General features: G+C 41.7%; 1 protein-coding gene across 1 annotated transcript; it reads left to right on the top strand.

Annotated features, from left to right (window-relative positions):
* The first annotated feature begins 20,919 nt into the window (after positions 1 to 20,919).
* Positions 20,920 to 121,291, top strand: PRTFDC1 (phosphoribosyl transferase domain containing 1). Its single transcript, XM_039233054.1, has 9 exons — positions 20,920 to 20,996; positions 30,808 to 30,914; positions 36,331 to 36,514; positions 99,272 to 99,337; positions 114,090 to 114,107; positions 115,452 to 115,534; positions 115,985 to 116,031; positions 118,959 to 119,035; positions 120,042 to 121,291. The coding sequence occupies exons 1-9, from the start codon at positions 20,949 to 20,951 to the stop codon at positions 120,087 to 120,089; spliced, it is 678 nt and encodes a 225-aa protein (XP_039088985.1). The 5' UTR covers positions 20,920 to 20,948; the 3' UTR covers positions 120,090 to 121,291.
* The last annotated feature ends 2,769 nt before the right edge of the window (positions 121,292 to 124,060 follow it).

Raw genomic sequence — 124,060 nt, forward strand, 5'->3', positions numbered from 1 at the left:
GTATCTATAGGAGAATTATACCAATTTGACAGATAGGCACTTTTCTGCTGTTAGTTTGTGGGGATCAGGAGACCCTTGCCAAGACAGGCATCATAGATCAGTGTAAGAAATAGCTTTTTTTTAACATTAAAAAAATATTAATGCTTTTTATTTATCTCTGAGAGAGAGACAGCATGAGCAGGGGAGGGTCAGAGAGAGAGGGAGACACAGAATCCGAAACAGTCTCCTTTATCTTCCTCTTCAGGGCACGGAGGGCACTGCCATGTGCCTTCAGCCAGAGTCCTTTGTCCAACGTTCCTGGCTTGGTTGACAACATCCTGCTCAATACAACCAATACAACTTTCATCGTCACAGCTTGAGTGAGATACGGTGGCTGATTTCAGCCCAAGGAACCTGCTGGCAAGCACTGAAGGGACAAGTAGCCAAATTGTTTGCTACATCTTTCTGCACTTGTTGAAATGAGAAGGAAACCTACAGGCCCTAATCTGGTGGTGTTCATCATAGGGGCACTGTAATCTTTTCAGAGTCCAAGGGATTGATGTAAGTTTCTTCCATGTTGGAAATGAAGGAGCTGAATCCAAGTGCTTTGACCTAGTACTAGACCGCGGTGAAATGGACAAATTACACTATGCAGTCACGTTTGGGGGCTGAATATATCCTGAAGCAACTGGTTGAACACTTAACAGAGCTGGGGTCTCGTAAGACAATCATTTTTCTTCCCCCGTGGAGACATGCTCTCCCCACAGTCTCTTTCTCCCCACATTTGTGCCCCTGCTACACTTACTTCTAGCTCCTGACATTAGGGGGTAGAGCCCCCCCTTTCCTGTGATGCTGGTCTTGGCTTTGCGGGAGCATGGGCCCCCTGGACCCTCCCTCCCCTCCAAGGGGCTCACTACTCTAGCCTCTTCCCACACTTTAGGCTCCTGTCTGTTTGTTTGTTTTTGAGAGAGAGAGGGAGACAGTGAATCCCAAGCACAAGCAGGCTCCATGCTATCAGCACAGGACCCAGCCTGGGGCTTGATCTCAGAAGTATTAGATCACTTGAGCCAAGATCAAGAGTCAGATGCTTAATGGACTCAGCCACCCAGGTGCCCCATGAATAACTTCTTTATTGTCTTGTCATTCTTTATCAGCTCTACACCAACAACATTGTGGATTCCATCAGGAAAGCAATGGTTCTACTGACCTGCACTATGCCTATACATACATTCTGGGTGGAAGAGGGGCCAGGGATACGGGTTGAATTTTCCAATCTGGATTCGCTGCAACCATCTAAGATCTGTTTTCATCTTCCCAGTGGTAGAGGCTGTGTTGGATCTACTGTCCCTTTGTGCTGTCTTTTTCTCTTTAGTGTGTTTTCTAACACTAGAAGGCTACACATTTGTGCTTTAGATTGCAAGCTGTATTAGGACAACCTCTCCTTAACACAACACTGTTCATTTCCATCTCTGCTTGCAAACTGCATGGCCCTTGCCTGAGTTCTTTTCTCTCATCATATCTTCTTTAAAAAATTTTTTCTTAATGTTTTATTCATTTCTGAGAGAGAGAGAGAGAGAGCGTGAGCAGGGGAGGGTCAGAGAGAGAGGAAGATACAGAATCTGAAACAGCCTCCAGGCTCTGAGCTAGCTGTCAGCACAGAGCCCGATACAGGGCTCGAACCCACAAACTGTGAGATCATGACCTGAGCCGAAGTCAGATGCTTAACCGACTGAGCCACCCAGGCGCCCCTCTCCCATCATATCTTGCTAAAAGCAACAAAGTGTAGTCAGCCCATTGCAGTATTCTCAGCTTGTCCAAACAGTTCCCCTCGAGGGGGTAGATAAGCAGATGATTTCTCCTCTATGACAGTTCAAGGGACTGTTTTACCCAGTACTTTTTGCCATGGAATAACAAGGCCAACAGCTTTCCAGTCTGCCCAAAAATCTTTCCTATCATCCTTCCGCCATGCAATTCAATCACTATTAAGAGGAATCAGACATTTCTAAGGCATAGAAAGCCTGTCAAATCTTACCTTTCGTAGGATTCTGTTCCAATGATGTAGCTGTATCACCGCAGCACTCAGAAGCACCAGTTTGCTATCATACACTCAAGGCCCCCTACTCACCAATAGAGAGTTAATCCAGGCAAAGACAACTGTCCAAAACTTCTCATACGCAAGGAAAATAACAAAACAGAGGCACTTCACAGTTGTCTACTTTCCCCTGACTTTTGTGAGGCCAATACAGAGGACAAATCCTAATCTTGTGCCATTCCCACACATGGACTGTGCTGTTTTGGACGAATGCAGGTTTCTTTTATCTTTCCTGGCTTTGAGGAGACATCAGATTTTCTTCTGGATGAGCTCTATGGCTCTGCATAGCCAGCAGGCTTAGGCTTCAGGCCCAAAGCACCCTGGAGACCACATGTGGCTTCATCTGGACAAATACTTTAAAACAAATTCCCTGGCTTTTCTTCAGAATTATAGAGATGACAGGCAGCTGCCACCCACGTAGTAAGATGGCGTCCAGCACTAACCCGAGGGCCTTCTAGGGTATGGGTAGTATAAACAAGTGAGACTGGTGAGTTAAGCCTGAAATTATAACTTGATCTGAGAATCTGGATCACCATCTTACTATAGCATTAAACTGCTGTAGTTCTTTTGTAACTCATCCAAAGCTTTTTTCTAAAAATCATTTTGACACACCCTTTGGAGAATTAAAATACAGTAGTAAAGCCTAAAAGACTGTTTCTTCTAAGTATATTTTATAAAATAAAAAGTAAAATAAAGGATGTGCCAAGCTTCTAAGTGTTCAAAATTTCTAATTACTTCAGTCTGAGCCAGGAAATTGATGGCAATGCACTCTTATGCTTTGAAAAATTTAAATAAAATGGAGAATTCTAAAAAAGTAAAAAGTAAGGCAAGGGCTTTAAGCAGAATATGCTTTTTGTAAAAGATGCATTATTTTGTCAGCATTTACTTTTATGTTTCTAGTATTATCTCATAAGTTTAAGTATATTTAAGTAATAACCTGGAATTGATTCATCATCCGGTATTTGAGGATTTTTTTAGACTGTAAATTTCATATAAATTCAATTCAATTAAATTATAATGAGTCTTTAGATTGAGACTTTATTATTACAATCATTTTAACACACACATTGAGACTAATTTTCTTAAAATTGATAGATTTTAAAGCTATTTAAAATTGTTAGATTCTTTTACAAGTCACATCAGAATTCATGTGTGGTAAATAGTTTATTCAAATGTTTAATAGAAAACCATATCTAAAATTATTATATTTACTAACCAATATTTTTCTGGGGGTCTTATGTTGTATGATCTTTCACTCCACCCCCACCATACATATTAAACTGTTTTTCTTTTTTTTAATGCTTATTTATTTATTTTGAGAGAGAGAGAGAGAGAGGGAACTGGACTGCATGGGGAAAGGTTAGACAGAGAGAAAGAGAGAGAATCCCAAGCAAGCTCCACATTGTCAGTGCAGAGCCTGATGCGGGGCCTGATCCAACAAACCATGAGATCATGATCTGAGCTGAGCTCAAGAGTCAGATGCTTAACCAACAGCCACCCAGGTGCCCCTGAACTTGTGCTCTTCTACTGCATGTTCAAGATCAGATTTTCTGTATTCATCCTTCTCCCACGCCCATATCTCATTAAATCTAAGATACCATCATAGATATATCATTTTAGGCGTCATTAAGAAAAAAAATCTTAACAAACTGTCACAATGCTTTCTTATCACTCAGAATTTTTCTTTTATATGAAAAGAGCCCTTTTCAACTTCGGATGCAGTTTTCTCCATGTAGTCTTATGTGAAATAAAAAGATCAAGGTTAAAGTAATCCCAAAATGTCTTTGCATTCAGAGCTGGGATCAAATCTGGTTCATTGTGGAAGCATCCAGAACTATAACCACATTGGACACTTCCCATTGCTCACAGAGCTCTATGCAGCACCTTATGTAGTGCTATCACATTTGCTCTCTTTTTCAGAATAAATTCTTATAAACCATGCTGTAAGAATCCTCTCTGATATTGCTTAGCACAGCTTTCAGCTGAGAGTTGGGTAATGCCCTTCCGGGAAATTAGAGCAGAATAGAAAAGCAATGGGCACCAAAGTGCCTATGTTGCTGGTTTGTTTATCAACCCTTGTTTGATCGTTGGATGTGCAAAAATTTCCCTTATATTATAGTTCTTATCCTTCCCCTCTAACATCAGTCTCTTAAATCCACAGTCTGTTGGACTTGACTCCCAACTGATGCTCAGTTGCTGTAGCTTAGACATTTGTGTGGAAATTTACTACAGTGACTACCCTTCCATCTAATGGGGAAAAAGTTTTGTTCCTATGGCAACTATTTCAGAGCAGCGCATACTTACTATACTTCTAAAATATGCAGCCCATCCTTATGGGAGTACACATCATCTTGAAAGATTTTTTTACCCCTTCAATAAACACTGATTTTTTTTTTCCTTTTCACCTGATTTCAGAATAACATAAAGATTTGTTTGTAAGAATCGCTAAGGAAGAGCTTCCGGAAATAAGAACTATGGACGAGACTGGCCCCTGGCAGCTGTCATGAGAGAGCAGAAACACAGTCCTCAAGTGATTTCTGGGAACACATGACCAGTCATTTCATAGCTGTATTTCTACCAGACTCTTTCTATTTGCCATGTATCATCATGTTTGCTGTGTTTGGGATGTTGCTATGCAAAATGATATAAAAGAGTAGGGTTTTTTTTTCCTGAGGCAATTAAGTTTAGCAAATGCTACTTTAGAATGATGCAAAAGTTCCTTAGAAAATTTTTGAACTCCTTGGGGAATGATCGAAAAATGTTCATGATAAGAAAGGATAAATGTTAATAATGGCTTAAAATGTCATTCTACATGATAAAATTTATCAGTTCCAGGAACTTTGTGACAATTGACATCGTTTAAGCCACAGTTTTGAAGAGAGTTCTCATCTGTATTTTGCAAACAAAAGGCCTTTGCCATCTTTTTCTTCAAATTCATTGGCCTCTATCAATTTTTGCCTTTAAAAATTATATACTACAATCATGTTATAATAACAAGAAAGAAAGAAAGAAAGAAAGAAAGAAAGAAAGAAAGAAAGAAAACACCAAAACTACAACTTATAACATTTATTAGAAAAGTTTACATCATGGGGCGCCTGGGTGGCTCAGTCTGACTGTTGGTTTCAGCTCAGGTCATGATCTCACAGTTTGTGAGTTTGAGTCCCAAGTCAGGCTCTGAGCTGAGCCTGCTTGGGATTCTCTTTCTTCCTCTCTCTCTCTCTGCTCCTCCCCCACTCTCTCTCTCTCCCTCCCTCCTTCTCTCTCTCTCTCTCCCTCTCTTTCTCTTAAAATAAATAAACATTAAAGAAAAACTTTAAAGAAAGTTGGCATCATGATCTCCTTTTCATTTTATCTTTCTTCTGTGGGTATGTATGTGAATCATTTTCAGAGCTCACTCACAGAAAGAGGTCTATGGATTCTATAATTCTGTGATAGAAGTGACAGAATATGTAGAAGAGGAGTTATAAAGCATGTTCATAATACCTTAAGCATGTAACCCTCATCCTCAGCAAAGATGATGTATGGACTCTAAAATAGGGAGTCTTTATAACTAAAGGGACAGCATGGGATTACCCAAGGCTTGGAAGCATCTATCTTGCTGCTTATAAAGAAGCCATAATACAAGGGTTGGGAGAGTAGAGAGTGAGTGATTATACATGATCCAACTTTGGGGCTTCCAAAGGTACCAGTCCCTGAGTGCAGGTCAACTCAGAGTAAGATACAGAATTCCTAGGTGATACTATGGGTTTCCAGACATCTTGTCTGCCCTCATTAACAAACTACAGTACCAGAAATTCCACCAACAAGTCTTATCAGGTCCTCTGGAATTAGATTATCCGAATAGGTAAAAAAGGCCCCAAATGAAGGAGTCAGAGGGCATATAAGGGAGAAGAGGCAGCATAGAGACTGAAAGAAAGCCATGGGCATGCAGTAATACTGTCAAGGCAGGTCTAGGGGGCAGGACCTTGGGGAAACTTGGACAGCAAAGGATATTGTGAAGGACATTGGCTGTTTGATGAGTGACGGAGTGTCGGCATCTATAAGAGGAGATTGCTGAGAGACCTGGAAGCCTTTCCTTCTTGCTAAGTTTGCCAAGACACTAAATTTGTATCATCTCATACCTCACAGGCATGACTAGGTTTACTTTTTTTTTTTTTCCTGACTTGTTCATCAGCCTGGAAGAGGATTGTTGTTAAAACGGAAATAGAGTTCCTCCTCTTGGGACTGGGAAAACCCCTCTCCCTGACCCCTTCCTCAGTATCAGAAAGAAGAAGCAATGGTATAGGACAAGATCTTACTTGTCGATAGGCTTTTAAAATATCTACCAGGTAATGACATTTTCTACCATTATTTTCCAGTGCTTCGGTGTCCAAATGATGATTTTGCTGATAACTAGAAATACCAGAAGCCTAGTCTATGGAAATCTGTCAAAACCTTCTTTAAAAATTATGCACTGCTTCACTACATTTTCTTTTATTTTTAAGATGAATAATCTCTTAAAATATTTTTTTAATGTTTACTTATTTTTAGAGGGGGGTGGGTAATTGGGAGAGGGGGAGAGAGAGAGAGAGAGAGAGAGAGAGATACAGAATCTGAAGAAGGCTCCAGGCTCTGAGCTGTCAACACAGAGCCTGATATGAGACTCAAACCTATGAACTGTGAGATCATGACCTGACCTGAAATCAAGAGTCGGACCCTTAACTGACTGAGCCACCCAGACACCCCTAAGATGACAAATTTCTTTCAGTGTTAGGTGTGTTGAGCCAAAGCTATTTGGTCAAAATCCTATTTGTGTATGTATAAATATATTATATACCTATATTTTTTTACACACATGTATACATATAGGTGTATGTAGGCTACTATCCAAGTTAAGGGCATAAAGAAGGGTCAGGGTCACAGTGAGACTACTGGAAAGTCTCTTCTAGAATTTCTATTCAAGGATCTAAATATTGAGTTAAGCAAAGAGTAATGTAATGAGAAATACTAGGGCTTAACTGAATGAGGAAAAAAATATAATTTGTCTGCTTTCCTGCCCTACCTCCATGGTAAGTATTTAGCTCATTTGGAGGGACATTCTCATTTGTGAGAGCCAAAGCCTTTCATCATTTTGGGCATGGCGTCCATTAAAGGCAGGCCAGGCGGTGCCAGCTGCACGGGCTGAAAGAAATCACACGGTTTCTTTATGTAGAGTAATGACAGAAGAATGGACAGTCTGGACCAGCTGGATCTATCTCTCCACTCTCTCAGTGTGTGTGAGCACACACACACATGCTCACACATGCACATACAATGCAGAAAATGAAGGCTCAGAAGCTCTGAACTTGGGGAGGCAGAAATTGAAAGGAATCTAAAATCTTGTGGTTTGGGGGCACCTGGGTAGCTCTGTGGGTTACGCCTCCAACTTCGGCCCAGGTCATGATCTCACGGTTGGTAAGTTGAAGCCCCACGTCGGGCTCGCTGCTGTTAGCGTGGACCCTGCTTTGGATCCTCTCTCTCTGCCGCTTGCATGATCTCTCTCTCTCTTTCTCTCTCTCAAAATAAACATTATAATAGTTAAAAAAAATACCAAATATCTACAGTAGTTATAGGATCTGTATTATTCTAGGTGGTTAACTTAAACTCACTTAATCTTCATAAAACCCTTATGATGTAAGTATGATTATCACCCTCTTCTACCAACAGGGAAACTGAGGTCCAGATAGGTTAGGTAATTGTCCAAGATCCCACCATTAATGGTTGGTCCTGGAAGTGTTCATATGAGAGTGTGGATGTCTGTAAATAAAGGTATATATTTGAGCAATTGAAGGGGATACCTGAAGGACATCTTACAAAGATTTCACTTAATCTCTAGCATTCTTCCTTCGCCTTATTCCATTCACTTCAATGCCTATGTATGCAGGCACGTTCGAACAGAGTGAAATAGAATGGAAAAGGCATCCGGGAGCCGAGCTCGTAGCATGGGCTGCTCAGTTGACACTGGGAAGTGACTCAGCGGAAGGTGTTTTTGGTGTCTAGAAAAAACCATAGAGCACTGGAAGAAAGGAACCAGCAGGCGGGGAGTGGGGGGAGTGTATGGGAGCAGGAAGGAGTGTTATGGTCCTAGAGAATGTCAGCACTGCTTTCAAATTTAGTGAGAAAGATGCACACACTACATGTAATGGGATCTTTCCTTTATTAGCTGCATTACTATTAAAGTCTTTTCACATTTTTTAATGTTTTATTTATTTCTGAGAGACAGAGAGAAAGAAAGAGAGAGAGAGAGAGAGAGAGAAGGGGAGGGCCAGAGAGAGAGGAAGACACAGAATCTGAAACAGGCTCCAGGCTCTGAGCTAGCTGTCAGCACAGAGCCCGACGCAAGGCTTGAACCCATGAACCGTGAGATCATGATTTGAATCGAAGTTGGATGCCCAACCGACTGAGCTACCCAGGTGCCCCCACATTATTGTTTGAAGTTTTTATTTGAATATAGTTGACACACAATATTACATTCATTTCAGGTGTATAACATAGGGGTTTGACAATTCCATACATTATGCTATGTTCACTGCAAGTGCAGCTACGGTGTGTCTCCATACGGTGCTATTGCAATATCATTGACTATAGGTTTGCACATATTTCATTTTTCTTCTCCAATTATAAGGGTGACATACATGCCTATATAGCAAATTGCAGAGAAGACATGTTCAAGTTTCTTCTGCTATTTTCTAGACATCCCTGGAGGTTTTCATTTATACTCCCTTGGGAGTATGTTTGAAATGTATTCTTCTGGAGGAAGAACTGTGAATCTGTGTGTATCTGTAAACCTTTTATCTGAAGGTTCCTGTCACTGGGACTTTAGGCACCTTCCAGGTTACACAATCCCTACTAAGTGCAAGACATGAGATGAGGTTTCAGATGGTTGGGTGGCTGTGGAATTAGTTTCATTATTTTGTATCTGATGTATTCATCTATAAAGCCATTAAATGCAGCAAATTTATAAGCCATGACTCACCAATGGCCACGTAGCTCAATAGTGAACGAGGAAGAAGATGAGGAAGGAGATTCATTAGTTAATGAAGAAGGAGTGTTGTTCCAGAAGAAAACCCAAAATGTACAAGGTAAGGCAGTAGCAATAACTGGAACTTATCTAGACAGGTCTGAGAGCCACTCACTGATCATTAAGTATCCTGACCACCTGTCAAGAGCTACCCTCATCCTAGATTCTTTTCACAGAAAACTTAATTGTTTATATGCGTAGACCTCTAAGCATTTGGCAATTTATTTTTTTTTTAATTTTTTAAATGTTTTATTTATTTCTGAGAGAGAGACACACATACACAGACTGCATGAGCAGGGGAGGGTCAAAGAGAGAAGGAAACATAGAATCTGAAACAGGCTCCAGGCTCTGAGCTAGCTGTCAGCACAGAGCCCAACATGGGGCTCGAACCCACAAACGGTGAGATCATGATCTGAGCGGAAGTCGGACGCATAACTGACTGAGCCACCCAGGCACCCCTAAGCATTTGGCAATTTAATGAAACCACTTCAAGTAGTAAGAAATTGAAAGGCTGCTCTTTTAAGTTTTTGGAAGCCTGTGAACTTGCTTTTCGAAAAACCTGCAAGGTGATAGTGAACTTTCCATAGTCCTGGGACTCAGAATTGAGGTTAAGCAAGTACGCGAGGGCTGCAGTTCCCAAAAGCCTGGGCCTGCTCAGGGAATAGGCACAGCGGAGGGAAAGGAGAGGGAGGGAGGAAAATTAGAGTAACATGAATGACAGTGCCCATGATGCTAATGTACTCATCACAACAATCACATCAGTTAATCATGGCAATTCTCATTTTTCACTGGGAGGAACTGAGTCTCAGGCTCATGAGTCCCAAGGTCAAAATTAATTGGCAGAGGCAGCACACGTGCTTTGGAAATGTGACTCTTGATTCCAGGTTCGCCTGTGAGATCAGGTGGGCTCACCTGTGCAGTGGCTGGCTCAGCTTAGCATGCAAGCTCTGTAGTAAAGACAAGTGTAAGAAAAGAAGATTGCTTCCAAATTCTGCTGTAAGCCTCATGAATTTAAAGTATTAGTACTTTGGGAGTGCCTGGGTGGCTCAGTGGGTTAAGCCTCTGGCTCTTGATTTCAGCTCAGGTCATGATCTTGCAGCTGTTGAGTTTGAGCCCCGCATTGGGCTCTGTACTGATAGCCCAGAGTCTACTTAGGATTCTCTCTCTCTCCCTCTCTCTGCCCCTACCCTGCTTGCTCTCTCTCTCAAAATAAATAAATGAACTTAAAAATATTGGTACTTTGGGGGCACCTGGGTGACTCAGTCAGTTAAGCATCTGACTCCTGATTTTTGCTCCGGTCATGATCTTGAGGTTCCTGAGATTGGGCTCTGTGCTGGTGACATGGAGCCTGCTTGGGATTCTCTCTCTGCCCCTCTCCTGCTTGTACATGCATGCTCTCTTCCTCTCTCTTTCTCAAAAATAAATAAATAAACTTTAAAAATATATTAGTACTTTGGACAGTCTTAAGTATATTGCTCAGCCTCCCCCTGAGACTCATCTTTATATTAAATGGAAAGAATATTTTTAAAAAACTTTTAAACGTTTATTTATTTTTTGAGAGAGAGAGAGAGAGAGAGAGACAGAGTGTGAGCAGGGTAGGGTCAGGGAGAGAGCGAGACACAGAATCTGAAGCAGGCTCCAGGCTCTGAGCTGTCAGCACAGAGCCTGACGTGTGACTTGAGCTCATAAGCCATGAGATCATGACCTGAGCTGAAGTCAGATGCTTAACCAACTGAGCCACCCCAGTGCCCCTTAAATGGAAAGAATATTAATGAACCTTAGGGCTCTATTAACACTATAAACTCAAGTTCTGAGGACTAAGACATGAAAAAATGATGGAGTCAATAAGAAAAGTTGTAGAAACCAAGTTCTGGTTTTGCTTTTTGACCTGAACTTTGATTTGTTTCTCTGTGTTTGAGACAAGGTCAATGTTTTCTTTATGTTTGGCTATGTTTCTCTATTCCAGGAAGCATGAAAGAAAGAAAACTGTCCCTCAAACTCTTCTCACATTATTCCATAGCCGAGAGGGTTATTACCGTCCATGGGCCTGTTGGCTATTGGCTAAACATTTTCCTTTACCTCTTCAGAACAGGAAGTAGGAAACAGTTGAGGCCAGTGTAAGAGCAGTCGCTCTAAGACAGCAATTCTTAACTGGGAACAATTTTGCTCCTACCGTCTGGGAGAGGTATGTGTATTACTCTCTGGAGATAATTTTAACTGCCGCAATTGGGACCGCTGCATCCTCCAGGTAGCCCCCCCAACAAAGACTGATTCCGTCCCAATATCAATCCTGCTAATGTTGAGAAACCCTGGTTTAAGACCAGATAAAATGCATGGGAGTTTACCCACCAGGGCATTGCCATTAGCAAAATCTTTTAGGCCATCAAACCTAAGGAATCTCAGTACAATGGACTTGCCTAGAGCTTTTTGACAGGTGGAGAGGGAACATCTTTCTTGCATTCTCCATTAGTTTTCAAAGTTCATCGAATGAGTTTACATAATTACTCCCAATATTTCCTTTCTGTTTTTCTCATTACACAAAAGGAAGCTGGCTTTTGAGAATTTTCGCTAGTCTGTGGTACATCATTTTTCGTAGTTTGATCGTAAAGCCAGAGTTTTCCTCTTTTTTTATAAGAAGTAGAAAATGTGGGAGAAGATTTGGAAAAACTTTTCCAAAACTGTCCCATCTCTCTAAGAATAGGAGAAATCATTGGAAACCTTTGTTTTAGGTTTTCTGGATTAACACAAAGAGGTTTCTAAATAACTGCCAAAATGACAACTTCTATACCCATTCTCAGGATTTATCAGTTTTAAAAGTCTACTATTAAAAAAAAAATGCAATGCAGTTGATTAGACCACTGCATTAAACCCAGGAAATGTGTCTACAGCAAGAACTTAGAAACAGAGATTAGTTTTAAGACTTAAAAAATATTGAAAAGAAGGCAGACAGGTCATGGATAACAAAAAGTCATAATGTACAGGGTAATATGACTCAGCTATCAAGGTGAAAAGGTACTGAGTACAGAGTCCAGGTATGACATGTTATCATATTGAAGACTGTCTATACCACATAAGATTCGGCAGAATCCCCAGACTAGCAGAGAAGCCTGAGTCACTCATCTCTCATTCCTGCATTCTCTGTAAAAGGTGACCTGGGTGTATATTTTGTGGCCAAATGTGCAGAACTCACTGAGGAATCTGGTCTTAAAAGGCCAGTGACGTCAATCCTAGGTTGAGAAGGAAATTCTTTCTCAGGTAAACATTTTGCTGTTACTGTACAAACTAGATTCATCTGATCTCCAATTCCTTTGAATGGCCTTAATTTAAAGATGCGTTAAAATTTTTCACTTTTGTGACTTGGAGGATTGTGAGCCATTTGTGTGTTTGGTATGAACCAAAGAGAATCTGAAGGTTATTTCTGCAGCCCCGAACAAAGTCAGATAATGTCCATGTTGGCCTGAGCTTCGAGTTTAAGAGGCTCCTGATTGTTTGGTTGAGCCAAGAAATACTGAGAATTTGGGGTAAAGTGAGTGCCAAAGCGGGAAAGCCACTGGCCACAGTAACTGAATAGCACCTCAAATGGCCTTCAGAAACAGAACTCTGCTTCACCCAAGTACCAAATCCAAATGTCCACTTCTTCATTGAGAGACAGCTTTTCACTATGAGACCTTCCCAGTCGTTCCTTACAGAGACACTGTGAAAAATGGTAAAGGATTTTTTTTTTTAATTAAGTAGGCTCCACGCCCAACATGGGGCTTGAACTCACAACCCTGAGATCAAGAGTCGCATGCTCTACTGACTGAGCCAGTCAGGCATCCCTAAATGAATTCTTAATTTGGTCCATTTATACTTATACTTTAGACATAAACTATAGATATTGAGATTAGTGGAACATTTATGTTTGATAAAAGCTTATTTGAAGTACATTAAGACACTTTGAAGTGCACTTTTACTGTTGCCCTTCATATTCCAAAGATTAAAATCATTAAGTCAAGTTAATTGTTTTCTTTCTAATGTAAAATTTAAAAACATAAAAAATAGGCTTATTAATTCAGATCCATCGTTACTGGTAGTCATTAAACAGAAGCTTTTCCTGTAGGTTATTGTTTGCTTTACACACACACACACACACACACACACACACACACACACACACTACATTTATAGAACAAGTTGATAACACAATTTTGAAGGAAGATGCTAGTTCATTTACATGAAGAAACTTTTATAGATTATAGGTTTACTAATTCAAAACTCCTCAACTGATCCATTTATTAATGTAAAAGTTCCACTGACCAGAAATTCCATTTAGAATTATTCTATTTTGATAATAGATGAAATGTACTGAGCACTCCTGAGGTACTCAGTATTTGGAATACATTATTGTACTCAAGTCTCACAATGACCTTAATAAGTAGGAACTAACACCATCTTCAATGAACAGATATAGAAATTAAGGCAAAGAAGTTAAGAAATTTGCCCAAGGTCAGGCGGTAGGTGGTGAGGTCTGATTTTAAAGCTGAGTTTGCCTGATTTGGAGCCAAAAGCCTGAAACAGTGCACTATAATCTTTTCATTAGTCTAGGTATTACTTTATGGACTATGACAATAAAGGCACATTGTTTTAAAGTAATATTTAGTTAAAAATTAATCACAAATTCAAACTGACTTTTCTCATTAGTTCCCATTACTAAGCTTTAACACACGTTAACTAACACCCTTTTCCTCAAACCTCAAAGCATTTCTGCAGTAAAATTTTACTCAATTTCAGTTAAAAATTGTATAAAGCTTACTATAATTTTCCATCAAAGAGAGACATTAATATTGGAAGCTAAATTTAGCAGTATATGTCAAGAGCCTTAAAATATTTATACCTTCTAACTTCAAAACTCCATTTCTGGAGAATTTATCCTTCAGAAATGGTTAAAATCAATATAAATGTTTTATTACAAACATATTTATTTATATATATTTACAAAATCAAAATTTGGAAGTGATAAAAGTATATTGGAGAATGGCTAAACAAATGTTGGCATTGCCATTTTAAGTGATATTTACACGGAGTTTATTAGACCATGGAAAAATACATGTGTAAATGTTTATTTTGCTTAGAGTGTGACACAGAGAAGGAAAGTGTAGAAACACAGAGCAAGCATTTAGCCACAACTATGTCAGATACTTTCTAGAGTCACAAATTGGAAGACCCCAGAACATGTTTCAAATGCCTTCATAATTTACTTCTATTCTTCCAAATGTTCTGATTTAAAACTATTTGCAATACTAAATGTGAAATGGAAAAATACATTTGGATATTCTTTTCAAAAATTTCCAGGCCAGCAAGATGGCAGCCTGGGAGGTCCCTGGCCCATAACCCCCCACAGCAACGATAATTTGGCAGACATCCTTGGATACAAATGCCTTTGTGGAAATTCTGGATCCAGGTAGGAGGTTGTGAAAGCCTGGTGGAGTCTAAGACCACTTGGAGAAAGCAGGCCCATACCCCCATGGTGGACTCAACAGCGACGTACCTGGCTACAGACCCAGAAAGAGCCTTGTGCTCCTGTGGACTTGCTACAGCCCTATTTGGGGCTGGTCCTGCCACCACCACCATCTGTCAAGGGACGTGGGAAGAGTCACACCCTCTGGCAATCAGTTTCTGCTTGCCATGAATCCTTCAGCTGAGGCAGTGAGTATAGTAAAGAGATTCTTAGTTAGAAAACAAAAAGAGCTCAGTGTCTTCAAGTACAAACCACAGGACTATTAACGTGAGTGCCGCAATAGATGCCCATTGTCCTGGATATGATAGAGACCTCCTTGGAAATGCCAGGAGCCGAGCATGCCCACACCCTGTGACTTGCTGTATCACATACCAACTTGGCTTACTGGTTTGCCTGGATATTCTCTATGCTGGCAGTGTCTAAAAACAATTGCCTTTGAAACCCACCACACTATCATGGAGAGAGACCAAAGGGAATTGATGCCATGAGATGGCTTTCATTTCTTTTGCTATTCAGAAGGTTGATATTGTTCACAAGCTGGGGGGTGGGGGGTGGGGGAGGGGGGAGGAGGAAGAGAAGGTATGAATGGGGGGGTGGGGATAAGTTCCTTGTTTTCTAGGACGATGCAGAGTTTCATGTCAACTTGAAGGGCAGTACAGAGATGGAGAAATGCCTCAGCCATGTCCATTTAAGTTCTTACTTTAAAAAAGAAAAATATAGCAATACATAGTTTGAAAACAATGTTATATTTAAATACATAGTTCTTTCAATGTATTTTTAAGACCACATGAAACCTCTTACTGGGAGATAATAATAAAAGTATTAATTTGGGGCACCTGAGTGGCTCAGTCGGTTGAGCGTCCGACTTCGGCTCAGGTCATGATCTCATGGTTCGTGTGTTTGAGCCCCATATCGGGCTTTGTGCTGACAGCTCAGAGCCTGGGGCCTGCCTTGGATTCTGTGTCTCCCTCTCTCTCCGCCTCTCCCTTGCTTGCACTCTGTCTCTCTCTGTCTCTCAAAAATAAATAAATGTTTTAAAAAAGTTTTATAAAGCATGAATTTAAATATTTCATGATAGTGTAATTTTCAAACGCTTTAATAAAACACCCCCGCTAAGGTTTCCATGATCCAAAAAGTTAGGGAAACACTGCATTTTGCTAAAGTCTTCTTGAATATTGACACTGTGTGTTGGCATATTACAAGCTCTGAGAAGTCCCGCAAGACAGAAGTGTGTTTAATTTTGCTTTTCTCATCATTTCTCCAACCTCATGAATTACAACCTCATCCTTTTCAAATATAAAGAAAAGCAGCACAAAACACAATTGGGGAGGTCTTGCTCTACGTACACCAGGGTCCAACCTCTTTTTCTTTCTCAGCCTCTTCCCTCACATGAGAGAACTCCAGACCTCAAGCCACACCTCTTTCCCAAGCTCCCCTGACTTCGTATCTAAGATAAAACCCAGAAGCTGGTGATAACTGTAGTACCTCCTGGCATATTGCCAGTGAGTATAGTGCATCTATGCTGATCTAAAGAGGGTCTGTGTACAGTTAAGAGAATAAAGAGCTTGGTTCCCATTCCAGCTGGTCTTCAGCCTCCCCACATGAGCCAAAGTTTAAGGAGATCTCCATGGTTTGGGGTTTTCTTATTTTTTGCTTTTTTTTTTTTTTTTTTTTTTTTTTTTTAGTTTTTTGAAGTAGCAACTCAGCACTGGCTGCGGCACCAATTAATTTTGCATAAACTGCCACAGCACCATTAGATGCTAATCCGTTCATTCATAACCACAAGGTATTGTGTTAGGGTCATGTAGATGACTTGTGCCTCCAGCCCTGTGGATTTATTTAGTGCTTAGCCTCTAGTTCCTGCAGCTGCGTCCTTTCAATGACTGCTTTATGGTGGCCGAAAGAGTTGAGGTCGGCTGCCAGGACTCTGAGATCTGGGGGAACACATGGACACATTATTCTCTTACTCTGAAGTTCTCCAATTCCTGTTCCGGTCAGATGGGGAGATAGTGGGAGAATATCTCTGAGGCACCCCAGCACTTCGTGTTGATGATTTTACTCATGCTTGACATTACTGCAAAAAAGCAGGCTTAAATCTACCCAGAGTGTGTTCTTCCATGAAAGGTTAATTACTAATGAAAGTGTAATCATACAAAACATAATTCTGAATGTAGCTCCTGGCTTTCTTTGTAAGAACTACTATGGAGCCATTATTTCCTTTACTCGAAGACTACACATTGGATCCAGTCTGCTTCAAACAAGAGGCCATGAAAGAAGGCTTACTATGCTAATTGAATACTAATAAGGCTTTTGCTAAAGTTATTTTGTGTTACAATTATTTGCAACTATATTTCTTCTGGATTTACGTAAAGGGGAAAAATACCTCAAAGGTAGCAAGATTCTTGCTTAGGCTGAGTATTTGGGAGAAAGTATCTTGCCACTTTTTTCTGTGCTTGTAACATTTATAAAGGGTTTTGTGCAGCACTAAGGAAAAGCAAAATATCATCATCATTATTACTGGCCTTTGTCCACAGTGGATTTCATCCAGATTCTAACCAGTGACTCTGTGACTAACAATCTGAGTCACTAAGTTTCATATGTTTATGTATTTCAACACAATTCCCAGGCTGAGAGGTTTTTTTTTCATTTATTTTCATGTTTTAGGGCTCAGAAAAAAATAAATGCCTTTCTGTATTTTTGAATCCAGTGTTAGTGAGGGACAGACTCTAAGCAACTCAGTGCATAGATTGAATTGCTCCTTCAGTAACAGATTAGTATTGGCAAAAGTTTAAAAACTATCGAAGTGTCAAAATATCAGTATGTACTTTTAGGACAGAAGTATTTTAGCCTAGTGGAGAATTCAGGTAACTATAAATATTTGTGTGTTTACCATAGTAGTGGTACAAGATAATCTCGGAATTTTAAATGCAGGAAACATACAACTAAAAGGTGATACAGAGAACGACAGACAAACTCAGGTATAGTCACTGGTTGTTAACTTTGCAAAGATGTACCTCTTTAATCTCACAGCTCCTTCAAAGAAATACCAGAAAATAGATATCCTGAGCTAAAAATACTCTTTCCTTGTGGAAAAGTCTATTATTTTAATAACTTTCTCATTTTCCTTATCAATTCTCATACCAGCCCCAACTTGTCCCTAGATTATAATTGCTCCTGATTGGTCATATCACACCCATATTTTAAGATGGCAATTACCCTGCCATTCAGATCAGCTAACTTTACAAGCATTTGGTCATACATTTTCACAGCATCTCAGATCAATGATACCTTACAGTTTCCTAGGAGTTTTCTAAGGGTTCTCTGGCATGTTATCTTAGGTTAGTATCATTATATGCAATGCATCATTATATGCAACGATATATTGTCCCCTCCTATAGATGAGCAAATTAAGGCATATTATATTGATGTAATTGGCTTAGCCTCATTGGCTAAGATTGAATAGATTGTTAGTAAAAAAAAAAAAGAATCCTATTCCAAAGTTATTCCACTAGACGTGCAACAGAAATTTGAAATTTAAAAATAATTTTTGCCTCTAAGTTTTCATCATGCAAGATTGAGAGCTAACCCTGGACAGATGAGCTGCTATTCTTGGATATCGGTCCTTGCAATTACTATTTATGATATCAAGTATCATATCTTATTACATTAAGGCTGTCCAAAGTACCAAAGTATAATTAGAGCACACAAAATGTTATCAAGATATAACAAGATAATAAATTTGCTTTTTGAAATGATATGTTTAAAAAAAAGGTATATTTAAAAACCAGAACAAAAATACGTAACCAGTTTGTGTCAACTTTTATATTGCTAGTATAATTTCTCTCAAGTTCTTCTTGGAAAGTTCATTAATCAATTATATTTGAAATCTCATCCTTTTCTTTTCTACTCTCGTTCACTCTAAGTCAGTACAATAAATCCTAGAGTACTCTAGACTTGCAATACCCAAGTATGGAAACCACTAACCACATGTGGCCATTGAAAACTTTAAATTGTGGCTCCTTCAGATTGAGATGCACTGTAAGCATGACACTCACACTGAAATTCAAATATTATGGAAAAATGAATAAACATATTGCACTAAAGGCTGAAGTGATGTTTCTACTCTATTGGTTTAAATAAAATGAATTATTAAAATAAAAAAAATAATTTGTTCCTCAAGCATCAAAAAAATAAGTTGGTCTTCTTCAAATATCCTATAGAAGTCTATACAGAATGTTCTCAAGCATACGTTCATAAGGTTCCTGTTATCATTCAAGCAAGTTATATATTTTCACTGCGATCCTGTTTGGTTTTACATTTAAATTAATGGCCTTTCTAAGGAAAGATTTATGCACAATTTTTCGTCCATCTTCCACCGTGTCTGAGCTGGGCTCAGAGTTGCTGCTTTCTGATTTCTATCTAGCAGTTACACCCATAATTTACTTTGATGCCCCTTGCCCTTAATCTGGCCCATGCACCCACACTCAGCCTCTCATGGGTGAGTTTGATTTTGACTTTGCAGCAGTAAGAGACAACGCGGGATACCTTAAAGCACGCTTGGAGAACCACCTGCATTACACTCATCTGACAGCATTAGTAGGTGGATTTCGTGGTCCCACCCACAGCTTCTCCAGATAAGCTGCCCGGTGGGGGGCAGGTTAAGGGCGGGAGTGCTGGTAAGAAGCTGCCTTAACCTGCTCCCCAAGGGAGTGCTGTGAACCCTGAAATTTGACCACACCACAATGACAGTACTTTTCGGTTTCCTGAAAGTTTTAGTGACGTTGATTGTGCAGATACTTCCTGGGCTTGCTTTTTGACAATGCCAATGGAAGATGGACTTTCACCTTTGGGAAAAGAGGTGAAGGGCACACTATAAAAAGTGACCCTGAACAAGGGCCTCTGATAAGTACTGAGCGGAACATGTTTACCCATGCACGAGGAAACTGTCACCCAGTTCATAGCGGCGAGTTGGGCAAGCGTGGCGTCCAGTCTCCGCGACCCTCGGTGCTGTCTTCCTGCCTCTGCGCTGGCATCTGGAAAAGCCTAACAAACCGTGCTGAGCACGGCCACGTCTGAATGACTAATAGTTTTCCAACCTAGGGCGACATCAACTGATTGATGATGATTTTCCCTTCAAACCAGGCAAAATCAGCATTCCTCTCCCTGCCTTGGGCCAGAACCCAAGCAGGAGCAAAAGAGCCTTTTGGAGAGAGAGGGCTGAGCCTGAGAACGTGTCCACCTCGGGGCTTCAGACCCAGAGCGGGTCTGCAGAGACCAGGGGAGTGAATATATACGCAGGGAAAGCGGGGGCCTTGAGGAACGGACAAAGAACTGGCACTTCGGTTGGGGGAGGCTGGGATTAGGGGTTCAATTAACAAAAGATTCATAAGAAGAGGCTTTCGAATCTGGGAGCGATTGCTGTAAGCCGCACCCCGAAAGCCTTAGAAGCTGAGCATATGGTCTCACAACAGTGGTGGAGTGGATCATTTGTAAGAATCTCTCCCCCCACCCCCCCCCGAATGCGGTGAAGGAAAGGCCCTATTTGGAATTCCAGACCCCAAACTTAGGGCTTGGGCCGGGGTGAAAACAATCACAGGGCTCTAGCAAACTCCAGGCTTGGCGGGTCGAGGACTTTAAAAAAAAAACACATTTGGGTTAGTGTCGTCCACAGCCATACTTCGAGAACATCCCACATCGCAGACTCTTTCACGGATTCACTTGGGATAAAGAGCGCATCAAAATTAGCAGGAGCGACACTGTTCGCCCGAAAGCCGGGACCGCAGCCTTAGGGAGGCGGGGGCCATGGGGACACTTTTCTCTTCCTGTAAAATTCCTGCCGCGGGAGTCCCAGAGGGGAGGGGGCTCCGGGGCTCGCAGACGGGCGGCGGCCGCCAGGGACGCGCCCCGGGCCTGCGCTCAGGTGGAGCGCGCGCGGCTCGGCAGCTGCGCCCCGGGAGCCTCCAGGGAGGGGCCGGGGCCGGGGCCGGGGGCGGCGGGGGGGGGGGCGTGGGGCTGAAGCACATGCAGAAGGCTGATGGTCAAGGTACGGGCCTGACGCGGGTCTGGAGGCCGCGGAGCAGAGGGAGAGGCGCAGGGTCCTCCGNGGGGGGGGGGGGGGGGGGGGGGGGGGGGGGGGGGCGCGCGGCGGCCGCGGCGCTGGAACCGCGCCAGGCGCCGGGTCCGCGGCGCACGCTGCGTCGCCGCGGGCAGGCCCGGGGCGGAGCGGCCCCGTCCGCAGCCCCCGCCGCAGCCCCATCCCCTCCCCCCACCCCCCCCAGCCCTCCGCTCTCCCGGTTCCTTCCCCGCGCCCTTCTTTCCTTCCCGCTTTCCCCGGGAGAAACATGGCCGGGAGCAGCGAGGAGGCGCCAGACTACGGGCGAGGCGTCGTGGTAAATGCAAACTCCCGATTTCGGGGCCGAGCCGTGCGCTCCCCGCTCTCTCCCCTCCCCTCCCTTCTTGGCTCCCTCCTTTTAGATTAAATGCTTGAAATGCATTCGGGTGAAATGCAAGCGGGCCGCGGCTTTGTTCTCCCGCCCCGGCTCGGATCGCTTCCATCCTCCCCTCCCAGGCGCCCCTCCCCGCGCCCAAACCGACCCCACACTTAACAGCCCTTCACCCCGTGTTCTCAGTGTGCCCCCTTCGCGTCCCCTCCCCACCCGCCCCCGCCCCCAACTCGGGCCAGGAATCCAGTACTCCCGCGCTTAAGGCTGTGCGGTGCCGGGTCCCCACTCTTGCTAGCCACCAGGAGTCACCTTTGGGAGCAGGGCGGGTGTGTGAAGACCCCGGCGTGCTGCTCTTGGGGGCCTTCTCCCCTTTGTGCTTCCTCCTGACCCTTCCAGCGCAGGCTTCAAGTTTTGTTTTCCAAAAGGATCTTGAGGAATCTCGAGGGCAGCTAGGAAATCAAGTAGGTCAGATGGACGGAATGTGAGCTTTGAAACGTGGGCTGGGACTGGGGTCTTTGCAGCAGCGCGACACAGGCTAGTGCCTCTAGAACGTCAGTTGCCTTGTCCACAACAGGGAAAAGCGTGCCGGACGTCTGAGCGAATTGGAGCGGTTGTATGCAACGTATCTATCTAGTAGTGTGTCCTTAGGGGAGGATGTGGGATGATGGCTTCCCAGACTAGAGCCTCTTTATCCCTGGACTCCCTCAAAGAGGCGACCAGAGGGTACCCATCTCTCAGTGTCCTGGAATCAAATCCGATCATACCCTGAGGCCACTGGCCTCCCCTCCCAGCTCCTGTCCAGAATGGCTTCTATAGAAGGGGGTGGCGTTTACTATGTCAGGTTTGTGACAGTGGTGAGGTGGAGAGCGGGCCTAACTGGCTACATTAACATTCCTTTTTTTTCCAGAAATCTGTGCTATTCACAGACTTAGGCATCTGTGATTATGCATGGATTGCTGGGGTAAAGGGGTTGGGGAAGGAAACCCCACACGCTCAAATAGAATTTACCGGGCTGAAAAGTGTTGCACAGTTCTTCATTTGTCAGCAGGACTTTTCCAGCTTATTTTTATTTTTTTAAGTAGGCCCCATGGCCAACATGGGGTTTGAACTCACAGGCCCTGAGATCAAGAGTAAGATGCTCTACTGACTGAGCCTGCCAGGTGCTCGGGGACCTTTCCATCTTAAAGGATGAGGAGTTCATTTATTTATTCCCTCTACCCCTGTAGACTGTTCTGCAGGATTCCAGCTGGTGTTCTAGGCTCTAGGGAGTCAGCAGGCAACCACACAGAGCCCTGTCTTCGTGGGGCTCACGTTCTAAAGAGGGACATAAACAAGCAAATACATAAAGACGATAAGCTCACATAGTGACTTGTACAAGCTCACATAGTGACTTGAGCATTGCTTTTGCTCAAGTGGTGAGGATGGCCTCTTGGCAGTGACATCTGAGCCATGACCTGAAGGATGAGTAGGAAGTAACCATGTGAAAGCTCAGAAGAAGAGGTACAGGGCATACTGATTGCAGAGAAATCACTGGATTCTGACAAGGAATCATCACACCCAATTTATGCTTTAAAAAAAAAAAATCACTCCTGTTGCCATGGAGAGAACAGTCAAGCCTGGGGTGCAGGAAAGGAATGAAAATATAAAAAGGGAAATAAGTTCAATTCTGGACAAATTGAATCTATAAGGCTTGCAGGTCAAGATACACTGTGGGCAATTTGAAATTCATTTTTGCAACTGAAGAGAATGATTGAAGAGACTTGGAAATTGTCAGAAAATAGAAAAATATCTGATGCTTGGAATAGATAGGGAAGCCCCCAGAAAATAGAAAAATATCTGATGCTTAGAGTGGATAGGGATGCCCCTTGAAAATGGGGGGTAAATTATGAACTACTCTTATGGGTAGAAATCTGGAAAGCCCCAAATGCAGGAGGCAGAGTGTCCAGGAGAAGTCCGATAAAAAGACCAAGAATGAATAGCAAAGTCCGAGGGAACAGAGAGGGTGATAGGTGTCTAGGGAAGAGTTTTGGGAGGGGGCAGTGAGAAGGGCCATTAAGAGTGTCAGATGCTGCAGAAAGAGCAAATGGGATAAAGACGGAAAGAGGCCATTGTATTTAACAATGGCAAAGCCATTAGCAGTGAGAATCATTTAAACAACCATCCCATCAGTTAGAATGGCTACCATATAGTACTCCTATTTAATAATATAACTCTTAAAAAGGAATTGGGTAAATTTATATGACTAATAAGATAGGGAGATTGTTAAAGTCGAAAAAGCAAATGATGAAACAGTATAAATAGCCAGAGCCCAATCTATTAGTATCAAAAGAAGCTCTCTGGGAAGCAAGACAATTTAGTGAACGATGGAGGGAGGCAGTGGGGTTGGAAACAATGTGTAATGGGGATAGCCCCGGCCTTTATGCCGTTTTCCCCGGTAGAACCAGGGATAATTAGATTAACTCAAGCTGGAAACAGATTGGGAAGGCAAATTCAGAGTGAGTTCAACGTGCTGGTGAAGCCCATGACATCTAGGGTAGAGAGGAAAGGCAGAGCTCAGGAGGGTATATGTACAGGAAAAATAGAGAACTCTCAGGATGGTTGCAAAAAGTAAAAGGGAAGATTTAGTACTAGTGAAAAAAGGGAGGCGGGTATTAATAGTGAGCATTTATTGAGCACTTACTATTTGGTTTTCCTGGGCTATTCATTTGCTCCTTGCAGATCTGTGAGGTAGGCATATAATCTCTGTTTTACAGAGAAGGAAATGGAAGCACAGAGATCAAGTAAATCACCGGGGTCACATATGCAGCAAATGACAGAAGCAAGATTCGAAGTCAGGTTTTACTCACTGTGCTTCATAGAAAGCTGTGATTTCAGTGAAGTATTTCAGAGGTGGGATTGGTCTGGAAGATTGGATTATGCTAATCTGGAATAAAGGTGTAGTAGTTTGGGTTAGGGCAGGTGAGGGAGCCACAAGAGTTAGTAGATCGTGGGATGATCAAGGCAGGTTTGGGGGCTGTCTGGAAATGAGGGGGAGAGGGCAATTCTCGGTTGGTAGAAACTGTGATGAAGATGGCAAGGGGCATAGAGCCAGATTACTTAAGCATAAAACAAGAAGTATGGTTTGTGCAAGAGAAGGGAGTATCAAGAGATTTGAGATGAGTTTTGCCTACAGATGGCTTTCCGTTGAATTGAGGAGGTAGGACATGAGTAGAGTATTAACAGTAAGTGGTAGAGGGGCGCCTGGGTGGTTCAGTCGGTTAAGCTTCTGACTTTGGCTCAGGTCATGATCTCAGGGTTCCTAAATACAAGCCCCGCATCTGGCTGTCTGCTGTCAGCACAGAGACAGCTTCAGATCCTCTCTCTCCCTCTCTCTCTGCCCCTCTCCCATTCACTTGCACTCTCTCTCAAAAAATAAATAAGCATTTAAAAGAAACAATATGTGGTTAGCAAATGTTAACCCAAATAAGCGATATAGAGTTCCGAAACTGCTCAGGACTGACTGGTCACTTGATCTGGAGCTAGTAAGGTCACCCGCCCATGCTTGGTACATCCTCGTTACCGCGTGGGTAGAGATCTTTATCTCTGGCCTTTTTAGAGCAGGTTCTTAGATAGGTTTTGTTTTTGCCAAAGCATCAGCAAGAGAATCAGAGTACCTACACAGTGCGTTTGGAAGGAACAAGGAGAAGAGAAAAAGCTAAAATAATGGTTGTATTTCTGTTACGGGTGTCTCCCAAGCACCCCAACCCACCAAAGAATTGTGGCAGCATTGGAGATAAGTAATCAGATAATCCATTTACCACACAACTTTCCGAGGTTGGGTGCCAGAGAGGAAGAGGAAGGCATGTGTGATACAAGGTATTATTTGGTCCGTCGAGTCCCCTTTATTCTTCTGGTCCCAGAGCCTGGAGCCCTTCTTTTAGGAAGCTGCTTCTCCACGTTTTCTCCATGTGCGCTTTGAGGCCTCCATCGCCGTGCGCCCCCTTCCCTGGGCCAGTCGATGTTTGTGTGTGAGGTTCTTGGAAGCAGAGCTGAGGGATGAGACTCCTTTCCTCTCTGACAGTCGACGGGTAGACGTGAGCCTAAAAATCGGCAGCATCCGTGGCCCCTGCCTGAAGGAGAGAGTGGGGCCCAGCGTGTGGGGCTCAGAGGCAGAGAGGAGCAGCGGTTTGCTCTTTGTCTGTGTTTCCAAACTATTTTTCTCCCTGGGGGAGAAACTTGAAAAATCGTGCAAGGCATGTTTTCGGCAAGAAATTATTTTTATTGACTTAGAAGGTTTTCAGTGTATCTTCAGATGAGGAAAAAAGAGAACCCGAATGAGTTCCGGGATTTGAATTTTGTATAAAATGGCTCAGTTCATGTGTTTGTCGCTTCCCCCAGCTGAGCCATGTTTTGTGTCTTTGAACAGAGCAAGCATTGTTCGGAATAAACTTAGAGCATATTATCTGTGATACTGAAACTATTTAAAGATTTCTTGTTTTGATTTTTTGAAAAGCAGATGAATAACATAATTATCTGCAGTTCATAGCAGTCTCCATTCCCTCAGATTTAGGCCTTATTTTCAATGCAATCTGCGTGCACCATTAAGAATTACAAGGTATAGCCAGTAGTCTCTCTCTCTCTCTCTCTTTAACCAGCATATGACTTTCTTCCGTCATGATAAGTGTACTCTTTATTTATTTTTTTTTGTATTTTTATTTATTTCTAGGAGAGAGAGAGAGAGAGACAGCGTGAGCAGGGGAGGGTCAGAGAGAGAGGGAGTCACAGACTGAAACAGGCTCCAGGCTCCGAGCTGGCAGTCAGCACAGAGCCCGACGTGGGGCTCGAACCCACGAACCGTGAGATCATGACCTGAGCGAAAGTCGGACGCTTAACCGACTAAGCCACCCAGGCGCCCCGATAAGTGTACTCTTTAATCCCCATCACCTATTTCACCCTTTCTTCCCATGCACCTCCCATCTGGTAACCATCAGTTTGTTCTCTATAATTAAGAGTCTGTTTCTTGACTTGACTTTCTCTCTCTCTCTTTCCCTGTGCTTGTTTGTTTTGTTTCTTAAAGTCCACATATGAGTGAGATGATTTGCGTATTTGTCTTTCTCTGACTCATTTTACTTAGCGTTTTACTCTCTAGCTCCATCCATGTTGCTGCAGATGGCAAGGTTTGATTTTTTTTTTTAATGGCTGAATAATATTCCTTTTCATATACATACACCTCATCTTCTTTATCTGCTCACTTGTTGATAGATACCTGGGCTGCTTCCATAGTTTGGCTCATGTAGCTAATGCTGCTAGAAACATCAGGGTGCATGTATCCCTTTGTTTTTGCATTTTTTTGGTAAATACCCTGTAGTGTGATTCCTGGATCATATGGTATTTTTACTATTTTTACTATTTTGAGGAACGTCCATACTATTTTGCACAGGGGCTGCTCCAGTTTGCGTTCCCACCAGCAGTGCAGGAGGGTTCCTCTTTCTCCGCATTCTTATCAGCACTTGTTGGTCGAACACGAGTGGTTTCTTTATCTCTCGTGGTCTTTTATCTCGACAAGGAAATCTATTTCAGACTCATTGGAAAAGGGCAATTTGGATTATAGAGTAGTTTTAGAGAAATCTATTTCTTCTACTTTTATTTTTTTAAATGTGTATTTATTACTGAGAGACAGAGAGAGACACAGCATGAGCAGGGGAGGGGCAGAGAGAGGGGGAGACACAGAATCGGAAGCAGGCTCCAGGCTCTGAGCTGTCAGCACAGAGCCTGACACGGGACTCGAACCCATGAGCTGTGAGGTCATGACCTGAGCCAAAGTCGGACACTTAACCAACTGAGCCACCCAGGCGCCCTCTTATATTTTTAAATGTATAACTTAACTAAGGTAACAACATGTTCACTAATAGATTTGAGGCACTTCGGTAAATTAATTAAGGCCTTTAATTTGTAAGTTAACTAGGGTTGGTTCAGCACATCTAGATGGCGAATACTTACAGAGTTAAGTACTATAGACTAGATAATGACGTAACAGTGTTATTTCCGTTGTGTGTCTTATTGAATCCTCACAATAGCCACGTGAGGCAGACACTGCATTTTATAGATGAATACACTGAGACAGAGAGTTAAAGGCCCCAGGGTCTCACCCGCTAAACACCCGCCCTCACATGTATTGGACTTCTAAGTCCATGTGCTTGACCACTACTCCATGCTGCCTCTAAGCTACGGATTGCCGTGACAGGGCTTATGAATAGGTTGGTTTTGTCATTTACTCATCATTATCTTCTTCTTCTCCTTCTCCTCCTCCTCCTCCTCTTTCTCTTCCTCCTCTTTTTCCTTACTAGGCTTCAGGCCCAGCACAGAGCTTACTGTGGGGCTTGAACTCATAACCCTGATATCAGGACCTGAGCTGAGATCAAAAGTTGGATGCTGAACCAACTGAGCCACCGAGGCACCCTTCTTTTCATTTTTTGGTATCATTTATTAATCACTTATTCTATACCAAGAAATGCCCTAGGAACTCTTAAGATCTGTTCTCTCTCTCTTTCTCTTTCTCTCGTTTTTGTGTACTTGTTTTAAACAATAAGCACGTACTTCTCATAGTTCTGGAGGCTACAAGTCCAACATCAAGGTGCTGGCTGATTTCATTCCTACTTAGGACTCTCTTGCTAACTTGTAGATAGCTGCCTTTCTATTCATCTCTTTGTGTCCACACATGGTAGAGAGAGGGGTAGAGGGAGAGGGGCGGGGGAGAGAGAGAAAAAAAAACAAAAACGCAGAATGAGAGCACTAGGGAGCTCGCTAGTTTTCTCTTACAAGAGCACTAATTCCATCATGAAGGCTCCACCCTCATGACCTAATTACTTCCCGAAGGCCCCACCTCCTACTGTCATCATAATGCTTCAACATAAGACTTTTAGGGGGGCATAATTCAGTCCGTAGTACTGTAGAGGCAGCTTCTTTGCAGTAACCCCTAAATGGGTTGTTTCTGCCTGCTTTGGAGACTCTCGGTTCTCTGTTAATCCTCACACCTGCCCTGTCCGTAGGTTTTATTGTGTCTTATTTAAGGAGGGGGCCACCCAGTCTCAGGATGGGTACTTACCATAGCATCGCAGCCCGGTAAGGGTCAGAGCTAAGCTCTAGAACCCAGAAGAATGTAGGCTCTGAGATGCAGCCAAAGCAGGGGGGCAGGAAAGGATTTGCGTGGTCGAAAGAATGGGCTCGGAAGACCACTAGCCCATGAGGCCATCACCTGGCAGGGCTCCGGGGAGAGGAGTGGCTAAGTGTGTGTGGTCTGGAAGGGGAGCCAGAAAATGCCGTGCACTTGAGTGGTCACCCTGGGGCCTCTTGCTGGTTGGGGTTCTCATCTGGCCTTTTCTGCGGCCTGCCAGAGGTCTTTGGGAGGCTCCTCACGACCAGCTGGTGTTTAGGCTGTGACAGGGGCCTGTGGTGTTCCTGGTTACAGCAGGCCCAGGAAGTTCTCAGGGCTGGAAAGCAGAACTGCTCTGTGCAAATTCAACAGTTGCACGCAGCCAGTTTGCTGATGGAGGCAAAGCAAATGTGATACTTTTCAAATAAGCAGATGACACACACCATTTGGCTAACAATCTGCCCCATGGTAGCTGTAAATTTCCAGAGCCGTGAATAGCGGTGCTCTTTATATCACAAGGAGACAACCCAAGACAAATCAGTTTGGGCTGGAGCTCAGGTAGGACTGGGTAATCTGCGGATGGAGAAGGTGTCATTCATTAACTCACTGAACATTTTTGAGCACACACTATATTCCAGATCAGTGTTCTGAGCACTGGGGTTTCAACAGTGAATCAGACACGGTCTCTGTCAGAAGGCAGTAACGTTCTAGTGGGAGGAGATAAGACAAAACACACAGAGAGACAAACACGTGTCACATCCAGTGGGAATACCTGCTGTGAAGGAAAGTAAAGCTGGGTAAAAGGGATACAGTAATGAGTAGGAAGGCAAGGGGTGCTATTTTATGGAGGTGATCAGGTAAGGCCTCTGTGAAGGTGACATTTACATGGAGACTTGAAGGAAGAGAAGTATAAACCACGTAGAAATCTGGGGGAAGAGAATTGTAGGCAAGAGAAATAGCAGGTGTTAGTGCAGGAGCATGCCTGGCGTTTTCAAAGATCAGCAAGAAGAATGTGGCTGAAGCAGAGTGAAGGAGGAAGGGAATTGCTGCAGATGAATCAGAGAGGTAGCCCCTGTGGGCCACAGTGAGGACACTGGATTGTACTCAGAGGCAAATGGGAACCCCTTGAAAGAAGATGAGGAGAAGACAGCCATGATATGATGTATATCTTTAAAGGCACACTCCGGCCGCCATGTTGGAACGGGGTGAAGGTGCCAAGGTGGAGGCAGGAAGGTGATCCTGGCAACTATGGCAGTGGTCCCCAGAGAAATGAGGGTGGCATGGACCGGGAGGCAGAAGTCGGGATGCTGAGAGCTGGTCCTGGTTGAATTTTGAAGGAATTGATCATAGGATTTGCTAAAGGGTTTCGTGAGGGAATGAAAGAAAGAAGTCAACAACAACTCCAACATCTCGACCTGAGCAAGTAAAAAAAATAAGTTGTCCTTTGCTAGGATAGGGAAGGGATAAATTTGGAAGAAAGTGCCATGAGTTTGGTTTGACAGGCATTCCCGAACCCAGGACCGGAGTAGGACTGGGTGGGGGCTGGCCCATAAGTTACCCTTCCAAAACCTGGGCTAAGGTTTTGAGTCCTGGGTGAGAAGGAGGGTGGAAAGTAGGGGGACATCCCAGCCTTAAATGAAGTACAATTGGTTCTATAACAGATAAGACCACGTGAGCCAGAGACTAGAAGAGGCAGGCGTCTTCTCAAGGAGCTTGAATGGGAGCACTTGAAAAGACAGAGAGCGACGAAGACTCCATCTACAAGGAGTTTGGGAGAGAAGATCAGAGAGGAGGAGCAGTCATCAAGGCTTCCAGAAGGAAGTGGCTCCTGACTTGAACTTCTGTGGAGGGGGCTGAGCTTGGGATACAGAGGAAGTGGGGGGGGGGGAAGATGGGGGCGTGCAGGTGCATTATGAAAGCTTAAAGCTGAATAGAGTGTCTGATAGAAATGTGCAGGAGTGATTAACGAATACGAACCTGCAATACAGTTATGAAATGAGTTGAGTGCTAATTTGTCCCTGTTGCATCCTTTCTCAATGATCTGAAAGTAAAAGTAACTCGCTCTTCGCCTTCATTTTCTCTCCCACATCTTTACTTTTCTAACCATACAACTTGCACATCCAGCGCTAAGCAAGAGTGGGACTTGCTGGCACTTCTGTCCACTAAGTGAATAGGCCAATTTTCTGGAGCAATTTTTCCCGATAGGACTGACTAAAGTTCCATATTAATATAATTATGAACGTAGTGTTACTTAAAGTCATATACTATATCATTTAGACAGGAATTATGTATTTACCTATATCCACTTTTACAAACAGTACGATCAGGTGAGCTATAAGACAGTGAGTTGATATTTCATCGTATAACATGGCAAAAGTTAGGAATGGAATTCTCTGTGCATTTTAGGAACTAGATTCTTTATCAGTTTTCGTGAAACAAATCACCCTTTCCCACTGAGATTTTCATATTTGACAGAATGTAATTTAATGTCATATTGATCGGCGGACCTCTTCTCTGTTTTCAGTATTATTCTTTTTTTAAAATGGATACTCATTTTCATTTATTTATGCTTTAAAAATAAATTTCTGATGAAAAATATTGTAACCAAAGTAATTTGATTTGCAGATTACAGATGACTGGCCAGGGTATGACTTGAATTTATTCACATACCCGCAGCACTATTATGGAGACCTGGAGTATGTTCTCATACCTCATGGCATCATTGTGGACAGGTGGGTGTTATTTCTTGGTGTCGGAATACACTTTACACCCCTATTCCTGAGTCTCTCTTACGTAGAAGAGACAGAACTTTTATGGGACAGAGCATTTGGAATAAAATGAATCTTTAACTGAACTGTTTACCTGGACATTTGTTCAGGGGAAATGGTAAGAATATATATATTATAAGTAACAGCCTCAAAATAAGCAATGTCTTGTACAAACAGGTAAAAACAGGATTTGGGAAAGCATTCCTTTTTTGAGGGGGGAGGGGAAGCATTTCTCTTTACCTGAGGACCTCTGTCTTATATTTTTCACAGACTCTTGAGTTAACCAGGAAAAAGCAACAGGTGAACTTTGCTTTTACAGGACACACCCTTAAAGCCCTGGCTTTTCCTGCAACTTGCACATATCTGGGATCAAGCAACATAATCACAGATCTTCCAGTCTGTGCACAATTATGTTTTCCAGGCAGTGGTGGTAATATTTTGGGAATAGGAATATTTTCAGCTTAAAAATAGCTGCACAAGACTATTTCTAGTATACTATTTCTAGTTTTTTCTGACCGTTCTATACAGATATTCTTTAGCTCCTTCCTAGCCAATTGGCTTTCCAAAAACCAACATGTTCTCTCCTGTTATAAGCCCCTAAGTTACCATTTGTTTCTTGGTTTTCAGAGAGCCTCCTCCACCAGCATCAGGATTTAAAGGTCTTACCCCATTTCACAAAACTGCCTAATGCCCAGGCTGTTGCTTTTCCATGTACTTCTCACTTCTTGTACAAGGATCAAATACTTAAGCCTTCACATTTATATGGAAAGCAAGCCTCACAGATTTCACAGTGCACTCCTAGGAACACAACGATCCTTCAGACACCCAGAAATAGGGGCGGGAGAGGCACCGGGGAGTAGAAGCAAATTGAAACCTTGGACTCCGCACCCTTTTTTTTTTTCTTAAACCAGAGTACTTTCACCTCTATTTTTAAAAAACCTATTCTATTCTTCCGAGTTAATATTTAATTTTATGAAATAAGTCCTTAGCCAAAGTAAAGTATGAAAAACACAAGACAGTCACATTCCCAGGATATTATCTTTCCATCAATTCCTGTCTGTAAGCAAAAGGAAATATTCTTTTACTCCAAGACTTTTCCATCGGATAAGACCTGCGTATCGCATGTTCTCTCAAACTATAGTAGATTATTAAAATAAGGTCTAATTTGGAGTTCCTCATGGCCCAACATGGCTGTCCGTGGAATACAAGTCCCAATCTGCAGAGGGAACAAAATGTTCTGTGATCAGATAAACTTGGGAAATTTTGCATCTCCCAAATGGCCAGATCTCCCTGCTGGCAATTCACATTAAAGATATGGAAATTCCTGCAAAAAAGAATTAAGCCAACTTTTGTTATGCAGTAGAATCCTTGTATTCAGTTCACCTCTTAATAACTCAGAGGCATTTTTCCTTTAACACTGGTTCGAGAACCCTCTGGTCTAAACAAATTCCTGCTTTTCTCACCTGAATTTTATGACTTTAGTTAATTGCATCCTGATCTAGTACATGATTTAATCCTGGTAAGGTTACCCAAAGCCAGTTCCCAGAATAGGAGACTTACCCAGTGAACTTGTTAAGATACAATTTCTTGGGGCACCTGGATGCCTCAGTCGTTTAAGTATCCAACTCTTGCTTTCGGCTCAGGTCATGATCTCACGGTTCATGGGTTCGAGCCCCGCATCGGGCTCCCCGCTGCCAATGCAGAGCCTGCTCTTGGGATTCTCTCTCTCTCCCCTTCTCTTTCTGCCCTTCCCCTGCTCTCTCTTTCTCTCAGAATAAATAAAGAAACTTAAAAAATCTTTTTAAAAAATGCATATTCGTATGCTTTATGCCTGGAAATTCTGCTTCAGTGGCTGGGAGTGGAGCCCAGGAATGAATTCATTAAGATGTAATTTACATATTTTGAAGTTTACCCATTGTAGACAAATGATTCAATGATGTTTAGTAATTTTTTATGGTTGGGCAAGCACAAGCATCATTTTACAATATTTCTGGCATCTCCAAAAGTTTGTTGGTTGTCAATCCCCATTCCTACTTCCAGCGTCAGGCGGTCACTAGTCTGATTCCTTTGTCCATAGATTTGTCTTTTCTGAACATTTCCTATAAGTTAAATCATACAATACCTAATTATTGACTTAGCAATCCATGGTTGTTTGGATTTCTAGCTTGCGGCTACTATGAACAATGTATCTGTGATCATTCACATGTCTTTGTGTGCATATATCTTTTCATTTCTTTTGGATAGATTCTTTGGCGTGGTAGTCTGGGTCTGATGGTTAAGTTTAAGAAACTGCCAATTATTTACAAAGTGACTTTACCATTTTATATTTGTACCAGCAAGGATGAGGGTTCCAGTTTCTCCACATAGTTGCCAACATTTAGTGTTGTCTGTCCCTTTGACTATAGCCATTCTAGTGGGTATATAAAAGTATCTCATTGTGATTTTAATGATTAGTGTGCTTGTTAGCTATTTATGTTTTCTTTGGAGAGATAACTGTTTAAGTCTTCTGCCATTTTTACATTGGGTGGGTTGTCTTCTGATTGAATTGTAACTGTTCTTTATATTTCTGGATACAAGTCCTGTAGCAGATATACGGCTTTTGAAAATACTACCTCCTTAGTTTGTGGCTTGTCTTTTCATTTTCTTTTGAGAAGAATGTGGGATGCAGTATGCTATAAATGCTAAGTAGGTCCAGTTGATTTATGGTACTGTGTGCTTTAACTATACCCTTACTAGTTTTCTAACTGTCAGATCTGTCAATTACTTAAAGAGGGGTATTGAGTCTCCAACTGCAGTAGTGGATTCATCTATTTCTCATTCTAGTTCTGTTAGTTTTTGACATTCTGTTGTTAGATGCATGCACACTAAGGATTTTTCTGCCTTCTTGGAAAATTGACATTTTTATTATTACATAATGCCCTCTTTATTCCTAATAATCTCCTTGCTCTGAAATCTGCTTTATTTGAAATCAGTAAGTTACTCCTGCTTTCTTTTGATTAATGTTAGTATGGTATGTCTTTCTCCATCTTTTTACTTTCAATTTATCACTGTCTTTGTATTTATAGACAACATATGATAGGGTCTTTTTCTTAATCCACCCTGACGGTCTCTATCTTTTAATTGGTATATTTGAATCATTCACATTTAAAGTGATTATTGATATAGTTGGTTTAATATCCACCATATTTGTAATTATTTTCTGTTCATTGCCCTTGTTCTTTGTTTTTTGTTTTCATCTCCGACTCTGTGGAAACTGTTTCCCCCGCTGTGTGTGGCCTCTGATGATACGTGATCTATTTTTCTTGTTTTTCCTTGTAAGTCTCACTTACTAAGTCTTAACCCCTGTGTCTGAATAGCTTAGTTTTCAGTCTAAGATTTGTTAGAGATTGTATTCAAACACCTCAAGTCAGTCAGGCTTCCACTTTCTGCTGATGAATGTGTGTGGAGGCTGGCAAGTACATTCACATTTCCAGCATGTTTTAAGTTTTCCCTGGCTCTTATTTTTCACCGTGCTTTCTTGTGCCTCTTCTGCCCATGCTCCTAGGCTCCATCTTTTGGGAATGTATGGGTAGCCTGGTCCCATGTTCGTTTCTGTGTGCATATGTGTAGCTTCTGGTCAACTTGGGATACGTGAAGAGTTTATTGTCTGCCCCTCTCCCATGACCCTAACCTTCCAAAACTCCCTATGAAATCCCTGACTAGACTAGTCTGCCAGTTAGTTGCTTAAACAGGAAACTTTGTGATAATGGGGCCACTGGCTTTCCCTGTTCACCTGCTACCAAGATGGCCGTACTGACTGCTAATGCTCCCTACCAGGTGAGCTCCCTCTGGCAGTGCCCCACCCAGGTTGAACTACCTGGTTGGACAGCAGAGCTGATCGGGGGGCGGGGGGGGGGGGTGTGTGGCTCAGGGAGATGGGAATATTATCCCACAAGAATGCCATACACTTGTGCTATTTCTATCCACTGTTCAATGTTTTCATGAATAAATGATTCCCAGTTTGTTATATGCCTCTAGTTTACTTCCAGAGTGCAATAAATGGTTGTCTTTGACAGTTTCATTCATCTTTATAGTTACTTTTTCATGGAGAGGATGTGTTGACCCCCTCACTCCATTATGCTGAAGACAAATGTCTCTTTTGATAGAATATCTGGCATGCTGATATACATTTTCTTGATCATATTTTGAGAAACATCGCCTGAAGCCTGGTTGCCATTTTATATGCATAAGTGTATACATATGTAAGCATACACCCACATACATATAACTTTTATAAAATATATTAGATACTAGATACGTAGAACATACATAATATAATGCTTTATATATATATATATATACACACACACATAAATATATATTCAGATCATTCAGTTAACCCATTTTAAATCTAATCTACCTGAAGTGCCAGTGGGAATTTTTTTTTTAAGAGAGTGCACATGCACATGAGAGTAGGGGAGAGGCAGAGGGAGAGGGAGAGAGAGAGAATCTTAAGCAGGCTCCATGCCCAGTACAGAGCCCAATGCAGGGCTCAATCTTACAACCCTGAGATCATGACCTGAGCCAAAATCAAGAGTCAGACACTTAACCAACTGAGCCAGCCAGGTACCCCAGGAATTTTTTTTTTTATTATGTACCTTAGATCCTGCCTCCATTCAAGGTTTTAATGTTGTATGGATGTATGGGCAATGAACTTATAGACATGAAACAATTACAAAAAATACAGTGACAGTTCCAAATTAGGCACTGGGTGCCAGCCCAAGGCTGCATCACTGGGTAGCTCCAGAAAACCTCATTCACATGGTGCTCCACGGAAATTGCACTCTGAGCACCTTTCACATAGGTAATGTGCCATCTCTGTCAGATAGGAGACAGATGTTATTATTTTGATAGTTACTATGGAATTGACTTTTCATTCTGTCTCCTTTAATGTTAGTTACTATGGAATTGACTTTTCATTCTGTCTCCTTTAATGTTATAAGGTGGGTGAGTCATTCATTCTCTGTTTCCTCTCTTTCTGCTATAAAGCATAACATCACCAGATACTTCCACAGCATTGTTAAGGTTAACAACTAGGCTCTGGAGTGATAAAATAATAACATTCATGATCTTTGATATATATTTTACATCTTTCTAATTTTTGTGACACAGAGGAGCAAAAATGTACTATTGATGATGCAGTTATCAGAAATGTGTTTTGAACACTCTCTCTTTGTCCAGCTTTAACAAAGCTTCTTTATCTGTAACCTTCTCTCTCCTGAACTCCTCCACATTCTCCTGCATAATCTAATACATGTAGTGCATCGTGCATTTTTTTTGAAAGGAACAAAAATACCCAGAAGTACTTATGCTTAAATATATCTTGTAATCCCTCTTTCAGAACAGAGCGGCTGGCTAAGGATATTATGAAAGACATAGGAAACTGTGACATTATGGTCCTCTGTGTGCTTAAAGGAGGTTATAAGTTCTGTGCAGATCTTGTAGAACACCTTAAGAACATCAGTCGAAATTCGGATCGATTTGTCTCTATGAAGGTTGATTTCATCAGACTAAAAAGTTACAGGGTAAGTTACTTATTCCATTTTCATTATACAATGTGTAAAGAATTTTCTAGAATAAAAGAATAGACAATGTGATGAACATGAAGAATGTAATTTTTTTAATTTGCAAGATACTGCAACATATAGTTCAAATAGTATCATTTGTAAGGAGAAAAACCCTCTTTCTGTTTTCACATATATGGAAAGTTGCTTGGGGAATGATTCATGCTAGGTTTTATGGCTGTAAAGCTGAGTGGCTATTTCCTGGTGACTAGCCTCACAAGCGAGTGTGTTAACAATGAGTGTTAAGAGGTCCGGTGAGTGCTGACGTGTTTCCGGTCTGGATGTCATCGTTAGCCCTGGAATTCTGCGGGAGGGTGTCCAGCCCGAGAGAGGACAGTATTCGTACTTGAGTGACTGCAGTTATGGTCCAGAAGTGAAGAAGGGAAGTCTGTAGAGAGAGTGAGTTACCCGATAGGGACAATGAGTTACCAAGTGCAAGGAGACAAGATCAGAGAACCTCCAACAGAAGGCCCCTCCACCAGTCTATCCTGGGCTTTCTTGGTCAGCACTGGACAGAGCTGAGGGAGACTATTCTCCAAAGATGTCTTCCCTTAAATGTTCCTCGTTCTATGATGTTACCTTCTGTGATGCTTTTTGATTCAATGTATAGTAAATCATTAAAACCAGCCTACTACTGGGGCACCTGAGTGGCTCAGGTGGTTAAGCGACCGACTCTTGATTTTGGCTCAGGCCATGATTTCATAGTTCATGGGATCGAGCCCCACATCGGGCTCTGTGCTGATGGTGTGGAGCCTGCTTGGGATTCTCTCTGTATTTGTCCCTCTCTCCAACTCGTTCTCTCTCTCTCTGTCTCCCTCTCTTTCAAAACTAAATAAATAAACTTAAAAAAAAAAAAACCTAGACTACTATTTGATGAAGAGCTGTTGGAGTCAAAACCATGAAATTATTCTCTTTGATTAAACTAGCTTGACACATTTTAATTCACTCTTCAAATGGGTTTTCTATTTCTGTGTGACAAAATCACCACAAACTTAGTGGCATAAGCCAATATGCATTTATCATCTCAGTTTCTCTAGGGTAGACCCCCCAGGCATGGGTTCTCTGCTCAAGAGTCTTCCCACGTCCAAAATCAAGATGGTAACTGGGCTGGGATCTCAGCTGAGGTTTGCAGATGAGTGACCTTTCCATAATCCCTGGCTCTGGGCAGAATTCAGTCTCTACTTCTCTGCTGACTTGAGGCTGAGGCTGGAGACGCTTTCAGCTCCTGCAGGCTACCCTCGGGCCTTTGCCCATAGTTCCCAGCACAGGAAAACCCTTTCATTTATTGAGGGCCTGGCCCCTCTTTTAAAGGCTGGCATGATTAGGTCTGGTTTACCCAGGATGCTCTCCCTTTGATGAACTCAAAGTCAACTAACTAATCACTTAATCGTGGGAATGCATTCCCATGGTTACTAGCCTCACCCACACTCGGTGGAGGAAATTAAGCAGGGCGTGTATACCAGGGAACAGATACGCATGCGCCCTGGGTTCTAACTGCCACTGATTCAGTTGCTTCAGCTCTTGAGCAGCTGGCTAATTATTGCCCAATTCTTAAGACACTCTGTATTCACTCTGAGACACTATGACGTCTCAGGCCAGAATAAAGCGGTTTTTGAGGCACCTGGGTGGCTCAGTTGGTTAAGTGTCCAACTTCAGCTCAGGTCATGATCTTGTGGTTCCAGAGTTCGAGTCCCATGTTGGGTTCTGTGCTGACAGCTCAGAGCCTGGAGCCTGCCTTGGATTCTGTGTCTCCCTCTCTGTCTTTCTCTACCCCACTCACGTTCTGTCCCTGTCTCTCTCTAAAAAGATAAACATTTTTTAAAAATTTAAAAAAAGAAAACTTTTTGTAGACGTCTTAACTTTAAATTGTTGGTTTCATCTTCTCTTGAAAACCATTTTTTTAAGTTCCTTTCATCTTAGATGAAGTCACTGTGCTTCCTTATGAGATTTTTTTTCTCATTTACTTGGCTCTGATACTTACTGTTTTTTCCCTGGAAAACAGCTTTTTAAGCTCTTTTAAAAACTTAAAGTCAGATTTGTTGAGGTATAATTTATATGCAGGAGAATTTATCTGTTTGAGTTTACAGTTCTGTAAGTTTTGACAATTGCATACAGTCATGTAAATCACAACAACCAAAACATAGGCAATTTCTCACTGTAAAAAATGCCGTGTCCCTTTGCAACCAACTCTTTCCCCAGAACCTGGAAACCACTGATAGATTTTCTGTCCCTAGAGTTTTGCTCTTTCTAGAATGTCATATAATGTAATCATATACCATGTAGCCTTAGTAAATCGTAGCATGTTTCATTTGAGATTCATCCATGTTGTTATGTATACCAGTAGTTTATTTCTTCTTATTATCAATTAAGGTTTCATTATATGGATATATCATAGTTGTAAAATCATTTATCAGGGGCGCCTGGGTGGCTTAGTTGGTTGGGCATCCAACTTTGGCCCAGCTCATGATCTCGCAGTTCATAAGTTCGATCCCCAGGTCGAGCTCTGTGCTGACAGCTCAGAGCCTGGAACCTGCTTCGGATTCTGTGTCTCCCTCTCTCTCTGCTCCTCCCTTGCTCAGGCTATCTCTCTCTGTCTCTCAAAAGTAGACAAACAAAAAAAAGAATGTAAATAAAAATAAAATCACTTATCAGCTGAAGGATATTTGGTTTGTCTCCTTTTTGGGATGATTATGAATAAAGCTGCTACAAATATTCACAAACATTTTTTTGTCTGTACTTTTACCTGCATTTCCATGGAGATTCCTAAGTCATAGGGTAGTATATATATAAGAAATTACCAAACTTTTTTTAGACATATTGAATAGTTTTGTGTCTCCACCAGCAGTACAGGAGAGTTCTAGTTGCTCCATATTTTCAACAGCACTTGATATTATTTGTTTTCCTTTTATTTTTTCCCTTTATTTTACCCATTGATATACGTGATTATATCTCATTGTGGTTTTCATTTGCATTTGTTTCTTTGGTGAAGTGTTTGTTCGAGTATCTTTTCAAACATTTGGGTAGTTTGCTTTCTTATTATTAAGTTGAGAGTTCTTTATATATTTTGGCCACAAGTCCGTTATTAGATATCTTGTTTCGAGTATATTTTTTCCAGTCAGTTGTTCCTCATTTTCATAACAATGCTTTTTTTTCCCCCCAAAGAGCATAATGTAAACATTTTTACAAACTCCAATTTATCAGTTTTTTCTTTTACGGATCATGCCTTTTGTGTATCTAAGTAATCTTTGCCTCATTCAAGGTCACAACAATTTTCTGTTTTCTTTAAAAGTTTCACAGTTTTAGATTTAAATCTAAGTCTATGACCCATGTTTTGTTAATTTATTAATAAGATACTTTTTTTTTTTTTGTAAGTGAACATCCAGTTGTTTCAGGATTGTCTGATGAGAAGACTGTCCTTTCCCATTGTAGGACCTTTGCTCTTTCACTGAAAATCACTTGAGTGAATAAATATGGGTCTATTCTGGATACCCTAGTTCTGTTCATCTATATGCTTATCCTTCTGTCAATGCCACACTGTTCCGATGACTGTGGCTGAGTAATTAGTCTGGAGATCAGGTACCATGTGCTCTTCCCACTTTGTTATTTTTCATAAGTGCTTTAGCTATTCTACTTCTTTGCCTTTCCGTAGAAATTTTATTTTATTTTTAAATATTTATCTCTTTAGTTTGAGAGAGAGAGAGAGAGAGAGAGAACGTGAGTGGGGGAAGGGCCAGTGACAGATAAAGAGAGTCCCAAGCAGGGCTTGATTCAACCCCACTCATGGTTCCATCCCATGAACTGTGAGATCACGACCTGAGCCAAAATCAAGAGTCAGACGCTTAACCAACTGAGCCACCCAGGTGCCCATCCATATAAATTTTGAAATCATATTGTTGATTTCTACAAAACAACCTGTTAAAATTTTTATTGGGATTGTTTTGAATCTATAGATCCACTTGGGGAAAATTAACATCTTAACAGGTTTTAGTCTTCCCATCCATGAACAGGATATATTTCTCATTTTTTTAGGTCTTATTTTTAGTATCCATGTTTGTCTAGTTTTCAAGAGTCAGATCTTGGACATCTTTGGTTAGAATTACACCTAAATATTTAAAATGTTTTTGGTCCTATTATATTTGGTAAGTTTTTCTTTGAATTTAAATTTCCATTTGTTTACTGTTAGTGTATAGAAACACTACTCATTCTATATATTGAATATTATGACTTTTCAAAACTCTTATTAGTTCTAATAGTTTTTTATACAGATTCATTTGGATTTTCTATGTTGACATTTTTTTTCTGTAAACAGATGGTTTCGCTGCCTCCTTTCTAATTTGGAGGCTTTTTGTTTTTGTTTCTTTTTATTGCCTTATTGCAGTGGCTAGGACTTCCCGTACAATTCTGAATAGGAATGGTGAAGGAAAACGTTTTTGCCTTGTTTTCAATCGGTATGATATTGACTATTGCATCCCCCACATTTTGATTCATTGTTTTCATTTTCATTCAATTCAAACTATTTTCTAATTTCCTTTGTGACTTCCTCTTTCACTCATGAATTCTTTCTTGTTTAATTTCCAAATATTTGGGGATTTTCCGGAGATGATTGTGTATGATTTCCAGTTTAATTCTGTGGCCGCCACTGTACTTTGTATGATTTCAATTCTTTTACATTTGTTGCAGCTTATTTCATGACCCAGAACGTGGTCAAGCTTGCTGAAATTAACAGTGATGTAATCCATGTGAGATTGAACCATATTGCTGTCTCTCATTATCCATTTCTCCGAACATCTTCTCTTTATTTGACCACACATAAAGAGGCACACATCTTAGCACCTATATGCCCTGTTAACTCCTATTTATGTGTTACTAGTTCAGAACATTTGCATTTCTAAAACTCCAGTAGCACTGTGGGCATTCTTGCTACATTTAGAAAGATATTTCCAAATCGATATATTTTTCCTGGTGATAGGGATTTGGGGTTCCTGCCCAGGGTTCTGATGGAGGAAAGCAGTGGTAGAATTTACCTCTTCACCGCCTTCATCCATTCTCACACACTGTGTGTTTTAGCTCTCATCCCATGCTTAAATCCTATAGGACCCAAGACCCAAGGACAATTGCCATGTCTCTTCCTTTCTTACTAAATGTTCTTCTTCATATCTATCAACAAGGTGATACAGGTCATCCTGTGAGAAATTAACTCACATAAAATGTAAAAGGCTGCCTGCTCATTCGGAGCAAGCTTTTCCCCTAATTAAATAGCCTCAGAAATGGATGGAAAAACCATATTCATGGACTGATGTGTGATATGAATGGCTTTCTGCATGTAAGCTGTCCCCATCCAGTGATGAATTAATTGCTGTGTCATGTTGAGCTTGAGCTGACCATCCCTTTGCATACTTGAGCTCTTTCAGCATTCCTGAGGGCAGAGATGTGTTTTTAAAAAACCAAAGACTAATAAACACCACCAAATAAGGGGAACAGGACCAGCTCATTTTCTTCTGAGAGTATTTGGTGTTCTCACATACTTCGAAACCTGTTCGTAGGGAGCAGACATCGTGAAAACATCTCAGAAGAAACAATGACCATGAAAGTGTTCTTTTTATTCCTTTGGAAATTTCTGGAGGGAAAGCAGGACTCTATAGAGTTCTGAGTGCTGGTCAAAAGCATTGTGTAGTTTTACTTCCTCCTAGCCTCTTGCTCTGTGATTCTTTTTAGATTGCTTCTTTGGGACAGAAGAGCTGAAAGTCCAGTTTGCTCAGAGGCAATGTTTCTCCCTGTTAAAGCCATCAGTGTTCTGAAGTCACTCGACGGGCTGTTTTCCCAGGAGGCCCTCATTGCTTGATGCCCTCCATCTTTGCTGAGGGACTTCCTGAGGAGTGGATGTCTCCAAACGTCTCAGATTCTGGGCAATTGACGTGTCTTTGTTGTTCCATGAAACTTTCCAGAAGGCATGGAATGAATTTGCATCAGTGATAGCTATCTAGCCAAAGATTATTTGGAAATTAGCATTAGGCTCATTCATTGGTGAGCAGGACCAACATTCTTCTGTTCTTCAATGAAATGAGGAGTACTGGCAACCTCAATTCCTTACCATTTCAGGTTTTCCTTCCTTCCTCCCCTTCTTCATTTTTTCCTTCTGTCCTTCCTTCTGTCTTTCCCCCCAAAGGTCCTTCAGCACCTTCTATATGAATTTATTCTCTCATTTAATTCTGACTGCAGCTCTACTGGATATCTCTCCTCTTTTCTTTTATTGATGAAGAAAGGGAGGCTCAGAAAGGTTCATTGACTCACCTAATGTCACACAGCCAGTAACTAGTAGAGATGGCATCAGAGCTCAGCCCCATTGGTCTCTCAAGCCTGCGCCCTTTGCAACATATCAACATTTTCCACAAAATTTTACGAGATTTTCTACAAAATTTTATTGTTTCATGAAATGTGAATATATTTGCTAACATATATGCAGGAGTTAGTTATATTTTTCTTCAAATATATATGCCAGATACATGCTGAGTACAGGTATACAATTATAATCATTATGCAATAATTTGCTTTTAAGGAATGGGGGACTTGCTTGATACAATCTGGAAGTTTCATGAGAGAGAGAAATTACTACGTATATGGCATCCCATATGCACACAAGTGGTTATACTTTGTAATTTGTCTTATAAGAGCAACAAAATTTGTGAAAGTATTCAGTGTTTATTTAACAAAGAATCAAATATCAATGATTTCTCATAAGAATTTATTCGCCCCCAGGGGCACCTGTGTGGCTCAGTCGGTTAAGCATCTGACTTCAGCTCAGGTCATGATCTCACAATTGACGAGTTTGACCCCTGCTTTGGGCTCTGTGCTGACAGCTCAGAGCCTGGAGCCTGCTTCAGATTCTGTGTCTCCCTCTCTCTCTGCCCTACTCTGTTCTCTCTCTCTGTCTCTCTCAAAAATAAATAAACATTTTTTTAAAAAAAGAATTTATTCACCTGGAGGCCTAAGTCTTCAGCAGATCTAATCCAAGGATACACTGCATCTTCCTGAGCATCTATTTGTATTATACCACTACATGACACATTTTAAAAACTTTTTCTTCTTTCTCAAAGTACTATGTTCAAGGAGGTTAACAGACCAAACAGAGAGTTTGGGTGTGACAGTTTTACAGACTAGACAATCTGAAAATCTTCTTGTTATAATCACTTAAAAATGCTAGATGAGGGGTGCCTGGGTGGCTCAGTCAGTTGAGCATACGACCTGGCTCAGGTCATGATCTCACGGTTTGTGAGTTCGAGCCCCGTGTCGGGCTCTGTGCTGACAGCTCAGAGCCTGGAGCCTGCTTCCGATTCTCTGTTCCCCCTACCCGCTCTGCATATCTCCCGCTGGTGCTCTGTCTCTCTCCCCACTCTCAATAATAAATAAAATTTTAAAAAGAAATTTAAAAATGCTAGTTGAAATATAATAATAATTTTTTTAAAAAGATTTTCAATGCTTCCTGTAGCTCACAAGAAAATCTAGGGCATCCAAGAGGCAGAAATGCCAAGTCTAAGAATCAACCCAGAGATGAACTGAGGGCTGGGGTTGTGGAGGAGGAGTTATCTCAGCCTCTGATTTTCACACTGATGTAGAGACAGATGATAAAGCCTTGGACCAACATAAAGTGGGAAGTTGAATGAAGTCCTTCAGCAAAGCCACTGCCCTCAAAGGTGCATGTCCTTGGTGAAAAAAATCCATCCCTTTTATTAAAAAATTGTTTTTTAAACATATATTTATTTTTGAGAAACAGAGACAGAGCATGAGTGAGGAGGGGTAGAGAGAAAGAGAGACACAGAATCTGAAGCAGGCTCCAGGCTCTGAGCTGTCAGTACAGAGCCTGACATGGGGTTTGAACCCACAAACCATGAGGTCACAACCTGAGCCGAAGTCAGACGCTTATCTGACTAAGCCACCCAGGCGCCCCAGAACCCACACTTTAATAATGGGAGATTGGAAGAAACTAGCTTGTCTTTCTTGGCCCAGGCAGGAATGGTAAAGTAAGATGTCCTGTGGGAATTTGTCAATTCAGGTCTGTACCACATGTGAGTTAAAGGTTTTCATTTACTTTACCTGCATTATCCAGGAAACCCCAGCCAGAGAATTTAATATTAAAACTGGTCTCAGACCACAATGCCCCCAAGGTTCCTGGTAGAAGCAAGCTGAAAACCGCTATGGAGGGAGTGCTCAACCTAGGGGGGTTTCTGAACCTGCCCAAACCCAAAGCACAAGGGATAATAATCTATTCTGGGCAAGGTCAACTGGTAAAAATAAATAGCAGAAATAGGTACACAAACTATCTGAAAGGGAAACAGAATAATTATACTTACTATGACTAAAGATGTAAATGAGGGGCGCCTGGGTGGCTTAGTTGGTTAAGCGTCAGACATCAGCTCAGGCCACGATCTCACAGTTTGTAGGTTCGGGCCCCGTGTCGGGCTCTGTGCTGGCGGCTCTGAGCCTGAAGCCTGCTTTGGATTCTGTGTCTCCCTTCTCTCTGCCCCTCCCCCACTCATGCTCTGTCTCAGGAAAAAAAAAAGGCTTAAATGAAAGGATTTAAAGAAAAGTTAAGACAGCATGAGAAAGAAAAAAGAAATGAAGACTTTTAGAAGGGAAGTAATAGAATGTCTAGCAGCAAAAGAGATTGTAAGTGAATGATAAGATAGTAACTCGGATGACAGGGTAATGTTTTTATGGGTGTGAATTCTGAATTGGAAGATGGATATGAACAAAATAACCCAGAGGGTAACATGGATAGAGATGGAATATAAAGAGAAGTTAGGAGATGTGAAAGAGTCAGTGAAAAGGCCCAAAATATGTCACATAGGAATTGCAGAAGGAAAGACTATTCCTTAGAGAGAATTGAGTGGAGGGAATTTTTTGATAAGATAATGCCTAATCATATTCTAGAGCTGGTGAAGGAACGTGACTGTTCAGATGTAGGAGGCACCGGGAGACCCCACAGGGCACGTCATAGCAAAACTGAAAAACAAAACACAGGAGACAAAGAATAGATTGTAAAAGCAACTGAGGAGCAAAGAGAAACTCACTAAAGGAATCGCCATTATCGGATCAACAGACTTCTCGAAGGCAACAGCAGAAATCCTAAAGTCTGGAGTAGTATCGTCTGAGAGAAGAGAACTGTCAACTGTGAATTTCATTCCCAGCTAATCTTTAATTCAAGTGTGAGTGCTGGCCAGAGACATCAGCAGCCACATGCTGGAAGCTTCCCGGCAACAGACGCTGGCCAAAAGCCCTTGCTAAAGGATATATTTTAGTAAGAAGGAAACTGAACTCAAAAGAATAATTGTCAGGTGAAGAAATGGACAAGGATGTAGGTAAATCAAAAAAGTTTTGATTGGTTAAAATAATAATTGATGAAATAAAAATACTGATGATGGCACATTTTGGTGGTAAAGCAAACAAGGTGGAATTCAAATGCCAGTACACACTCAGTTGTAAATCACTGGTGAAAACATTCTAATGTGCAGTGTTTCTGAGAAGCATGGAAGTGTTGATGACTTGCAAACTGTTAAGTTAGCCATACCTATTTAAAATTTGAGGAGAACCATTGAAAGAATAAGAATATTATGTATAACTTCGCAGAAAGTGGAGAGGATGGAGAGGAATAAGAAAACTCAAAACTTGACTGATATGATCGTAGACAGAAAATGAGAAACAGTTAAGTAACATCACACCCATTTCTCAGATGAGGAAACTGAGGCCTGAGATATTAAGTAACATGTCCAAGGTCAGACAGCTTGTTCGTGGGGGGTCTACTATTCAAACTCATGTTTAATTCCAAAGCCCAAGATTGTGACCACTGCAACATACTGTTTCTCTAGAGATGTGTTGAGATGTAGGAGGCTAACTTTCACCAAAAGGAATCAACTTTATTTTTTTCCAAGGTTTATTGTAATACCTACCTAACAAGATTAAGTCAGCTCCTGTAATTGTTGGGGAAAAAATGGCAGTGTCTATAAATAGACAATTAACTGCACAGGTTTTGAAATATTTTATACGTGATATTAATGAACCATGAAGAAGCACCCTCCAAGAAAATGAATAATAAATGTGACTCTTGGTTTTCCTATAAATTATGGGAAACTGTGCTTTTCTTTTCATCTTTCCCCCTTACACTATGGAGACTTTCCGAAAGATAAGAACATTCGCTATACCTGCTTGCTCTCTGGATGCACTTAAAGCTCTTAGGAAGCCAAATCCAGCAGAATCACAAAAGCCTTGAGCACCAAGCTCCCTACCAATTCCTGAGGGTGCAAAAATGTGAATCACAGAGAAACAGGCATCCTTCAGCTGCCCTTTTATTTTGAGAGAGAGAGAGAGAGCACCTGTGCAAGAACAAGTGGGGGAGGGGCAGAGAGAGGGGGAGACAGAGCATCCTAAGCTGGCTCTGCCCTGACAGCAGAGAACCCAATGTGGGGCTCGAACTCACGAACCATGAGATCATGACGCGAGCCGAAGTCGAACATTTAACCAACTGAGCCACCCAGGCTCTCCTCAGCTGCCTCTTGAGCCACCCAATTTAGTGTGTGGGAAAAGCTCTGCCAGGGTCAGAGTTGGAGAACGTTTGGAATATCTATAAGGCACTTGGAAGTAGAGAAACATAAGAGGATTTGAAAAAAGTCGGAGGGGAGTATCGGTGAGTGCCAGCGAACGACTTTTCAGCCAGCTTTTTTGTATGTGGATGTATTATTTGCCAAGCATTTTTTCTTCATTGCCTCCAAAATGTTGCCCTGATTTAAAGGTTCATTAATTTATATGCAACCCAATGTGAAGGTAAAATGTAATACTTGGATTTCTTTGTTTTCCAACAACTTGGTTAGCTAAACTGTGAGTAAAGTAAAATCTTCATCAAACTTCAAGGTTTTTTTTAAACGGACAAGAACTTTATTTTAGGCGGGCTGGAGTTTCCCGTGATCCTTCCCCCATGCTCTTTGAACATGCACTGCTTTGTATTAATTCATAATTCCTGCGTGTTGGCAGCACCAAGAGGAAGCTTTTTGGAGATAAAAAACAATCCCGAGATTTGCCATGCAGGGCATGTGGGTCCCTGGGGAAGCTGGCACCTTTATTAAAGAGGCTCGTTCGAGCTAACGGTTGGCCATAAACCTGTTCCCATGAGGGAAGAGAAAAATTGAGTGTCGTCTCTCTCATTCCCAGAGTTCAGAACAAAGAGTTTAGGTCAGTCCTTTATGAGCTGTGTTAGTGAGGAACAGAGGCTACATCCAGCATCCTTAGTGTGAGCGAGAAGTTTTTAGTTTGCCCTACAACTGACTTTTCACTGAGCTTTTCTTACATAGTAAGAAGGCTTTGAGTTGAATGTTCCTTTTCTTTTGGAGACAGGAACTCCACCTTGAGCTTGGGGTGAGGAAAAAAGACTCCAGTTCACTTCTTTGGAGATGAACAGGTAGAGAAGAGAGGTCCCTAGTTCTCTGAGAGGTCCTGGATGGGTCCCAGCCAGGTGTGTATATGTGGGTAGAATATACCTACATATGTTTTCAAGAAAGAAAAGGGGGAAAACAAAAGGAATAAGAGAGGTGAAGAAAATAAAGGGATAGAGAAGGAAAGGTGAGAGACAAAAGAAATTGCAATCCTTAACCATATTTCATTAAATCGAAGACATCATAGACTGACAAGAACACCACTAATTTCATGTACCACTAAGAAAGAAAAAATGCTATAAATTAAGCCATGACGTGAATTGTGCGATGATCCTGAGTTCAGATATATTAAAATGTGAAAAACAATGTTCAACTTGGAATTGACGAATTCGTAGTCCCCCCCCCCCCCCCCCCCCCGTTTTTTGCAATATCATTTGCAAGGGTTTGAATAGCTGAAATGTAGCAGAAAGCATGGTTATTCTTGTCTCTTAGGTCTTGTGGCATTCTAGTACCATTTCGCAAATGGTGAGATATTCCTCTGAAGCTGCAGATTTTTTCCACCTTAGTATCTAAAATATGTTTAATATCCTCGAAACATTTTTGCAGACTGCAAAGGGAGAATTATTTACCAAAGAATAAACCAGGGAGAGGCCTGGGTGGTTTGAATCAATCCACCAAAATCCTTAAAATTAATCAGAAGCATTTATGAAAACCACAACATAATTTCTATGTGACTTCTGGATAGAGACGCTGGAACATCTGTCATGTTCATACATTTGCTGAGACAGAGTGTTGACATTACCTGTTTTGTCATTGACCTTTGCTTCTTAAGTTGTATTTACTACTGGCTTTTAACATGCATGGATGAAGAAACTTGGCGTGAAGCAAATATCTAGTCTGACCTTAAAAGAGATAATTTAGCTCTGCTCTAGGCAAGTTTACTTTGAGATTTCTAATTCTGTCAAGTAAAGGATATAAGAAAAAAAAAAAACCCACAAAACCAAAGCCTATTGTGTAATAAGGTTAATTAATGGTAGGTTTAGAGCAACATTTTTAGTTATCATTCATTATGGTCTTCATTTTGTAAATGACTCTGCGTTTTATTGGTATACATTCTTTATGTTCAAATTTAGTGTTCTGTAGAGATGCTTAGGGTTTGTCTGTCCTTATGAAAAGCAAACATTGAAAGGGCAAATAGGAGAATAATGCAGAAGGAATTATGAAATTATAGATACATCCAAGTTTTCTGAGACTACTCCTGGACAGAGCTGCGCTTAACTCAATAACTGCCACAGCCTGGGGCTGAATCCAGGCTAAGAAACAAGAACCTGCAGGGGTGCCTGGGGGTCCTCGTTAGTTGAGAATCTGACTCTTGGTTTTGGCTCAGGTCATGATCTCACGGTTCAAGGGTTCGAACTCCGGATCGGGCTCTGCGCTGATGGTGTGGAGCCGATTAGGGATTCTCTCTCTCCTCTCTCTCTGCCCTTCCCCCACTCATGTGCACTCTCTTTCTCTCAAAATAAATAAATAAGCTTAAAAAAAAAAAAACAGCCTGGGTGGGGTGTGCTGAGGAATGGACTGTGCTGCCCGTGCAAGTTGAAATCCAGTGCAGTAAGTTTAACAGGTAGTTGGAAAATGCAGTGAAGGACCACAGACTTTTGAGCTCCAAACGCTAGCCTGATGGCGTCAGCCGGCTTGTATGCTTCTGTCAGTTCTCCTATTAACAAAACCTGGTATTCACTGAGTACTTACATACTATGGCCAACTGTTGTTCTAAGTACGGTAATATGTATTAACTATTAAACCCTCACAAGACCCCTAGGAAGTTGGTGCTACAAATATAATACCCCCTTTTCACAGGTGAGGACACTGATGCCAGATAGGTCCGTTGGATCCCCCCCCCCCGAAGCTCTGTCCAACCCCTAAATTAGGGCTATTAGACACGACACCGTGGCTGCCTTTGGGAGGTGTGGGTGAAGAAAAAGACCCCAATGTCTATGAGGGGGATAGGCAGGGGAAGGGAGCTCCCCAGTTCATTAGGAGTGCTGGGCGAGTTTCCAGAAAGGGGCTTGGGCACAGAAAACAGGACGAGGCGTAAATCCAGAACATACCGTGGGTACTGGATCTTGAGAACAAGGCAGAACGCCAAAGCCGGAAGGAGAGGCATAATACTGAGTCACGGGATGTTAGGCTCTGGTTGCCTTCCCTGTAGTTCCAGGATTCCAGTCCCATCTAAGGTTGGGTTTGTTCCTAGAGATTCACTTTAGTAGCTGAAGTGGGCGGGGGGTCGAGTGTCTTAGTTAATAGGAGAGGAGGCTGCCAAACCTGGGGAGTAGGCAAGGCCTGGCCCAGCAAATGGCGTGTGATCTAGAACTGACTGCATCCGGTGCCTCGGGATTCACGTTGTCTCTAAATGCCCCTGCCTTTGCCCCATTTACCTTTCCTGTGCATTTGGGACCCATGGAATTTAAGCATCTCCATATACACAGGGAGTCTGCTATTAATCATTTTAGTTCATTTGTACCTAACCTTTCCCCAAAAAGATGCAATGTGGTGTTTTATTAATTATGTACAGAGACTGTCTAATTTTCAGCACAAAAATAATTGCAGGCAGCAAAAACCCTTGCCCTGATTTTATGAAGTTGGGCTATTTTTATCCACATTTTGTAACTGATGTACAATATAAAACCTAGCACTGAGGCCATAAAAGTGTTTGTGAAATTACGTATTTCATACATATCTTATAAAACACGTGGACTTTATACGCTAGTGAGATACCAAGAAATAAATTTGGATTTGGGGAGAAAAAAAATAGATAAATAAAATGACCTGGGAAAATATTTATGAGAAAATAATCTCTTTAAATATCTTTTATAACGGTCTTGTCCACTTTGAATTTGGTGTTTTTGTTCTCACTTTAGATTATAGTATAGGTTACTTCATGGCATCAGTGTGCCATTACTAAATGCAATATTATTGTTACCAGTTGAGGGAATTTCAACATGTATACGAAAATGCTTGAGACTTGCACCTTTCAAGGCCAGGAATTATTTAACTTTTTCATTATTAACTTGGAGACACTCATTTGGCATTCATTTTGAAAAGATTTCTCTTTTGTGCGCCTGACATTTTTTTCTCCTCGAGAACAGAAATGGAATCCAAACAGACACTGACAAATCAGGGAATAATCCACAAAAACAGGATGACTCTCAGTGAGTAAAAGGGCACGACAATACGTCAAGGGCCCCGAAGCTCACGCCACAGAGAGGAATGACGAGGCAGAAGTGCCTCAGGAAGAGACTCGGCAGTCATGGTGGGCCAAGAGGTGGTGATGAGTCAGCGCGGCCTGTACTAAAAATGCCAATCTGCTACAGTAGTGGGAAGTATTGGCAGTCATGTGACCTGTGAAAGCCCGGAATTCCTCCTTCCTCTCTCAGGAGCTCTTGCTGAAGCCCTGGCTGGGGCTTTGGTGCCCTGCTAACCTCTTGTCTATTTTGTTGTGGAGCCTCTTCTAATCAGCAAAGGCAGCTGGAGGGGAAGCGCGCAGAAGCTGCCCCAGCTAGAATTCTAGTAAGGGTCCACTTCTGAAGCCCCCCTTGGCCTGTGCTTGAGAGATCTAGGAAGTGAAAGTGTACAATGGTACCCTTCTTCCGCCTATTAAGAAAGTGTCTTCAGGGGCGCCTGGGTGGCACAGTCGGTTAAGCGCCCGACTTCAGCTCAGGTCATGATCTCATGGTTCATGGGTTCGAGCCCTGCGTCGGGCTCTGTGCTGACAGCTCAGAGCCTGGAGCCTGTTTCGGATTCTGTGTCTCCCTCTCTCTCTGACCCTCCCCTGCTCAGGCTGTCTCTCGCTCTCTCTCTCTCTCTCAGAAATAAATAAAAACTTTAAAAAAAAGAAAGAAAGAAAATGTCTTCAGATGAAAATAGGGTTTTCCCTTCTTCCACTGCTTTCTTAGTCCAGCTCATAGGAAGATATCAGTTATGCCCATATTGTTCAGTTCTCTAAATCACTTTTCACTCTTGCCAAATTACAGGCAGGGAAATACTTAACTATGAAAGAAACATATCCTAGTTTTATTTTAGTATTTAAAGCAAAAGCCACTCCTTTTTAATGCAGATCAGTTGGGACCAGTGAAAAAGCTAACTTCCGATGTTTTCGGGGAGTGTTTTTGTAAGAATTAGAATTATTAGTAATTTTAGATGATAAATGAGTATATTTTAAAAAAGATTTTTTTAATGTGTATTTAGTTTTGAGAGAGAGACAGAGTACGAGGGGCAGAGAGAGAGGGAGACACAGAATCCGAAGCAGGCTCCAGGCTCTGAGCTGTCAGCACAGAGTCTGACGCGGGGCTCAAACTCCCAAGCTGCAAGATCATGACCTGAGCTGCCGTCAGATGCTTAACTGACTGAGCCACCTGGGCACCCCAATGAATGAGTATATTTTAACCTGAAGCTCATCATGTAGCTTAGTTTGTTGCTTTCATTGGATAAATCTAAACATATTTCAAATGGATGGTTTTATGCAGATTTTTCTAAGGGTGGTTTTTCTGTCAGCAGCCTTGTTAGGCTTATCTCTACATATAGAACACATATACTAGATTAATTACCCCCAAAATTATCTGTACAAATTCTTAGATTAAGATCGCTTTCTACTCTAATAGTATTATGCATGGGGTTTTTAAAAGTTAAGATAGATATATCCAAACTAATAATAGTAATGTTGAGTAATGGACTACTCTATGAAAGTGCTATTTTAAGTGCTTTACAAATAAAAACATTAATGCCAACCATGACCCAATAAGTTAGGTAGTTCTTTTTATCACCATTTTACACACGAAGAAGGTGAGTGACAAAGAGTTTAAGGAACCATCTTAAAGACACAGCGCTGGTTGAAAATGGGGCTGATGTGCAAAACCAGGCAGCCTGACTCAACAGCATAAAAGCCTGGCAACGTCTTCACACTGTCTTCCAGAAGAACCTCATGACGACAGTTCCCTTTAGCAAGGAACTCATTTCTCGTGGCTTTCCTTTCTTCTTTGGCAAAATGACAAGGTCCACTTTCAAGATTGATAGGGTCTTGGCATATTTGAATTGCTATCATCTTTAAAATCTTTGAATATCTGTATAAAAATGACGGATTGACCCTACACATTTGAGTTGCATTCTCCACTAAAATGACATTAATATGTAAATTTATACACACACACACACACACACACACCCATAAATGAAACCTCGATTGACAAACTGAACAGGAGGGACAATGAGAGTGCCAGAGATAATGGCCCTAATGTCATGGAGGGACATAGGACCCCAGTACCTGCACAGAGGACTCCAAAGAGCAGTAAAGAGCAAGTTTAGCAGGGCCTTGAGAGACTGAGTCAGACAGACCAGATAGTGCTGATGTATGCACAGACCATTTGCACTTCCTCACCCTCCCTACCTCACCTCCCTTGTTTGAAGTCAGCTGCTCTCCTCCCCTCCCAACCCATCCTTAGCTCCCTCTCCCGTTGTTGCAGGAAAGTAAAGTTTAATTTTGCAAGAAGAATTGAACTAAAGAGGGGCCAAAATTGTGGACATCAAGTAAAACAGAAGCCTGGGGGACTTAAGCTAATATTTCCATATGAGATCCGGGGAACATCAGCCCCCTTCCTTGGCAACCACGCACATTACCACTCCCCACCCCATCCACAAGGCACTAAGGTTGGAGATGAATGCTCTTCTTTGAAGAAATTGGATGGTCCTAGAGAAAAGACCTCCACCCGTTGCATTTGGGAGTCCCCTTTCCGCCAAAAAAGGACATCTCTCCCCAAAGGATTCCTCAAGTGAATCCATCTATCATCACTCTCTACCCCTTGATGGACACATAACTCTTTCCAATCAGTTTGTTTTGTGTCTCTCTTTTAAATATGAAAAGACAAACAAGAAGAACTGTCCCTAACATGCGTGGGAAAGACCACACAAAAATAAAACAAAATTAAAGAAAACCTGTAAAGGGAACTTTGAGAAAATAGAGATAAAGCAGGGAACAGAAGAACACTTCAAAATATTATGTTTAACATTCCTTTGGAGACAAAGTAAGATATAGTATCTCTAAAGCAAGAACAAGACCCTGTAGCAGAATAAGAGAAGATGTACAAGAGAGAAGTAAAATTTCTTAGAAGGCAAAGATATGTGCACTGCCGCAGACACTACAACGAAGGTCCTTACTCCAGATGCCACAATTTTTCTGTCTTCCCGGATGGAGACTGTTCATGCTAACACGCTTTCTCAGCCTCTCTTTCACTTAAAAAATGGGCATTGGACACAGAAAGGAAAGCCTGCTGCAAGTCTTTCCAGAGGGAATAGTTTGTTTCCCTAATGAGGAAATCTCTCTTTTTAGTAAGATTTACTTTGTCATAAAGATGGTGGGAGTCTTCTTGAGCCCACGAGAAGACAAGTGTTAGGACCCAGCTAATGACTGAGGATGGCAGAGAGGAAAGAGATAGCGCCTGGGTCCTCAATGATGCTCCTGAGTCCAGGAACTCACTCTGATCTATAGGGTGATAAGAAAACCTGAATATATGGCAACTGGGCCATAAGGGGAGATCTAAAGTTTAGGTGGAGAACACAGTCCTGTCAGGAAATTAGAGATGACGTTATTGAGGGTTCTGTGAACACAAAATTGCCGTTGCCCAGTCATTCAACAAGTAGTGATACTATGAGTCAGGCCCTGTTCTAGGCACCAGGAATACAGGAAAAGATAAAACAAATTCTTTGCCATTCTGGAGCTTGCATTGTAGGTAAAATGGGCAGGAAATAGAAAGAAAACAAGAAAATATGAAAGGTGTCAAATAGTGAGATATACTATAGAGAAAAATAAAGCTGGGGCAGAGAGAGAGGGTGGGCTGAAGGGGGTACAAGAGGAGTGGTCCAAGAAGGTGGTCTGTAACAAGGGGAACATTTGAAACAAGGCTCGGAGGAAACAAGGGAGCAAGCAGTGTGGACAGGGGAAGTAAATCCCAGCAGAGGAAACAGCAAGTGTGACAGCCTTTATGTGAGATTATGCTTGTTTGACACGTTTGAAGAAAAGCAAAGTGGGGCAGAGAAGAGTAAGTGAGGGGGGATTAATAAGAGATGAAATCAGAAGTAATGAGAGGTAAAATCATATGGTATCTGGCAGGCTATTGTAGGGCCGTTGCCTTTTGCTCTCAATATGTGGGAAGTCTTTGCTGGGTTTTGAGCAGAGTGACATGATCTTCCTCATATTTTCAAGAATAATTCTGTCTGTTGTGTCGAGAATAGAATGGAGGAGGTAAAGTTTGAAGCAGGGAGATGTTTGGAGGGCCCCTGACGTAATCACAGTGAGAAATAATCAGAGCTTGAACCAGGATGGTTAGAGAGGAGGTGGTGAGAGGTATTTAGATTCTGTATTTATCTTATAGTCAAGCCAAAACCGTCAACCAGATTTGCTGATGGATTTGACATTGCTTTTTAAGAATAGCTCCAAGGTTTGGGGTCTGAGCAACAGTATAAACTGAGTTGCCATTTACTAAAATGAGAAAGGATGTGAAAAGAGGAGATTTGGAAGGGGAAACCAGGACTTTGGTTTTGAACTGTTTTCCCCTCCCTTAAACATCCAAGATGAGCAGGCCAGGGCTATACCAGTCTGGAGTTTAGGGAGGGGGCTGAGGATGAAGACATTCATTTGAAAGTGGCCAATGTATAGAAGAGATGTCAAGCCCTTATAAAGGACGAGGTCGCCCAGGGAGTCGGGATAGATAAGGAAGAGATCTAAGGACTGAACCCTGGGTCTTTAGAAATGAGGACAAGAAGAAACTAGCAAAGGAGTCTGAGGAAGAGCAGCTGGGGAATCATGTCGTGAAAGTAAGTGAAGGGAAAGCTGATCAACTGTCAAATACAGCTGATAGGTCAAGTAAGAAGACCGAAAACTGACCACCAAATTTAGCAAGATGGAGCTCATTAGTGGCCTTGACAACATCTCACGTGTCTTTGGGAACAGAGGGAGAAGGGCAAGTTCAGCAAATGATGATGATCTGTCAGCAATAGCAGCTAATCTAGACAACCAGTTATAGGACGTGGAGTGTGGCATTCAAATTAACTCCCTGCCGAGGACGTGTATGGAATTCTGACATTGCTTATGGGAATATGGAAACCAAATGTGGGGAAAGGTCTTTAAAAGGGAAATAAGAGGCTCTGGTTTTATCATTTAACTTGTTCTCTTTGCAACTCTAATTTATTTGGAATCATTGTAAAGGAAGCAAATGATCCATTCCCCTGTCCGAATGTCAGAGGTCTTTGGAAAGGAATATGGAAGCTATATGCACAAACTTTCAAATAAAGATGTAACTGGTACAGATTCCAATATCATACACTAATTTGTGATACCAAGTTACTGAGTCTCTCTGAATCTTAGTGTTCTCCTCTGTAAAATAAGGCTAATCACGTCTATCTCCTGAGAAGATTTTATGAGCAATAAATTAGATACCATATAGAAGACTCTTCAGATAGAATCATGCAAACAGATAATTAATAAATGGCAACTATGACAATAACGACGATGATGATGATGATTTTTATTACATCCTGGGTAGGCCTGAGACAAGAGATCACTTGCTTTGAATGTGGAAAAGATGAAGCATTTGTTGACATAAAGCTAGTTGGAAAATGGGTTGGCCATGCCTACAGTTTTCACAAAATTCTTTGAAAGGCATTTATTATGGCCTAGACCTTGAAAGAAGCAGAGCAGGGCTTAAGGCCATATTTTCTTGATGGATTCCAAAATAAATTTCACTGACTTCTCTTAAATCCACCCTTTAAACTAGATCATAACATGTGTAAGGTTAAGATAACCCCACACCCCTGGGATGTTGAGGGCAGAAAAGAGAACACCTACTCTCCAAGAATGTTGCCACGCCAGGAAGTACATCTTTGTGAAGCACTAAATGGTCCCGAGCTTACCTTCATCCTATGTTTTTCTTCTCTTTCTTATGTATTTTCACTTCAAAACACTATGTCCACATGGGTTTTGGTTTTATTCTCACTGGCTCACAAAATAGAACGCAGATAGCAAATGCCTAAGAAATAATTTAGTGCGAGTACATTATGGCTTTCTTTATTGTTGTAGTAACTCAAACCAAATTGGAATATTTCTAGTAGAAATAGTCACATTCCTCACACTTGAATAAAATATTTGGAAGTTTAGCAAATGGGTTCTGTGTCCTAAAGCAATGTTTACTTGTAGCTATTATTAACTTCATTTTTTTTATTTAAATATGTAATTTTGAGTCCTGGTTCTATGATTTCTTTTTTCTAGCTGACTTGACTGTGAAACTTTATGGCATTGAAACACTTCAGCCAAGAGATTCATAAGGCAGTGTTAGTTTTGGATTTTGTTTTTGTATTACAGTCCACGGGCATTCGATGTATCAACATAAACAAATTCAAACAAAATGGGCATTCCCCGGAGTCAAGTGCAAACAGTGCTCAACATCAGAGATTTTTGACTTTCCGATGTGGCGAAAGCAATACGTATTCAGAAGAAACTGTACTTTGAACTTTGAATTTGGATCTCTTCTCAGGGCTAGTGACATACGGTCCCATCTTCTCTCGTGAAGCTGGGTATGAGGGAGCCACAAGGTTCGTGAACCACTCGTTCTTGAGGGTAAACAGCCAGTACACTTACAACCATTTTGCACTCATACACACAACCACTCTGTTTTCCAGTTTTAGTATAGTAGTCAAAAAATTATATTAGATATTCGACATTTTCTTATGAAACAGTCTCTGTGTTAGATGACTTTGCCCAGCCATAGGCTAATGCAATTGATCTGAGCACATTTAAGCTACATTTAAGCTTAAGGTTAAGCTCTGACGTTCGGTAGATTAAGTGTATTAAATGCATTTTTTACTTAATGGTATTTTCAATTTACAATGGGTTTATCAATGCATGAGCCCATCGTAAGTCAAGGAAGAGCTGTAATTTCCCTAAAGGGAAAATAAAACTTCATTAGTTCCCAAATTTAAAAATCCTAACCCTATTTAAAAATAACCGTGAAAATCCTATTTCTTCACATGTGACTCAAAGAAAGATTTGCTTGTGCATCTTGAATGTATAGTTGCTTTGTGTGTTTCCTGACTTTCCCTTATATGAATTCTAGTCCCTGTGTTAGAGGTAAATAGATTATAAAAATTGCTTTAAAATCATTGCCTAAGTTGCCCTTACACTTCTTAGCCTCTGACTATAATCTGAATGAAAATACATTCTAAATTTTTTAAAAATTTTTTCTGAGAGAGAGAGAGAGAGAGAGAGAGCATGAGCAGGGGAGGGTCAGAGAGAGGAAGACACAGCATCTAAAGCAGGCTCCAGGCTCTGAGCTAGCTGTCAGCACAGAGCCCGACCCGGGGCTCAAACCCACAAACCGTGAGATCGTGACCTGAGCTGAAGTCAGACGCTTAACCGACTGAGCCACCCAGGCACCCTGAAAATACATTTTAATGGGGCATTGAAAACCATTTAGGCTAATTTGAAAGGGCCGTTTCTGGCAGAAATGCCAATTCCTAAGCACCCAGATTAGGGAGAGTAAGACTAATTTGACTCTGATGTCTCTTTGTTGGAAAGATCATAGTAGAATTTTATTAACAAATTTCTGGTTATAAAGAATGGTCAGTTCATGGGGCGCCTGCTTCGGATTCTGGGTCTCCCTCTCTCTCTACCTCCCCCCTACTCATGTTCTGTTTCTTTCTCTCTCAAAAATAAACATTAAAGGGGTGCCTGGGTGGCTCAGTCAGTTAAGTGTCCGACTTTGGCTCAGGTCAGATCTCACAGATCGTGGGTTCGAGCCCCGCATTGAGCTCTATACTGACAGCTCGGAGGCTGGAGCCTGTTTCAGATTCTGTGTCTCCCTCTCTCTCTGCCCCTCCCCCACTCATGCTCTGTCTCTCTCTGTCTCAAAATAAATAAACTATAAAAAAAATAAGTAAACATTAAAATATTTAAAACAAAAAAAGAATGGTCAGTTCGGGCTTGACACAGGTTAAAGTATCTGGAGTCACAGAGCAAGCATGTCAATAATGGTACAAAATGGACAACTTTATTATAATTAAAGACAGCATACATTAATCATCTCAAAAATCTAACATATACACATGAAGTTACCTCAAGTGTCAAGCTAAAAGAAACAGTAAGATCGCTTGACATTCCCTGACCCCATACTCTTTTAACTAACCCGAGTTTGAATCAACAGGAGGAAACCAATGACGTGGTTATCTCTTTTTCAGCATAAAGCTACTCTGCTAGGTGACACTACCTTGGAAGCTGGGCAGCCCTAGAGAAGTTAGGGTTTTCTCCAGAAAGTGGATGAAATTTCAATGACCAATGGTATTAGAACAAGTTGCTATACTTGAAATTCTTTCTATTTGATGCACTGAAAAGATTTTATTATACTGTATTGTCAAAGCCAGTTTCAGAAAGCGAAATGACATCGTCTCTGTTTTAATAACCATTTGTAGTTTTTGACTTAGTAAAAAGAAGCCTTGGGTTAAGTTTTGAATGGAACGGTAATATGTTGTGATGTGCGGTTTAAAAGGATCACTCAGGATGCTGTTTAGAAGAGAATGAAGGGGCACGGGGGACCTGTTCAGAGGTCCTGGCAGTAATCCAAGTGAGAGGTCATGGAGCCATGTGGTAGCAATGGAGGTGGTGAGAAAGGTCAGATTCTGGATACATTTTAAGGTAGAGCCAGGGGGATTGGATTGGCAAGGAAATGGGAATGAAGGGTGTCAAGATAGACTCTTAAGGTTTGGGACTTGGGCACCAATTAGAAGAAAATATTTGCAAAACATATCTGATAAAGGTCTTGCATCTAGCTGTATAAAGAATAAGTCATTAATAAGAGAACACATAACCCAGTTTTTACAAGTAGGCCAAAGATTTCAATAAGCAGTGCACCAAAGAGATACATGAAAGGCATATGAGAACAGAAGAAGATTCCCAACATCATTAGCCATCAGGGGAATGCAAATCAAACCCACAATGGGATCGTACTTTGCACTCAGTAGGATGCCTAGAATCAAAAAGCCAGAGAGTAACAAGTGTTGGAGAATATGTTGAGAAATTGGACCCCTTGTACACTGTTGGTGGGTACGTAAAATGGTACAGCCACTTTGAAAAGTTCTCTGGCAGATTCTTGTAAAGTTAAATATGATTGACCACTGAACACGGTAAGGGTTAGGGACACTGACCCCCCTCAACGCCAAAAATCCGCCTGTCCCTTTTGAACTGGAGAAGGGACAATCAAACTGGGGTACATTCATGAATAAAATTCTACTCAGCAATAAGGATTAAACTCCATGAAAGAAATGATAGCATGCAACAATGTGGGTGAATTTTACATGCCTTGTGCTAAGTAAAAATCCAGACTCGAAATGCTACATACTGTAAGATTCTGTGTAAATGAAATTCTGGGGGGGTGGGCGGGGAGGGGAACTGTCAGAACACAAAGCAGAACAGTGTTTGCCAGAGCCTGCAGATAGAGGCCAGGGAAACAACTTAAAGGGGTCCAGCGGAGCTTTTTGGGGTGATAGACATATTCTATATCATGATTGTATTGATGGAGCTATGACTATACATCGGTCAAAACTCATTGAATTGTATGCTCAAATTTGGCATATGTAAATTAAACCTCTAAAGAGCTGATTTTTTTTTAAGTAGTGCTAAATATTACTGCTTTTACATTTGAGGTTAGCACATATTAATTGGAATTCAATAAATAAATGCACAGATGTACCTCGCATAAGCACTCTTGAAAAATCTACTTACCTCTCTAGCCATCTGTCTCCTCAGCTGTGAACAGGAGGCCGTAGTTCCTGATTCAGTGACTTTTTCAATCTGAAAAGTCAGGTATGATAACTATTTTTATAAATTGTATGGAATTTTAATTGCCTCAAGTTTAGTTTTTATTTTTTGGAATCCAGTGGTGATTCATTTTGTAAAGTATCCTTTTGTATAAAGTAAGTGGGCTTGAATTACTTTTGTAGACTGGTATTTTGGAATGCTAGATTTTAGCATTTAGCTGGATGGATCTATAGTTACATATTCCTGAGAGGGGGAAATGCTTGCTCTCATATGGACAAGCAGAAATTCTAGGCTCTTAGCTGATTCACACTTGACTGACATTGATTGCTGTATTCCCTGCAATCACACGCTGTATTTTCACGTACATTATCTTAATCTTCCATAGTCTTTTGAAATAGGTGTAATTATGGTCAAGGTGCCTAGAATGAGGTAAAAATCTATGAGTTGTTAGATGACTTGCTCGTGGTCACTCAGCTTGTAGTTGGTAAAACTAGAATTAAATCTATAGTTTTCTGGCTTTGTGTTCTTCCCTCAACCAAAGCTAACTTCCTGCTCTAGCTCTTAAAATAGATGTGAGTTGTCAGGGTAATTATTGACCTTAACTTACTGAATCCCCAGCCTTCACCATTATTCAATATGTGGAACAAATGTATGCATCTTCTTTGAAGATATCTGCATAGGAACCCAGCCATGTCAGTAAGGTCTGGTGATCGGCACTGAGAAAGGTGCCTGTGTTGTGAAGTTAGCCCTTCACCTAATTTCACTGAGGTGCTAAATGCTTCACACACTTTCAGTAGGAGGTGAGATGAAACAAAGTGGCATTTTTCAATACAGAGGGTAAAATATGGCACGAGAACATTCGAAATCTAAGTGTAATGTCAGGTGCAGCATATTAGTCCTTCACTTTTAGAAGAAAAGAACATTTTTTTCCTCATACAAAGCTATAAAAACTAAGAAGAAATACATGCAATATTTTAAAATACAGCCATTCAAGTGATTTGCTGAAAGTCTACATCAGTGATTCTGCTAGATCCTGCAAACGGGGAAAGCATTCCATAATCGGACACAATCCCTGTCCTTAAATGGACCCACAGCCTAGGTAAGGGAAACAGATGTTCCAACAAACGAATGCCGAACAGTGAGATAATGGGTAATGGATACTTTTATATTGTAAAAAGGGAACTTGCATCCTAGCTACTTACTAAAAGCCCTGCAATGTCTTTCTCTAGTCTTTGTGGTAGATCTTCTTATCCCTGCTTAACGTATGAGGTGACCGAGGCTCAGGAAGTTTAGATGCTCTGTTTAAGGCTGATCATCCCAGGGGGAGAGTTCATGTTTAAAATGCCTGCTCCCTTTCCTGCATATACTCCCCCCAGCCAGAGATACTCAGTTTTTCTCGAAGGAGCTAGAATCAAAGGGGTTGTTTAGAAGAGGGGTTAGCTCCAGATGTTCAACCCTGCCTCCAAACCCCACCTCAGTTACCAGGTCCAGAGTGCAAGTAGGTCTGGGTCCAGTGAGGAGGACAGTAGCACATGGAAAATTCCAGTTTTCAAGCCCTTTCTAGCCCCTTCAAGCCCTGGCTCTGCCAGTGGTCCTCAGGGAAAAATGGGACACTTTGTCACTTGGTGGTATATTTCTTCCCGCCTGAGATTGTGAAAAACATCAAAATGTGTAAAGAAACATTGTTTAGGCATTAGAAATACTGCCTTGAAATAGACTATGGTGGTCTTCCAGTTCTTTCTTTGATGAAAGATAGAAGGCATGCTCAATTAAGTGCAATTCAACAAAAATGTATTGAGGGTCTTCTGTACCACAGCAGTACTGACACGAGCATGTGATGTAGCCGTGGGCTTTTGGGACTTTGTTGCAGATCAAGGAATAGTCACTGAAACGATTCTAAAAGGCCCTATTCAATGTTCATTTTAAATGTCTTGGACCAAATCCTAGAAAGCAGTGCTGCCCTCAAGTAAAATTTTCCCACATTCAACGTTCAAAACACTTGGTTGCTAGAAAACTCTATAAAGAAATTTTACTGAAAATCAAACTCTCAGGGCAAAGGTTATGACATTTTGTTGCCTGACTCCAGAATGAAATAGGCTTTTATCCCATGTCCTCTACTTATACTGGGTTAGAATACTTCACTTTGAAATGCATTTGGATGTAGTTTTTTTTTTAAAATAATTTTATGTATTTCTAGGAGAGAGAGAGAAAGACAGTGTGAGCAGGGGAGGGTCAGAGAGAGAGGGAGACACAGAATCCGAAACGGGCTTCAGGCTCTGAGCTGGCAGTCAGCACAGAGCCTGACGCGGGGCTCAAACCCAAGAACCGCGAGATCATGACCTAAGCGAAAGTCGGACGCTTAACCGACTAAGCCACCCAGGCGCCCCTGCATGTAGTTTTAAAATGAAAGAGGACAGAGAGAAAAAGAAAGAAAGCAATCGTTCCAAGTATTTTTTATCGTTAGGCACTATATTTGAAAACATGGAACTTCCTCAGTGGTGTTGGTGAAGACTTCCCAGGAATTTCAGAACCCACGTGAAACATAGTAACTACCCAAAATGATTATGTTGCTATTTTCATAGAAATTATTTTTTTCCCCAAAGAATTTGCTTTTAAGTGATTTAAGTCAGATACTTGTATCCTGTGGAAAGTCTAACTCAGACAACTCACTATCTCTCAGTCTCCGTTTCCTGGGTAATTTTCCATTTTTATACTTATCCGCACTATCCCGTTTTTTCTGTAATGTGTTCATGTGACTTTTACATTCAGGAAAGTAAGACATAAGCTGCTTTATATCCTCAATGGATATAATTATAACATAACTATATGCCTATATTCCAGAAAAATTCAATTAAGAAAAAATAAACCAGCAGCAAAACCAGGAGGCCACCCAAGATTTCCTGATTCCTTTGACCCCGTGTCTTTCAGAACCAGAGCCTGTGGTACTCAGATGGGAGCAGGCAGCTAGTAGCCCTCAAGACAGCTCTCAAGAACAGCTGAGGAAAACCTCTCATGTGTGAGCCTTGGGGCCACAGTTACTCCCATGAAATGAGGTCTTGTAGCAATCCCACTTTCATTTCCCCGGTAAATAAAAATGTTCCAGTTCGCTGGCCTCTTAGCAGAAATGCCAAGAATATTAAAAAAAAAAAAAAAAATTAAAGACAGCCTTTTGTGTGCCTTCTGTGTGGTCTATATTCTGACCATTTACCAAGGGAGATATTATTCTCTTTGTTCTACATGGGAAGTAAGACCCATTCATTCATTCATTCATATGAGTCATTGGTTCCAAGGTTCGGTGTAGTCCATCTGTCTCTAGCAGTGTGTGTCTGTGTGTGAGCACATGTGCATGTGTGTGTTATGTAAGCATTCAAATATGCATGTTTTTGTAATTCTTCATGTTTCTTCATATTCTGTATCTTCAGACCTCATAAGATGGGTGACCTTGGCCTCTGTTGACTTCAGAGAGGACCAGGCAGTCACAGTGTAATCAGAACTGTAATGAGGAATGTATACAAAGCACGGGAGCAGAGAGAATGTGGGGGAGTGGGAGGTGGTTTGGGGCTCTCCCTGCAGACCGGAGGAGCTGGGGAGTTAGAAGCTGAGGAAGCAGCGTCTACAAGTGCACTGGGAAAGGAGGAAGCCTGATCTGGCCTGGGTGGAGGACCACATCCATGGGACGTGATAGGAAGCAGATCAGCAGAGACGAGACTGGTCTACCTCTGCATTTGACCCTGACCTCTGGTCTAGAGATTGGGAAATCATGGAAGGATTTTAAACAGGGAAGTGATACACTCAGCTATGTCACAGAAAGTCATTCTGAACGTGCTGTGGAGCCTTCGAGGTGGAAGAGAGGGAATAGGGGGGGCCAGTGAGGAGCCTATAGCAGTAGTCCAAGCAAGAGGTTCGGAACTAAGGCAAAGACAGAGGGGAAGCAGCAGATAGAACAAGCTTACTTTGCTTTGTGGAAGTACTTTGAAGGCGATTGGACAAATAACCGAATATTCATGAGCCTCGGGTATCTGATCTATGAGTCAATATAATAACACTTTGAAGAATTCTATCAGGATAAGATGACATCACCACCCTCACCGCCACTGAGCCCTTCGTCTTTCTACTTTCCATGCTAGTCATACGAGCCTCCTGGTGTTTCCTGGAATACACTTTGTACACTCACACTCACAGCCACCTTCCTCCATTTCTGTCCCTGTTCAGACACTTCTTCAATGTCACTTCACCAGAGGTGTTATTCTGACTTCCCTATCTAAAATAGTGTCCCCCACATCCTTTGTTCACCTTATCCTGCTTTATTTTTTGGGTAGAACTTACAACTGTGAGTGTGATACACTATTTGTGTATTTATTTGTGTATTTATGTATGTACATAATCCCTATCTCTGTTCACTAAAATGTAAGGTCCATAAGAGTAGATACTCTTATGCTTACTAATGTCCCTAAAGCCTAGAAGAGTTTCTAGCATATAGTAGCTGTGAATTGTGATTTATAATAAGAAATATACATTTGGTTTTCATCCAGTTGCTGACACAGAGCTCCTCTAAAACCCTTGGAATTTCCTGTGATGAGAGTGATAAAGATGTCTTTTATTGTTTCATGAGTAACTTTTGGAAAACACCTACGCATGGGGGCTGGTTGCCAGTGGAGCCCACCATGTAATGAGACGGTTGGAACTTTGTCTCATTCAATCCCCTACCCACACTCTGACTTTTTGGGAGGGGAGAGGGATGGGAGACAGTTCAATCACTGATGGCGAATGATTTAATCAGCCATGCCTATGTAATGAAGCCTTCCCCAAAATCCAGAAGGATCGGCTTTGGAGAACTTCCAGGTTGGTGGACCAGACCACATCCATGTGTTGCCGTGCTAAGCCCCAGACTGCACGGGGACTTAAGTTCCTGTGTGCGGGGACTCGCCCTGTGTATCTCATCTGGCCCTTGATTCATTTCCTTTGTAACAAACCAGTAATCTGGTGAGTAAACTGGTTTCCTTAGTTCTATAGAAGCCATTCTGGCAAATTAATTGAACCCAAGGATGGGGTCGTAGGAACCTCTCTGATTTATAAACAGATCGGCAGAGTGCAAGTAACCACCTAAACTTGGAATTGGCATCTGAAATGGAGGGTAGTCTCATAAGACTGAGCTCTCAACCTGTGGAATCTGATGCTGTCTCCAGGTAGACAGTGTCAGAATTAAGTTGAATTGTAAGACACCCAGCAGGTGTCAGAGAATTGTTTCATGTGGAGAAACAACCTACCCATCAGAATTTGTACTACAAATATTTTGAATGAATGAATACCAAATGTAAAGTGTCAGATACCAGATCCTGTCACTTTTTATCCATCTATCTTTCTATCCATCACTCTGATTGAAGCAGCTGTAATAGTGGTGATAATACTACTAGGAGTAATAATCATATTTCATTGAATATTTACTATGAAGCACTATGAAGGTGATTTATATGGACTTTCTCATTTAGTTCTCAAAAAATATGAAATAGGTGCTCTGACCTCTGTTCACGCTGTCTCTCTCAGAAATAAATAAAATATTAAAAATTTTTTTAAAAATATGAAATAGGATAATCAATAGCAACCAATTCCTCTAAGTGATTAAATTAATAGATAAGTGATTGAATAAAGTTGATAAAATGAAAAGAAGAGAATTTTATGGCTCTTGGCTTCTGGCTACTTATCTGTTGGATAATATATCCTCAGTGAGACACAGGAAGAAGAAATTGTTCAGCAGGAAAGACAACAGGCATTTTTGTACAGAATGACTTTGAAGGGCCCATGGAACACCATTGTGGAGATTTCTAGTAGACTGTTAGGAATATGAACTTTGGTGCTATATAGAGATACCTTAGCGAGAGATAAAAGTAAAACAGGGAGTCATTGGTATACCAGTGGAAGTTGAGCCTGTGGAAGAGGTTGCCTACAGAATGTAAACGTGTGTTGAAAGTGGGTGATAAGGTCTTGGATAATATCTATTAGGAAAGTGGGGTGAGGAAAGGCAGCCCATGCTAGGAAGGGTCAGTAGTGTAGGTAAAGAACTACTGTGGGGTAAGAAAGAGTGGGGTCTGTAAACTAGTGTTTAGTCTTGTGTAGGTGCTTCTGGGATAATTAGCGGTCCCTAGAAGTTCAGATGCATTCCTAGGGTTTCCAGAAGAGATGCCTCTGGAATGTTAAGTCAGGAAGAGAGGATCCAAGAGATGGCATAGAAGATGACCAGCGCCATGGGCCTGAGATGCGCCAAGCCTTCAATATGGCTGACTGGCAGGCCCCTTGGCTTGCTCTTGCAGTTACTTGCATGCCTACCTCACAGCCCTGTAGGAGCTCCTCGGTACCACTCACTCTTGATATGGGGGCACGGCTGATTGGGCAGACTTCTTCAGGAAGAGATATCTCAATGAAGCTACATAGCAGTGTGACCCGGTTCCTCAGAAGTGGCTAATTGACACGTACTGGTTTTTGTCAACTGTGGAAGTGATAAGGAAAACCTCAGACTTGCACATGTCAAAAAGGAAAGAACCATTTCAGACGTAAGAGAATCTTAGTGGTTTAAGTTTGCCGCCCACTTGGGGGTGCAGAGGCAACCTTCTTTGTTTCTATCAAATAAACTTTATCAAAGGGAAGTACCTCTATCAAATTTTAGAAATTTACAGTTTAGTATTTCAGAATAAGAGACTCAAAATTTCAGCTTAAAGTTTAGGGAGACTAGAACACAGCCAGGAAGAAATGAAATGATACATTTTTCTGAGTGACCCTCTTCAAAGATGGCCCCTAAAATAGAAGGTCATACTGATGAAGAGAGGAAGCGCAATGTGGAGAGAATATCAACTAGGAAAACCAGGTCCTACTCTTTTGCCTTTACCAAAACCAGCCCTGTGAACTTCCTAGGCTCCAGTACTTTCCTTTGTAAAATGAAAAAGGAGGACTTCTTTGTTTTCTGTAAATACAGTAGTCCCCAGTTATCCATGGGGGATTACATTCCAGTGGATGCCATAAATCACAGATAGTACTGAAACCTAGAAATACTATATTTTTTCCTATGCCTCTATACCTGTGATAAAGTTTAATTTATAAATCAGGCACAGTAAGAGATTAACACCACCAATAATAAAATAAAACAATTATAATACTGCGCAGTAATGAAAGTTATGTGAATGTAGTCTCTCTCAAAACAATTTCATTGTACTCGATTCACCCTTCTTTTTATGATGAGATGAGATAATAAAATGCCTGCATGAGGAAATGAAGTGAGGTGAGGGACATAGGGTCACCTAGCCCAACGCTTTGCTTCTGAGACATCAAAAGTAAGATCATCTACTTCCAGACCACGATTGACTGCAGAAGAAACTTCAGGTAAGGGGGACTACTGTATCATAGGATGACTCTTAAAATATGACCTCGGGGCGCCTGAGTGGTGCAGTCAGTTGAGCATCTGACTTCAGCTCAGGCCATTATCTCAGTTTGTGGGTTCAAGCCCCACATTGAGCAATGCGCTGACAGTGTGGAGCCTGCTTCAGATTCTGTGTCTCCCCCTCTCTCTGCCCCTCTCCTGCTTGTTTTCTCCTTCTCTCTCTCTGTTTTAGTCTTTCTCAAAAATAAATAAACATTAAAAAAGTTTTGAAAATATGAGCTCCTTGAGAACTGGGATTGTGTCTATTAATTGCTTCCTATTTGCATCTTTTAAGCATGTTTTATTGAAGTGTAACTACATACAGAAAAGTGTTCAAATTGTAAGCGTTTGGCTTAATGAATTTTTCACCAAAAGAATATGAATATACTCGTGTAATCATTACCGGCTAACGACAAATAGAACGTTTCCAACTGTTTGCTTTATTAGTTTTCTACTTAACAGGGAATGTTCAGCAAACAAGTGAGTTTATGAAGAGGACCCAGTGATCTTTTCTCTCAACAGACTCTATACCATGTTATTCCATTCATAGGGGGGAGTTTGTGCTGAATAGTCTACTCAGGCTTTCCTGGTCTAAGAGAATTGCAGATATTTGTTGAAAGAATAAATGAGTGATTATAGAAGCAAACAATTCCGATGAAGCACCTAGATAGACATGGAAGACGAGAGAAATCGAACTGTAATCTTGTTAGACTGTATCTTGCTTGCTTTTCTGTCTCATCAACATGTCACTGTGTGGTGACAGAAGAAAGCCCTTTGAGCTCCACCGTCACTCTCTTTGGCTCAAACTGTGAACAAAAATGTAAAGGTCAGCTTTCCCTGGGGCTTCTAGGAAGAGCCTCTTTTCTTAAGAGAGGCAGTTTTCACTAGGCCAGAATTTAAGAAAATGAGGTTCCAGTCCCGGTTTTGATGTGACCTATTAAATACAAGGTCTTGGAAGGAAGTGGACCGGATCTCTCATCTGCGAAAAGACACACCTGGACAATTGAATTCATCCCTGCTCTAAGATTCCAATGATGGAGACTTTACAGTCACTGGTAGCTAAGAATGTCATCTCTACCCACAGAGCAGATAAAAATGAACTGGGGCGCTGCAATAGCGAGCCATTGGCATAGGTCAGCGGCTCTAGGAGTTTGCTGATCAGACTAACCAGGCAGAGATGAATGCCTAACTAGAATGTGACTTGTTGCCTTGCAAAGAGCAATTTAAAGATTAAGGGGAAAAAATAAATCCTGGGCAGTCACATTCCTCTACCTTCCAGCTAAACAGGGAGCTTTGATGAGTAATCCGTCCCTTGCTCTAAGCCATCAGCTTTCTTCTTTCGCCCACTTTGCTGCAGCAGAGTTTTCGTTGCCAAAGCAACCCCAGCTGTGCAGATTCGCCTACCTAACACTCACTGTGGGGAGAGGGAGAGCAATGATTGTAGTGGTCGTCATGGAGAAGACAGTGGGGCTTTGGCTCTTGTAGACAGGTACCCGTGACCAGTCACCACACCTTTAGACCATCTCTGCTGCGGGAGCTGGGCATTCATAGATGCCCAGGGAGAGAAATTCACTGCAAGTGCAGTGATTCAGTACATCAGTCAGACCTTCTGGGTGTGACTAGTACATCATGGGGAAATTAGAAGTGTTCTCTTTTAGCCTTTTGAAAAACACATTTTAGCACGTATGAGAGAGGTTAGGCCATGGTAGTCCTTTCTCTTTAAAAGCAAATTTCCGTGTTAACTTCTGTTTTTAGCTCACGATTACAGCCTGGGCAGACGCAGCTCACCCCTGCCGGTTCCCCTTCCCAGTTAGTTGCTTTCTCCCAAGGTCGCAAGTTCCCTTTTTCTCACTGACTGATGTTACCCTGCCCGGCCATTCACGAAACAAGAGCCTGACAAACTGAGGGGTTTTAACTGCAGCCTGGTGATCAACTACACATAAATAAAGGAACTGAGATACGATTGTCTATTAAATAACATTATGGTGTCTGAGGCACATGACTCTAAAGCACATTAGAAGCCTGGACAGATACGTTGCTGATGCTAAGGTGTGATTTCCAGGTTATAATCACGTAGTAATTTGATAGTTTGAGGTTCGACTTTCAGACCAAAGATTTCAGATTTTAATTTCAAACACCAAGGAGTGACAGGTGGCCATGAAGTAATCTCCTTTCTTTAAGACATGTACAGGAAGCAGCTTTTCTTGTTTAAATGCAGTCTTTATACATAAATTTTATTTATATAAAATGCTTATCTGGAGCTCTTGAAAACAACATTTACCCTCGATATTTGGCTTTTAATTCTGGAAATAAACATGCACAGAAGTTAGCAGCTAGAACCCAAACTCCCTGGGAATGTTTGCACGGAATGTTACACAGATATGTTGATTTGGTTTGTGGGAGAAACAATTGATTTTGTTTTCAATCCAATGACTGTATTTGATGAGAATATTTAAAAGACTAAAGAACTATGTATCCCAAAGAGCATATTTTTGAAAGCAATTTCCCTTTCACAAATTGATGAGCACATTCTTCTCTCTCTCCGCTCCAGATTCTGGAAGGGTCTGAGGCATCGCCTTTCTGTTAATTGGCCAAAATCAGAGGGCAACTTCTCTAGAGCTGCAGAAGTTGATGGGAAAAACTCAGCTACAAAAATAACAAGTTACATAAGGTTATATAAAAAGTCAGCTACAGAACCAAGACCTCAGAGTTTCTGACTTTTTGGTTTCTGCTCCTTTTTGAGCCTTGACATGAAGTGGTATGTGAACTCCCAGCCTTTGAAGGGTCTCTGGACCATACCCCTGCCGTGCTGTTTTCCACATCTCCACAATACTCGTTTAGGTGTTCACAAGAATGTATATTTGGAAAGAAATTGTAAAGAGGCAAATATCTCAGTTCTCTCAATTTAACAATATGAGAAATGATATAAATGGTGTGGTTTTCAAAAAGGAGAGCTAGGTTACATCAGTCAGTTAGGTGAGCTGTGGAGTTCTGCCTACTGATGGACAAAAAGCAACCACAGTTTCTTTCAACTGATTTTCAAACCTTCACATATTTATTACTTCCTCCACTTCAAGAAATCTGTGAGTTCATTTGCAACCCATCTTTTACTTGCTTGCTAAATCCCCCAATTCTAGTAGATGAGAGTCCACAGATATCTATCTCTATATAATAAAGAAAATCTGGAAAAACAGCATTACTGTTTCATTCAGAATCCCTCTTGCAAAATTGTTGGCTATTCTCAAACAGAATTAGAGAATTTCACTGCTATGGCAATATGTTTAAAATAACCATCATTTGTCATAGTCATTTGCCTCTATTATCTTGAGATGTCAGATATTTATTACTTTTTAATGTTTTACTTATTTTTGTGAGAGAGAGAGAGATGGACAGACAGACATGCAGGGGAGGAGCAGAGAGAGAGGGAGACATAGAGTCCGAAGCAGGCTCCAGGCTCTGAGCTGTCAGCACAGAGCCTGATGCGGGGCTCGAACTCATGAACTGTGTGATCATGACCTGAGCCGAAGTCGGAGGCTTAACCAACTGAGCCCCCCAGGTGCCCAGAGATACTGGATTTTTAAAGGCTCATGTGTATTTCTCTTTCTCTTTCTCCCTCAAGTATATGATTCAAATGCACCATCTCTAGATCTCCAGCCTGATAGAGTTCATTTCTGGCTGGTTAGTTATCAGTGTGTTTTAGAAATACTGTAGTGGATTTCTATGTAATAGATAAATGGCTGTTTCCCATGACCAGCTCTTACCCACTAAGTTTTGTGGAGAATGTGACATATTTTGTCAGTGGTGGTAGCTCATCTCTCCAATCCCACTCAAACAACGTGGCTGGGGATAGATACACACAGTTTCAACAGTGCACCCCCTACCCAAGTGCACCCCCTACCCAATGCCTTTTATTCCAGGGCACTTCCCAACCACACAGTCAAAAGGAATCCCTTTCCTTGAAATAAAGACAAAGGTACTCATTAACCTCACAAAAAGCCAAGGACCAAAAACTGTGGAAAGCACTGACAAATAATGTTATCAACTACAGTTGTGGGAGACCATTTAGAGTGGCTCCCCGGATCCCTGCAATTGCCCCAGTGGCCCTGACGGTGCTATTCTGTCCACTCCACTACTCTCATGGAGTGTCCAAATTGCCTCCTTGATCACAGCTGTTGACCTAAGGGTAGATATCTGACACAAGGCAGGCCAATCGCTGCCGCTCGGGTATACTTGACCATAATTATTGGTCCAAGAGGCAGTCATGTGATCCAAGCTGGACCAGTTAAATCTTCTGTGGAATTGTCCACACTCAAGTTTAGAAGGAAAAATCTTTTTCTCTTGGGCAATGAGGTTGTTACGATGGGAGGCTAGAAATGAAGTGGGGGGCCCCTGGGTGGCTTAGTCAGTTGAGCATCCGACTTTCACTTAGGTCATGATCTCGCGGTTCGTGGGTTCGAGCCCCGCGTCGGGCTCTGTGCTGACTGCCAGCTCAGAGCCTGGANGCGTCGGGCTCTGTGCTGACTGCCAGCTCAGAGCCTGGAGCCTGTTTCTGAGTCTGTGACTCCCTCTCTTTCTGACCCTCCCCTGCTCACGCTGTCTCTCTCTCTCTCTCTCTCTCTCTCTCTCCCCTAGAAATAAATAAAAAACATTTAAAAAAAAAAAAAAAGAAATGAAGTGGAAGCAGAGACAAGAGAAAGAGAGAGTCTTGGAGGTCATCTGAGCTCCTGGTTCTAGATCCTCACCATTCCTCAAACTGCCCTGTATCCTGCCTTCTTAAACTTGGCTGTTCAGCTCTTCCTTTGAATTAATCACCTTTCTGTTTAAATTAGTTCCAATGAGCTACCGGTCCCTTGCACTTGAGAAAATCTGGAGTGGAACACATATCAAGAAGAGTACTCTACAGTATCGCTTTTAATGGCGAGGAAAACTCCACCACCCACCTATATTTACAGATTTTTCAAATGATCCTCCATTCTTGGACACTTAAATACTTAAAATCTTTCTGCACCATAAATAATGCTGTGATAAACCTCCTTATTCATAAAATGTTGTACGCATCTCTAATTGTTTCGTTAGGCTTCCTCCTAAAACTGTGTGTACTTTGAAAGCTTTTGATGCGTTGTCACCAGATCTTCCTTCCTCAAAGTTTTTTTTTTTTTTTAATTCACGTATAGTTAGCATACAGTGTCATATTAGTTTCAGGTGTACAATATAGCAACTCAGCAATTCTATGCCTTACTCAGTGCTCATCACAATGAATGTACCGTTAATCCCCTTAGTCTGTTTCACCCATCCGTCCACCTGTCTCCCCTTGACAACCACCAGTTTGTTCTCTATAGATTTCCCTGAAAGCTTTTGATATTATTAGCACCAGATTTCCCCAACTGATAGTTATATTTAATGTGAATTTCCAACAGCAGTCTATGCAAGTGTCTGTTTTTTTTCATGTTGTCACCACCTCGGGGTATGATTATTGTATTTCTTTAATATGTTTCTCAATTTTACAAGCAAAAAGTGCTAACTCATTGTTTTTTCAGTTTGCGCTTCTTGGGAAAAACAGGGCATTCTTATAAAGAAGCCCTGGATTTCCATCACATTTTATTTTTGTTGTTGTTGTTCTTATTTTATATTTGAGAGAGAGAGAGAGAGAACATGAGCAGGGGAGGAGCAGAGAAACAGAGACAGAATCTGAAGTAGGCTCCAGGATCCAAGCTGTCAGCACAGAGCCCAACGAGGGGCTTGAACTCTCAATCAGTGATATCATGACCTGAGCCGAAGTCCCAAAGTTGGACGCTTTACCGACTGAGCCACCTAGATGTCCCTCCATCACACTACAAAAAAAAATTTTTTTATGTTTGTAATCTTTTTTTTTTTTTGAGAATGAGACAGAGACAGAACACAAGCAGGGGAAGGGCAGAGAGAGAGGGAAACACAGAATCGAAAGCAGGCTCCAGGCTCTGAGCTGTAGAGCCCGACGTGGGGCTCGAACTCACAAACCGTGAGATTAAGACCTGAGCCAAAGTCCAACACTTAACTGACTGAGCCACCCAGGCGCCCCTCCGTCACATTTTAGAGCATAATTCTGGTGGCACTTTTATCAATGCATTGAGCCTTGGTTGTTGCCTGACTCACGCTATCAAAACTCTAACAGTTTCCTGCCATCGGAGAGTTTTGTCAAAACATCACATTGCCTAATTTTGATCCAAAATACCAACAACCTTCTTCACTCTGAGAGAAGGAGAAGCAAAATCATCAAGTAAACACCCTTAAAGATGAAAACAGGTAGCAGGAGTACTTTTGCCTTATTTTGTTGAGTTTTGTTACGTTTAGACGTAACAATTAAGAGGGATGGGGAAGCAGAGAACTGGCAGAGAAACTGACCCTAAGGAGGAGACTTTCTTTTGACTCATACTGCTCTCAATTTTTTTTTTAATGCACTCACAATAGTTTGTTCTTTTGCTCTGAAGCTGGAATGACCTTGGATTTCACAGAGGCACTTTTCAGGGCTCTTCCACGTCATCCTTTTCCAAAGCATTTGCAATGTTTAACCGCCCAGTGCTCCTCACAATGGACTGAATGACACACTTTCTCTTTCCTTTGCAGTGATTCCAAATAGGGTGCATGCGCCCTCCCTTCCATTAGCAGCAGACTAAAACTAGCATTACATTGTCAGAAATTGAACTTCGTGAACTCTGGGTTTCTCAAGAAGAGGCTTCAAGTGAAGACAGGTCATGTTTCACAATTTAAAATGTGGGGAAGCATCCTTTAGAGCTCACGCCATTGAGTGCCTCTGGCACTCTCTCTCTCTGTTTCAAAAATAAATATTTTTAAAAAAAAGAAAGGAAAGAGGGAACTATTTCCATTTTATCTTTTTATGTATATGTTGACCTAGCTTCCAGTGGTCTGAAAATTATTATATGAAAAAAATGTTTAATATAGTTTGGATCTGTCCTAATATATCAAAAGATTTCACTAAGGCATATTGATTTTCATTTTTAATCACTTTTATTTATATATATATGAAAAACTATATGCATATATGTATGTATTTATACATATCTTTGAAAAGCACAGACTGATTTAAAAGTGAAAATCTGTAAGCCTTAATTCACCAATAATAATGGTATATATATATATATATATATATATGGTATACACATATAATGGTATATATATAGTGAGAGGGCAGCCCCAACTCAACTCCTTAGTTAGAAGGTTTTCTTTTACTTGTATTCCAGTGCTATACATTTGCCCTAAGCTCATATCAGCACCACCCCACTCCAGATATTGAAAACTACTTTATTGGGGTGGCTCGGTAGGTTGAGCATCCTACTTCAGTTCAGGTCCTGATCTCACAGTTCGTGAGTTCGAACCCCACATCAGCTCGCTGCTATCATCTCAGAGCCTGCTTCAGGTCCTCTGTCTCCCTCTCTCTGCCCCTCCCCCACTTGTGCTCTCTCAAAAATAAATAAAGCTTTTTAAAAAAAGAAAATTATTTATTTGAATAAGAAAATTTAGAGATTTTTCAGAAGAAAGAAAAAACCTACATGGAGATAGAAACAGAATAGTTTATAGGCTATAGGTTTTTAATTTAATCTTGGTACAAGTCACAACTTCCCTGGGTCTCAGTTTTCACATTTATAACAAGAAAGGGATTGAGTATTCTCTACAGTGGTATTCAGTTTTACAATTAGAAAATATAACACAATCTCATCCCTTTCCTTATATCGGACCTCTCTCGGGAGCCAGGCCCCAAGCTTTTCTTTTATAAAGCACTAAATATTTTCCCTTCTCTTTCTGGATTTTAATCTGGTTACCCTCTAGCTCATCACCTTCTAATGGGACCAGGCTGTAGTGTTAAAAACTACCATTTCCTGGGGTTCCTGGGTGGCTCAGTGCATTAAGCATGAACTTATGGTTTTGGTTCAGGTCATAATCTCATGGTTCGTGGGTTCGAGCTCCGCATCAGGCTCTGTGCTGACAGCATGGAGCCTGCTTGGTATTCTCTGTCTCCACATCTCTCTATGCCCCTCTTCTGCTCATGCTCTTTCTCTCTCTCAAAACAAATTAAAAATTAAAAAAAAAAAAAACACCTACCATTTCCTGATGCTTATTCAGGGCTGGGATGTATTTGAGTTTCCGCAAGGTGAATTCATTTGCACCATGAGGCACATAGTTCAGAAATGATAGACCTGGACTTGAACCTGGATTGTCAAGCTCCAGAGCCAGAATCTTTACCACTCTGCTGTGCCATTTCCCAGTGGGCTGGTGGCTTTCAAGTGTGTTCTCAGCACTGAAACATTTTAAGTGATATCTTCTACAGGACCATGAAAGCCGAGATGCCCTGGATAAGCAGAGTGGGAACCTGGCTGTTGGCCCCGGTGCCCCATCTGCAAGCCTAGGCTGGCCCCACTCTGCTTCCCCAGAACCCTGAACTACATGAAGTGGAAAAAGAAACCACTACACTCCCATGACTACACGAGACTGTGATAGGGTGGAACCCACATTGCCTCCTCTCCACAGTCTCTGGGTGAAGATCGAGGCAGAGGCCCAAAAGCATGACTCACAGCTTAAGCAGCATGTCCAACAGCCAAAGGGCCAGCAGACCTGCCTATTTTAATACTTCCTTTGGGGGCCACAATAACGTTATCTATCAGGGGACCAGCCATTTCTGCACTTCCTCTGTCTTGACCCCATCACATTTTTTAGTTATTTATTTATTTATTTTGAGGAAGAGAGAGAGCAAGCACAAGTGGTGTAGACACAGAGAGAGAGAGAATTCCAAGCAGGCTTCGCACTGACACAGCCCGACACGGGGCTTGAACTCACAAACAGATCATGACCTGAGCCAAGAGTCAAATGTGTAACCTGCTGAGCCACCCAGGCACCCTGACCCTATCACTTTTTAAAAAGTTTTTTTAATGCTTATTTATTTTTGAGAGAGAGAGAAAGGGTGGGGGGAGAGAGAGGGAGATACAGAATCTGAAGCAGATGCCAAGCTCTGAGCTGTCAGCACAGAGCCTGATGTGGGGCTTGAACTCACGGACCGCAAGATCATGATGTCAGCTAAAGTCAGACGCTTAACCAACAGAGCCACCCAGGCACCCCCGCCCATCATATTTTTAATAGACATGATAAGTAGGGACCTTCAGGCCCTCAGTTTTGAATACTGGTGCCACTAGCATTGCCAACTTGATTAGTATCAATGTGTATTATTTTTCTGAAGTTCAATATAATGATCAAGTGTGAGGACTTTGCCGTGGGCAGGCCTGGGTTCCCATTCTGGCCCTGACAACTACTGAGTGGTCTTGGACGAGCTGTTTAATTAAGATTCCATTTTCTCATCTGGAAAATGAGATCAAGTAAGTAAAACCCAGCACTGTATCTATCACAATGAAGATTAGCTATTAATATTAATATTGTAAGTTAATGAAACATTTTCTTCCAGTTATAAGAAAATGAGAAGAATCAGTATTTCCAAAAACTTTACTAACATATATGGTAATCTAGTTATTAAAAATGGAATCCTCTCTTGAAAAACTTTTTGTTTTTTAGTTTGGATACTCTCCTGAATTGTATCTGAATTTTTTTGTTTTTATGATTGCACAATAATTAATAATAATTGCCACAATAATTAACATCAGCAGCACAGTTATACATTTTTTTATCATATGATGGGAACTTTTAAAAGTTCATTTCTTAGCATGATACAATGTACAGCATGGTAACTATAGTTAATAATGATACTATATTGTATATTTAGAAGTTGCATTTGGATTTTGTTTTCAATTTTTTTAAACATTTATTTATTTTTGAGAGGCAGAAACAGAGTGAGAGTGGGGAAGGGGCAGAGAAAGAAGGAGACACAGAATCTGAAGCAGGCTCCAGGCTCTGAACTGTCAGCATTTATAAAGCTCATCGCAGGGCTCAAACCCATGAACAATGAGATCATGACCTTGAGCGGAAGTCTGATGCTTAACTGACTGAGCCACCCAGGTACCCTATTATTTTATTTTTTTAGTGTTTATTTATTTTTGAGGGAGAGAGCATACATGCATGATCAGGGGAGGGACAGAGAGAGAGGGACACAGAAGATCCCAAGCAGGCTCCGAGCTTACAGCAGAGAGCCCGAAGTGGGTCCCAAACTCACAAACCGTGAGATCATGACCTGAGAAGAAGACAGAGCTCGACCGACTGAGCCACCCAAGTGCCCTTCATTTGGATTTTAAGTGAGGTTTCTTTCTCAAATATGTAACATCATGTAATATAGGATGTGTTACTTCCAAGTTCCTGGCAGGTAGATGTGCCATTAGAAAGAGAGATGCTATAGTGATCAGAGTTTAGGTGGAATTTATTATCTCATGATTGCTAAATCCCAGGGTTTTTTAAAAATTCTTTTTTAAATTTATTTCTGAGAGAGAGAGAGAGACAGCATGAGAAGGGGAGGGTCAGAGAGAGAGGGAAACACAGCATGTGAAGCAGGCTCCAGGCTCTGAGCTAGCTGTCAGCACAGAGCCCGATACGGGGTTCAAACCCAAGAACCGTGAGATCATGACCCAAGCCAAAGTCGGACGCTTAACTGACTGAGCCACCCAGGTGCCCCTAAATCCCAGGGTTTTAAGAGAATTTGGGAACTCCTTTTCTCATCCCTCTCAGCCAAGTGGGTACTTACAGGACCCGCAATTTGTCATTACGTTTCAGTTATTGAAGAAGGCGTGCTTGAAGGTCATCCGAGCACAGAACCATGGCTGCATCATGAATAGGCCCTAGCAACAGATAAATGAGAAAAGGAGAGGATTCATTTTGACTATAGAGGTACAAATAATAGTATAGCCGATCCGAGCAGATGAGAGTAAGGGGTAAACGTGCAGAAGAGACAGATGGTGGTGAGTAAAGAGAAGGAGGCTAGAAAAAGTGACTTAATCAGAACACCAGTGACTCGAATTGGGTTTAAAAGGCACATTTAATGGGACACCTGGGTGGTTCAGCTGGTTAAGCATCTGACTCTTGGTTTCAGCTTAGGTCACACTCAGGTTAGTCTCAGGTCTAGATCTTACAGTTGAGATCAAGGCCTGTGTCGGGCTCTGCGCTGGCAGTGCAGAGCCTGCTTGGGATTCTCTGTCTTTCTCTCTCTCTCTCTCTGCCCCTCCCCCACTCCCCCACTCCCATGTGCATGTGCTCTCTCTCTCTCTCTGGTAGGAATGGAGTGGAGAGGGCTTGGAGCAAATTCCTAGAACTTATGGCCACAGTAGAGTATAAGTTACTTAACATTTATCAAATACATGCATTAATTTTTTAACTGAGCTTTTTTTTTTTTTTTTTTTAACATTTTCAAGTACTTAAACCTGATGTGAAATCCTCCTTGAAAATGGCCAGCCAATAAGCATTGGTACAGGTACATATGGGCATAGCACACTTAGCATCGACTTCTTTCCTGAGCATTCATTCATCCAGTTATCAGTGTGAGTCATATCCATTTGCTGTGCGCAGTAGCCCCTCCCCCCCCCCCACCTGCCCAGCCTGCCTACATGGCACCTGTTGCTGAACATGTGGGTAGTTTCCGGTTTGGGGCTATTACAGATACAGCTGCTATGGATATCTGTAACAGGTGTCTCTACGGACGTACACTTTCTTTTCTCTTGGGTAAATAAGCACCTAGGGGTGAATGGCTGGACTTTAGAGTAGACACGTGTTTAATTTTCTAGTAGACACATGTTTAATTTTCTAAAAGGCTACTCAACTGTTTTCCAAAGTGGCCGTACCATTTTACATGCCCTCCAGGAAAGTGAGAGGGTTCCAGTTCCCCTACATCCTCACCAACAGTGAGTACGGTTTTTAATTTTAGCCATTCAAAGGAATAGAAGTATCTCATTGTGTTTTAATTTGTATTTTCTTAATGAATACTGATGTTATGATTTTCATCTTCTTTTTTTTTTTTTACCTTTAACCTATTTGTTTCTTAATAGATAGAGCTGGTGTCTTGAAGGCAGCATATAGCCAATCTGATACAGTTTGCTTTTACCAGGGATATGGAGACTGTATGTATATATATATATATAATTTTTTAATGTTTTTTATTTATTTTTGAGAGAGAGACAGAGAGTGAGCAGGGGAGAGGCAGAGAGAAAGGGAGACACAGAATCTGTAGGAGGCTCTAGGCTCCGAGCTGTCAGCACAGAGCCCCATGCATGGCTCAAACCCATGAACTGCAAGATCATGATCTGAGCCCAAGTCAAACACTTAAGTGACTGAGCCACCCAGGCGCCCTCCCCATGTATATTCAATGTGATTATTGATATGGTTCAATTCTGTTATTTTCTTGTTATTTGTTTTCTGTTTGTCCATATATTCTCCCCCACTGTTTCTTATTTTCTGCCTTCTTTTCAATTAATGATTTTTTGTGACTCCGTTGTATCTTTTTTGTTTGCTTACTAGCTATAGCTCTGGGGTTTTTTTAAATTAATGGTTTTTCTGGCATTTATGAAAACATCCTTAACTTACCACAGTCTACCTTGAAGTTGTATTATGCCAGTTCACCTATAGTATAAGAACCGTAGGTGGCGCCTGGGTGGCTCAGTCGGTTGGGCGTCCGACTTCGGCTCAGGTCATGACCTCACGGTTCATGGGTTCGAGCCCCGCGTCAGGCTCTGTGCTGACAGCTAGTTTGGAGCCTGCTTCTGATTCTGTGTCTCCTTCTCTCTCTGACCCTCCCTTACTCATGCTGCCTCTCTCTCAGAAATAAATAAAACATTAAAAAAAAAAAAAAAGAACCGTATAATAGTACATTTCCATTTTTACCCTTCAGGACTTTATATACTATTGTCATGCATTTTACTAACATATATGCCATAAATGTCACAATACATTATTACTCTTTTTTGTTATTTTTTGTCTGAAGAGAATTATCTTCTAAAAGGATGTAAATCATAAGATACTAAGACTTTAAGTGTCCTCATGTAGCTATAGTTACTATTTCTGATGCAGTTCCCTCTTATGCACTTCCATATTTGCACAAAAAGATGGATTCCAAGAACTCTAAGTAACTGATGTAGATGCTTCTTTCCCGAGGAGAAGGAGAGTAAATCCCCATCCCTGGAGTGTAGGCTGTGCTTAGTGACTTAGTAGAGTATAGAAATCAGGGGGAAAAGAGTCACTGCACAGTGGAGAAAACTGGTAAACGTTAGTTACCCTGACCAGATGATCAAGGTTAATATCATGAGTGACACGTCATGTTTATAGCATGTACCCTTGGTAGGAGGTAATGAACATGGCACTTCACCTCTGTGATCATCTTGTCAAGAACCCATAAACCAGTCTAACTATGAGAAAATATCACACAAACCTAAACCGAGGAACATTCTACAAAATACCTAACTTGCACTCTTCAAGACTGTCAAGGTCATCAAAAAAGGAAAGTGTGAGAAATAGTTCCCAGACCAGAGTAACCTAGAGACATGATATGACCAAATGTAATGTGGTATTCTGGATGGGATCCTGGGACAGAAGTAGAACATTACAGATATCTAAAATAACTTCAGAGTTTAGTCAATGTAATGTATTATAATACTGGTTCCTTCATTGAGGCAGATGGACCACAGCCATCTAAGATGTTAACAATAGAAGAAACTTGGTACTGGAAATCTTGCTACTAACTTTGCAACTTTACTGTAAATCTACCATTATTCCAAAATTGACAGTTTATTTTTTAGAAAGATCTCAATACCCAGATTTTAGTAACAATTATAAAAATATCTTTTCTACTTATTTACGTAGTGATCATTTCTGGTCATGTTCATTCCTTTGTGCAAATCCGTGTTTCCTTCCAGATCATCTTTCTCTTGCCTGAAGTTTTTCCATTAACTGTTTTTGTAGTGTAGTTCTGTTGATGATGAATTATTTCAGCTTTTGTATGTCTGTAACCATCTTTATTTCACCCCCTTTCTTGAAATGTTTTCTTAATTTTATTTATTTTTGAGAGAGAGTAGAGTGCAAGTAGGGGAGAGGCAGGGAGAGAGGGAGACACAGAATCCAAAGCAGTCTCCAGGTTCTGAGCTGTCACCCCAGAGCCTGACGCAGGGCTCAAACTCACAAACTGTGGGATCATGACCTGGGCTGAAGTTGGACACTTAACTGACTGAGCCACCCAAGCATCCCTCACCCCCTGTTTCTGAATGATAATTTCACTGGGTACAGAAGTCTAGGTTGGCAGTTTCTTTTCAGTACTTTAAATGTGTTGTTCCATTATCTGCTCACTTGAATTGTTTCTAACCAGAAATACATTGATGTGATTATTTTTATGCTTTGGCATCAGTTTCTTCACATTACCTGTACTTGGGTTTCCTTAAGCTTCTTGGATCTGTGGATGTATACATTTCATCAGACTTGGACATTTTCAGACATATTTCTTCAAATAATTTTTCCTCCCCTCCCCTCATCAGGAACTCTACTTACATGTTGATGAGGCCATATCTTAAAGTTGCTTCACAGCTGACTGACAATCCTTTTACTTTTCAAAAATTATTTTTTGTCTGTGCATTTCATTTGCTGTCATCAAGCTCATTAATCATTGCTGCTGCAATGGCTTATCCGCCATTTATCATGTTTGCCTGCATGACTTCTCTATTGGCGTATGACAAATCACCACAAACTTAACAGAGGAAAACAGCATACATTCATTATCTCACATTTCAATGGATCAGAAAGTCTGGTGCCAGAATGCTGGATCCTCTGCTCAGGCGCTCACTAGATCATCAGCTGCATACATCCTTATAAAGCCAGCTCAGGAAATATATGCTTGCAAGGGAGACTTCATTTCCTCCAGGTTGTGAGTCGAGGTCCCCACTTTCTTTCTGGCTGTGAGCTGTGGGAAGTTCTCAGCTCCTGGAGGCTGCTCACCATTCCCTGCCACTCTGCTCTCTGCACAGCATAGCAGTTCACAACATGTGCGTCCACTGCCCTAAGGCCAGCAGGCAGGTGTCTGCTGCCGCTTCTTGGTTCTTTCTTTATAAGGACTCTCCTGAGTTGTCAGGCCTACCTGGGTCTTCTCTGTTTTGATTAGCTAAAATGAACTGATTTGGGACTTTAATTGCATTTGGAAAATTCCATCTGCTATGTACGGTAACATAATTGTGGGAGTCGTAGTCCATCATATTCATGGTCCCTTTCGTACTCAAGGATGGTTATGCCACAGAGGATGCGGAGTCCTGGGACCATCTTAGAACTCTTCCCACCACACCCATTTTATTTCTCATCTCAGATATTTTACTTTTCATCTTTAGAAGCTCTGTGTCTTTTTAAAATTGTATATCTTCCATGTCTCTATTTAACTATTGAGAATGTTGAATACAAGTCTAAGAACTGTTTTAATGTCCTTGTTTTTGAACACTGGTGTTCTTTCTTGACCAGTGTTGACTGATTTTTATTTTCTTCATTTTTCTGCCTCTTTCTGTGCTTGGTAATCTTTAATTAGATGTCAAGCACTGTGATTATGTCTTACTCTGTGATGAATTTAATAAATTAAATTATTTAAGTAAATTAAAAACACATGAAACTTGCCATCTTAATCATTTTTAAGCACACAGTTCAGTGGGATTGTGAAAAGGATCTTTAGACCTTTTTATCTTGCGGAACCGAAAATCTATGAGACTGGACAACTCCCCATTTCCCCCTCTCCCCAGCCCCTGGCAGCCAGCAGTCTACTTTCTGTTTCTATGAGTGTAACTACTTTAGACACTTCGAATAAATAGAATCATCCCAGCATCTGTCTTTTTGTAAATGCCTCATTTCACTTAGCGTAATGTCCTCAAGTTTCATCCATGTTGTAGCCCATGACAAAATTTCCTTCCTTTTTTTTATTCACAATTTTATTTATTTATTTATTTTTTATTTCTGAGAGAGAGAGAGACAGCGTGAGCAGAGGAGAGTCAGAGAGAGAGACGCACACACAGAATCCGAAACAGGCTCCAGGCTCTGAGTTGGCAGTCAGCACAGAGCCCGACGCGGGGCTCGAACCCACAAACCGCGAGATCATGACCTGAGCCGAAGTCAGACGCTTAACCGACTGAGCCACCTAGGAGCTCCAAAATTTTCTTCTTTTTAAGGCTGATTAATATTCCATTCTATGCCCATCCCATATTGTGTTTATCTGCCCATCTGTTGAGCATTTAGGTTATTTCTACCTCTTGGCTGTTGTGAATAATTCAGTGAACCTGGGTATGCAAATACCTCTTCAACATTGTGTTTTCAGACCTTTTGGATATATACCCAGAATGGAATTGCTGGATCACATGGTAACTCTATTTTTAATTTTTGAGGAACCACCACACTGTTTTCTATGGAGGGTGCACCATTTTACATTGCACTAACAGTACACAAGGGGTTCTAGTTTCTCTCTATCCTCATCAACACTTGTTATTGTCTGTTTTTTTGATAGTAGCCATTCTAATGGGTGTGGGGTGATATCTCATTGTAGTTTTGATTTGCATTTCTCTTAGGATTAGTGATGGTGAGCATCTTTTCATTTGCCTGTGGATGGGTATTTTTTTAATTGCCACATATATTCTTTTTTTAACATTTTAAAAATGTTTTATTTATTTCTGAGAGAGAGAGAGAGAGGCAGCATGAGCAAGGGGGGTCAGAGAGAGAGGGAGACACAGAATCCAAAGCAGGCTCCAGGCTCTGAGCTAGCCACCAGCACAGAGCCCAATGCGGGGCTCAAACCCATGAACCGTGAGATCATGACCTGAGCCGAAGACGGACGCTTAACCGGCTGAGCCACCCAGACACCCCATTCCCACATATATTCTTAAGCCTCATTCTGAAATGCATTTGTTACTTGGAAGCACTTTGACCATTTCAGATCTCGCTTTTCTGATCTGTCAGGTAGGTCCAGAGCAAAATTCACACTAGGGCTAAGACTCTTCACCACTGAGGCCAAACCTTCCAGAGTACTGGACACAACTCCCCGTGCATCATGGGATTTTCCATTTAGGTGGGAACAGGCACTATTCTTGGCTCTGCTTATGTTGGGTACTGTTCCCTCTAATCCTTTCAAATGGTTCTTTCCTTGGGGAAAGATAGTGTCACGTAGTTTCTTCATCTGCATCTGCAGATCTGTTTCATGTTCTGCTGCTTCTCCTTCTGTGCAGAGCTTTCTCCAGTATCCTGTTCTGAGAATCAGCTGTTGAGTTCTCCTTGGACGCTCAGCTCCGTCCCCTGCACTCAGTCTCCCAGGCTCCACCTGGCCTCTCCTTCTCTACACTGTGGCCTGAAAACTCAACCAAGATGTCAGCTGGGCAGTCATAAGGTCCCCTTCATTTGTTCCTATCTCTCAGGGATTATGGATTGCTCTTCCTTGTTGGCTTGACACCTAGTGTCTTGAAAATGTTGCTGCCTATATTTTGCTTTTTTTTTTTAAAGAAAGGGGATAAATCTGTTCTTCGTTATTCCACCTTGGCAAGAAGCAGAAGTCACAGGGATGAGTCAAAATATAATGAAACTTTAAAACTACAGCCACAATAAAAATCATTCCCTTAACAATGTTTTAAAATTAAAAACCAAAATGGCCAGGGGGCCTGGGTGGCTCAATTAGTTGAGCGTCTGACTCTTGGTTTTGGCTTTGGTCATAATTTCACAGTTCATGGGTTTGAGCCCTCACATCGGGCTCTGTGCAGAGTCTGCTGGGGATTTTCTCTCTCTCCCCCTCTCTCTGCTCGTCCCCTCCTTGCATGCTCTGTCTCTCAAAATAAATAAATAAACCTAAAAAAAAATGAAGTGCCATTAGAGGAAATAGTTTCCTATTTGAACTCTATTATGTTAAGGACATCATGAATTTTACAGCAAGTGAATTTGATGTCATCAGAGTATTTGATGTATTCGAAATTCTGAAACCCATTTGATGAATTCGAAATTCATTGGCTATGCAGCCCTCACCTTTGGCATTACCCGTCAGTGACTACAGAAGTAGATCCGTGTATGAGTATGCCGACGTACGCTGAATTGGGCTTCCACTTTTCCCACCTGTCCAATCAAGAATTCATCCTTCGGGTATTTCTGAGAGTCCCCCAGTGGGTCATCGCACGTGTCCACAAGTCAGTCTGTCTGCTGCGGTTACCACAGAGTGTCTGTCACCTCCTCCACTAGCTCCTGCTCCAATTCCTGCATTTCATTTTTCTACCTCTTCTAAGATTATTAGTGAAGCCATTGCTGATGCTGTTGTGAGAGTGCCCGTGTCTATGCCAGGGGAGCTCCGAAAACTGGCAGTCCTGTGGGCACCAGGGCAGGGCCAGGTTTCTCACAGAGGCAGGGGCCCCAAACAGTTGTGAACATGGCCCTGCTTCGGACCTTTGACCTGTCTGAAGAATCTCAGTCACTAATGAAAGTAGTTCTCTAACATGAGGGCTCAAATGCTGTGATGGGGACCATACAAAGAACAATGGTCATCTCAGGTGCCAGCCTGCTCTTCTCTCTTCCCTGCCATCTCTGACTCAAACAACTTCTTCTGCTGCCCTTACAACACAGACTCCCTGTGCTCATCAGCCAGTGACCACAGATACTTGACGGGGGTAAAGAGAAAAGAGTAGGTACTTATGCATTAGCAACACGTGGATGCACAATCAGACAGCCCAAGTGGCCTGTCCCATAGCTCATGTGGACATTCTGACTTTCAGCGCATAGAGGTGGTTGGGTCTACAGTTGACTGTGTCATTGAGGAGTGTTCTTAGATTGTGCAGCAGAAACTAAGAGCAAAAGCCACCATTCCTGGGTGACTTGGCCTTCCTCACTGGCAGTCTAGAGAAAGGTGCTCCCCGTACTTGAGTCTGTATTGAACCCCACCTCTCCCATATTGAAGGTGGCACGCCTGCTCTAAGTCAGACACGGCAGCGGACCACTTCCCTCTCCCACTCCTCTTCCAAGCTTCCACCAACAAATTGGTACAGCAGAGTCTCATTTCCTTTGCTCTCCTGGACCTTCCTTTCCACTGTGATTATAAAAACATTTATTAGGGAATAATTTTTCCTCACGCACATTAATGGAGTCCAGACTCTGTATAATATGGACAGACAGATGCACTGTGCATTGTGCTCCTTTTAGAGGAGCAACACTGTTTACGCAGAATTTTCCCAAGACCACCCAGCTCAGTTCACATGTAGTCTTTAGCTACTTCCAAGCCCTGGCCTCCAGAGGAAAAGAAAAAATTTAATAACTCAGCGCCCCACCCAGTGTTGAAGACATGACTTAATACTGAAGGAATTTGCAAGCCTACACTGCCAATCAACATGCCTACATCACATAAACCATCTTTTCTTATTCTGAAAAATAAAAGGTGGCTCTTGAAGCATTCTGCTCTTGGACCTTCTCACGTAATACTCGTCTCATGAGATACTTGGAGAAGTTGGAGCAAAACCATAAACCCTAAACATGGTAATAGTAGATGAAATGCTTGACATTTGCCCCCCCCCGCCCCAAGTATTCCACTTTCTTTATATTTTATATAAATTGCCTTTTCCCCTCCAGCTTTGTATTATGGCTAAGGTATTATATTAAGACATTTGTGCACATAAAAAGTTTGCTCTAAGTTTCGTAGCATTGGCACATATTGGAAAATCCGTTTGCTCTTTGCAAGAACTCCGAGAAGCAAGAAAGGCAGGTGGTAGTATCGCCATTTTCCAGATGAAGTCCATGAGAAATCGAGGGAGTGTGCCAAGGTGTCCCAGTGAGTAAGTGGTTAAGGCAATCATTGTGTCAGATCGTAATCATTTATTCTTCTTGTACGATCATGTTACCTGGGAACCAGTACCTAATTTTAATCTTGGCGGTTTTGAGTTACATAGGCGTACCGCTAGATTATAGATGTGTATTAAATACATTATGTTACGCTACCTTATAGTTTACTGAGATGTAAGGACATGTTTATTCCTTTTATTAGAATCTTAATCAGTGACTTGTACAGAAAATGTGAACCAGGAAATACCACTCCAGGTTTTTTTCTGTAGATGCTGATAAATTTTAGTTACATGAATGATGGGGAGTTACTCACATAAGCAAAACAAACTGAAGTAGAGCTTGATAGAGTGGAAAAATCACATGAATAAGAGTTAGGATACCTTGAGGGCAGGCTTGGCTTTGTCATTAATTCACTCCCACGCCCTCTCCCTTTCCCTTTCCTTTTATGACAGCAGGAAAGGAAAATCCAATTCAATAAATATTTATCAGGGACTTACTGGGGACAAAGCATCTGACATAGGATGTTTCATTTAAATCTCCCACTAATCCAAACAAGTAGGTGTTATTGTCCCCACTTAACAGAAAAAGGGGATCGCATCACGTTCCCTTCTGTCGGGCCCCGCTCAGTGTCAAGGAGCCTGCAGATGAAAGCTCTCAAGTCCCTATTCTCGGGTTGCTTTCAGGAACAGAGGAAGTGAACAGATACCTAGACAGTGAGCAAGAAGTAGCCAGTAAAACAGGGACGATCCGAGGGCTGCAGGAATTGGCGCTAAATGCAAAGGAAACACGTTGTCAGGAGAAATCAGTTCTGGTTGATGGTGGCGATAGGATGAAGATCAGGTGATGATTTATAATGAAAGTAGATTTTAATCTCCATGTGCAGGGAAGCTATAATTCTGACAAGCAGAGACGCGGGAGAAAGAAATTCTGGGCGGAGGGAACTTCCGTAAGACGCGCAATGATAAAATGCAGGGTGTTGCGCTGGACTTAGCCAGCGGGCTGGAACAGAGATCCCGACGACTCGCGGTGCGGCCTGTGGTCCTGCCCCATCGCCCACACTGGGGAGCTCGCTAGAAATGCAGGCTCACAGGCCCCTCTCCAGACAGGTAACGGTCCGCACGGGGGATTCATGTGCACATTACCTACGAAGCCCTGGGCAAGAGGAAGTGCAGTGCTAAGTCACATGGAAAGGTAGATTCTGATCAGACCCGAGGGAAAAGCTATAGAATGTGTTGGTTACGTGGAGGCTTTGGAGCAAGACAGAAGGTTACCCGGTTTCAGCTCCCACACTCTCTAGCTGTGGGACCGTGGGTGAAGTTGCTTAGTCAAGTTACTTGAATTGGCGTGATAACAGCACCTCTTACCTCATAGGATTTTTAAAAAATGGACTTTATTTTTTAGAGCAGTTTTAGGTTCACATCAAAATTGAGGGGAAAGGACAAGAGAGCTGCCATGGACCCCCCCCCCCCGGCCCCATTCGCCCACAGCCTCCCCCACTAGCCACATCCCACACCAGAGTGTGACGTGTTATGGACCTACATCGATACATCATAACTATGTGTTTGGACAAATGTGTTATGACATGTATCCATCATTATGGTATCCTAGAGTGCTCTTACTACCCTAAAAATCACCTGTGTTCCACCTATTCCTCCCTCCCCCACCAACCCCTGGTGACAACTGATCTTTTTTGTTGTTATTTATTGATTTTGAGAGAGAGAGAGAGAGAGAGAGAAAGAGGGCACATACGTGCACACATGAGTGGGGGAGGGTCAAAGAGAGAGAGGGAGGGAGGGAGGGGGAGGAGGAAAAGAGAGAATCCCAAACAAGCTCCGTGCTGTCAGTGCAGAGCCTGATGTGGGGCTTGATCCCATGAACCATGAGATCATTACCAGAGCAAAGTCAAGAGTCAGATGCTCAACCCACTGAGCCACCCAAGTGCCCCAACCACTGATCTTTTATCGTCTCCATAGTTTTGCCTTTCCGAGAATGTCAGGTGGTTGGACTAATACAGTTTATACACTCTCATCAGATCGCTGTCTTCACTTAGTGAGTTATATGCATTTAAGCATCCCCCATGTGTTTTCATGGCTTGATCACTTATTTCTTTTTACCACTGAATGGTATTCCACTGTCTAAGTGTATCACCATTTGTTTATCCTCTCATCTGCTGAAGGACATCTCCTCTGCTTCCAAGTTTTGCTAATTATGAATAAAACTGCTATAAACACTCACATGCAAGTTTTGTGTGGACATAAATGTTCACCTCCTTGGGTAAAGACCAAGGGTATGGCTGCTGGCTGGCACCTCATGGGATTTTGTTGGGACCCATGCACGTATTGTGCTTCACATAGTGCCTAGCACTTAGTAAATGTTCGATAAATGCTTCTCAAAGTCAGACTTGCCTCTAATACTTATGGGGCCCAAGGCAAAATTGCAAAGGCAGATCCATATGCTATATCCCTAAATATTTAAGGTTTTGAAACTCTATAGTTTTGTCCAGGGTCTGGTTCATGTTTCTACCCAGATCACCTGAGCCAGAGAGCAGAGGAGCTGGGCTCATCCCTGCAAGCCTGAGCAGAGCCTTGTGTCTGCAGGGCAGGGCAGGACATAAGCTGGGCCAGGGACCAGCTCCTGGGTGCTGACGGAGCCTGCCGAAATCCCAGATGAGACTGACCCACTTAAGCTCTTCAGGGAGATGGGGCGGCTAGGTTCTTCTCCCTAGGGAAGTTTGGTCTCTGAGACACCTGTGTTGGGTGATTTTAGGGTGGCCAACTTGAAAAAATAGCAGCCCCTCTTTTTCTGGTTTCCCAGGATAAGGCTGTGCTTTTCTCTACCACCATCTTCCCCCTCACACACTTGACCTTGCAAGAGGGGGAGGGGGTGAGGCCCAGCCCAGCACTCGTGTCCCTGTTATGTAATTCTCATAGCTCACACTGTTAGAGAATTTTCAAAAAAAAACTTCCTTATAAGACCAAAAAGGAAAAAAAAATATGTCTTTGTGTTTTGGTGTTTGTGAATATTCAGGGCCCCCCTTGCCTGGCTCTGAGGGTGACAAAAATAAATAAATAAATAATAAGACAAAATCAGATTTCATTTTGCAGGCCTGGGCATTTTCAGAAATATTTTGAGCTGAGAAGAGACGCAATATATCAGAACTTTTTGGACCCAGAGTACAATTGGATGGGAAAGAAGATAGATCCAGCCTAATGCCAAAAAGGCCGTGTGTGTTCTAGAGGTTTCTCTGGCATACTGTCTGTGGCCAGTTCTCTCCCTTGGTCCTCCATGTTCACCATTCCTTCCCTTGGCAATCTTAAAACCAGTTCATGAGAGCTGGTTTAAGACTTCGTTACTGTTGAACAACTATTTTCAATTGTCATATGTGTGTTTTTAAAAGTTATAATTATAAATCTTCCCTGGGTTACTTAGGAGAAAAAAATTACACAGAGAAAATTGTCTTCCAAGAAATAGTCACCCCTGGGGATATGAGCGTCCACATTTTAAAACACAGCTTTTGCTGAAGTCTTTCAGGGTCACTCAGATGTTTCAAGAGGCTCCACTCGTTTGGCCTTCTGATCCATAATGTAAAAACATAACTTAAACCAAAACAACAGTTCATACCAAGATTCAATACAGAAGGATATCCTGCTTCAAGGTTTCAGAGTTCACGTAAAGCAAAACCACTGAATCCATTTTTAAACTGTTTCCTCCTTCCCTGGGGTCTCGTATACCTCCGTTAAAATAAAGGTCCATTTTCTTCTCTCCCCTCCTTGTTTCTCTCTTTCTTCTTTTTCTTTTTCTGACGACCCTTCATTATTCCTACCAGCATATAGATTCGTCACATGATTGTGTCCCTTCTTCTAACCCAGCACCCCTTTATTTCTCAGAAAGAAAAGAGCCTTTCTCTGTTGGGTGGAGATTACTCTTAGCTAACCAGTACCCCTCTTACAGACTGGGTGGAGTAGAATACCAATCACAATAGAGTAATAAATCATTGTCATTAAACAGAAAGCCATTTTGTCTTCGAATAAAGTCATATCATGTTTGCAAAGTTAGTCACACCAGATTCAGGAAATGCAAAATATATGTGTACTTTCAAATGAGTGAAATTGTACATGCTAACCTATATATATATTTTATTTTTCCTGGCCAAAAAAGAGTTTGGCTTTCAAACATCTCTTTTACTAATCATGAAATGAATTCCTGACATTAAAATATCTTAGTAGATCATATTTTCACATTTTGAGTATTCAGAATTCACATGGATGTTTGCATTAGGTTTTTAAAAATGTTGAGGAGACTGGGAACTGAGATAATAAGAGTATGAGAATAACAAAAATATAATTTCGGTGTGAACCAGACATAGTGGAGGAAGGCCTATATTTTTCCAGTCTTCATGTCTTCTAAGTTATTCAAGTTAGCTTTATCTAAGCCCTTCTCAATTGAGGTTTACAGTTATTTTCTTATGTGTTTGTTTATACTTTTCATTTTTCTCTGACTCCCATTAAGTAATAAGTTCCTCTAGGCTTCTGGACAGCTGGAGAAAGAACTTCATGCATCATTATGGCTCCACAAACACTAGATGCCCCAATGTGCTAGCAACAGAGTGTACAATTAAGTTGAAAATAAGACTGCAATGCTGAAGGGGTTTTCATTCCATTGGCAATTGCTACATTCACAAAAAATCCAGTGGGACATGGTTTATTAACATGCAGATCTGTGTAGAGGGTTATTGGGACACATATAAAGTCCAGGGAATCCAAGGAAACCTTCCTGGAAGAGATGATGCCTGAACTGAGTCTTGGTGAAAGAGTACGAATTGTACACATGGAAGAAAGATGGAGAAGTATGGTGTGAGCAGCCGTGAGCTAAGACATGGAGGGTTGTGTGCTGGAAACTCCTGAGGTCTCGATGCAGTGCCGTAGTGTTTATTGGTAGTGATGCGATGTGTCACAAGTAATTTGTCCCTAATAATACTTATCAAAATTTGCAAATATGGACTTTTCCTGTAAATTAGCATGATCTCTTAGTTGAGGTCCTTTTGTTTACAAGTAGTCTATAAATCAATTTTATATTACTTTAAGCTAAGATGGTGGATTTATAGGAAGGCATTGGGATATCTCATGACCCACCCACCCCCAAGATAAAAATGCATCCAGGCCCGGAAAAAGACCAGAAACCCAGCCATCCATTGTCATGTTCTACCACAGATCTGCTGCTGCCATCTTGTAAAGCAGTTTCAAGGTTAGCTCCTTGCTCTACGGACTGTAAACGGCTCCCTCAAGGACCTAATGAGAGTGGATCCAAGCACAATCTCCAAGTGGCTCCCACCTATTGAGAAGAAGGGTGAAAACGGCAACGTAGAATGTTAGAAACTCAGCCCACCAAACAGTCCACTGTAAAGCTTCAGACGCCGCAGGGTGAGAACTGGGAGGTCACTGAGAAACCCCAAAGGAAAACACGTAGGAGGTCGTTTTTTTAACCAAAATCCCAGCCACGATACAGACTAGCAGTGCAAGGACATGAGTCCTCCTAACCCACAGGCCTCGTGGGCAGTGGTCAGCCTCAGTAAACCCTAACCACAGAGTGTATGGCACCCACGGAGTAGAAATGTGCTGAGTGAGCCGAACAAAGAATACATCACAAAGTCGATGTTAGGACACCAGGGAGCTTTGCAAGTTTCTCTCGACCCCAGGCAGCTTAAAGGACTAAGGGGCTCAGTTAAGAGTCCTGTCCTACATCAACTGCTGGTTGAAAAGAAAACTGGGGATACTAGAACAAAGTCACCTGTCCTCGTTCCCTGACTTGGCATCAGATGTTAGAATTCAAAAAAATTTAGGGGTCTCCTGAGTGGCTCTGTTGGGTAAGCCAATGACCTTTGGTTTGGGCTCCGGTCGTGATCTCACAGTTGGTGAGTTTGAGATCTGTCTCAGAGCCCACTTGGGATTTCTCTCTTCCTCTCTCTCTGCCCTTCTCCAGCTTGCTATAAATACATACATACATACATACATAAGGGGCACTTGGGTGGCTCAGTTGAGTGAGAGTCTCGCTTTTCATTTTGGCTCAGGTCATGATCTCACAGTTCAGGTGATTGAGGTGATCAAAACCTCATGTCTGGCTCTGCACTGTCAGCGTGGAGCCTGCTTGGGATTTCCTCTCTCTCTCTCTCTGTCCCTCCCCTGCTCATGTGCCCACACATGCACACACTCTCTCTCTTAAAATAGGAAAATGAATAAATGCTTTTAGTGGTTTGCACCATTTTAGTAAGAAACTTTCCTGTTTGGTCACTAACACTCCTTATAATGAACTATTTTTGTTTTTTGTTTTGCACTCTATCCGTTTAATATAGGATCGATGACCTTACTGAGCACAGAAGAGCTGAGAGGAAAGATCAGGCTAATACTGGGGAAAAGCAAAATTAAGGGCTTGATGGCAGCTGAGAATATTCGGAAAGCTTTTGTGTGCACAGATTTTGAAGCAAGTGTCTCTGACTTTGGAAATGAATGGTTTAGAGTGGTTCTTTTGTTTGTTTATTTTCCTTACTTTTCCCCTTCCGGTTCCTCAAAAGGACAGGAATTCAGGATATTTATTCTATGTTAGTAATGCTTTTTTTCTAAATGTTATCTAAGCAGTGCCAAGTCTCCTTAGGATGAATGGCCACACCTGCAGGTCTGTGTGGGCATGCCCTTGTTGTGCCTGGAGACAAGGTCACCTAAGCTAGTGATTTCCAGAATATTTCTCCCAAGGAAGCCTGGACTAAATGTCACAGATTTCCTTGACTCTTTAAATGTACATAACTGCTGCTGGCATTTCTACCAAGATGTTGGCATCCCTTGGCCATGTCAGCTTATGTATTTCACTCCGTTAGTATAAGGGGGCTTACCCCTTCTCAGATTCCTCTCAAAAGACCAATTATGTGCTTCTCTCTTCTAGGGATACTGGGGCGTGGGCCAGGGGTAGTTTACACCAGAGTAACAAGGAGCCAGGAAACCTTGGGTTGAACTGGGTCCCTTTACCAATTAGCAGCCCCTCTTTGGACAAGTTACCTAAACACTCAGTGCTCAGATTCCTTGTTTGTAAGTTGGAAATTAAATAATACCCACGCTGAGCCCTACTGAACCTTAGCAAAACAGATGGATCCGTTGGTATACAAACTCTACTAGAGCATAGAAAAAAGATCAAGAACCACCCAATGCATTATATGAGGCTAATAGAACTTTGCTTTAAAACTATAAAGCAATCTTGGGGTGCCTGGGTGACTCAATGGATTTGGCTTTGACTTCGGCTCAGGTCATAATCTCCAGGGTTTGTGGGTTCGAGCCCCGCCATCAGGCTCTGTGCTGACAGCTCAGAGCCTGGAGCCTGCCTTGAATTCTGTGTGTGTCTCTCTCTGCCCCTTGCCCACTTGCGCTCTCTCTCACTCTCAAAAATAAATAAAGAGTGAAAAAGAAAAAAGAAACTATAAGCCAATCTTACTTATGAAGATAAGATTAATAATCGCAAGTAAAATATCAAATCAAAACCAATGATATTAAATTTTAAAAAAAGTACATCGAGGGGCACCTGGGTGGCTTAGTCGGTTAAGTGTCCGACTTTCACTTAGGTCATGATCTGGCGGTTCGTGGGTTCGAGCCCCGCGTCGGGCTCTGTGCTGACTGCCAGCTCAGAGCCTGGAGCCTGTTTCAGTCTGTGACTCCCTCTCTCTCTGACCCTCCCCTGCTCAGGCTGTCTCTCTCTCTCTCTCTCAAAAAAAATAAAAATAAAAATAAAAATAAAAAAAAGTACATCGATCCTAAGACTATAAGGATGCTTTTGAACCATTAGAAAAATATCATGGTTAAACAGAGTGGATTGGATGCATACAGTTAGCTCTATTCTGCCCTGAAACCCCACCAAAATGCCAGTAAAGAAATGAATGAAGTATATCCCCATGAGGACAAGGAAAAGGAGAGAAAACCTCAGTGGGCAAGAGATGTCAGTGGTTTTTCAGAGGCAAAACTGATTAAGGAGGGGCACTGACTCAGCTGAAGAGTGAAAGTGAAAATCCAAATGCCTGTGGAGGGAGTTGTCAATGAGAAGTACAGGATTCACGCCACAGAATTCTTGAAAGGCTCACAAGTTAGTCACTAGGTTCTGAGAAGATGGAGCAAAGAAGGAATGGCCTAAAGCATCAGGGTGCTGGGGTGCTTATGAATGGAGAGGATGGTCCTTCCGCGCCCTTCTTCATCCACCAAAGGTTCCTTTGCTGGAGTCACTAAACTAGGCGAGCCCCAGACTCCAGTGTACCAGAAAGGATTGAGGAGTGACCATTTCCTGGGACAGAAGAAGGGAGGGAGAATCACATCCAGCATTTACTGAGACAGGCTCTGTTCTCAATGTTCAGTTTATATGAATTCATTTGATCCTCATAACAGCCCCTCAGATAGGCAAATAAGTAAAGGTATAGGGGTGCCTGGGTGGCTCAGTTGGTAGGCATCGACTTTGACTCAGGTCATGATCTTATGGTCTGTGGGTTCGAGCCCCACGTCAGGCTCTGCACTGACAGCTCAGAGCCTGGAGCTTACATCGGATTCTGTGTTCTGCTCTCTCTGTGCCCCTTCCCTGCTTTCTCTCTTTCTCTCTCTCTCAAAAACGAATACATTTTTTTTAATTTAAAAAATAAATGTACTCAAGTAGCTGAGACAAAAAAAAGTAGCCAAGACGATTTTTTAAAAAATGAACTCAAAAATGGAACTTGCTTTACCACATATCAAAACATAATAAAAAGCTATAATAGTTTAACAGTATGGTTTAGATGTCAAAATAGACATTTTAGGCTAATGAAACAGAAGAATATAGAAACTGATCCTCACGTAGGAGAATGAAGGCTATGATAAAAATGACATTTCCAACCAGTTAGGAAGAAACAATTTAATAAGTGGTATTGGGACCATCGATTACATACATACTTGGAAGACCTAAGTTCCAGGTGAGGTAAGGACAGATCTAATAATAGAAACATGTTATAAACTTGTTCTCTAAGTAAAACCTTCTGAAATAACACTTGCTTGGCAGCATGCCAAATGTGTGACTTATAGCATAGTATTTAGCTTTCAGATATATTGTATCTTTTTTTATGGTTGTTTTTGATCAATAGAATGGAGATGATAATAGTAGAATTAGTATGAAGTTTGCTCTGATCTGGCAGAGTGTAAATCTCTTTTGTTACATTTAACTTGTGGTTTAGTAGTTGCATCCAGTTCTGCATACCTCAGTCCCCTGGAAATACAGACATTTTTGTATTTTTCCTGCTGCTATTGAAACATATTTGAGTCTAATATGCAGAAATTCCCCCTGTGTTTACTCCTATATCTCAGCACCTCTAGAAGTGGCAAGAGAATCTTCTCCTTTGACATTAAAAAAAAAATTTTAAATATTTATTCATGTTTGAGAGAGACAGAGTGGGGGAGGGGCAGAGAGAGAGGGAGACACAGAATCCGAAGCAGGCTTCAGGCTCTGAGCTGTCAGCACAGAGCCTGATGCGGGGCTCAAACTCACGAACCGCAAGATCCTGACCCAAGCTGAAGTCGGACATTTAACTGACAGCCACCCAGGCGTCCCTCCTTTGACATTTTTGACAAGTTCCTAACCTAGTGCATGGCTGCTTATGAATACATGGTTATATATGCCTGTTCAAAAACAGCAAAAGATCAGTAAATTCTGGATGTTCTTCAACTTTCTCCTTTTGAGATCAGTTCCCATGAGAAGAATATTATTGGATTTATCTACGTGGCGGGCATTCTCTTTACTCCTTTGCGGCACAGAGTGGGTGCTTTACCGAGTGGAAGTAAAAACACTTTCAGGTTATTTTCCCCCCTCTCGAGCAGTAAGGTAAAAACACAAAAGCTGCTTCATTGGAAAAACTGTTATATTGGTTATTTGGCTGCTTTTCACCTTCCCAGATGACCGATTTCGTTGCCTAGATAGAGACCCAGTTGCAAGTGATAGAGTCCAATTCAACCCAACGCAAGAAAATCCCTAAGGGAAGGAATTGGCTTTGGTAGCTGGAAGAGCCAAGGCTGGGTATAGCTTGAGGCATAGCTGGTTTACATAGGTAAGGCCTAGCCCACCTGAGCCATAAGGAATGAATGACACCCCCACCCTCCGTGAAAGAGGCAGGGCCTTTTTGCCAGAATAAGGGAGGAAGACCCTGAACTGGCAAAAGCCACAGCCACTCACAGCAGCGACCTATGATGTTTCCTGGTTCAGCACATCACGCACAAGGTGCCCACACATTGTCTTCTCCCTTAGATTGTTGCTGGAAGGGATCGTAACATGACAGCCCTCTTGCTTGGTCATGAAGCCACGGTCTGTAGGGTGTCTTCCCAGTGAGGCCAGAAAACGAGCTGCCTGCTCTGTTTCCTGTTCTGCCTCCGTGTTATTTTGTTGCGATATGCACTATGTAACAGTCCGTATCTGGTTTAGTGTGTGTGTGTGTGTGTGTGTGTGTGTGATTTGTGTGTGTGTGATGTGTGTGTGTGATTTGTGTGTGTGTGTGGTGTGTGCGTTTTGTGTGTGTGTGTGTGTTTTGTGTATGTGTGTGAGGTTTAAGTAGCACAGGGCGATGTACGATATATATATAAACCCCATGAAAGTGAATACTCATAACCTCTGAAGGAACTGGACTGAAAAGTCTCCTAAACATATTCCTGGGACTGCAGAAAGTTCCCGAGGCTCCTTCATTCATGTGTGAAGGTCTAAGTGCAACGGTTCTGGATCTGTGAGCTGCTCGAATTGCCCTCAGCATCAGCGAAGAGGCTGGATCTGTGTGGCAGGAGGAAGGAGTCCTCAACTGATTGCTCAGCCATTGTCTGATTGTTCCCCGCTGCGGGCCAGGACTGGGACTTGTCCGCACAGCAGACAAATGGTGGCCCACTTCTGGGGATCTGGTAGCCCCTCCACCCAGAGGGGTCCAGGAACATGACCACCTTCGCCAATTCCATCTGCCTCAGGATAGGTTCGAGCACCTTCCATCATTTTCCTATGCCAAAATTAGATTTGTTTGTTTTCTCTCCACGCCTTCTATCATCGCCTCTCCACACGGTCTCTCCCCTCCCGGAGCCATCAGAATGCTTTGTCTCCAGCACGGTAGCAGGAGAGTGGCTCTCGGTAACCACGGGCAACCAGGAATCTGTACGAGCTATTTGTGCTGTATTTGTAAGGCACAGTCTAGCCGCTAGCCGAGTAGACAGGGGAAAATGTGCTGTAAAGGTTTCTTGTACAGTGAAATATTATCTTCCCTTTTTTCTTTTCTTTTTTTTTTTTTTTAGAACGACCAGTCCATGGGCGAGATGCAGATAATTGGAGGCAATGATCTTTCAACACTGGCTGGAAAGGTTTGTTCATGTAACTCTGCTCCGTATACACACTGATGTCATGGGGAAATCAGTGACCTTCATTTCAGGTCAGCACTTGCAATGCGTTTCAGACACTCTCCCGGGCTGGCTAATTCATGCAAATGGATGTGTGAATCCTTTTAATGATTTCTCCCTTATAAAACACCCCTTTTACAACGCTTCCAGGACCTGATGCCCACCAGATCTCCAGCCTTCCTTGCGGTCTTATTTCAGACAACCTCCTATTACAAAATAAATCCCTTGGCACTCCCGCCCTCTTCCTTTCCTCCGCTCGAAGGTCCCTCCTGAAAAGGAAGCTTTTTCCTTTATTGGTCTGCTTTTTGTCTCCTCTGTGCCTCAGCATCTCAGCATTGCAATAAGACATTTAAACAGGTTTGCCAAAGTTTAAATTTAAGGAGGGAATAAAAGAAGCGTTCCTTGTGAGCACATTTTTCAGCCTCACGCCTTTTTCCTCCCGTGCAAAAGAATGTAATTCATTAGATCATGGAGCAAACACCGCCGCTTTGAACTTGGAGTTCCAAACCTGCCAATGCTTAGTAATCAAGTGAAAATCTGTTCGGATTCTGACATAAATATGTACATGGGAAGGAAGAGTTGTTTCATAGAGCAGATGTCCTTTGTGGAAACGTGACCTGAGATTCGAGTTTTGCCGTGAAAAGCAGGCAGCAGCTCTACTGACATACCTCGTTATTAGTTATCCCTGAACAGCTTCAGTCTTCCTGGTAAAATGGAGCAGCCTCTGACCCAAGTTTAATCTCTCATCTTTGTGGTTCTTATTGTTATGCAATGCCCGGATGGGGAAAGGGATAGCGGGCATATTTAATAAAAATACGTTTAATAACACTGGGAGCACTAGAGAGTTGCAGGGTCTTGAAGTACAAACCAGCTTACTTCCCTCTGCTCTGAAGATAGCATAGTAGCCATCCGAGTGTGACATCACTATCCAGGGAGAGATTACGTTCCACAGAAATTGGAATTAACTTGTTGATGTTAATGCATCACTAGGCCACCATTTGATCTTACTGCGTCAGTTCATAAAATAACATCCTGGAAAGCTAACATGCTCCAAGCAATTTCTAGAAATTCCCAACTTTTCACAACTCTGAGGTGGCCTTTAAACGAGAAGTCATTTTGGTCCTTTGTTGTAAGACATTGCCTTACAACAAAGAGAAATATCGTACCTTGTATGATATCACACAAGCATCTTGCCTTTGGGGAATTACCATGGGGTCTGTCAAAGTAGCAATTCTAAGAATCCCAAATGAACACCAAGAGAGTGTTGTGCATAAAACTGTGACTTTTCTCTCCTGCTTTCTAAAATTGTCTTCTTTTTCATTTTAAGGTGATCTCCCTCTTAGGTGAGCATCAGATATTCCATCCCTTTAAAAAAATAGAGGAAGGTGGGCAAAGTTTCTGAGTAGGGGTGGAGTCAAGAGGAGGGGTGATAGTGCGTGCCTCGTTCCCCTCCTAGAATTCCTACTAAAACCCACTCTTTCCCATGAGAAAGTAGATCGTAGAAGCTCAGGTGGGAGAGATGGAAAAACAGCCGGCACTAAGTACAAGCAGGAGTCATCTCCGGTTATTTGCTCATGTGACAAATGATTCTTCCAGGTTACCAGGTGCTATTTTGTGGTATCTTTACACTTGCATTTACGTGTGCATGGATGGATTCTATATATGTTTAAATGTATGCCGAGTAGAATCCTTTGGGCTCAGAACGCACTGGGTAAATATTTCTAAGATGAGTCAACATTGATTAGCCAAGTTCTCAACTGTCATGACAGTTTAGGTTTAAAGATTACACGTCTTTGTGCAGTTCAGGGTATCTAGGCTCACATCAGAAGAAGGGAGTGCTTAATGAACCAGTGTAGACCATGCGCAGTGCTCTCAAATGTATCTTAAATCTGCCCACTGCTCTCCGTCTTCATGGGAATCACCCGAGTATAGACTCTTGCAATAGGACAAAAGTAGTGTGGTCTAGGGCAGGAGTTAGTGAACTTTGTAGGGAAAAGTCAGGCTGTAAACGCTTTTAGATTTTGTGGGCTATACACTCTCTGTTACAACTACTTAACTCATGCAATCATAGCATGAAACTGGCAAGCAGCCATAGGTAAAATAGAAACCAATGGACATGGCTGTTTCAATAAAACTTTATTTACAAATGAGGCAGCAGGCCAAATTTGGCAGATGGGCCATAGTTTCTGACCTTTGGTCTAGGAACCAGCAAGGTCAGCACCACCTGCAAACTGATTAGAAATGCAGTACCTGAGATCCCACCCCCGATCCTACCCCAAAGGCACCTAACCATCCTTTGATGGTTCCTTTGCACATTAAAGTTTGAGAAGCACCAGTCATTTAGAGCCAGATCACTACTATCCTCCTCTGGGAGGCTGTGGTAGCCTAACTAGTCTCCCTGAACTTTATCTCCACTTAATTCTTGCCACTCTCTAAACCATTCTCCAAGAAACAACAGCCAAAAGGATCTTAAGATACAAATTGGATCCCATCACTTGTCTACTGAAAACCTTTCAATGGCTTCTCAATTAGGATCGTCAGACTTAGTAAAAAGCAAAACGGAGAACAGGATGCCAAGCTGAATTTGAAATTCAAATAAACAATGAATACATTTTTAGTATAAGCATGTCACATGCGATATTTGGAACATACTTAAGCTCAAAAGTCATTTGTTATTTATCTGAAATTCAAATTCACTGAGTGTTCTTCATTTTATCTGGGAACCCTACTCCTACGGTTCTGAGATTACAATCCAACCTCCTTCTCCCAGCCTGTAAGACCTGTGTGATCTGGCCCTGCTTTGCTCCCAACATCACCGTATACCACTCAGCCCTCCTCACAGTGTTATAACCACACTGGAAGCTCCTTCCTGCCAAGACCTCGGATAAGCTATGACCTCCAACCTGGAATCTATTTTCCTCTTATCCTTCAGACCTCAGCTTAATGGCTCTTATATAAGGGAGGCCTGCCCTGACTCTGTCTGAAATGAGCACATACTCTTGCCTTACACACTTCCCACCTTGCTTACACTTCCCACCTCCCCATCATATCTCTGTATCAGTACTCTGCTTCAGGTCACGCCCTTTCCATAATTTGCTGTGTTTACTTTAAGGCTAATTTTTTAATGTGTCTATTTTCCCCACCAGAATGTCAGTGTAAGGTGAGCAGAGACCTTGCTTATCTTATTTATCACCATCCTATCTCTTGCATTGTGCACAACAGGCGTAACAGGTCAGAATAAGTATTTGGTGACTGAGTGAGTGAAGGCTACTCTTTCTCTTAAAGCAACCAGACATCTTTGCAATGAACTCTGGGAAGGGGAGGATGTGGCAGAAGGAAAGGTAAAGAGAAGCCCGTCCAGCCACACCAAAGGACCCATCAGCCAGCTAGTTTGGTTTTAAGTTGGATGAGAACAGTGTTGAGTAAGGGCCCATTGTCTTCGAGAAGCAGAAGAGCTTTGGTGTCACAAGAGATTCAAGGTGGGGGGACTTTGTTGGTGAATGCTGAACACCTGTGTGGAGGCGGGAAAACAAGTTCACCTAACGTTTGTAATTTCCTTTTCCTTAAACAGATGAAGGTATTCATATGGCTGATCTGCTCACCCATTCTTCGGCCTTTCGGAGAAAGGCTATGCATTAAGGGTTTGAAAGAACTTTAAAAATAAGCCACAGAGACCCTCCAGAATCTTCCCATCATGCAGAATGTATGCCAGATGGGGGCGGGAAAAAAAAAAAAAACACTTAAAAAGAAAAGGCACCTAACAATTAGTGTGTACTTTTTTAATGTTGTAGAAGAAAGGCAAACTGTAGTAAACACCTGCATAGGACAGAAGGGTTCTTGCAGGGGCATCTGGGTGGCTTAGTCGGTTAAGCGTCCGACTTTCGCTTAGGTCATGATCTCGCGGTTCGTGGGTTCGAGCCCCGCGTAGGGCTCTGTGCTGACTGCCAGCTCAGAGCCTGGAGCCTATTTCAGAGTCTGTCACTCCCTCTCTCTCTGACCCTCCCCTCCTCACGCTGTCTCTCTCTCTCTCCTAGAAATAAAACATTTAAAAAAAAAATAAAGAAGGGTTCTTGCAGATCATCATCTGACTTCACCCTTATATAGTAATCATATGATTTCTTAAGTCAATAAATTTATATTTAGGGGCGCCGGGGTGGCTTAGTCGGTTAAGCGTCCGACTTTCGCTTAGGTCATGATCTCGCGGTTCGTGGGTTCGAGCCCCACGTTGGGCTCTGTGCTGACTGCCAGCTCAGAGCCTGGAGCCTATTTCAGAGTCTGTATCTCCCTCTTTCTCTGACCCTCCCCTCCTCACGCTGTCTCTCTCTCTCTCCTAGAAATAAATAAAACATTAAAAAAAAATAAATAAATTTATATTTATTCTGAATTTACCATTAATATTACTACTCTGCCATGAATTTCTGGTCTCTTCTTTTTCTAATGCTTGGCACTAAGAGAAGAGCTTCCAGGGTCTTTCACCATGAGACTCTTTGCTTGAGCTTAAAGAAATCCAAAGAAGGAATGAATCCCTGGGACTGGGACTGTCTTCACAAGTGGAGGCTGAGGTTTTACTTCGGACTAGAAAGCCTGGGAGTAACACAGAAAAGGGAGAAGAGTATCATGAAATGAAGGATGAAGGAGGGAAATGGGAGAGCCGGAGGGCAAGCACAGACCAATGTGGCTGAAGGAAATCGGTCTAAAATAGAGACAATACCTTAAGAAATTGAAAATGCAAGTCGGATTTGGTTTGTAGAATATGTTGAATATCTCAACAAAGAATTTAACTTGCAGAGGCACCTGAGTGGCTCAGGTCATGAGCTCACAGTTTGGGAGTTCAAGCCCCCTGCTGGGCTCTGTACTGGCAGCTCGGAGCCTGGAGTTTCCTTTGGATTCTGTGTCACCATCTCTCTCTGCCCCTCCCCCACTTGTGCCCGCCCGTTCTCTCTCTCTCTTTCTCTCTCTCAAAAGTAAATAAACATTTTTTTTTTAATTTTCTATCACCAGGGTTTCTGGTTTTATTTATTTTATTTTTTTTAAATTTCATTTCATTTCATTTTTTTTTTACAAATAGTTTATTGTCAAATTAGTTTCCACATAACACTCAGTGCTCATCCCCAAAGTGCCCTCCTCCATGCCCATCCCCCTCTCCCCCCCACATCCATCAGTCCTCAGTTTTTGTCAGCATTCAAGAGTCTCTCATGGTTTGCCTCTCTCCCTTTCCCCCACCATTTCCACCCTTCTTCTTCCCCTTGTTCCTCCGTCAAGTTCCTCCTAATCCTCCTATACGTGCAAACATATGATATTTGTCCTTCTCTGCCTGACTTATTTCGCTCAGCATAACCCCCTCAAGGTCCATCCATGTTGCTACACATGGCCAGATTTCATTGTTTCTCATTGCCATGTAGTATTCCATGGTATAGATAAACCACATCTTCTTGATCCATTCATCTGTTGATGGACACTTAGGCTCTTTCCATGTTTTAGCTATTGTGGAGAGTGCTGCTATGAACATTGGGGTACATGTGCTCCTATGCCTCAGCATTTCTGTATCCCTTGGGTAAATTCCTAGCAGTGCTATTGCTGGGTCATAAGGGAGTTCTATTGTTAGTTTCCTGAGGAACCTCCACACTGTTTTCCAGAGGGGCTGTACCAGTTTACATTCCCACCAACAGTGTAGGAGGGTGCCCGTTTCTCCACATCCTCGCCAGCATCTAGAGTTCTCTGATTTGCTCATTTTAGCCACTCTGACTGGCGTGAGGTGGTATCTCAGTGTGGTTTTGATTTGTATTTCCCTGATGAGGAGGGATGCTGAGCATCGTTTCATGTGTCTGTTGGCCATCTGGATGTCCTCTTTGGAGAAGTGTCTGTTCATGTCTTCTGCCCATTTCTTCACTGGGTTGTTTGTTTTTCGGGCGTGTAGTTTGGTGAGTTCCTTATAGATTCTGGATATTAACCCTTTATCTGATATGTCATTTGCAACTATCTTTTCCCATTCCGTTGGTTGCCTATTAATTTTCTGGGTTGTTTCCTTGGCTGTGCAGAAGCTTTTAATCTTGATGAGGTCCCAACAGTTTATTTTTGCTCTTGATTCCCTTGCTTTTGGGGATGTGTCAAGTAAGAAGTTGCTGCGGTGGAGGTCAAGGAGGTTGTTTCCTGCTTTCTCCTCTAGGGTGTTGATAGTTTCCTGTCTCACGTTCAGGTCCTTTATCCATTTTGAGTTGATTTTTGTGCATGGTGTGAGAAAATGATCTAGTTTCATTCTTCTGCATGTTGCTGTCCAGTTCTCCCAACACCATCTGTTAAAAAGGCTGTCTTTTTTCCATTGGATATTCTTTCCTGCTTTGTCAAAGATCAGTTGGCTGTATACTTTTGGGTCCACTTCTGAGTTCTCAATTCTGTTCCATTGGTCTATGTGTCTGTTTTTGTGCCAATACCATACTGTCTTGAGGATGACAGCTTTGTAGTAGAGGCTGAAGTCTGGGATGGTGATACCTCCCGTTTTGGTTTTATTTTTCAGTATTACTTTGGCTATTCGGGGTCTTTTGTGGTTCCATACAAATTTTTGGATAGTTTGTTCTAGTTTTGAGAAGTATGCTGGTGCAATTTTGATTGGAATTGCATTGAATGTGTAGAGTGCTTTAGGTAGTAATGACATCTTAACTATATTTATTCTTCCTATCCATGAGCATGGAATGTTTTTCCATTTCTTTGTGTCTTCTTCAATTTCCTTCATAAGTTTTCTATAGTTTTCATCATACAGATCTCTTGTATCCTTGGTTAGGTTTATTCCGAGGTATTTTATGGTTTTTTGTGCAATTGTGAATGGGATCAGTTTCTTGATTTCTCTTTCTGTTGCTTCATTATTGGTGTATAAAAATGCAACCGATTTCTGTACGTTGATTTTGTACCCTGCAACTTGGCTGAATTCTTGGATCAGTTCTAGTAGGCTTCTGGTGGAGTCTGTCGGGTTTTCTATGTAGAGTATCATGTCATCTGCGAAGAGTGAAAGTTTGACTTCCTCTTTGCCAATTCTGATGCCTTTGATTTCCTTTTGTTGTCTGATGGCTGATGCTAGGACTTCCAGCACTATGTTAAACAACAGTGGTGAGAGTGGACATCCCTGTCGTGTTCCTGATCTCAGGGGGAAAGCTCTCAGTTTTTCCCCGTTGAGGATGATGTTAGCTGAAGGCTTCTCATAGATGGCTTTGATGATGTTTAAGTAGGTTCCTTCTATCCCAACTTTCTCGAGAGTCTTTATTAAGAAGGGATGCTGTATTTTGTCAAATGCTTTTTCTGCATCTATTGACAGGATCATATGGTTTTTATCTTTTCTTTTATTGATATGATGTATCACATTGATTGATTTGCGAATGTTGAACCAGCCCTGTAACCCAGGAATGAATCCCACTTGATCTTGGTGGATGATTCTTTTGATATGCTGCTGGATTCGATTTGCAAGGATCTTGTTGAGAATTTTTGCATCCGTATTCATCAAGGATATTGGCCTATAGTTCTCTTTTTTTGCTGGATCTCTGTCTGGCTTGGGAATCAGAGTGATGCTGGCTTCATAAAATGAGTCCGGGAGTTTTCCTTCGACTTCTATTTTTTGGAATAGCTTGAGAAGAATTGGGATTAATTCTGTTTTAAATGTCTGGTAGAATTCCCCAGGGAAGCCATCAGGTCCAGGGCTCTTATTTGTTGGGAGATTTTTGATCACTGATTCGATTTCTTCACTCGTTATGGGTCTGTTCAGGTATTCTATTTCTTCCCGTGTGAATTTTGGTAGTGAGTGTGTGTTTAGGAATTTGTCCATTTCTTCTAAGTTGTCCAATTTAAAAGTAAATAAACATTTAAAAAACTTTTAAGAAAGAATTTAATTTGCAGAGAAAAGCAAAGAGGAGTTGCAAAGATTTTTGAGAAGCGACATCAAGAAGTTGTGCTTTGCGGGGCACATTAGTGGCTCAGTCGGTTGAGCAGCCAACTCTTGATTTCAGCTCAGGTCATAATCTCAACTGTTCATGAGATCAAGCCCCGCTGTCAGCGCAGAGCCTACTTGGAGTTCTCTGTCTCTCTCTCTCTCTCTCTGCCCCTCCCCCATGTGTGCTTCTCTCTCTCTCCTCAAAATAAATATATAAAGTTTTCATGTTTTTTTAATGTTTTTTATTTATTTCTATGAGAGAGAGAGAGAGAGAGAGACAGCGTGAGCAGGGGAGGATCAGAGAGAGAGGGAGTCACAGACTCCGAAACAGGCTCCAGGCTCTGAGCTGGCAGTCAGCACAGAGCCCGACGCGGGGCTGGAACCCACGAACCGCGAGATCATGACCTAGGCGAAAGTCAGACGTTTAACCAACTAAGCCACCCAGGCGCCCCTAAATAAAGTTTTTAAAAAATTGTGTTTTGGGAAAATTACCTTGATAGAGGATAGACTAACTGAGGATGGGAATGAGACTCCAGGCAAAGAAACTAGTCAGGAAGCCATGTGGGTCGAGGAAACATGAGCACCGAAACCATAGGAGCAAAGTAGGAACATAGCAGAAGACAGGGCACTGTCCAAGGGAGCAGCGGAAGAGCAAAATGATGAATGTAGGAGGGAGGGCTAGGAAAGATTTTTTAAAACTCTAATTTTCTTATAAAAGAACTTTTAAAAATGTAGAGACATAGCTCACCTGTATAATTCTCCACACATTATATAAGCACCATAGCTGTACTATGTAACTTCTTAAACTTTCTAAAGATGTGTGAGTCAAAATATTTAGAAAAGAGACACTGTACCCCCTTGGACCTTTAGAAAAGGCTCTTTAGAAAAGAGCCCTCTTGGCTCTTTCTCTTTCTTGGTTTCTTTCTTTACTTTTCTTTCCTTCTTTTCTTCTTTCTTTGCTTCCTTCCTTCTTTTTTCTCTCTCTCTTGCCTCTGTCCTTTCTTTAAAGCAAAGAAAAGGAAGCTCATAAGGGAAGCTGGCTGAGTCATGGTTGTAAATAGGTCATGGCTCTTGAATAAAGGGAACCCTCAATGATTAAGTTAAATGGCCTCAACTCACAATGTTTAAAAGCATTTTCCTCGGTGTGCTCAAGCTGTCTGCACAACGTGCTCTCTAGCTGATGTTTTTTCAAAGTTGATTTAATCCTGGCACTTCATAAAATGTGTGTATCCATTAAAGCAAGAAGATTTTATTCATGTTCAAGAGAAATCTCTGAAAGGGGTGGAATAAAACCAAATGCTCGGAAACAGACCCAGATCTGGCAACGGGAAAGCACAGATGTGCAGGTTAAGTGCAAGATTTCAGGAGACATGCCGCCTTCCCCCACCAAATAGGTTTCTAATCAAATGCCAGAATGAAGCATCAGAACCTGCCAAATTTCCTCCTTGGCTGCCTTAACTATTTAAATCATTCCTTTTTATTGCATCTGACGAGGCTGAGAACAATAACGGAAATGCCCACCGACTGATGATTCTGGCAATTTTGGGAATTATCACATAAAGTGAAATGCTGAACTACATTCCTTTCTCCATGGGGCTCGTATTCACACTCGTACCCATGCTCCACACCCACAATGAGCCCATCATCATTACTGCCATCCCTCTGCTCAGCATGACCACAGCCACAAAACTATGCTGCCGAAGATGAGACTGTGCTGTGCTAATCATTTTGCATCTTAAGAGACTGAAAGTGGGAGCAATCTATGTAAGAAAACCACTGAGATTTGTATAATTCCTTCTTTCTTTTCTTCTTCTTTTTCTTCTTCCCTTTCTTTTTCTTCAGGGAAAGTGAGGGGATTTGCTTCCCTCGGGATCGCACCACAGCAAAGAAAGGATGTGCTCCAGAGACTCCCCATAGAATATTGGCCTGCTGCCCCCAGGTTGCAGACTTTCTTTACTGTCTGGGTGTAACGAGATGGCGTAGTCAGTAACTGGCGAGCACCTCAGATTCAGTGATCTGAGTTATCAGATTGGAAGTGCTTAGGAGGCACTGAAAAATGTCGGGGGCGGGGGGGGGGGCGTGAGTGGCTCATTCGGTTAAATGTCTGACTTCAGCTCAGGTCATGATCTCCCAGTCTGTGGGTTCAAGCCCTGCATGGAAGCTTTGTGCTGGCAGCTAGGAGTCTGGAGCCTGCTTTGGATTCTGTGTCTCCCCCATCTCTCTGCTCCTCCCCAGCTTGTGCTCTCTCTCTCTCAATAATGAATACATAAACTTAAAAAAATTATTTTAAAAATTTCCAAGGTTGACACTCAAAAAAACAGGTGGGGGCGTTGGAGGATTTCTTAGTGCAAAATTAAAAGTAGTAGACATTAATTATAGCTCAGTTAAGGAAGACTTATACATCATTGAGGGGAAAAATGGAGGACATGTGTCAAAAGAATAATGAACTAGAGAAAGAAATGAGGTCAAAATTGTTAATTTGTTCCATGGTCATTCCTTGAGCACCTGTAATACTGGTCTCCATGTTATAAAGATGAATTTGTCTTTGTCCTTTAGCTTGTGGAGTGAATCCTGATATATTAAAGTTTAAAGAGATTAGTTCTCTTAGACACTAGTGAAAATTCTTCCAAAGTTGGGGTAGTCACTTTCTCTGTACTCTCGGTCTTCTTGTTTTGTATGGCAATCTTCCAAAGGTACTAAAGGCATTGCTTTATTGGAAGTGAGCTTTTCATACAACAAGTAGTCCACTAACAATCCAGACAATAAACCCACATATTACTAAGGAAAGAATTTGAAAACACAGTGTAGTGTTCTTAAAGGAAAATAAATATATAAGTAATGACCACTCTATTTAAGTCGCTAAAAAATTCTAAGTTTCTACCGAGCTCCCTTTCAATAGGAGATTTTTTTCATATCAGTATTCCCTTGCCCATCATTTGTGAACCCACTAAATAATTTTAATTTTTAAATACTGTACACAACTCAGAAAGTTTTTTGTGTTGTTACAGATATTACCAACCTACTTAGCCTCCTTAATCCTCCAAAATTCTTTGAGAAATATAGTTAAACCATAATTAACCAATGTTTTCCTCATAATAAGCCTTCCAAGAAAGACTAGCTTGGAAAGAAAGAAAGAGAGAAAGAGAGAAAGAGAGAAAGAGAGAAAGAAAGAAAGAAAGAAAGAAAGAAAGAAAGAAAGAAAGAAAGAAAGAAAGAAAGGAAGGAAGGGGAGGGGAGGGGAGGGGAGGGAAGGGGAGGGAAGGGGGGTTATTGCAGTTTAACACACAGGATGGTGACAGAGAAACAATTAGAAGAAAAGAAACTTTAAAAGGAAACATAATTATAGTACTCTACTTGGCTCTGCAGTAGGGAAAAAATGTGAGCAGTACAAGAAGATACAGTCATAACGAAGCATCTGCACTGGGAGATGGAAAAGAGAAGTGAGATAGTATATAAGAACTAAGTTCTCATCATTATATAATATAGCAAATAAATGATGTCTAAAATTACTAAAATGAGAAACAGAAGTACAGTAAGAGAGACTATTTTAAATTAAAAGAGAATTAAAGACCCAATGCATGGGCTTCAATTAGACAAAGCAGCTACAAAGGCCATTTTAAAGACAACTTGAGAGGGGCACCTGGGTGGCTCAGTTGGTCAAACATCCGACTCTTGATTTTGGTTCAGGGCCTGATCTTACAGTTTGTGAGATGGAGCCCAGCATCAGGCTCCATGTTGTCAGCACAGAACCTGCTTGAGATTCTCTCTCTCTCCTTCTTTCTCTGTCTCTCCCCACTTGTGCTTGCTCTTTCTCAAAATAAATAAATAAACCTAAAAAAAATAAAGACAACTGGGGAAATTGAAATATGTACTAGATTTTGTATGATATTAAGAAATTATTGCCAGGGGCGCTTGAGTGACTCAGGTCATGATTTCAGAGTTCATGGGTTTGAGCCCTGCGTTGGACTCTATGCTGACAGCTTGGAGCCTGGAACCTGCTTCAGATTCTGTGTCTCCTCTCTCTGCCCCTCCCCCACTCACTCTCTGTCTCTCTCAAAAATAAATAAACATTAAAAAAAGAAATTATTGCCAGATAGAGAAATTGTGATACACACACACACGCACGCACGCACGCACGCACTCACACACATGATGGAATATTATTCAGCAATAACAGACTAGGAAATCCTGCCATTTACAACAGCATGGATAGACCTTGAGAGCATTATGCTAAGTGAGGTAAATCAGACAGATAAAGACAATTACTGTGTGATCTTACTTATACATGGAATCTAAAACAAAACAACACAAAAACCAAACTCATAGAAAAAGAGATCAGATTTGTGCTTCCCTGAGGTGGGGGTAGGGGGCAGGGAAATCAGGTGAAGGTGGTCAAAAGGTAAAAACTTTTAGTTATAAGATAAATAATAAGTTATAAGATAATAAATAAGTATTAGGGATGAAATATACACTATCATGACTGTAGCTGACATTGCTCTGTGATATACAGGAAGGTTGTTAAGAGAATAAATCCTAAGAGTTTTCATCATAAGGGAAAAAATAATGTTTTCCTTTTTTGCTGTCTTCTTTTGTTGTATCTATATGAGATGATAGGCGCTAAGTAAATTTGTTTAGGTAATTACTCAATAATATATATAAGTCAAAGCATTATATGGTACACCTTAAACTTACACAGTGTATGTCAATTATATCTCAATAAAACTGGAACAAATGAAAAAACCAAAATAGATGATTGTCATTTTTGCTAGACGTGACAATATTGTGGCTACGCATTACATAGAATGCCATGATAACTTTAAACATAAAGTACATAAGCATTTTAAATACTTTACAGTTACATGCTCATCAATATTTATAACATCTTTTGACTTTTCTATTTGAGCACATATGTCATTACCTTGCTTTTAAAATGTGTTTAAGTGGGGCACCTGGGTGGCTCAGTCGGTTAAGCATCCGGCTTCGGCTCAGGTCATGATCTCACGGTTTGTGGGTTCGAGCCCCGCGTCAGACTCTGCTGACAGCTGGCTCAGAGCCTGGAGCCTGTTTCAGATTCTGTGTCTCCCTCTCTCTCTGACCCTCCCCTGGTCATGTTGTCTCTCTCTCTCTCTCTCTCTCTCTCTCAGAAATAAATAAAACATTAAAAAAAATTAAAATGTGTTTAAGTAATTTTAACAATATATCTCTGGATTAGTATACATTCAAGTCCCACTTCCCAGCCACCATTCTATCTTATATTTATAGGTAATCTTTTCAAAGATGACTCTTGTTTTGCAAGGTTCTAAACTTTGAAAAAACAGATTTAATTATGTTCAGTGCACTTTATTTAATTAGGCAAGAATGCAGACTAACAGAGTTTTAAAAGGGTTTTCCTTATTAGATTGAAACAAAAAGAGATTATGAACTAAGGAATTAAATTAACCAAGTGTTCTCCAAGTATTCAGGTTGGTTAATGGGCATGGTTGGTAAGCGTCAATCAAACTAAAATGGCGCATCCTAACTGTTATGGGTTCATTGTCAAGAACATAGCAAATGTGCTCAGATTACCAAGGGGACTCCTCTGTTCCTGTGGTCCTAAGGGATACAGACACGATAACTTTACATTTTAATTGTAAAACTAAGATTTTTAAATGTATTTAATGATGAAAAATACTTGGGAGCAAAACACTTCCAGAAAGAGATTTCCTTCTAAGAAACATTGGACACATGCAGTAATATGGTTTGGGTTGGTTGATTAACATTTTTATTACTTAAATCTCTTTGGCATTAGACAAGTAAGATTTCTAAGGTGTAAGGCTTGATAGAATTTTTAAAGTATTATGTGAATCATAGGGATAAATGAAGAATTATCTAAAGAAAGACAACAGTACATTGAGGGAATATCCACACCTTAAGTTCATTGCAATGCCATATTAACAGTCATATTTTAATTTGATGGGATAGTATTGATTTGTAACTATGAATCCATTTAATGGGTTAGTTTTAATTAATTAAACAGTGTAATCGGTTATTATTCCTCCACTTAATAAACTACTGAGCATCTATATGCAAGTATATGTGCGAGGGGCTGAGACTACAATAGTAAGCAAGACAAACATGATTTCCACTGTCATGGAGTTTATATCTAGTGGGAAGACAAGTATCAACCAGGAATTGAAATGAAACATAATCAATGTTTTTAGGGGGAAAGGAGAGGTATGCCTTGAGAGCACATAGCAAGGAACCCGACCATGTTTCAAAAAACATCAACCAGGCACTTCACATCACTCTCCCTAGTCCACCCCTTCCTCAAGGTTGAACGTTCAAGAGTAAATACAGAATCCTCAATGACAGGTGGCGACGCAGGATTAGGACTGTCCCAGCTGAGTCTGTGATTCATCTGCAGAGCACTTTCTCCATTAACAACGTAGCTTATGTGGCTTGTTTTCCTGGTAAACTCTTAGTAGACTTTGTATGCCAAAGAATTCTGGAATGGGGCTGCTTGCCAGAATTATGGACGTGGAATGCCTTGTGAATAGCTCTTCAGACAGGTATAGGGTCCGAGATGACCTTGCTGCTCCCCTGAATGTAGATACCAATATTGCAGCATCAGGAAATTGCCGAGACTGTTAAAATAAATCTGTAAAACCTAGATTACCTCCAAGCATTTGGATGAGATGGATGGCAGATGGCCAGCTAAGCAAATTGTGAAATTCCTAACTTTCAGCAAAAATGTGTGTCTATCTTGTGAGCCATGTTTACATCATATTCTAAATAACTGTTTTCTTTTGTTTTTAATTTCAGAACGTCCTCATTGTTGAGGTAAGCTGACTTTTCCTTACCCACATTTGTTAGCTGAAAGAATCTAATGTTGAGTTTTGAAATCTAGAACTTATTATCAAATTGGTCAAGGATTTATTGAATTTCCACTATGCACATGGTTCTCCAGATATACTGCCTAGGAGCCAACTAGAACCAGTGGCTTCAAACAATTCAGAATAAGAGCTTTGCAATAATAGTTTTGTAGTACTTTATCCATTTTTATGTCTGAATCGGTTCTTATACTTATTTGCGAGTTAGGCATTTTTACAGAAGAGGAAACTAGCCCAACAGAACCAAATGTGTTTAATGGTAAAACCAAGGTTTGAACTCTTTTCACCGTTGCTTCATTGTGCTAATGATCTCTAATGACTTCAAACAATTCTACCTTCAGCAACCAAAGGATAAATGCAATCAATTTTAAAATGGCAACCCAAGAGAAAGCGAGAATTTAATTTTTCTGCTAAATAAATGAGACAGAGTGGGCCCCAGAGCGGCAGTGGACCAAATCAGCAAATGGCCACTTTTCCTTCAAGAGCACGCCTGTCTTATCAGCTGGCAACAATTCAAGGGAGCTGTTTTCAAGCTTTTGTTACACAATCGCCTGTGTGTGCCATATGTATCTGCAGTCGTCCTGGCTCGGGCATTACCCCTGAAGTAGACCCTCTAGCCAAACGAATTGCCCAACCCTGGCTAAATTCAGACCTGTTGTTTTGATAATCAGCTCCTGACAGCTGATTTCTGTCCCAAGGACAATGCATTTCTGCTGCCCATTCTCCTCTAATTGCGCAGCAGCTCATCAGCAGAGATGAGCCGAGGCTCACTGCAGCCTCGCACCCTCAGAATTCACAGGCTGTCACCAGCTGCCGCCCAGACACATCTCTCTTCCCAGCCGTAGAATCCCCTATTGACTGGGGAGGGCAAGGGGGAGGTGTTTATCCATTCAGTGTATTCAGATGTACATCCCATGTCCATGAAAATTCATGCGTCCCGTATTGTGTTGTGCATAACCTCAGGGCCAAATTTAGTCCTTGAATGTGCATGCACGAGTCCAAATGTACTCAGCGAGCAGCCCCACATGCTCTCCAGAAGGCCGAACTTAGCTTTCAACACAGCTGAAGGACTCCAAGAGGAAATAATTCGCCAATATATTCCCCTACACCCAGCTTCAGAGACAGGCACCTGTCTAAAAAATATAACCAACTCTGCTTCCTACTTTGACCCCATTCGATGGCAGTTCTAATTGTGATGCATTATTAATAAGGACTACAGTCATCTGTCTGGAGGAAAAATCTATTATGCTGCCCAGATGCATTGGGGCTGAATTTGTCTGTCCTCTTTGCAAAGGATGTTGTTGGAACGGGGAGGACCATGAAGGCGCTGCTCAGCAGCATAGAGAAATACAAGCCCAACATGATTAAGGTAGCCAGGTGAGTAGGACATTCACAGCATTGTTGCTTCTGTCTTTGCAAGTCAGCCGGAGAAGGAAGCTAACACGGAATGCTGTTTCCAAAGAGAGCAGTCTATTCCAAACCGGTGACCCCCGGCCTGGGGTGTTACGGTTTGACCACACTGAACAAATAGCCCATTTGACCGCTGGCCTGAGAGAGAGGAAGGGGACGAAGGCATGCTTTGCTGGGTGTCTGTGCCTCCATTAGCTGTTTCCAGGAGCAGCTGGCTGAGCCTGGTGCCAGGGCCCCTCTCCCTTTTATCTAGAATCGCTGATGTGATGCCACGGTAGCAGGAGCATGAATTAGAGCGCGGTGAGGGTGCCCCACTCGCTCCGGGGGGGAAATACATATTTTAATGATGTTCAATTCTATTTGTAATTCACAGAAGTTATATCTGGATCACTAAACACCATTTTTTTTTCACGGTAGTTTGTTGGTGAAGAGAACACCTAGAAGTGATGGCTTTAGACCTGACTGTAAGTCCTTCTGGCTTTTGTGGGTCGATTGGTTGGCTGGTGGTGGTGTTTCCCCTTTAAGAATCTCTGTTTCCTGTATGCTGGCACTCCACGTGAGGCGGAAGCTATGAAGGTTTGATGGTCCCCCAAATCTCCCGAGGTCTCCCCAGCCTTGGCGGGAGGAAAGAACCCTTTACAACAAGGGTTTTTAACTTTCCAGTTTGCGTTTTTCACAGAAACTCTGTCATGTGCATTGGATACTTTTAGTTCTAGGGTTTCCATAGCACCTTAAAGCCAAAGAACACAGCTAATCGGTTGCAGGGGGTTGAGGGAGACTTGACCCCACCAGACTGGCTGGCACACAGGATCCTTGCCTCTGCGACTGCCCTTTTCAGTCAGACATTGGGAAGGCACTGTAAAGGCATAGGATTCCCGTTCTGTCTCCAAGAACTGTCACCGGACAGTGCCCAATGCTGACCTTCCACAAACCTGAATCTTAGCACGCAGGAGGGGAAACCTGAGACGCCTCCCATCATCTCCAAAGAAAAGTTCAAGAACACAGAGAATTAGCAGAGCAAAGAGCTCCAGATACCATCTTCACACTTGCCTTCAGATATGTGTTCTGGAGGACTTAACCTCAGCTAGGGCACTCGGCTGCCCACCTCCCCATAATACGAATAGTTCCGATGCCAGGAAGAATAAGCAAGCAGCTTGATTATTTATTATTCTAACACGAGAGGCCATTTTTTTCACTTGCATAGGCAGACTTCAGCTTGATTTTTGTAACTTACATTTGCTCAAAAGCCCCTGGGATAATTTGGCTACGGTTCTCATCAGCAAGCTGAAAAAACATCAGAGCGAGAGAAGCACACTATGGATGGGGAGTATGCCAATGACATTTCGCCAGTGATTCTTTTTTCTAAAAACAAATTTCATTCCTATGCTGGATGTATTAAATCTGGACATCAGTTCTGAGCAGACAGACCCAACGTCAGTTCTGGGCAGATGTTTCTGTCCAGTTACTGGCTTGGGGAGCATAATCTGGATGCGGTAGGGTTAGGCAAAGTGAGTAATCAGAAATCTTCTAAGATTTTGTATAGATAAGATTTTAACTGAAGTTGAAAGACATTCACTTCAGACATATCCAACTAACTACAGATTTTTTGTGTGTCATTTACGGCAACCACATGAATAAAATATTAGCAGGTAACACTAGTAAGAGTTTATGGTGTGCCCTGTAATCTTCTAAGAGCTACACAGAGAATAACACCTGTAATCCTCACACCATTCCTCTAAAGTAGATGCTATTGTTATGCCCATTTTACAGATGAGGAAATTGGAGGTTAGAGAGCTTTCCAAGGTCACACTGCTGTAAGAGTAGAGTCAGTATTGCACCCAGGCAGTCTGGTTCCAGACACTACCGTTACCCTTGCACTACATCTGTAAGTAACATCTGTAATTGCAAATAGAAGTGTAGAAACTGCACCCAGTTAGCAGCTAGAGATAGGTCACTCTGATTCCTAACCATTCCCCTGATCCACTGACCCAACGTCCTTCTTTCATCCCGTGACAGCTCTGAAGGTTTGGCCTTCTGAACTGGCTTTCCCCAGGCCCGGTTGTCATGCCTACTGTAGAGATTGCATTGGTCACTGTAAAGTCATTTTTGTAGTTATAGCCAGGGTTCCCTGGGATTTTCTGATATCCTTGTAGCTGGTTGAGAATCTCTGTTTCTTCTTTCTGGAGTTCTGAGGCTTGGTAGTTTTGCTTCCTTTCTCATAATGGGCTCTTTCCCATTTATATGCTCTGATATCTTTTCTCCTGCTTCTCCTCTTGGATTCTTTTTCTCAAGCAACCTACAGTTTGGAAGGACCAGCTGGGCTTTCTATCAGTGACATATGATGCAATCCTCTAGATAGTAAGTCCCTCTCCTCTGGCACTTTCTGCAAGCAGGAACCAGCTTCCTCCATATAAAAACATCTCTGGTCAATAGGGATCAAAATGGTGGAGAGTAGTCACCAGAAGGATAACTTGCGCTGTGCTGTCAGACCATTGGCTACACCAAAGTACCGCCTCCTGAAAGTAAGCGAGTACATCTTTCACCTGCAACCTTGTATCCAGCAGATTCAAAAACAACGGGAAAGAGTTTGAAAAATCACTGGATCATAGGCATATTTGTTCCATTTCAAGACAGAAGGAGAAGGAGAGTTACTGTCTGTTCGTTAAGGATTCTTTTCAATAAAAATCATCTCCCTTTCAATAAATTCTTCCCTTGGTTGGCCTAAGTACTTCATACTGCATTTAAATCCATTTACTGCCATTCTTCCCTCAATAGAGATAGAGAGCTAATTAATATCATCTGCATCCTGGAGTCAAAGACTCGTGTTAGAATAACCCTTAGCGTGCTCTTTCTTAAACGGAACAATCCTACTTCCTTTCATGTGGTCCCTGACGTTTTGCTTTCCAGCCCCTTGTCAAGCTGAGGACTTTGAGCACAGTGGGAGGGGCGCTTTCCAGCGGCAATAGCCCATGCACTTAGTCACATATCCCAGTACTGGAATACCTTCTGTTTGAACAGCACTTTATGCTTCCAAAGTGTTTCCTTTGGCATTATATCATTGGCTATTGCTCGCTTTGAAACAGTGGGGCTACATGACTAACTCATGCATACTTCGTGTTATCTGCTGGGCTGGCTGATTCCTTACTCAGCTCTGGGTGGCAGAAGTGCAGTCATTCTTCCTAGTATGTTTGCTTGTTTACCTTGTCTCCCCAGCTGGTCACTCTGGTCCAGGTCCCATCAGGCTCATCCTATACATTGCTTATCATTTTTCCCACTTGCTTCTGCCTAAATGAAAGGTCCTCACGCTTTAAGTGCCAACAATAGCTTATGGTGGCTTATCTACTTATGTTATCTAAATTTTATTCCTTTCTCTCCCCCTCTCTCTACTCAGATGTTGGATTTGAGATTCCAAATCTGTTTGTGGTGGGTTATGCCTTAGATTACAATGAATACTTCCGAGATCTGAATGTAAGTCATGCACGCAAATCCCTACCCTCCTTTTTGCAGGAACTTAACAGTTAATGTCAATTTAACACATTGTTGAAATAGTAGTAATGATGGCTGCCACTTATTGATATTAATGATATCATTAATGATATTAATGATATCCACTTATTGAATATCTTCTGTGTCAGGAATATTCTGGGCACTTTGCATCAATAATCCTAATTACAGTTGCATGCAGTTTATAACTACTGTTCTTTTGGAGAAGTGGCTTCAACATAGGCACATGGAACCCCAGTGTAGACCCCGAGCTGTGTGACCCTGACCCATGTTTAATGATCTAGAGGTAGGCACCCTACCCAAAGTGGACCAATCATCTCTCTCTCTGCTAAGAATTAGAAATTTAAAGCAAAAGTCACAGAAATCAAGGGGTTTTGACCTTCTGCCACTGAACAACAGGGCCCCACAGAGAAAATCCACAAGCACCATGGGATGGAGTCAGGAGTTACCCCATTCCCACCTTCCAGTTGCTTCACTGCTTAGCTCTTCTTTTGATTCTGTGAGCTACTTCATTATCCTGTTTTCAGGAATATTGTCATATTCCCAACACATTTCTTGCTACCTAAAAAGGATCAGGTAAGAGCCAGTGTTGTATTTACCATGGCTGTTTCTCCATTCTCCCTAGAGGCTGTAATTTGACCAGGTGGAGACTTCTGTCTCCACCATGGCTAACCATACCACTCCTTCAGCATTTCTGGTTGTTATAGACCTAGGGAGCCACACTCAGAATAAGGCTCAAAAACCAGAATAATGAGGAAACTTTTTCAAGCATTCAAATGGGTCTCTTTAAATTTTATGTGTGTGTGTGTATACACACCTATAACATAAATGTATGTGTATACACACATACACACACATCACTGCACACATATATTTGAATGAAAAAGAACCAATTACAAGATGACATTCTGTTATTAGTGCATTACATTTTGTTAAGAAACCTATGCGTTTAAATCCTTTCTTGTTTCAGCACATATGCGTGATCAATGAACACGGGAAAGAAAAGTATCGAGTTTAAAGAAATAAATTCTCACCATCGAATCTCTGAATAACATCATACTTACGACTACAGCCGGAAAGCCAGCATGTGAAGTTTGTCTTCCCAGGCATCTTCTCGCAGCAGGATATGCAAGGAAAAATGTTTTAATGAGAGAGCTTTCTTTTCAGAGCTTATAACATAAAGAATACCAAAGGTTCTTAAGGGGGGAAAAAAAGCAATCCTTTTATTTCACTTGTTCCAAATTAAATATTCCGCCTCGTGACTCATGAGTTCTATCTACCTTCACACTCCTTCACTATTTGTTTTATTTCAATCCAGTCATTATGCTCAATTACTATACCCCCCACCCAGTTATTCAAATATTATTCACCTAATTTTTTTTAATATCCCATTTTGGTAATGCTTTGCAATCTGAAGAAACGGTAAGACTTTTAAGTTCAGCTCCGAATTCATACACTGGGAATGCAATAGATTCCCATACTTTAAAACGAGGGAAAGGACAATTTAATATAAATTTCTGTTTGTGCATTTCTGGCAGCCCATTACTATTTGCTTTGACAAACCCTTTTTGAACTGTAGCGTATAATGAATCTTAATGATGTTATGAGATGAGCCTTTGCTCAGTGCTCTGGATCGGAGCTTCCGGTATGTGATAACGGTATGTCATGTATGCATGGATGTACTCAACTGTGTTTAATACTCTGAATTTTAATTAGAAAAAATACAATGACAGCAAGGCTCTCGTTTCTAAGCTGCATCCTTTTATTCATGTGGGACATGAGTAAATGGCAGAATTGGAGGGGGGGTTCAATTCTCAGAGCTGAACAAGTATGAGTTTTTCCTCTTATTTGCATCAAAGGACAAGACATGTATATTATCATCAACATGAACACAGAGGTTGAATTTTTTCTTTGAGAGATCTCATAAGACTTAAATGACCCGCAGGCAGTACAGAAAACAAGCACTTAAAATTTTTTCTGAGTAACATTTTTTTTCCATTTCCAGTGTTTTATGAGATGTTTTCTAATTTATGGGGATTTTAATTGAAAATAAACTCGAGTGCCAATAGAGTTTTTTTTTTTTCTCACCTCCTAAAAGGATAAAATGCAAAGTAAATAACTAAGCAGCCTTTGTTTAGTTTTGAACCATGTGTGGCATATTGTTATCAGGTTCTAGCTTCCTTTAAGCTAATAAAGAATAAGAAACCTTGTTACATTTCATAACTGCTTACTGTTTTTCTTCCGCCTTCATTTTTTTAAATGTACTTTCAGCCATTAAAATGTGTGTGAGCCAGTAGCTTAAACATACTGCTGCGTATGTCTTTCCTGTCGTTTTATTTTTGGGTACCTGGAAAAAATCCAATATATGCACCAGTATAAGCAAATGATTAAGGCAGACTTGATCTACTGTTTTCCCCCCCTCCTTAAGCTTGTTTGTGAGACAAAGAATTTTAGTTGTAAAAGATTTTCCTGACAATCTTTGTTTCAGTTAGAGAAGAAAATAAACCACACCCAGATATTCCCAAGCGAGAAACCAGCAAAGGGAATTCCTTTTAGCTTTGTTGCATAGAAGAATCAGTATCCAAGTTAGAGATTAATAATTCTAATTGGCCAGTTTCTGGAACTATCAAATTTGTGTTCTAAATACAATTTCCACTCTACCACATTTATATCGGAAGATCTAGAACAAACCCGGTTACATTAGATTGTGAAGGTAAAAGTATCCATAATATTAAACTATTTTCTTTAAAATGTTGAAGTTTAATAAACATCAATATAATTTTGAGGATTGTATGCTTATTCAAATTAAAAGGAAGTCGATCTACTTCACAAGATTTTGAGAAGGACTTGTGCTAGTTCATGCTCAAAAAGAAACATCCATTAAATACACAAGAAGTTTAATCATTCTTGCAATTTTTTCCTATCAGACAATATTTTGACAGTGCTATCCAAGAATGTCATCTTGGGAAAAATAGTATTTCCTTTTCTCTTGCAAAATTCTAGTCTGTTTAATACCACTGAGTTTTTTCACTAGACCAAAAATGTGGAAGCTTATAACTTGGTTAGCAACCAATGCATTTATTAATTTACTGTTCCCACGCTGATTAGTAGGGGGAGAAGTGAGTGACATGGTTTATGTGGATTCAGTTACAATAATTAGTAATACTTTTATTATGGTAATAAAACAACATAATCAGTAATACTTTGGGACATTGCAAACAAATTAGAACGCTTCATTATAAATTGCTTCATTCATACTGGACTGGAATATGTTACATACTGAACCATGCACCCCCAACATGAACTGCAAATAGTCAAATCTTGATGTAACTTGTTTAACCTTTGGATGTCTTTGGATATCACCCAGTATGCCATGTTTCAGGCCTTCTGAGACTATTAAAAAAACAACAACAACTTCCAGAGCACAAGGAGGCGTTTTTTCAGCTTCCCATGGGATGAACTTGTGTTTTCTCAATGGAGAGAGAAGGTGGCCTACCCCACCTCTAGAGAACTGGTGTTATGGACATATTTCCTCATTTAAGTAACAGAGGTAGTATGTTCTAGGAAATCGAGACCCTCACTTACATTCCCCACCCAGATGTCTGGCTAATCTGGGCAAAAATAACATTTGGGAGTTGTACTTACTTGGCTATCCTAAAGTTCCTTTGGGATCCCCCAGATGATAGTTGAGGGCTGGCGGGCAGGCTAGTTTCAGGGAGAATGGGGATTATGGAAGGGAGGTTTGTGTGTTGCTCCTGAGGTGTGTGCAGAGGAAGGTGTCCACGGAGAGAACTGCTTTGTTTCTTGGCCTGGACATACCCCATGACTGGTTCCGAACCCCGTAGAGAAAAGGAGGCAAAGACCCCGGCTTGAAAGAGCTGTTTTCATGGCAGCCTTTGGGCCACACCGTGGGGCAGACAGACTGTTCACATTTCAATGAGGGCCACACATAGTCCATTCCTCCTGCATTTTCTAAGTGGGAGAAACAGCCTGAACTGATGTTACCATGGCCTCGTTTGTATCCAGAGCCTAATGGGTGTTGAGGAGTGAATAAGCTGTGAACAAGGATGGGAAGTGGAAACAACTCATTCAGAGAACCTGGCCATGAATATCAGAGACACAAACCCAAAGCTAAAGGGCTTTTTAAAGATGGGAAAGACTTATACATTTTGATTTACAGGGAAAAACAAAGGACAAGAAAACAAAACAGTAGAAACAGCGTACTCATTATTGATTACTCTGTAACAGACCACTCCAAAACTGAGTAGCTTAAGCTAACAATAATTATTATTCCTCAGGGCTTATGAGAACTAAGAATATTGAGAGGGCCCCATGGGGATGGTTTGTTTCTCCTCCATGATGTCTTTTGCTTCTGCTGGCAATTCAAAGGCTGAGCGCTACAACCAGATAAGGCTAAATGGCCCAATGAGGCAGCCATTAGCCACATGTAGTTGTTTAAATTTTAAAATTTAAAATCCACTTCCTCATTCAAATTAGCTACATTACAACTTCTCAATAGTCTCATGTGGTAGTCAGTTACCATCTGAGACAGCTCAAACAGAAAATTTCCACCATCACAGAAAATTCTATGGGTAGCTCTGATCTGAAGTCTGGCCTGGTGGTTGAGATTGGCTGCTAGCTGGAACCTTAGCTGAGCCCGCGTCCCTTGGAATTTTTCTGTTTGGCCCCTCCACATGGTTTGAACTTCCTCACAAGATGGCAGCGGGGATCCAAAGGCAAGTGCAGACAGCCAGAGACAGAAGCTGGTGGAAGCCACATTGCACCTCGTATGACAGGCTCACTTCCACCACATTCCATTAGTCAAAGCAGTTACAAAGACCTGTCTAAGTTCAGGAAGAGGGAGTGTAGACTGCCGCCACTGCAAGGGAGAACATAAGAAGAGCAAGTGGGGCGGGACATATATTGCTCTGGCCATTGTCAGAGCACTGAAGATGAAATCTGCCACAGACAGGTTATTGCCATGCAGTT

The sequence above is a fragment of the Hyaena hyaena genome, unplaced genomic scaffold (genome assembly GCF_003009895.1).
Source record: "Hyaena hyaena isolate Hyena2069 unplaced genomic scaffold, ASM300989v1 scaffold_72, whole genome shotgun sequence".
NCBI lineage: Eukaryota > Metazoa > Chordata > Mammalia > Carnivora > Hyaenidae > Hyaena > Hyaena hyaena.

What these genes read in the sequence shown, in the direction of transcription:
- PRTFDC1 (XM_039233054.1), top strand. Translation starts at nt 20,949, where the DNA reads ATGGCCGGGAGCAGCGAGGAGGCGCCAGACTACGGGCGAGGCGTCGTG. An exon ending in CATGGCATCATTGTGGACAG is followed by an intron (nt 30,915 to 36,330) that starts GTGGGTGTTATT and finishes TCCCTCTTTCAG; the next exon opens with AACAGAGCGGCTGGCTAAGG. An exon ending in AACATGATTAAGGTAGCCAG is followed by an intron (nt 115,535 to 115,984) that starts GTGAGTAGGACA and finishes TTTTCACGGTAG; the next exon opens with TTTGTTGGTGAAGAGAACAC.